General features: G+C 45.4%; 1 protein-coding gene across 3 annotated transcripts; it reads right to left on the bottom strand.

Moving 5' to 3' along the window:
* Positions 1 to 24398: 24398 nt before the first annotated feature.
* LOC134575711 (acetylcholinesterase collagenic tail peptide-like) lies at positions 24399 to 127029 on the bottom strand. Of its 3 annotated transcripts, none has more exons than XM_063435083.1 (5): positions 126944 to 127029; positions 126666 to 126841; positions 121137 to 121244; positions 71721 to 71774; positions 24399 to 24472 (listed from the first exon to the last, which is right to left on the bottom strand). In XM_063435083.1, the coding sequence occupies exons 2-5, from the start codon at positions 126832 to 126834 to the stop codon at positions 24414 to 24416; spliced, it is 390 nt and encodes a 129-aa protein (XP_063291153.1). In that variant the 5' UTR covers positions 126835 to 126841; positions 126944 to 127029; the 3' UTR covers positions 24399 to 24413. The 3 variants fall into 3 exon arrangements, with proteins under 3 accessions (XP_063291153.1, XP_063291154.1, XP_063291155.1); XM_063435084.1 differs by having other exon boundaries at positions 24399 to 24463; XM_063435085.1 differs by lacking the exon at positions 71721 to 71774.
* Between the last annotated feature and the right edge of the window lie 17150 nt (positions 127030 to 144179).

The raw sequence follows: 144179 nt of genomic DNA, 5'->3' as shown, positions 1-144179 counted from the left end.
GACCGCTCTACACTTCAGTGCTTTCTTATACATTTCTAAATGTTACAGCCGTGCTCCTCTAATACACTTATGTTATACAATGCAATTTTTCCTTACGTATAAAAAAATGTCTATTAAGACGTTTCTGTTTTCATGTTCAAGATTACACAATTACTGACATTGGCTGTAGCGGGGCCTTCTTGGTTATTTCAACTGCAAGGTTTAAAGAAGTAGGCCCCTAAATTTCATACCTACTAACATTGTTAGGTATTGCTTTTTGGTAACCAGAACATGTATTAAATAAATCACGTGTTTCCAAACACTAGTTAAACAAGCTATCGCCCTACCAGGACAAGCAATCCTCATAAATCTTTAAATTTATATACGGTTAGTATCTACTGTCAGGCCCAGCAGTATAATTTCTATGGTAATCTCCTGGGGGTTAGGCTGTAACTCAATTATTATGACTTAATTTAGGCTCCAGTAGTAGGGGTCTTTCTTAAACACTACCGTATATGTCATACAGGATAAAAACAGGTATGTCAATATAACAAAACCCTGCTAGGTTGGTCGTAGGTTATTATAAACCCTCGCCAATTAGGTATATTCCCATAGGCCTCTTCGCCTATAGTTAGTGGTCCCGCAAGGCCAGGGGTCCTCAAACTCTGGCTCCCCAGATGTTGCTGAACTACAACTCCCATGATCCCATGATTCTTTGAATTACATAGCCAGATAATCATGGGAGTTGTAGTTCAGCAACATCTGGGGAGTCGCAGTTTGAGGACCCCTGCACAAGGCCAATTATTGTTTCGTTCATCAGAGGTCCAAGCCCAATCGGCCCAATGCATAGTTATAGCCTTGCATCAAATCATAGTTAGGGCCTCACTCGTCACAGCCAATCGATATTACAATCTTATACGTGTCACCGAGAGGCCAACACCCCGCCACCCACCTCAGTGGCACAAAGGCCCCACGAGCCAAATCATAGGTAGAGCCTCTCAAAGCCATTTGTCAAGTAGTCAGGGCGTCACCTGTCACCAATGATAATAAGTTAATATAATTTCGCCTTAGGGCACTTATCTAGCAATCTGGGTTACTGCAGATCCACATTTAAATTCCATACTAACCTAAATTATCTGCCTCACACCCTTAGCATGTCTAACGCTTCCATACAAGGAGATGAAATGTTGGTTTCCAGCACCCTGACCAGATCAGGCTCACAGAGAAGGCATGCCATACCTGCAAGCCCAGTGTCCAGCTATAGGTCCTGGACAATCCTGCAAATTACCACGGAACTCAGAAAGAGGAATATCCCCTTCCCGGCCACAGCCAGAAAGGCTGAACTTTTTCAGTTGCTAAACACTCAGGAGGACAATGAAAGGCCTGGCCCTAGTTCTGAGTTTAACGTGCAAAACATCCTATCGCAACTGCACGTCATGGTGGCCTCCCAGTGTCTTCCATAGCCACTATTAATAATAGGCTGGATAATTTGGAAGCTAATAGTACACCAACCATTCCGGAGGTTCCAGTTCCTATAGCCCAGCCTGAACTTAACCCAGGAGGTAACATTAACCACGTACCCGCCAAAACTACCAACATAATAAACCCTATCCACCTCATTCCACAAAAACCTGAAGCGTGACATTATAGAAAGGAAAGACATTAACCTGGCTCCACTACTGATAGCTTCTCAAGACGTAATTGAGAACAGGTCATATACGTTCGATGACCTATCAGTAGTCATGAAATCTAGAGACCCTAGACTGAAAAGGAAACTTAACATCCCTGAATTTGTCCTGGCCTTTGGACTGTACAGAGACGTTATCTGTACAGCTTTTCCCCTCCGTAGAGAGGAACTTGATTTATACCTCCATAAAATCATTGACCTGGCATATAAGTATGGAGGCTATGCCTTTTATGATTACCACAAATCATTCTTATCCAGGTCAGCCGCTTCACTCACCCAATACAATACTAACACCAACTGGGGTCAGTTAGACACCAAACTGTTTCTTAGGCATTTTGCGGGTCTCAAAATACCTTCTTGTGCTATATGCTCGTCAGCAGCTCATACGGTTAACTTTTGTCCTGACAACATAGCAGTTCCCTCTACCAGTAACGCCAACCCTGAGTATCAATCTAATACTACATAGAGAGAATTGAGAGACAAACTAGGCAGGCCAATTGTTTTTTGGGTAAAGCACAAACTGTAATAACTTCAATGCCGGTGGTTGTAGTTACAGTGCCTGCAGACCTCTTCACGTGTGCTCACTTTGTCACAGGGCACACGCCTTAAACCATGTGCCCAAACAGGCTGTACCCTAAAAAATCCTCCACTCCAATAAACGTTCCTAACTTGCAACGCTACCTGTCTAATTATCCTTCTTTAAATCTAGTAGAATTTTTACATCTGGTTTTACTGACGGATTTCACACAGGTTTTGTTACACTCCCCACGGGTATTTTGGAATGCCCCAACCTACAGTCAGCTCTCACAGACCCCAGGAGCATACAAGAACTCCTACTCAAATAAATTAACAACAGTTTCATGAGAACAAACCCTCTAGGCATAGCTATGGGGAAATTTAATGATAAAAAGAGGCTTATAATTGACTTTTCGGAACCTCACTCTTCCACTACACCTAGCCTGAATGCACTAATTCCGTCAGAAGATTTCTCCCTCCAATACACTAGAATTGATGATGCCATACAAGCCATCATTCAGTCCGGTAAGGCTGCGTGGTTAAGCAAAACTGATATTACTAATGTATTTAAGTTACTACCTATACACCAGTCACTCTGGCACCTGCATGGCGTTAAGTTAAGGTGTTATTTCGCTACCTGGCTAACTTTTGGCTCCAAGAGTAGCCCCAAGATATTTGATATATTTGCCGAGACTTTAACCTAGCTCCAACTTAACAAGTGCAGATGTCCAGTAGTCATCCACTATTTTGACGTCCTCACCATTGAACCACACCACTGCACATTAAGCAGCCTACATCACATGCTCTCTCTATTCAAAGATCTAGGAGTCCCTGTTGCCCCAGACAAAACAGAAGGTCCCAAAACCGAGATTACTTTCCTGGGTATAACAGTCAATTCCGTGTCTATGCAAGCCAGCCTGCCCCAAGAGAAAGTAGATGGAATTCTCTCATAAATCAACATCTGCACATCACAAAGCTCTTGCACCATAAACAGCTACAGTCACTACTCGGGTCACTTAATTTTGCAATAAGAATAATACCACAGGGGAGGGCTTTCATTTCCAGAATTCTCTCTCTCCTTCACGGGCTCCCTGACGACGACTCCACAACCCTCTTAGACGAACCAGCTAGAGCAGATCTTGAAATTAGACATGTGCAATTTGTTTCGGTCCGAATATGAATTCGGACGAATTTCAGGCAATTCGGACAATCGGGTACTTCCAAATGTCCGAATTGCCGAAGTGCCGAATTGCCGAGGTCCCAAAGTTCCGAAATTACCGAATTTCCGAAGTCTCGAAGTGCCGAAGTTCTGAAGTGCCGAAGTTCCGAGCACAGTATTGCCTAAGTACTAATATATTTACCCAGTGAAAGAAGAAGAATGTTATATTGTATACAATTTTAAATAAAAAGTAAACATAGCCAGGATTCAGCTGTAATCATTTGCAACACTTACAACAATCAAGTAACATACATTCATATAAAATGTAAGTTACTTAGCCTGTCAATGTAATGACAGGAATGAATAAGTAGATAACTACCTAATTCCCATGGTATTAGGGAGCTATCTACTAAAAGGCTGAAAGACCTAAATTGGTCTTTCAGCCAAATTTACTAATAGTAAGTAAAGATTACTTAGTATTAGTAAATTATGCCCCTATTCGCTATACCGCGAGTAGGGGCATCACTAGTAAACAGTGAGCAGCCTGTGGCTGCCCCCCCCCTGCCCCCTCAGCCCCCACCCCTGAGCGGCGGGTGGGGGCCCTAAATACTAATAAGGGCCCCTCCTTATTAGTATTTAGGGCCCCCACCCGCCGCTCAGGACCTAATGTCCTCCCCCCTGGCCCTCACCCCTGAGCAGTGGGTGGGGGCCCTAAATTGGAATAAGGGGGGGGACCTAATGTCCTCCCCCTGGCCCCCACCCCTGAGCGGTTGGTGGGGGCCCTAAATACTGATAGGGTGGGCTAATGTCCTCCCCCCTGGCCCCCACCCCGGAGCAGCGGGTGGGGGCCCTAAATTTGGAATAAGGGGGGGAACCTAATGTCCTCCCCCCTGGCCCCCACCCCTGAGCGGCGGGTGGGGGCCCTAAAGTAAAATGATGGGGGGGGGGGGGGACCTATTGTCCTCCCTTGGCCCCCACCCCTGAGCGGTGGGTGGGGGCCCTAAATACTGATAAGGGGGGGTCCTAATGTCCTCCCCCACGGCCCCCCCCCCAAAAAACATTCCCCTACCTACCCCCCTCACCCTAAAAATAATGAGGGGGGGACCTTTAACTAAGTACCTGTAAAAAAAAAAAAAAAAAAAGAATTTACCATTCGATGTTTTCTTTCTTCTAAAATCTTTTTTTCAGCCCCAAAAAGGCCAAATAAAAAACCATAATAACCGATGCAAGTGAAAAAAAAACACAAACAAAAAACCGAGTGCAAAAAAAAAAATCCTTCTTCACCCATTGAGGGCTCCGCGCAGACTGAGCTCTGCAGGGCGGGGAAGGCTTATTAAGGCTTATCAAGCCTTCCCCCGCCCTGCAATTAGGCTCAGAGCACTCTGATTGATGGGTGTGGCGGTACCAGCCTTGCCACTGGGCATTGGAGAAGACTGATTGCCAGCCTCCTGCCATGTGACTATGGCCCCTGAGATGTATTGCCTGCTCTCCTGTACTGCTGAGGATTGCTACCCCTTAGGTGGATTTGGCTATGGAGCTTGTGTAGTGCCCTCTGTTGGTAGCAACAGTAATATGCACTACCTGAATAGCAAGACTGGTAATTTGCATATTCGGGTAGATTTGCATATCGCTAATTCTGCATGCAGGAGAGACATTTGTGTTAATTATGGTCTTCCCCACCTATTTATAAATATGTAATTATGTTATAATAAGTCACTGAATGTTGCCTGCTATGATTTGACTGTTTGTAATTTTATTGAGTTTTCACAGCAATGTTAATGTAATGACCAAATGGGCTAGTCCCAAGTAAAATAAAGATTTTGTCAGTTCTACTTCACCCTCAATTTGGAGTCCTGTCTCTTTTTGGGGGAATCTGCTACAAGGGATTGCTATGCTCTGCATATTCCCTTGCTATAATCACTCCTAAGCTCTTTTAAGAGCTCGTTCCTGCTTCGCTCTGGAAGGAAGAGAGGTTCGTCCTGCGGTGGTTGTGTTGTCGGCTAGAGTGCTTGGAATCCTCAAGAAGTGCTAGGAGCATCCATCAACGGAGGTACCCAGTCGGGGTGCCAGGTGATCCGTTACATTGGTGGCAGCGGTGGGATGGCTTCCTAGCCTTGGGAAAACCAGCACTACTTCAGAGATGGAAGGCCGTGCAGTATCTTCCTTTGATGCCAGGCTCCAGCAGCGACTACAGGATGTGATGCGCAGTATGGAGTATCCTATCCCAGAGGAAAAAGAGACAGAGTGGAGGGTGGCGCTTCGTACCGATCTCTGGAAGGAGGACATCGACGAAATTCGACCCTTCCGGTTCGAGGAAATCCTGACCACTAACCAGCGCCAAGCAGAACAACTAGAGCTGCGGATGCCATTATTGGGAAACCAGCCCTCAGAGGAATGGGTAAGCGAACTGGAGACGCTAGTTGAGACTGAGGTGTGGCTGGATGATTCCTATCGGGCCCTGCGGTGGCATGCTTACCACCTCTACCCATGGCTGATCGAGTACAAGTGTATTGAGGGGGAAGACTACGATGGCCCTGGTTTGTTGTGGGATACTATTGAAACTAGTCTCTGGTTCGGAGACACCGACATTGCTCGCTTCTGGTCCATCCGAGCTGAGCGGGCAGACAACTGGGACCTTACGGAGATCGATGCCATTCAGCCAGATCTATCTTTTCTTGCCAACCGGGAGTGGGAACTAGAACAGGATTATGTTTGCCTATTCCAATGTATAACGCCGCCTGTCTCTGACATGATGGGGCTTATTGACTGTATGCCACCGGAAGCATTGAGTTTAGTTCTTCCTCCCCAGCAACCAAGCCTGTTATCAGGGGACCTTGGTACTGTACCACATATGTCCCAACCAGCACCAGAGATGGAAGATCTTATTGACTTGTCCTGGGAAGACACCCAGCTGGCAGGTGGAGATGGGACCGAAGTCTCTCTACCGGCCCTACAGGGATGCTGGGCAGTCGGCCCAGATCCCCAGCGGCAGTATGTATCCCAGGGAGCTGAAGGTGCCGTCCTTCCTCCCCAGCGGCAGTGTGTGTCCTTAGGAGAGGAGACAGTTGGTCCCTCTTCCCAGCAGTCCAGTGAGTCTCAGGGAGCCGAAGGTGCAGTCCTTCCTCCCAAGCGGCAGTGTGTGTCCTTAGGAGAGGAGACAGTTGGTCCCTCTCCCCAGCAGTCCAGTGAGTCTCAGGGAGCCGAAGGTGCAGTCCTTCCTCCCCAGCGGCAGTGTGTGTTACAGGGAGCTGAAGGTGTCGTCCTTCCTCCCCAGCAGCAGTGTGTGTCATTAGGAGAGGAGACAGTTAGTCTCTCTCCCCAGCGGCTGAAAGTATGTATGGGAGAGGAGCTTGTTACCCCCTCTCCCCAGCAGCAGCTTAACCCACCAAGGGGAGACAGTAAGCTCCACAACAGTGCAGATGGGACCGTGGTCTCTGCACATGCACCACTAGGGGTAGGGACAGTCGGTCCTGTCCACCAGCAGCAGGGCTGTTTAGCCAAAGGGGAGACAGTCGGTCTCCCCCTCCAGCAACAGGACTATGTAACCAAAGGGGAGACAGTCGGTCTCCCCCTCCAGCAGCAGCCCCAGATCCCGAGAGAGGAGCCTATCAACTCTTCTTTTCAGCATGGCTCCAACCAGGCTACTCCCGTGGTAGCGCTGGCACTCAGCAACCCACCAAGGCAGCCTATCAGTACCCCACACAGCCTTGTTGAGGCACCTGGACATGGACGAGCTAATCTTTTACCCAGGTGCAGTAACCATGCATTGTGGGTAGGCTGTATTACTGTTTGTGCTTCGTGGGTGGGTTGCTGGACTAACCAGGGCACTGACCGGCAGGAGGTCAGCTACCCTGTTAGTCTGTTTGGAAAAGGGGAGAAATGTGGCGGTACCAGCCTTGCCACTGGGCATTGGAGAAGACTGATTGCCAGCCTCCTGCCATGTGACTATGGCCCCTGAGATGTATTGCCTGCTCTCCTGTACTGCTGAGGATTGCTACCCCTTAGGTGGATTTGGCTATGGAGCTTGTGTAGTGCCCTCTGTTGGTAGCAACAGTAATATGCACTACCTGAATAGCAAGACTGGTAATTTGCATATTCGGGTAGATTTGCATATCGCTAATTCTGCATGCAGGAGAGACATTTGTGTTAATTATGGTCTTCCCCACCTATTTATAAATATGTAATTATGTTATAATAAGTCACTGAATGTTGCCTGCTATGATTTGACTGTTTGTAATTTTATTGAGTTTTCACAGCAATGTTAATGTAATGACCAAATGGGCTAGTCCCAAGTAAAATAAAGATTTTGTCAGTTCTACTTCACCCTCAATTTGGAGTCCTGTCTCTTTTTGGGGGAATCTGCTACAAGGGATTGCTATGCTCTGCATATTCCCTTGCTATAATCACTCCTAAGCTCTTTTAAGAGCTCGTTCCTGCTTCGCTCTGGAAGGAAGAGAGGTTCGTCCTGCGGTGGTTGTGTTGTCGGCTAGAGTGCTTGGAATCCTCAAGAAGTGCTAGGAGCATCCATCAACGGAGGTACCCAGTCGGGGTGCCAGGTGATCCGTTACAATGGGTTTAAGCCATCCAATCAGAGTGCTCTGTCAGGTAAATGAAGAGACTGACAGGTAAGTCTCTAAATTTACCTGTCACAGTACTCTGGTTGGTTAGTTTGAAATCCACCAATCAGAGTGCTCTGTGTCATTTTACATAGCGTGGGAAAGTTCTTTGGAATTTTCCCACGTTGTGTAATTTGACTCATAACACTCTGATTGGTGGATTAATTCGGTTATCATGGTTTTTTATTTGGCCTTTTTGGGGGCTGAAAAAATAAGATTTTAGAAGAAAGAAAACATCGAATGGTAAGTTTTATTTTTATTTTACAGGTACTTAGTTAAAGGTCCCCCCCTCATTATTTTTAGGGTGAGGGGGGTAGGTAGGGGAATAATTCTTTTTTTGGGTGGAGGGGGTGACTAGGGCATTGGGGACCCCTAGTCACCTGGGGGGACATTTTCTTTAGGGCCCTTACCCGTCGCTCAGGAGTGGGGGCGGGGGGAGGACAATAGGTCCCCCCTTATTAGTATTTAGGGCCCCCGCCCACCGCTCAGGGGTGGGGGCCAGGGGGGAGGACATTAGGCCCCCCTTATTATTATTTAGGGCCCCCACCAGCCGCTCAGGGGTGGGGGCCAGGGGGAGGACATTAGGTCCCTCCCCCATAATTTTACTTCAGGGCCCCCACCCGCCGCTCAGGGGTGGGGGCCAGGGGGGGGAAGACATGAAGTCCCCCCTTATTCCAATTTAGGGGGGACTCCCACTGCTCAGGGGTGGGGGCCAGGGGGAGGACATTAGGTCCCCCCTTATCAGTATTTAGGGCCCCCACCCACCGCTCAGGGGTGGGGGCCAGGGGGGAGGACATTAGGTCCCCCTTATCAGTATTTAGGGCCCCCACCCACCGCTCAGGGGTGGGGACCATGGGGAAGACAATAGGTCCCCCCCATCATTTTACTTTAGGGCCCCCACCCGCCGCTCAGGGGTGGGGGCTAGGGGGGCAATAGGTCCCCTCTTTAGTTTAAAAGCCCCCACTCGCACGTCACCACAGGCTGCTCACTGTTTAATAGACATGCCCCTACTCGCGGTATAGCGAGTTGGGGCATAATTTACTAATACTAAGTCATCTTTAATTTACTAATCTAAGTAATACCATGGGAATTAGAGGGTTATCTACTAAGCGGCTGCAATAGAGGTCCCGAAGTTCCGAAGTGTCGAAGTGCTGAAGTGCCAAAGTTCCGAAGTGTTGAAGTGCCGAATTGCCGAAGTCCCAAATTGCAAAAAAAAAAATCCTTCTTCACCCATTGAGGGCTCCGCGCAGACTGAGCTCTGCAGGGCGGGGAAGGCTTTTTAAGGCTTATCAAGCCTTCCCCCGCCCTGCAATTAGGCTCAGAGCACTCTGATTGATGGGTTTAAGCCATCCAATCAGAGTGCTCTGTCAGGTAAATGAAGAGACTGACAGGTAAGTCTCTAAATTTACCTGTCACAGTACTCTGGTTGGTTAGTTTGAAATCCACCAATCAGAGTGCTCTGTGTCATTTTACACAGCGTGGGAAAGTTCTTTGGAATTTTCCCACGTTGTGTAATTTGACTCATAACACTCTGATTGGTGGATTAATTCGGTTATCATGGTTTTTTATTTGGCCTTTTTGGGGGCTGAAAAAATAAGATTTTAGAAGAAAGAAAACATCGAATGGTAAGTTTTATTTTTATTTTACAGGTACTTAGTTAAAGGTCCCCCCCTCATTATTTTTAGGGTGAGGGGGGTAGGTAGGGGAATAATTCTTTTTTTGGGTGGAGGGGGTGACTAGGGCATTGGGGACCCCTAGTCACCTGGGGGGACATTTTCTTTAGGGCCCTTACCCGTCGCTCAGGAGTGGGGGCGGGGGGAGGACAATAGGTCCCCCCTTATTAGTATTTAGGGCCCCCGCCCACCGCTCAGGGGTGGGGGCCAGGGGGGAGGACATTAGGCCCCCCTTATTATTATTTAGGGCCCCCACCAGCCGCTCAGGGGTGGGGGCCAGGGGGAGGACATTAGGTCCCTCCCCCATAATTTTACTTCAGGGCCCCCACCCGCCGCTCAGGGGTGGGGGCCAGGGGGGGGAAGACATGAAGTCCCCCCTTATTCCAATTTAGGGGGGACTCCCACTGCTCAGGGGTGGGGGCCAGGGGGAGGACATTAGGTCCCCCCTTATCAGTATTTAGGGCCCCCACCCACCGCTCAGGGGTGGGGGCCAGGGGGGAGGACATTAGGTCCCCCTTATCAGTATTTAGGGCCCCCACCCACCGCTCAGGGGTGGGGACCATGGGGAAGACAATAGGTCCCCCCCATCATTTTACTTTAGGGCCCCCACCCGCCGCTCAGGGGTGGGGGCTAGGGGGGCAATAGGTCCCCTCTTTAGTTTAAAAGCCCCCACTCGCACGTCACCACAGGCTGCTCACTGTTTAATAGACATGCCCCTACTCGCGGTATAGCGAGTTGGGGCATAATTTACTAATACTAAGTCATCTTTAATTTACTAATCTAAGTAATACCATGGGAATTAGAGGGTTATCTACTAAGCGGCTGCAATAGAGGTCCCGAAGTGCTGAAGTGCCAAAGTTCCGAAGTGTTGAAGTGCCGAATTGCCGAAGTCCCAAATTGCAAAAAAAAAAATCCTTCTTCACCCATTGAGGGCTCCGCGCAGACTGAGCTCTGCAGGGCGGGGAAGGCTTTTTAAGGCTTATCAAGCCTTCCCCCGCCCTGCAATTAGGCTCAGAGCACTCTGATTGATGGGTTTAAGCCATCCAATCAGAGTGCTCTGTCAGGTAAATGAAGAGACTGACAGGTAAGTCTCTAAATTTACCTGTCACAGTACTCTGGTTGGTTAGTTTGAAATCCACCAATCAGAGTGCTCTGTGTCATTTTACACAGCGTGGGAAAGTTCTTTGGAATTTTCCCACGTTGTGTAATTTGACTCATAACACTCTGATTGGTGGATTAATTCGGTTATCATGGTTTTTTATTTGGCCTTTTTGGGGGCTGAAAAAATAAGATTTTAGAAGAAAGAAAACATCGAATGGTAAGTTTTATTTTTATTTTACAGGTACTTAGTTAAAGGTCCCCCCCTCATTATTTTTAGGGTGAGGGGGGTAGGTAGGGGAATAATTCTTTTTTTGGGTGGAGGGGGTGACTAGGGCATTGGGGACCCCTAGTCACCTGGGGGGACATTTTCTTTAGGGCCCTTACCCGTCGCTCAGGAGTGGGGGCGGGGGGAGGACAATAGGTCCCCCCCTTATTAGTATTTAGGGCCCCCGCCCACCGCTCAGGGGTGGGGGCCAGGGGGGAGGACATTAGGCCCCCCTTATTATTATTTAGGGCCCCCACCAGCCGCTCAGGGGTGGGGGCCAGGGGGAGGACATTAGGTCCCTCCCCCATAATTTTACTTCAGGGCCCCCACCCACCGCTCAGGGGTGGGGGCCAGGGGGGGGAAGACATGAAGTCCCCCCTTATTCCAATTTAGGGGGGACTCCCACTGCTCAGGGGTGGGGGCCAGGGGGAGGACATTAGGTCCCCCCTTATCAGTATTTAGGGCCCCCACCCACCGCTCAGGGGTGGGGGCCAGGGGGGAGGACATTAGGTCCCCCTTATCAGTATTTAGGGCCCCCACCCACCGCTCAGGGGTGGGGACCATGGGGAAGACAATAGGTCCCCCCCATCATTTTACTTTAGGGCCCCCACCCGCCGCTCAGGGGTGGGGGCTAGGGGGGCAATAGGTCCCCTCTTTAGTTTAAAAGCCCCCACTCGCACGTCACCACAGGCTGCTCACTGTTTAATAGACATGCCCCTACTCGCGGTATAGCGAGTTGGGGCATAATTTACTAATACTAAGTCATCTTTAATTTACTAATCTAAGTAATACCATGGGAATTAGAGGGTTATCTACTAAGCGGCTGCAATAGAGGTCCCGAAGTTCCGAAGTGTCGAAGTGCTGAAGTGCCAAAGTTCCGAAGTGTTGAAGTGCCGAATTGCCGAAGTCCCAAATTGCAAAAATCCTGAATTTCAGAATGTCGAACCAAACCGAATATTTTCCCCATGCACATGCCTACTTGAAATGTGGCATCTATTTCTGTCATCTTGGAATGGCAGGTCGCTGTTCGTCCCCCCTATTTCTGACGATTCCCGGTAGTTTGGACTGATGCATCAGGTGCCATAGGCTATGCAACAATTTTTGGTAATGACTGGGTGTTCGACTCTTGGCAACTAAAGACTACCACAATAGATAATTTCAATACCACCTCAGCACTATTCGAAGTCTTCCCAATCATAGCTGCTGCACACATATGGGGTAAGGAATGGAGAGGGCAATCGGTCTGGTGCTTTTCAGATAACTTGGCAGCATGTAATATCAACAGAGTTGAGCAAATCCGAACTGTAAAGTTCAGGTTCATACCGAACATTACGATTTTTTGACCCCAAACCCGAACCCGGACATTTCAGTAACAGTTCAGGTTCGGTGTTCGGCGATTTAATGGTGCGTTTTGAAAAGCTGCAGGGCAGCCAATCAACAAGCGTTTGACTCTTGTGACTCCTTAGAAGCCATCACAGCCATGCCTACTAATGGCATGGCTGTGATTGGCCAGTGCAGCATGTGACCCAGCCTCGATATAAGCTGGAGTCACGTAGCGCCGCACGTCACATGAGCTCTTATTAGTGTAGGGAGAGGATGCTGCAGCTGTGAGATACAGATTAGGAAATAATTCTGGTGTTGAATCTGCAAACTACAGTGATTTTTTTTGTGGGTGCTATACTACATTTTTGTACTGTCAGGGTATTTATATTGGCAGACATTTTGTGCTATGATAGAAATTAAAAGTGTATATTCTGAGTCACTCTGAACAGACCAGACTCCATTTTGTTATTTTCAAGTTAACAAAAGACACAAGATTTCAATCCCTTCTGTAAAACTGACCGCTTTGCCAGAGCTAAGGAATGTATAGTATAAACAAACCAAGTGATAAGAGATTGTTTAAATTGCTAATGGAATAGAATAAATTCTAAACCCAGACATAGGTGACAGAGAAGATTAAATAATTTAATTTTACTTTCTATATGTACAATGTCCCATTGTAGTGGAAGTTGAAATTAAGTTTAAGAACTGTCATATTAGGAATTACTACAGAAAATGGAGACACATAGTCTGAAGAAAACCCCTTGATCTGAAAGAAAACTTGAGTTACAGCAACAATATAGATAAGGTAAATGACGTCAAAATAGCCACCAGGAAAAGTTAACTCTTTCCTGAATAGGTATGTTTAGTGGGACGAGACTACCATCTATAGACCAAATATTAAGTTGCTATCTAAAAAAATAACCACACCCCAGTGTTCCTATTGGGTTATTAGCCACTGACGAACAGAGAATCTGTCCCTTTAAAAAGTTAAGACAAACGGAAGAGAGGGGTGATCAAGGCAGATGCAAGGAGGTATGCAGTAATCAAGAAAATCAAAAGAGTCGGAAGCAGGCTAAGAAAGAAACAAGCAGAGTCAGAGTGAGAAAGAAACATTCCTTGACACTTAGCTACCTGAGAACATCTGGTGAGAATATCTATTTAACTGGTAAATATACTGGCTTCATTTAATTAATTTAAATTAATTACAATTTTTCTTATAGCATGATATATGACTGGATAAATCACGATCAGATTTCGATATTTAGAAATCTTAGTTAATTAAGAAATATATATTAAACTTTCTATTCTGCAGATGGAAAAGATTAATCATATATTTATGTGATTAATATCACATGTTAGCATATCGTGACATTTATCCAGCTGTATTGATTTGCTATAAAATAAGATTAAATATCTGTTTAGGCAAATTAATAAAATTCTGCTTATAGAACATGTAGATTTCTCATTGGATGGATCCAGGAAATTACTAAATACTGGTTTTAAGAATAGATCTTAAATGCCTAGAGGAGGTCTAGCCAGCATTGAAAGGGTTATTCTAACTGTCAGCTAAAGTTTTTACGACTTCACGCTGCACTCAGAGGAATTCCATTCTCTGTGTGAAACTCTCTTTTTCTCTGTGAAGACAGTCATAAATCTTGTCTTAGCCATTGGGAAATGTTTGTATTGCCATTTGTATTGCATACTCATGTTATACTGAATTTCCATTGATTATTATCACGCATGTTACTTATTATTATTTTAAAATGTCACAATAAATTGTCTATTTTTTATAACAAATTGTGATTTTCTTTATATGGAATACATTTCACTTACATGATAACGATACTTGGGATCTGAGAATTAAAATAGTGGGTAATTCTCAACTGTTTACTATTATTATCCCATAAATATCACAGTACCCTGACCTGAGCCCAGTGCCACAGAGAAATAAGCAATCAGTCTGTTTGTTAGGTGGGCGTCGGCGGCCATTATTGTAAGTGCAGTGCACTTGCAACTGCATGTGTGCCAGGCACATTACTTTACTCCTGTTCTGGTAGCTAAGTTGGCAACATCTAGGCATTTTTTTTTTAAATACTGCTGTGGCATTGCAGTTTGACAAATTCAAATTTTTTTTGGTGCTAAAAAGTAAATTTGGGGTGTGCACTTCATATCTGAGAGTCAAATAGAATCATTAAATACTGTGGTTACATCGCAGTTTGACCAATTCACATTTTTTTTGATGCTAAAAAGTAAATTTGGGGAGTGCAATTCATATCTGAGAGTCAAATGGAACCGTCAAATACTGCTGTGACCACAGCACATCTCTGATGATGACGAAACACAGGTGCCAACTGCTGTGGCTTTCTGCAGTGTGCAGACCGGCAAGGAGGGCAGGGTTGAGGAGTGAGTGGAAGATGATGTGGAGGATGATGAGGTCCTAGACCCCACATGGAATCAAGGTCATGCGAGTGATGTGTGCAATTTGGAGGGAGCAGGGTGCAAAAGCGGAGTGGCCGTCCCATAGACAGTACACCTGCTACTGCCCACCACACCCAGGGAACGAGCACACCAAAGCCAGCTCCAAGGAGTTCCCTGGCGTGGCAGTTCTTCAGACAATGTGCTGACGACAAGACACAAGTGGTTTGCATGCTGTGCAATCAGAGCCTGAAGTGAGGCATAAACGTTCTAAACCTGAGCACAACCTACATGACCAGGCATCTACATGCAAAGCACGAGCTGCAGTGGAGTAAGCACCTCAAAAACCAAGAAAGGTCTCAGGCTCCTCCTGCTTCCTCTTCTGCTGCTGTCTCGGCCTCATCCTCCACCTCTGAAGTGACTGTGGCACATGCCACCCAGTAAACAGAGGATGTGGCAGCAACACCACCACGTCCGCCACCGTCCCCAAGCATCTCCACACTGTCCCATGGAAGCGTTCAGCTGTCCATCTCCCAAACACTGGAGAGAAAGAGGAAGTACCTTCCTTCAAAGATTGCAGTAGGAGATTCCTCCTACTCCGCTTCCTCCTCCTCTACCATCTCCTCATCCGGTCAGCGTAACACCTTCACCACCAACTTCAGCACAGCCAGGGGGAAACGACAGCAGGCTGTTTTAAAACTCATATGTTTGGAGGAAAATCCCCAAACCGCGCAGGAGCTGTGGACGGGCATGGAACAACAGACGATGAGTGGTTGTTGCCACTGAGCCTCAAGCCCGGCCTGGTGGTGTGCGATAATGGGTGAATGTTCATAGCAGCTCTGGGCCCAGCCGGTTTGACGCACATCCCTTGCCAGGCACATGTGCTGAATTTGGTGGTGCAGAAATTCCCGAAAAACTACCCAGATATATCAGAGCTGCTGCAGAAAGTGTGGGCCATCTGTGCGCGCTTTCGGCGTTCCCACCCTGCTGCTGCTCGCCTGTCTGCACTGCAGCGTAACTTCGGCCTTCCCGCTCACCGACTCATATGCGACGTGCCCACATGGTGGAACTCCACCTTGCACATGCTGGAAAGACTGTGCGAACAGCAGCAGGCGATAGTGGAGTTTCAGCTGCAGCACGCATGGGTCAGTCGCTCACCACCAATGAGTGGGCCTCCATGCGAGACCTGTGTGCCATGTTGCGCTGTTTCGAGTACTCCACCAACATGGCCAGTGCCGATGACGCCGTTCTCAGCCTTACTATCCCGCTTCTATGTCTCCTTGAAAAAACGGTTCGGGCGATGATAGTAGAAGATGTGGCACAGGAGGAAGAGGAGGAGGAAGAGGGGTCGTTTCCACGGTTATCATTCCAGTCATTCACGGCCGAACCTGGCGAACCCGAACATCCAGGTGTCCGCTTAACTCTAATTATCAATAAAGGCCGCTCTCAGTCCCTTACCATCATAAAAATTGGTAAGGAAACTTACCTGGCTAGCGGCAAATCTACAATTCTGTATCAATTGCATTCACCTACCAGGTATTCAAAACAACACAGCTGAAGCTCTCTCACGCTCTAATTTACAGAAATCATTCAGAGTCCATCCGTCAGCAAACGCGCAACCCAGAGAACCTCCGAGCTTCATAGACATAATCATGCTTTAAATACCCCGTTACTCCATAGAAGGTCGCTCACACAGGCTGGTTTATATCTTAATACAAGGAAAGCATATTCCAGAGCATATGATTTGTTTAAAAGATTTGTTCATGATTATTATATAATATTTTTTCTGTAGAAACCATGGTCCCATTTACAACTTTTACCACATTTCTCTTAAATTAGCTTACAATACAATCACACTTTACTTAACAGGCATACAACACTACATGTTAAATAGTGATGTACCGAACTGTTCGCTGGCGAATAGTTCCTGGCGAACATAGCGTGTTCGCGTTCGCCATGGCGGGCGAACACATGCGTGGTTCGATCTGCCCCCTATTCGTCATCATTGAGTAAACTTTGACCCTGTGCCTCACGGTCAGCAGACACATTCCAGCAAATTAGCAGCAGACCCTCCCTTCCAGACCCTCCCACCTCCTGTACAGCATCAATTTTAGATTCATTCTGAAGCTGCATTCTTAGATAGAGGAGGGACAGTGTAGCTGCTGCTCATTTGATAGGGAAATTCTAGCCCTTTTTAAAGCTAGAACATCAGTCTGCTTTTTTTTTTTTGTGTGTAATGTAATTGCAGTTGCCTGCCTGCCAGCTTCTGTGTCAGGCTCACAGTGGATACTGTGCTCATTTGCCCAGTGCCACCACTCATATCTGGTGTCACAATAGCTTAAGCTTACATTTAAAAACAAAACATTTTTTTTCACTGAAATAGATTGAATAGCAGTTAGTTGTCTTCAAGTGGGTGTCAGGCCTACAGCGTGTACTCTGCCAACCTCTGCAAGTGCACTTTGCAACTCATATCTGGTGTCACTATAGCGTGCCTTTAAAAAGAAAAAAAGTTTTTCACTGTAAGCTAATCGCAGTCAGTGTCCCTAAAGCGGGTGTCAGGCCTTCAGCGTGTACTCTGCCAACCTCTGCAAGTGCACTTTGCCACTCATATCTGGTGTCACTATAGCGTGCCTTTAAAAAGAAAAAAAGGTTTTCACTGTAAGCTAATAGCAGTCTGTGTCCTTAAAGCGGGTGTCAGGCCTACAGCGTGTACTCTGCCAACCTCTGCAAGTGCACTTGGCCACTCATATCTGGTGTCACAGTAGCTTGCACGCATAGTACCACTAATCCCCCCCAAAATGACAGGCAGAGGCAGGCCACCCCGCAGGGGCCGTCGTGGTCGTGGTGCTGTGATTCCCTTTTGCCCTAGAATAATGCCCAGTTTTCACAGGCCACGTACCCTGAACTTGAAAAGTTCTGAGGACATAGTTGACTGGCTAACACAGGACACCCAATCTTCTACAGCTTCCGCTCGGAACCTTGACGCACCATCCTCCTCCAGCTTATCTTCGGGCACCTCTCAAGTTACCACTCACCCGCCTGCCGCCACCACCAACACTAGCACCACAGCTGCTTCACTCTATCTGTCAGAGGAGTTATTTACACATCCGTTTGAAGAAATGAGTGATGCACAACCATTATTGCCAGAGGATGTAGATAACAGGGATATGTCTCAGGCAGGCAGCATTACGCACATGGACATACGGTGTGATTGCTGAGTTGTCAGATACAAGTGAAGCGGTTGATGATGACGATGCGTCCCTGGATGTCACGTGGGTGCCCGCTCGGCAAGAAGAAGAACAGGGCGAAAGTTCAGATGGGTAGACAGAGAGGAGGAGGAGGAGGAGGAGACGACGAGTTGGAAGCAGGGGGAGGTCGTCGCAAGGAGCTAGTGGCACAGTCAGACAACATGCATCGGCACCCGGGGTCAGCCCGACAGCATGCCAATCAACGCATGCTGTTGCCACCACCAGAATGCTGTCATTGCAGATCTTAGCAGTGTGGAATTTTTTTGGGGTGTCTGCCTCTGACAGCAGCGATGCCATTTGCAACCTGTGCCAAAAGAAACTGAGTCGTGAGAAGCCCAACACCCACCTAGGTACAACTGCTTTGCGTAGGCACATGATCGCACATCACAAACGCATATGGGATCAACACATGAGTACAAGCAGCACAAAAAATCAAAGCCGCCATCCTCATCCTGGTCCAGCATCTTCAGCCACGTCAACCACTGCTGTCCTCCCTGCCCCCTCTCAACCATCCGTCACTCCGTATCTCGCTTTGAGCAGTTCCCGCTCATCTGTCCACAGTCAGGTGTCTGTCAAGGACATGTTTGAGCGTAAGAAGCCAATGTCAGAAAGTCACCCCCTTGCCCGGCGTCTGACAGCTGGCTTGTCTGAACTATTAGCCCGCCAGCTTTTACCATACAAGCTGGTGGAGTCTGAGGCATTCAAAAAATTTGTAGCTACTGGGACACCGCAGTGGAAGGTACCCGGACAAAATTTATTTTCACAAAAGGCAATCCCCAACCTGTACTCGATTGTGCAAAAGGAAGTAATGGCATGTCTGGCACAGTGTTGGGGCAAGGGTCCATCTGACCACTGATACCTGGTCTGCAAAGCATGGTCAGGGCAGGTATATCACCTACACTGCGCATTGGGTAAACCTGCTGACAGCTGACAAGCATGGAATGCATGGCTCTGCAGAGGAGTTGGTGACACCGCCACGAATTGCAGGCAGGCCTGCTGCCACCTCCTCTACTCCTCCTACTCCATCCTCTTCCATAACCTCCTCGGCTGAGTCCTCTTCTGCTGCTGCGTCTTGCTCCGCATCAACGGCACCCCCCCAGGTACTATTCCACATCCCGGATACGGCAGTGTCACGCCATCTTGGGTTTGACTTGCTTGAAAGCAGAGAGTCACACCGGACCAGCACTCCTGACCACCCTGAACGCACAGGTGGAAAAGTGGCTGACTCCACACCAACTGGAGATCGGCAAAGTGGTTTGTGAAAACGGAATAAATTTGTTGGCGGCATTGAAGTTGGGCAAGTTGACACATGTGCTGTGCATGGCACATGTGTGTAATCTGATCGTACAATGCTTTGTGCATAAATACACAGGCTTACAGGACGTCCTGAAGCAGGCCAGGAAGGTGTGTGGCCATTTCAGGCGTTCCTACACGGCCATGGTGCACTTTGCAGATATCCAGCGGTGAAACAAAATGCCAGTGAGGCGCTTGATTTGCGACAGCCCGACACATTGGAATTCAAATCTTCTAATGTTCGACCGTCTGCTCCAACAATAAAAAGCCGTTAATGAATATTTGTATGACCGGGGTGCTAGGACAGCCTTTGAGGAGCTGGGAATTTTTTTGCCACGTTACTGGTCGCTCATGCACAATGCCTGTAGGGTCATGCGTCCTTTTGAGGAGTTGACAAACCTAGTCAGTCGCACCGAAGGCACCATCAGCGACATCATACCATTTGTTTTCTTCCAGGAGCGTGCCCTGCGAAGAGTGCTGGATCAGGCTGTAGATGAGCGTGAAGAGGAAGAGGAAGAGTTGTGGTCACCATCACCACCAGAAACAACCTTATCAGCATCGCTTGCTGGACCTGCGGCAACGCTGGAAGAGGATTGTGAGGAAGAGGAGTCAGAGGAGGAATGTGGCTTTGAGGAGGAGGAGGAAGACCAACCACAACAGGCATCCCAGGGTGCTCGTTGTCACCTATCTGGTACCCGTGGTGTTGTACGTGGCTGGGGGGAAGAACATACCTTCATTGAGATCACTGAGGAGGAGGAACGGGAAATGAGTAGCTCGGCATCCAACCTTGTGCAAATAGGGTCTTTCATGCTGTCGTGCCTGTTGAGGGACCCTCGTATAAAAAGACTGAAGGAGAACGACCTGTACTGGGTGCCCACGCTACTAGACCCCCAGTATAAGCAGAAAGTGGCGGAAATGTTATCAAATTACAACAAGTCGGAAAGGATGCAGCATTTGCAAAATAAATTAAAAAGTATGCTTTACACAGCGTATAAGGGTGATGTCACAGCACAACAGGAATCTAACAGGGGAAGAGGTGAAATTCATCCTCCTCCTCCCACGACCACACCGGCAAGGACAGGACACTTTAAAGACGTGTTGTTGATGGAGGACATGCAGACCTTTTTAAGTCCTACACATCGCCACAGCCCTTCGGGATCCACCCTCAGAGAACGACTCGACCGACAGGTAGCAGACTACCTCGCCTTAACTGCAGATATCGACACTCTGAGGAGCGATGAACCCCTTGACTACTGGGTGTGCAGGCTTGACCTGTGGCCTGAGCTATTCCAATTTGCGATAGAACTTCTGGCCTGGCCCGCTTCAAGTGTCCTGTCAGAAAGGACCTTCAGTGCAGCAGGAGGTATTGTCACTGAGAAGAGAAGTCGCCTAGGTCAAAAAAGTCTAGATTACCTCACCTTTATTAAGATGAATGAGGGATGGCCTGATGAGATGAGCTGCCTTGGGCTAAAAATGGTCCACACGCTGCTGTATTAGCTCTGAATGCCGGTTGACTTGCATGACTTATCCGCCACCAACTAGGGTTCAAGCCGCAATGTTTTAGGGCACTTTCTGCCTGTGAAACAAACATCAATTTTTATGGCCGATGCTACAGCAGCGGCTGCAACAATACCTAATTTTTCAGGCATGTGTACATGCCTAATTTTTCGGCCCTCTGGTGCTACACTGTGGCTTCAAAAACCAAACCAAAAAAAAGGCACATAACAGGGATTAAACTGATAGGAGTGGTGTGTTAAGTAGTACTATTCCTATCTGGTGGCACATTAGATTGCACGCGCAGTGCCCTAAATTTGAAGTAGGAGGACCGACCAAGCATCTTTTTCCATCTCCCGGTTCCTAAAATCGATGCCATATACACGTCCCCCTGATAGGGCGCAAGCTCGTTATTCTCTTGGGCGCCAGCTCGTTATTCTCTTTTTCACTTCACTAGGGGCACTTTACTGCACTATGGGCACTGTGACAGAGTCTATGGGAGGGTAATAGAAGGAAGGTATTTAGGACCCAGAATCCTCCATAGTCTATACTCATTCACCTGCCCAATTAGCAACTGCTGAGGCTTTAATTAGCAGGTCTCAGAGCAGAAAGAGTCAGATACAATCTGACCTGCAGAGAGAGAGCAGGTCTGTGCAGAGCAGCATCTAAACAAAGTGCTAAAGGTTGGTGAAACCAATGCTTATTTTGATTTGTGTAGTTTATTACCCTGGTTAGTAAGGGACATTTCTTTATGTTTAGTTAGTGCTCAAATTTGAGCTAGGATTTATTTTGTAGATTTTCCTTTCTGTTGTGCTGCAGTTTTTGAACAAATTGATTGCTGTATGGATTTTGTGCACGCTCTAAATAAACCACACCATTTTTGCACCAGAGACTGTTGTTCTATGCCTGTTACCCTAGAGGACTGTGTTGCTTTGCCCATAAAGGTCACAGCACTTAGACCCACTCTTTGTCTTGCACACTGTTATTCCGAGCCAGCATCTGTGATGGGAAATCAGGCAGTCATCTAAACGTTTAGATTGAGCTTTAGCTTACAACACCCTTGAAGGTGTTTAAGGAGATTAGGGCTAGTTTAGAGGATTCTTCTTTATAGCCCTTCTACCTATCCAGCATTTCTGGAAACTAGCTAAGAGAAAGGGTGGCTGTGTGTCTGTGATACATTTAACGTTATATCAACTTATTGACACTTTATCACTCCGGTCTCCATACTCTCTGCCTATACCCATCTATTTAGAGGGAATTTCCTTGCCCCTGCCAATATTATATAATAGGTAATAGTATTACAATTATTACACAATTAGGTCTCTGAGGACAGGTGTCAATCCATATATGCCAAGTGACCCTATGTAGGGGGGACAGTCCCTATTCTGCTCTGTGTCAGTGTGTATCAGGGGCTCTGAGGACAGGTGTCAATTCATATCTGCCAAGTGACCCTATGTAAGGGGAACAGTCTCTATTCTGCTCTGTGTCAGTGTGTATCATGGTCTCTGAGGACAGGTGTCAATCCATATCTGCCAAGTGACCCTATGTAGGGGGAACAGTCTCTATTCTGCTCTGTGTCAGTGTGTATCATGGTCTCTGAGGACAGGTGTCAATCCATATCTGCCAAGTGACCCTATGTAGTGGGGAACAGTCCCTATTCTGCTCTGTGTCAGTGTGTATCATGGTCTCTGAGGACAGGTGTCAATCCATATCTGCCAAGTGACCCTATGTAGGGGGAACAGTCCCTATTCTGCTCTGTGTCAGTGTGTATCAGGGGCTCTGAGGACAGGTGTCAATCCATATGTCAAGGTGTCAATATGTCATATGTCAGGTGTCAATCCATATCCATTGTGATTTAGGAATGTTAGGTGATTTCTGCCCTTTATGGATTAAAACCAGACACTGCATCAACTGTGTAATTTTCCATGGGAGTTTTGCCATGGATCCCCCTCTGGCATGCCACAGTCCAGGTGTTAGTCCCCTTGAAACAACTTTTCCATCACTTTTGTTTCCAGAAAGAGTCCCTGTGGGTTTTAAAATTAGCCTGCCCATTGAAGTCAAAGGCGGTTCGCCCGGTTTGCGAACGTTTGCAGAAGTTTCGTGTTTGCGACATCACTAATGTTAACCAGTTATCCCAACAAAACTAAATTTCTAGCATCCTACCCAGTGAACAGTGTCCTTAAAGGTATTCAGAGACTAACAATACATAATCCCATTAAGAGACTTCCATAGATAGTATACTGTTTAGGAGTATCTCTGATTTACTAGTCAAGTCCCCTTTTGACCAGGTCACAAACCTAATAATCAAATCCACAGCCTACATAGCCTTCTACGGTTTCTTGAGACCTAAAGAATTTTCTGTGGAGAAGGCATCCGACTTTAAGTCATGCCTTCAGCGTAAACACCTAACTACAAAATAGGACCACTATATTCTGTCAATTACTTATAACAAAACGAGCCAAACTGGTCCACCAGTAGAGATTAAATATTATCCTACCTCTACCAAATGGTGTCCAATCCACATTCTGGATAAACTAGTGTAATCTCAACTTACTTCCAACCCTGATTCCCCACTATTGTCCATTCAAGGGAAACCCCTAACCACCAAACAATTCATGCTTTACATCCGTACGTTATTACTCCGGCTAGGTCACAACCCGCATTCATTCTCGGGCCATTCATTCCGTATTGGAGCAGCTACAGATGCCTCTGGAAACCACGTACCAACACATATCATTAAAAATATGGGATGATGGAAATCATCTTCATACAACAGATACATCCCTAATCCTGAGAAAGAAATAAGATTGGCTTTCCGTGAAATGTCTAAGTAATGTATTGCTTAATAAAGGTGTCTGTCTTAAAAGAATCGCTTCTTATGTTTTTGCCCTCTTTTACAGGTCTAACCTCACATCAGTTTCGGCACACCTCAACTGACTTTGTTCTTACTACATTTGCTCCATATTATACCATACGTACTCTAAATGTGCCGTACACAAATGGAAGGCTTGGCCTGTAATTGTGGGAGGGACTATAACCCCTATTTAAACCCAGTGAGCCCCTTCTTACCTGTTGCCAACGATCTTGTAAGTTCCTCTCCCACCGCACCCTTTATTATGTCATATTACCTAGGTGGGCCCTCTTTTACAGGTCTAACCTCACGTCAGTTTCGGCACACCTCAACTGACTTTGCTCTTACTACATTTGCTCCATATTATACCATACGTCCTCTAATTGTGCCGTACACAAATATATATATATACATATAATTAAGAACAATCTCCATAGTTGGTAAGAACTGTGCCAGATCACTATAATAGATGTAATCGCTGATTGGGAGTTTGAGGGTATGCTCCTGGCACTGACTGAGCAGCAAGGTATTGCTCAATCAGGAGCCAGGTGTTGTTATCCAAAAGCTGGTGCAACAATTTCGTAATAACATAAACAACCATAAAACACTGCAAAGTATAATATGGGTCTTAAGGCTAAAAAACTTCAGTCAAATAATTACTCATTTTAGCAAACAATTACTAAGTTGGAAGAGGTAGATGAGTTAGAGAATATTTCCCCACAACGTCCAATGCTTTGTATATGCCATTATAGCTTGTATTGTTAATTTGAAATCACTTTGGTTAAAAGCTTTACTATAAGTGTTTGTCAGTCATACCTGTATCTCCTTTCTCTCCTTTTGATCCTGGCACACCTGGGAAAACAAAGTGCATTGTGTTTAAGAGAAATGCTTAGAATAAAATCTAACCTTGTGACACCCTCCCCTCTATCTGAATAAAAAACTCTCATAGTAACAATAAAATGTATACATTGTTTCAACTTTGATGTGTAGGTATATTGATGAAAGCAGCATTGTTACCCCACTGTGGCAAAACCAACCTCGCCACTGGGCATTGGAGAAGACTGATTGCCAGCCTCCTGCCATGTGACTATGGCCCCTGGGATGTATTGCCCTTTAAGGAACTGATTTGGGGCTTAATGGATTTTTATTGGGCTGTTTCTGGCCCTTTAAGTACTTTGGGAAAGGACCTGCAGTTTTGGCATGGCACTTCGGATGCAGCCGAAGTGCCAAAGTAGTTGAAGTGGCCGCCATTAGACACGTGGCGGCGGCCATTTTGATTCATTTGAATGCAGTCAGCGGTGTGTGCCGTCAAACTCATGGAACTAAAATCGGCTACAGAACGGCACGAACAACGCTGAAGTTTTACCTTCCCTGGAACTAATGCATTTGACAAAACCAATTTACTGTTTAAATACAACTAGATTTTGGTGCTTACAATAAACACTGTAAGAAATCATATATATTAAAAAAAAATATATATTTAAATAATGTATCATCAGAAAGATTGTGATCTACTGTTTAAGTACAACTAGGTTTTTATTCTTACATGAGATAATAATTTGGAGTTTAACATCAGTTTTCATATGTTCACATTATTCCCCTTTATTAAGGTTATTTTACACAATAATTTCTGGAGAAACAAGAAACCAGAACACTATGGGTTAAATCACCCAATTGAATTTCAATTATTTAATTATGTCACACTTGGGGGCTGGACTAAAAGCCCATTGGAAAATTCAAATACAACTGTCACCAATCAACTTCCTTTATTACCTATAAGAACTGGGAAAATGCTATTCCCGGTTCCCCTCTGATGAGCTTATGAGCGACACGCGCGTCAGGGCAAGGGCACTAGAGCAATCAGAACCTTATAAAACTGACCACCTATCTACTGAGACATTATAGCAAAAAACTCCACTATACTGCTATCTAATCTAATCAACTCTCGGCTCCGCCGAGTGCATTTATTATTTATCTCTTATTTATTTTTTAACAACTTTGCTATTACAATTATGGGGAGGGTGGCTCTTTCTGTTATATACTAACTAGGGATAGTCCTTTTGGTTAAGGGGTGCCCTCGAAGGCACAATAGGGAAAGTTTAGATACATCTTTGACTTACAATCTCCTTTTCCCTCCCTCTCGCTTAACCAAGCCATTCTAGGTGACGATTATTCCGCAAACCTCTGTTATCAGCATCATCACCCTATGCTTAATATAGATCTCTGAGAGGTCCACTAACAATACATTGCCTTTTTTAGTAAATTGATTTTCAAGGGACTTCAAAGAATAATTAACGGGTACCAACTAGAATTTATCCCTGCATACATACTCCACTCTTCCAATGTTCAATACATTTAAACCAAAGGTGTACTTTACATGGACACATATACAAGGGTAGCAATAAGCTACTCTTCTTGGTAAAGTGAATACTTGTTGCAACACAGCTGCTACTTTTATCTCGCACTGAACGGGTGTTTTAGTCACATAGACAACTTTACGGATATTTAGTATCAGACTGTCGAAATGCAACATTCTCTAAAATATTTTATGGATGTCATCGATAGCAATTATTCAGAGAACTACAGATACTAAAAATTATAAGCTATCTAAGCTGTAAGTGCAGATTGTTATCACTATTAAGAACGGTTGCATATATCTCTTCACATCGTTCAGCCAGTGTTTAAACACTAAGGCTGGCTATGTTACTAATAAATTCTGTATCTATAGGTACAACTAACTACCAGCAACTTAGGCTATTCTCATCGACAGATAGTATAGATCGTTATTACCATTAGGACATGTAAAATAGAGTTCCTTATCAGAAAGGAGTTCAGAACTTCCTATTTTCATGTCTTCCTCATATTAAATACTTGGACAGTAGCAGTTTAGGACCTGACATAATACATTTTTGATAGCGAGGTCGACTCAAGTATAATTATTAATATTGGATGTATAGTTTTAAAGTTATGAAAGTTGGGTAAAAAGTATGTTTTAAACTGTACGGCTAATTGTGTTACCTCTCAGGCTAAGGGGAGGAGATGTGTGGGATGTAACCAGTGTGTGATTGGGTAATTCATAATTGTCTGTGGGCGTCTCCCTTGCACGGGAGAATTGCATAAAAGCAGAGTGTGTGTCATTAAAAACCTGAGTTCTACTTCACCCTCAATTTGGAGTGCCGTCTCTTATTGGGGGAATCTGCTACAAGGGATTGCTATGCTTGTCATACTCCCTTGCTAAATCACTACTAAGCTCTTGTCAGAGCTTGTTCCTGTCTTGCTCTATGAAGGAGTCTACGGTGGTTATGGTGTTGGCTGGAGTGCTTGGAGCCCTCAGGAAGCGCTAGGAGCATCCTTCAATGGAGGTACCCAGTCGGGTGCCCGTCGATCCTTTACACCCACCTCCCACTAAAATGAGTATTTACCGTATATACTCGAGTATAAGCCGAGTTTTTCAGCACATTTTTTGTGCTGAAAAACCCCAACTCGGCTTATACTCGAGTCAATAGTCTGTATTATGGCAATTTGCATTGCCATAATACAGACATGGGGCTGTGGGGGCTGGCAGAGCTGTAACTTACCTGTCCTGCAGCTCCTGTCAGCTCTCTCCTCCTCCGCGCCGTCCGTTCAGCACCTCGGTCAGCTCCCAGTGTAAATCTCGCGAGAGCCGCGGCTCTCGCGAGACTTACAGTGTGAGCTGACAGAAGAGCTGAACGGACGGCGCGGAGGAGGAGAGAGCTGACAGGAGCTGCAGGACAGGTAAGTTACAGCTCTGCCAGCCCCCCCCTCCTCCCCACTGAACTGCCAATGCTGGACCACCAGGGAAGGAGAGCCCCCCTCCCTGCCATGTATCAAGCAGGGAGGGGGGACGAAAAAAATATATAGTAATAATAAAAAAAAATAATAATAAATTAAATAATAAATAATAATAAAAAAAATAATAATTAAAATAAATAAAAAAATTGCCCACCCCCCACCAGGGCTCTGCAACACACACACACACACACACGCTGCCCTCATACACACACGCTGCACTCATTATACACACGCTGCACTCATTATACACACACTGTAAATAAATATTCAATTAATATATTTTTTAGGATCTAATTTTATTTAGAAATTTACCAGTAGCTGCTGCATTTCCCACCCTAGTCTTATACTCGAGTCAATACGTTTTCACAGTTTTTTTTCATACACACACTGCACTCATACACACACGCTGCACTCATACACACACGCTGCACTCATACACACATGCTGCACTCATACACACACTGCATTCATTATACACACACTGCATTCATTAAACACACTGTAAATAAATATTCAATTAATATATTTTTTTTAGGATCTAATTTTATTTAGAAATTTACCAGTAGCTGCTGCATTTCCCACCCTAGTCTTATACTCGAGTCAATACGTTTTCCCAGTTTTTTTGGGTAAAATTAGGGGCCTCGGCTTATATTCGGGTCGGCTTATACTCGAGTATATACGGTAATAAAGATATCAGCTTCATTAAAAATACTCATATTGACTGTGTTGGAATTTCAGCGCAATCAATAGATATATTGAGACAAAATAGTAACTACTTTGTCTCAGTATTTTTCCTACACCTGACACTGTTTGATGCTGGACAGAGCTACCGCTGTCAAGAAATGTCAATTCCCAAGCCATTACCAGTGATGGCTGCAGAGAAATTAGCTCTGTATTTGGAGGATTCCATGTGCGTGAGAGTATGGCAGGGATGTTGGCTTCTGACAGCTGAAGTATCTGGAGCAAATGAGTACCCACTGGAAGAGAATGGAGGCGCAAGCATGGCACAGTTCATGTAAGTAGAGTTTACCTTTGTCTGATCCCCTCCATGGCCACTGAACTGGAAACATTTTGCAAAGTACCCAGACGATGACAGTGCTGCTTTCATTGTCTGTTATGTATTCCCAGCATATGTTCCTATACCCTAGAAATATCTATACACTAGACTGTTTTTTTTTGCCTTCTTTTGGATCAACAGCAAAAAACAAATGTGAGGAAGGCTGAACTTGATGGACGCTAGTCTCTTTTTTTAGCTATGAAACTACGTAATATATATATTATATATATACACATACATACACACACCAATAGAGTTGTGGTGGGGAAAACAGTGTGGATGAAAACCCCTTCCACCTGAAGTAAATGGATAGTTAATACATTTCTGAACACAAATACACACACCAGGCAAGCCTTAAGACTTGCTTTTCCCACGTAAATCTCACTTTAACAGTGCTCTTACTACTGCTCATCTTCCTTAGTTGTGTTTCAAATCTGTTGTATACAGCAGACATATACTCCAAGGAATCCATGTATAAAGTGGAATTGTGAGGCAAAAATGTGGTTCTTTGTTGAGCTCATTTCCATATGCCTACCCAGAATCCCTTGCAGAAGTGAGAGCACTGTTAAAGTGAGATTTCTGTGGGAAAAGCAAATCTTATGGCTTGACTGGTGTGTGTATTTGTGTTTAGCAATGTAATATATATATATATATATATATATATATATATATATATATATATATATATATAAAGAATATATCCAAGATAGCACTCCAAGGACTTGCATAAAAAATAACTTTTATTACCTTCCAGTAAAAACAGTGAAAATCAACGTTTCAGCTTGATCTCCTCAAGCTTTCGTCAGGATACACTGTACACAACAAAAAACCCCACATATATAGCATACAATAAATTGATTACTCACCACACCTGTGTTGCCTCCGATCCCATGGACGCACGGACCGAGACTGACGCCGGCTGCCCGGAAAGCGTCAGCAGCCGTGCGACGTCGCGTTCAATGACGCGGCCAGGGGTCGTTACCATGGCGACCTATCAACATAGTGCCGTTAACAATTATTTACAAGTGTTATAAAAACAAATTCCACTCTAGCATAATGGACGGATGTAACCTAATGCATAGGAAGTAACAGGCTAAGTGAACAAACCAAACCGATCCATTATCTCACTCCAACAGATACGATCAGTGAGGCATATCGGAGGTGTTTTAAGAAAAAGGGACATATACTGTTTAACGGACTGTTATCAAAATCAGTAAAGTACAGCCACATCTAATTCAAGAGCTTAATTTATGACAAATAATGGTCTATATAAGGGAATCTAGCGACCAATATCCCAGTGCCTATTATACAGTAGCAGAGGGCTGGAGAAGGTGCAAACTATATCTCACTATTTGGCAGAGGGTCTTTTACCCACCACAGAAGATTGTATCTATAGGCAAACAATTCTATAAATTATACAGCCATAGCTTGTTTAGAGTAAGTAGCCAGAATAGTGGCCCTAGAAAATACCAAGATAACGATGAAAATCATAAAATTAAATTAAAAAATTAAATTAAATTAAATTAAATTATACCAATAAATCAAAAAATGGTATGATACAGTATAGGAACTAAGGGAAGCAAGGCAAATAGACACTCCCAAATGCACTGACCCATATATCCATCTACTCCTAAATATGTAGACTACAATAACGGAGGAAAAAAAGGAACGTTACATGGTCATATATACCAAACATGGATCCTTAGCGTAATCCTCAGTATAAACATGATCACTGTGAGTACATGGACTGGTAGCCTATCCCCCTGGGTGGGCACCATATCACCATCTCACATACGTGATTATACATGGCCAAAATACTACTGGATGTTTAGAGAACAGAGCAACTGTATGTCTATCCCCCAGGGTGGGCATCACATTGCTTATCTCATAATACCATCCATGAACTTATAAAAATGCAGAAAGGGTGTATTTTTCGTTGAGCCCATCCGGGTATACTGTTCTCAAAGTTCTGATCCAGTATAATTCACGCTGTAAAAGCATCTTACTACGATCTCCCCCTCGCCTAGGTGGTGGTATGTGGTCAATCGCCATCAGTTTCAAAGTTGGTAGTGTATGGCCTTTCTCCAAAAAATGTTTGGCCACAGGGAGGTCCGATTTTTGATCCCTATAGGCCACTCTTATACTGGACCTATGGTTCCGTATCCGTTCATGGAGGGGTAGATCAGTCTTGCCTATATACGTGAGCCCGCATGGGCAAGTTAATTTGTATACTACAAAGTCTGTAGTGCACGTTAGGCGATGCTTTATATAATATTTTGCTCCTGAATGGGGATGAGTGAAAAATTTGCCCGGTGACATGTGTCCACACGTGACACATCCAAGGCACCTGTAGCAACCCACATTCGTGGGGCTCTGCTCCTTCTGGTAGCAGTGTACGGGATCCGTCTTTACCAATAGGTCTTTTAGATTTTTATTCCTCCTGTAGCACATCATAGGAGGTTGCCGGAATAGTTCTGGTAAGGAACAATCGTTTCTTAAAATTCTCCAATTCTTGTCAACCGTTTGCTTGAATCGCGACGACCCTGTGGTATAGGTAGTCGGGAACACCAATCTCTTCATAGATGAATCTCTTGATCTAACTTGTGTTGAATGGCACTTGTTAAGGGCTTTTTCAAGAGTTTGGTCGTTATACCCCCGCTGGTGAAACTTTTCCCACATCTCCTTTATCTGTTCTGTTGCCTTATTATGATCGGAGTTGTTCCTCAAGACTCTTAAGAATTGTGAGTATGGTAACGATTGTTTGAGTGCACGGGGGTGAAAACTGTTAGCCTGCAACAAAGTGTTGCGATCAGTTGGTTTAGAGTATAAAGTATAGGCCAACTTTTCCCCTTCTCTCATGACCCGTACATCTAGAAAGTCAACTGTGAATGGATCAGCTGTCATTGTTAGTTCCACATTTGGTGTGCATGAGTTGATTGTATAGATCATCCTTTCTGCCATGTGGATATCTCCCTTGATGATCATAAAGATGTCGTCGATATAACGACCGTATACTAGAATGACATCTTTAAATGGTTCCAGTATGTATTTAGATTCGAACTCAAACATATATCCATTGGCGTACATTGGAGCCATCGCGGCTCCCATTGATGTACCCGCTGACTGTCTATACAAATTGCACTCAAATCGAAAATAATTTTGTGTTAGGACCAATTCGAGAAGTTCCATCACATATTCTACTGACGGTCCCTTGTATACATCTGAAGATGAAAGGATCGATCTCATGGCCTGGACTCCCTCTACATGAGGGATGATCGTGTAGAGGCTTTTGACATCACATGTCACTAGTGATGTCAGACCAGCAGGTAGTGTCAGTGTAGAAATTAATTTGATGAAACTAGGAGTGTCCTTAATGAATGTATGGAGATTTTCAATTGTTTCCTTAAACAGGAAATCCAGCCACTGGGCCAACGGTTCTAGAATGCCTCAGACGGCTGACACAATCGGTCTCCCTGGAGGGTCCTGGAGGTTCTTGTGGACCTTCGGGAGTGTGTAGATTACTGGCGTTCTGGGATTTGGTTTTGGTAGAAATTCACAGAGATCCTGATTGATGAAATCTTGTTCAAGGCCTCTCCGTAGAATTTCATCAATGAGCTCCTTCACTTGTAACGTTGGATCGCCACCTAATTTACAGTAGGTCCCTTCATCCGATAGTTGTCTCATTACTTCCATTTTGTATTTGCCATAATCTTGAATAACAATTCCGCCGCCCTTGTCTGCTGACCTGATGATGATATTCTTGTCCTTAGCCAAGGATTTAATAATATCTCGATCTGTTTTGGAGCAATTGGAATGATGCGGGTGAGTGGTCTTTAGATGGTCGGTGGACTCCCTTTGGACTGACTTCAAAAATTTTTGATGGTAGCCTGATTAGGCATTGGGTCGAAAGTGCTTTTCCTCTTGAATCTATTGCTTTTATCTTCCATAGAGTTGGTTTTATTTTTAAAAAAATCTTGTAGGCGCATTGTTCTGCCGAATTTATACAGTTCGACTTCCCAATCTAATGGGTTTGGCTGAGCAGTGGGAACAAACGATAGTCCCTTGCTTAGTAGTGTCTTTTCAGCCGTTGTTAGCACCCGTGAAGACAAATTGAAAATGGGCATTATCTCCTCTGTCGTGGTGGTCTTCCTCCTACCCCAGAAGGTGCGACCCTTCTGTCCACGTCTGGTAATCGTCCTTCTTCTGAATGAGTAGTTCTGCTCTGGTGCCTGGTTTGTATACCCAAATGATCCTGATTGGTGTTCTCTAAAAAAGGCAGTGTTTGGGAATCTCTCTGCACCGTTCCCCGATAATCCTTGTGTTCAGACTCTGAGCACTCTGAAGTGTTATCTATGGTATAATGTCTAGGTCTGCGGATAGGTCTCCTCTTCCTCACAAAGTTTGGTTGGTCACTAGTGCCACTCAGCCACTTATAGACCCTATGTTCCTTATAGTCTGCTGACACTTTCTCCTGTTTATCTCTTTTAAATCTAACCAGATCGGTTTTATAACTCTTCACAGTATTCTCCAATTTTAGCAAAGTAGATGAAGCTTCAGGTGATGCTAGTAGTAATGCTTGTCTGGTTTCTAGATCTGTGATTCGCCTCCTGACCTGAATCAGATCCTCCTTAACATCTTCTATGATAATTAACATCAAGTCTAATGAACATTTGTTCAAAACAGAGGTCCACTTTTTGCATACCCCAGGTTTACGTCTCCCAATGGTGGGTATATTGCTTACCCTGAAACCTCTCGGGATCTGCAGATTACGATGGTACTCAGATAAAAACAGACCATGCAAGTCTAAATCTGTTTCTCGCTTTCTCAGCCTCAATAGTTCAAAATAAATGTCACGTAATGAAGTGGTGTTAGGGAGGTCAGAGGTTGAAACATCCCATCTAATTCTTTCTGCGTCAGAGTCACTGTATTGTAGAATCTCTGCCTGTTCTGCACATCCACCTGCTAGAGTGAAAAAAATCATCCATGGATACACAGGACTATATAGTGTATCAAAAAAACCCAATGCAATATAGGATATGTCGTTGTAAACAAAAAAAAAAACAAAAAAAAAAAAGGGGAAAAGAAAAATATTGATTTAAAGTCCAGACTCAGAACCTAGCTGAGAAAAGCTAGGGGGTGCATAGAACATCAGCAGTGGCTCTGCTGAATATTGACACAAAACAAAAATAATCTTGCACTCCTCCTGTGTAAATAGTAGGTGCCCGGTGCTTGTCAGCCAAAATTCAAAGAATATATCCAAGATAGCACTCCAAGGACTTGCATAAAAAATAACTTGTATTACCTTCCAGTAAAAACAGCGAAAATCAACGTTTCAGCTTGATCTCCTCAAGCTTTCGTCAGGATACACTGTACACAACAAAAAACCCCACATATATAGCATACAATAAATTGATTACTCACCACACCTGTGTTGCCTCCGATCATACATACATACATACATACATACACACATATATTTAATAAATACTGGAACCAGAGACAAAGACAGGGCACAGATTCCAGTTCAGATTCAAACTGGATTTAGATGCCTGCATTATTAGAGAAGCACCAAAACATAAGGGAACAATGTTGCCAGAATGATGTCATGCTTTTGTTATTTTGGGGATAATACAGGCCATAGGTGGATCATTCCATGCCAATCATGACAGACTCATGACACTAGAATGATGCACACCGTCACTTTGATCATGGTAAGGACACCAAGATGGAGTAGTAACACATTAAAGGGACACTATAGTCACCAGAACAACTGCAGCTTATTGAATTTGTTCTGGTGAGTAGAATCATTACCTTCAGCCTTTATGCTGTAAAGACTGTCTTTTCAGAGAAAATGCAGTGTATACATTACAGCCTAGCCTAGATAAATCCACTGGCCACTCCTCAGATGGCTGCTAAAGCTGCTTCATTGGGCAGTGCTGCCAATCAGTATCTCCTCCCTCTGCATGCAGACACTGAACTTTCCTCATAGAGATGCATTGATTCAATTAGTCTCTATGAGGAGATGCCGATTGGCCAGGGCTGTTTTTGACTTGTGCTGGCTCTGCCCCTGATCTGCCTCCTTGACAGTCTCAGCCAATCCTTTGTGAAAGCATTGTGGTTGGCTAAGTTCACCACTTGTCAGCAGAGAGAGGCAGTTCACAGGCAGTGGCAGCAGCTTCAGACTTGAATACAAGTAAGATTTCAGTATACAGGTGATACTCAAAAAATTAGAATATGGGGGGGGCGTGGTCGACCGTGGAGCAAGATGGTCGCATGAATCTTTGCTCCGGCACCCTGGGCACCTAATTCAGCTTAATCCGAAGATATAAAGCTGCATCCAACCCCATCAAAGCAAAATGTCTCAACATAAAGGCAAAAAGAACTCGGCCAAACCGGACAAAATGCATTTCTTCAACCAGAAACAGGCCCAAACGGCCGAAACACAGCAGGCCTCAAATGACACCGGAGACCCGGACCCAGAGGACGGAATGCATGGCCGGGGACCCGGTATGCAAGCAGATTCCGCACAGATCACAAAAGCAGACCTCACAACAGCCCTGGAGATTCTCTCCACCAAACTAGTAACCACATGGCAACATACGGCGGATGCAATGCGGAGGGACATCCAAGAACTGGGGAAACGGACATCGCACATGGAAGATAAGTGTGATGAATTCGCAACAGCACATAATGACCTAGCAGCGAATGTGGAACAACTAATGACCAAACTCACCTTTATGGAAGAAAAACTGGCGGACCTGGAAGATAGGTCCCGCCGGAACAACTTACGCCTGAGAGGCGTCCCACAAGAGGTCACAAACAGCGAACTCCCAGCATATGTGCGAACGCTCCTGCATGCACATGCATCAGACATGTTGCTGGTAGACGGGTGCACTGTATCCCGAAGCCCCGCTACCTCCAACAGACGGTACCAAGAGATGTGCTATTGCGCGCACATTACTTCCATGTAAAAGAAATTATCCTCAGGAGTAGCAGGATGAGGGCTAAACCTCCGGCGGATTACCCCAATGTGAGAATATATGCAGACCTCTCAGCAGCAACTCTCAGGAGACGGAAAGAATTCCATCAATTTACCAACACGCTGCGATCCCATGGCCTAGGGTACAGATGGGGGTTCCCAACCAAGCTGACATACCTGTCTCTTGCCCTCTCCTAAAGGGCAGTCCACCTTATTTGATTGCAAATTCCTGTCCTAATGTGTTTTACACCCCACCTCCTATAGAATGTAAGCTTGATCGAGCAGGGTCCTCTTCAACCTATTGTTCCTGTAAGTTTATTTGTAATTGTCCTATTTATAGTTTAATCCCCTTCTTAATATTGTAAAGCGCTACGGAATCTGTTGGCGCTATATAAATTGCAATAATAATAATAATAATAATAATAATAATCACCAAAGATGGCGACACCACAATCATACCCACCCCCGAAGAAGGCCTGAAGCAACTAAAGGCCTGGGATATGCCTGTGGAGCTAGCTGGCCACCAGACGCAACCAACCGGGAACCTCAAGCCTGAATGGAAAAAATCCTACAATAAACACTAAAACCAGTCGACCTACTGGTTCACAACGACGAGACATAGCCAAATGAAGAAAAATGCGGGCAAAAATGGGACTTAACCAGGCAAGCACCACTGGACCGGGGCCTCCCGCAATACCTGTGACGAAGAGCAAACAGAGCAGGGGTTGAGGCGGGGGTCCCCGGTCTGGACCAGCGAGTGCAGAATGCACTCTCTCCCAAACAGGGTGACACATGGGACATTCACGAACTATCTCAAACTACCACCAACGGACTGGGCCTCCCGTCGTCCCGGTGACGAGGCGCAAGCGGAGCAGGGGCGGACGCGGAGGCTCCGGGTCCGAACAAACCATCACGATCTGCGCTGTCCTTTCCCAGCAGAGAGGCGTGTGGGCCACAACCAGGTCACTTCTAGGCTACCTTTACTGGACCGGGGTCTCCCGCCGGCCTGTGATGAGGCGCGAGCGGAGCAGGAACCACTGCAGGGGTCCCTGGCCCGGGCCAACATATGTGAATGGAGCCGTTTGCCTCGCGGCTTCCCCCACTCTTCATCTCATGTCTTGAAGCAATGGCTTCTGAGCGGCATTGCATGCACAGGGACACATACGGCTTTGCCAGCGAGCTCGGGGAAGCTCGGCATGCATCCTGGGACCCGCAACCAGAGACCCTCCATGAGAGCTGCGGCCTGCCGGGCCTACAAACTGTAATGTATTTGGGGGGCACAGAAATTAGCAGCTGGGGAAGGGACGGGTCGCTAATTGAGAGACGGTGCAGGAGATGCTTGGGGTGGGGTGGGGGGTGGGGGCGATGGCTGGTAAGATATGATGACAATAGGAAGGATGCTCTGTTATGCATTTTATGCTGTAGAAGGATGGGACGTAGGAATACTGTGATTGTATGCAGCCCGACACTGCCAGTCCCCCACGCTTGCAGGCCCCACACACCATAGACCAACGGGCCACACGGATGAGATTTACCCATAATACACCACAAGACACGGAAGGGCAGAGATACCCAAGGGTTCCCAGCTGATGTGACTTATAACCTGGCCCTAGGCCCATGCCCATGTCCGCGCACCACGTGTAAGCAAGGATGCAGCAAAAAATAAAATATAGTGTACCCAGAACGATGCCAACAGCCAGGCTAATGGAGGAAATCGCTTTCTCCACTTCCCCAAGTGTGGAATACCCACACGAGATCTCCGACGGAGATGCCTTGTACATAGTTCTCCCATCTTCCCTAAGTTACTCCCCCCTGATCCCACCACACCCAAGGTTGCTCAAAAACCTGAGTACAACACACAAAATATGCAACACAAACCATTACCCCCCTGCCCACAGGGATCTTAGCCCAAGGCTCTTTCACTATAATCTAGGCTGCCAAACTAGAAAAATATACAATGCACAGCAATGTTTAGAGGTACAGCAGTCCCCCACACAACGAAAAGCAAACCATGGGCATAAAACCACATTACAACTGCAACTTAATAACCTAAATAATATAAAGTATGAAAATACAAACCATTAATGTACGTGGCCTAAACACGCCACACAAAAGGAGACTTCTCCTTGAAGATGCGAATCGCGCAAAAATAGATGTGTTATGCGTACAAGAGACACACTTTGTCCACAACAGGGTACCCAGCTTTGCCAACAGAGATTACTCCGTGCAATATCACTCAACTCATTCCACTAAATCACGAGGTGTTTCCCTCCTTATACATAAATCAGTATCATTCGAACTCCTAACCCTTAAAAAAGACGCACAAGGCAGATACCTGATATTATGCTGCACACTAAATAATTCATTGTACACTCTGGTGGGAGTATATAGACCCAATAGCAATCAGAGAAACTTCCTGCATAAAGTCCTTAACAAAATCCAGACCACCCAACAACAGTCCATAATCCTGTGTGGAGACCTAAACCACATAATGCAACCTAAACTAGACAACACGTTAACAGATAGGTCACCCAGGCTCAAACAATTGCGCAAACAAGCGGCAGAAATTCTGAAACTACTAACGGAACACAACCTATATGATACATGGAGGTCTCAACACCCTAACGACTGAGAATACACATTTTACTCCCCGGTACATGGAACATACACTAGGATAGACTACATATTCACATCAGGGAATCTGCTACCGCACATAGAACATAGCGGGATAGGAAATATAGTTTGGTTAGACCACGCCCCGGTACACCTGTCCCTAAGGGATACATTCCGCTTCCGTGGAACAACCCAATGGCGCCTAAACTACACCATCCTACACAACCTGGAGCTTCGCACCAAACTTGCAGATGAGAGAACCTCATACTTCAACACTAATGACACACTTGACACCTCTCCAGCCACTTTGTGGCAAGCCCATAAGGCGGTCATGAGAGGCATTCTCATTAGTCAAGCATCTTACTTACACCAACGATACAAAACAGAGTACATTGATCTCTTACGGACACTGAGAGACGATACCACCACACACATACGGAACCCCTCCCCTACATCGCAACTCCTCATTGACCAGCTGAGACAACAACTGAATGACATACAGCTGCGCACCACAGCATTCATGATGCATAAGTTAAAATTGAACACATACACCCAAGGCAACAGAGCAGGGAAAGCTCTGGCAGCGCTTCTGAGACACAAAAGACAAAATGCAAAAATACCATACCTTATAAACTCACAGGGGAATAAAGTGCACAACCCACAGGCCATAAATGACATGATGGCGGATTATTATGAGACTCTGTACAACTTATGGACAGACAAACCAACCCACCAACCTACAGACACGGACATAGAAAAATTCCTGGCCGAAATCCAACTGCCGCAACTCCCAATGCGGACCCAAAAACTGCTAGAGGAACCCATTACCCAAACTGAAATTGCAGACACAATTAAGGCCCTCCCAAAGGGGAAATCACCGGGCCCTGATGGTTTACAAACTTCTATTATAAGACCTTTGCGCCTATACTGATTCCCAAATTAGAAAAACTGTATAACAACATTATAACCACAGGGACCATATCTGGGGAAATGCTACTGGCTCGCATAACAACTTTACCAAATCCGGGGAAACCCCCGCATAAGTGCCAGAACCTGCGCCCCATATCGCTACTAAATACAGACCTAAAAATGCTGGCGAAGATTTACGCCAACAGACTGGGTACCATCATACCGTCCCTGATCAATAAAGATCAGGTAGGCTTTGTGCGGGGTAGGCAGGGCTCCGATGGAACCAGAAAACTGATCAATATCCTCCACAAGCTCCAGAAAACAGGGGAACCCAGTGTGGCACTGTCACTTGACTCCGAAAAAGTGTTTGACAGGCTACACTGGGGGTACCTAGAGGCAGTACTACGGAAATTCGCGTTCCCCAACAGCTTCATTGCACTAGTCTCGAAAATCTATGATAATCCAACAGCAAAAATAGTCAATGGGGGGTTCTCCTCCAAATCATTCCACATCTCTACTGGCTCTAGGCAGGGTTGTCCACTGTCACCCCTACTCTACATCCTAGCTCTGGAACCACTAGCCCAACACATAAGGGTCTCCAACAACATACATGGGATTCATATAGGAGAGAGTCTACATAAAATTACTCTGTTTGCAGACGATGTCATGCTTACATTGGCCAAGCCTGAAACCTCCCTTCCAGCCCTCCAATCCATAATACAACGTTTAGCAACTGCTCATATTACAAGCTCAATGTTACAAAGATGCAGGCTATGGGCCTAAATCTATCAGATGCCCAACCAGCAATTTTACGCAACAAACACGCATATGACTGGAGACGCGACCACTTAACTTTCCAAGGTATCGATCTTACACCTTCCACACATAGACTATACAAGGCGAACTATACAAAACTACTGAACGCGATCAGACACCAGCTCCAAGGCTGGAAGGGGAAATACGTCTCCTGGTTAGGCAGAATTGCGGCGGCAAAAATTATGGTTCTGCCGAAACTGCAATATTTATTTAGAACCCTTCAAATTCGAGTGCCGACACAGTTCCTCATGGAAGCCCAGCGCTCCCTGAACCAATTTATCTGGGAAGGGAAAAGACCCAGAATAGCAGCGGGAATACTATATAGACCCTTTAAAGCGGGGGGAATGGGAGTACCAGATATAGCGAAATATTATATCGCAGCCACCCTGAATACACTCATGTCCACCTTCCACCACACGACGCCGCACGTCTGGAGCTTAATAGAAGCGGCACACACAGAAGGGTTTTTGTTATCTACACTCATTTGGATACCTAAACACAAAAGACCGAAATACAATGACATATGCCCTACAACGGCGGCAACACTCCATATATGGGACAAATACTATAAAAAACACTACCCAGCGACACATCTATCCCCAGCTCTGCAGATCCAAGCACTCAAAATACTAATCCCGGGGTTTGACTGCGGAGTATGGAATAGAAGTGGCATCGTCCATCTCTCCCAACTAATGACAAATGTCCGACTAACTGACTTTACAACTTTAATCAATACATTTAATATCCCACCTAAGGCCTACTTCTCATACATGCAGCTACAATCCTGGGCAAATAAACATATGAAACTGAACACGTCGCAAACCCAGAGCTACGTACCCACCGAGCTAGAAAACATATGCACAACACGCAAACCTCCCCAACGGATGCTGTCCCTCATCTATAAATTACTCCAGAAAGGCGAACACGCAGAGAAGCTGAGCTACGTGAGGGCATGGGAAAAAGAACTAAATCAAACTATCCCTAATGAGATATGGTCAAAGACATTCACTGCACACAAACACCTCACCCTGAATGCATCCCACGTAGAAACCAGTAGGAAAGTTTCACACAAAATTGAAAGACGCAAGTCGGCAGAATGCTGGAGGTGTAAAAAAGCAGCGGGCTCAATGGCCCACATATGGTGGTCATGTCCGGCGCTCAAAACCTTTTGGGATGGCATATCAAATGTCATAACGGCGTCTAAGGGCACCGTACTACCACACACGCCAGAAACATACTTACTATTAGCAATGCCACAGAAAATGCACAGGGTCGACCAATACCTTGCTTACCACATCATTATTGCGGCACTCACAACAATTAGCAGAACATGGCTAAATACGAACCCTCCTAATGTTGACCAATGCCTTGACTCAATAGATATCACTAAGAAATATGAAATAGAAGTAAGACGGTTGCGGACCGCAAATAAATATTGGCTAGCTGCGTGGGAAAAATGGGACAAATGGCGCACAGCGAACTGATAGCCAAATTGAAACATACCTCAGGTTAACAATCACAACCACGTTCACATATAGCCTCCACTCAAGCGAGTGACCAACCCCCTCCCCCCTTCCCCCCCCCCACTTCCCCCCGTTATATTTTTAAGTTTCGATTTCTTACATAACTTTATGACAACTTTCAACTCACATCCACCTGGCCTTACGACTAGGTGGGCAAGATGATAAACATGGAACAGTTGCAGACCTTTGTGTGACACTCGGTTGTGTCCCTGAAATGCAGAGTCAACTGACATAACACGTTCTCTCTTTAGTTTATACCAACGTTTGTTTGAATGTAAGAATTACCTGCTGTAACTGTAATCTATATTAAAACTCAATAAAATATTGAATATAAAAAATAAAAATAAAAATTAGAATATCGTGCAAAACTTCATTTATTTCAGTAATGCAACGTAAAAGGGGAACTAATATATGAGATAGACGCATTACATGCAAAGCAAGATAGTTCAAGCCGTGATTTGTCATAAGTGGGATGATTATGGATTACAGTTCATGAAAACCTCAAATTCCCAATCTCAGTAAATTAGAATATTACATGCAATCAATAAAACAAGGAGTGTACATAGAACAATATCGGACCTCTGAAAAGTATAAGCATGCATATGGAGTCAGTACTTGGTTTGGGCCCCTTTTGCAGCAATTACTGCCTCAATGCGGCGTGGCATGGAAACTGTTAGCCTGTGGCACTGCTGAGATGTTTTGGAAGACCAGGATGCTTCAATAGCGGCCTTCAGCTCTTCTGCATTGTTCGGTCTCATGTCTCTCATCTTTCTCTTGGCAATGCCCTATAGATTCTCTTTGGGGTTCAGGTCAGGCGAGTTTGCTGGGCAATCAAGCACAGTAATCCCACGGTCATTGAACCAGGCTTTGGTGCTTTTGGCAGTGTGGGCAGGTGCCAAGTCTTGCTGGAAAATGAAGTCAACATCCCCATAAAGCTCGTCTGTGGAAGGAAGCATGAAGTGTTCCAAAATCTCCTGGTAGACGGCTGCATGACACTGGATTTAATGAAGCACGGTGGACCAACACCAGCAGATGACATGGCTCCTCAAATCAACACAGACTGTGAAAACTTCACACTTGTCTTCAAGCATCTTGCAGTGTGTGCCTCTCCATTCTTCCTCCAGACTATGGGTCCTTGGTTTCCAAATGAGATGCAAAAGTTGCTCTCATCAGAAAAGAGGACTTTGGACCACTGAGCAACAGACCAGGTCTGTTTTTCTTTAGCGCAGGTAAGACGCTTGTTTGTTGTTCAGTAGTGATGTACCGAACTATTCGCCGGCGAATAGTTCCTGGCGAACATAGCGTATTCGCGTTCGCCACGGCGGGCGATCACATGTGCGGTTCGATCCGCCCCCTATTCGTCATCATTGAGTAAACTTTGACCATGTGCCTCACAGCCAGCAGACACATTCCAGCAAATTAGCAGCAGACCCTCCCTTCCAGACCCTCCCACCTCCTGTACAGCATCCATTTTAAGCACTTTGCCACTCATATCTGGTGTCACAATAGTGTGCCTTTAAAAAGCAAAAACGTTTTTCACTGTAAGCTAATAGCAGTCAGTGTCCTTCAAGCGTGTGTCAGGCCTTCAGCGTGCACTTTGCCACTCATATCTGGTGTCACAATAGCGTGCCTTTAAAAAGCAAAAAAGTTTTTCACTGTAAGCTAATAGCAGTCAGTGTCCTTCAAGCAGGTGTCAGGCCTTCAGCGTGCACTTTGCCACTCATATCTGGTGTCACAATAGCGTGCCTTTAAAAAGCAAAAAAAAGTTTTTCACTGTAAGCTAATAGCAGTCAGTGTCCTTCAAGTGGGTGTCAGGCCTTCAGCGTGTACTCTGCCAACCTCTGCCAGTGCACTTTGCCACTCATATCTGGTGTCACAATAGCGTGCATTTAAAAACAAAACATTTTTTTCACTGTAATAGATTAATTAGCAGTTAGTTGTCTGCAAGCGTCTGTGTGTCAGGCCAACAGCGTGTACTCTGCCAGTGTGCACAGTGCCACTCATATCTGGTGGCACAATAGCGTGCATTTAAAAACCCACAAACTTTTTTTCACTGTTATAGATTGAATAGCAGTTAAAGGAAGGTAGTGAGGAAAGCTCCTCGTAAATACGGGGTCCTTAATCTCACAACCGCTACCCCCAGTCTAAGTATCAAAACAGTTAAAACCAAAAATAACAAAAGCTTTAATGGAACACAAATTATATCAAATACACACAACCTACATTATCACCCCAAATCGTGAGGATTTAAAGCAAAAAATGAAAAACGACTGTAAATTTGAACTGGCAAAACAGTGCGGCAGAGAACCTTATAGGGGGCAGACAGCAACAGTGGTCACATAGATGCAACTAGTGTGTGAACATCTAAACAAAGTTGCAACTGTAAAGAAACGTAGTTACTGAAAAAGCCTCCCAAGGAAATTCAGCCTATTTGTAACTAATACAAGCCAGGAGACAGCAAAAAAAGGGATTCCCCCATTCAGGGCAGTCCTAGGGAAAGCCAAGGTCTGGGTTTCCCTGTAGCGACTTCCGATATTCCTAAGGTGCATATACTTATCTGCTTCCAGTTATCAAATACCTGGTATATCTAGTGTGACCAAAAGAAAATAAATCGAAAGGATAGAGAGATCAGAGGTAGAGGAAACAAAGTAGTGTGAAAAGGGCTGAGTCTAGACAGAGCTAAGAAGGGGGCTCTGTCACCATACCAGCTCCTATATCCTAACTCTAAATTGTAGTAGTCCCTCTGGTGTAGATCTCAAACTGCGGGGTATCCAGCAGGCTGTCAGAACAGTCGGTAAAAAAGATTGTCCAATTACAGGATCATTTAAATCCTAATAGCGTGGAACAAGCTGCCCAACGCGCGTTTCGGCGGTCTAACCGCCTTTCTCAAGGGCAAGTAGTGCAAACTAAGCCTCTCCCTCCATACCTTAAATACCCAGAAATCCCTACCTGTAAAGTAGGGGGTGGGATTCAAGAGTGCCCGCCAGCCGAGTGCTCTTGATTACAGCTGGCCGATGCAACAGGTATGCGCATGTCCGTATCTAGTTGCTAGCGCATGCGCGGGGACTTTATGTTCGTAAATGTATGCCTCCATTTGTAGGCGCATGCGCCTAGACTTAGTATTCGGACGAGGCGATTAGTCCACTAGAAGAGACTGATCCACTTCTTTTAGAGAGTAGCTCTGCTACATAAAGGAAGTTAGCTTTAACAGCTTTTAAAAGGCCTGGGTACAGAGATATAATTCCCAAATCGGGATCAGACCGGCCATTTCTTATCTGCTGTTAAACGTCTATGATCAGTCTCTGTCATGATAGGATAGAAGCTACATGTATCATCTTAACCTCATCTGTCATCCCGAAAATTGTTTAGAAAAGGGGATGATGGATATGTTAGATAGATTGCTAATCCTAGTATCATATATTTATATATCTAGTGGTGGCAAAAAAATAGGAGAGGAGAGGCAAAATTGATAGTCATCAGCAAATTATGTATTATGTATTATGTTTAATCGTACTGATCTCCTCATCAAGACTAGCATTCACTGTCTTAAGTTTGTCTTGCTCAAATTTACAAATGATATGCATAAAGGTTTTAGAGCAAGTTCCAGCCGCACACTCCCACTCCTTCATTAACTCAATGTTCTCAGAGTGAGAGGAAGGAGTATTCCTCACCCTGAGGCCCCTTGGTATCATTTCTCTCTTTATGTAGTTTTCAAGAGAGGAAATCTCCCAACAGGTTCGAATCTGACTTTTATACAAACCCTGGAGTTTATTAAAAGATTTATTGATGTCTGGAGTCGTAGCATTTGGGTCTAGTTTTGTATTTGAAAAGACATTGTCTGCATCCTTACACCAGATGCTACTGTCCAGTTTATTAGATAAAAAACCTGCCATATTGTCTTCTTAAAACAAATATTACCACTCTGGTAACCCAGGTATTGAAACCGAAGAAAATATATAAACAAATAAACTATCAGTCAAAGAAAAAACTCTGACCAATAGCTGAGGAGGGGTTACAGGGGTAGTATAGGGCTTAACCCTAAATATATATAACTATCAAAAAAAGGAAGGTAGTGAGGAAAGCTCCTGTATCTAGACACTTAAAAGAACATCACCATGGTGACTCTAACAACCTTAGATTTTGTGGCCTTGAATTAGTAAAGAGGAACCAAAGACGTGGAGACTTTGACAGAACCCTTAGACAGAGAGAATCCAAATGGATATATAGATTAAAGACACTCCAACCCAGAGGCTTAAATGAGGGCTTTTCTTTTGCCCCATTTATTTGATTAGTGATCTTTCTATATACCCAGCTCCTTTTGGATATGGACCAAGTATTTAGGTCCTTTTCTGAACCATGCCTCTTCTTCTTGTATATACCACTCTATCACTGTACATAATAAACTTTGCTTATAACATTTGATCGAACTATTTTATTTTATATTCTTTTTGATACATAATTTGCTGATGACTATCAATTTTGCCTCTCCTCTCCTATTTTTTTGCCACCACTAGATATACAAATATATGATACTAGGATTAACAATCTATCTAACATATCCATCATCCCCTTTTCTAAACAATTTTCGGGATGACAGATGAGGTTAAGATGATACATGTAGCTTCTATCCTATCATGACAGAGACTGATCATAGACGTTTAACAGCAGATAAGAAATGGCCGGTCTGATCCCGATTTGGGAATTATATCTCTGTACCCAGGCCTTTTAAAAGCTGTTAAAGCTAACTTCCTTTATGTAGCAGAGCTACTCTCTAAAAGAAGTGGATCAGTCTCTTCTAGTGGACTAATCGCCTCGTCCGAATACTAAGTCTAGGCGCATGCGCCTACAAATGGAGGCATACATTTACGAACATAAAGTCCCCGCGCATGCGCTAGCAACTAGATACGGACATGCGCATACCTGTTGCATCGGCCAGCTGTAATCAAGAGCACTCGGCTGGCGGGCACTCTTGAATCCCACCCCCTACTTTACAGGTAGGGATTTCTGGGTATTTAAGGTATGGAGGGAGAGGCTTAGTTTGCACTACTTGCCCTTGAGAAAGGCGGTTAGACCGCCGAAACGCCCGTTGGGCAGCTTGTTCCACGCTATTAGGATTTAAATGATCCTGTAATTGGACAATCTTTTTTACCGACTGTTCTGACAGCCTGCTGGATACCCCGCAGTTTGAGATCTACACCAGAGGGACTACTACAATTTAGAGTTAGGATATAGGAGCTGGTATGGTGACAGAGCCCCCTTCTTAGCTCTGTCTAGACTCAGCCCTTTTCACACTACTTTGTTTCCTCTACCTCTGATCTCTCTATCCTTTCGATTTATTTTCTTTTGGTCACACTAGATATACCAGGTATTTGATAACTGGAAGCAGATAAGTATATGCACCTTAGGAATATCGGAAGTCGCTACAGGGAAACCCAGACCTTGGCTTTCCCTAGGACTGCCCTGAATGGGGGAATCCCTTTTTTTGCTGTCTCCTGGCTTGTATTAGTTACAAATAGGCTGAATTTCCTTGGGAGGCTTTTTCAGTAACTACGTTTCTTTACAGTTGCAACTTTGTTTAGATGTTCACACACTAGTTGCATCTATGTGACCACTGTTGCTGTCTGCCCCCTATAAGGTTCTCTGCCGCACTGTTTTGCCAGTTCAAATTTACAGTCGTTTTTCATTTTTTGCTTTAAATCCTCACGATTTGGGGTGATAATGTAGGTTGTGTGTATTTGATATAATTTGTGTTCCATTAAAGCTTTTGTTATTTTTGGTTTTAACTGTTTTGATACTTAGACTGGGGGTAGCGGTTGTGAGATTAAGGACCCCGTATTTACGAGAAGCTTTCCTCACTACCTTCCTTTTTTGATAGTTATATATATTTAGGGTTAAGTCCTATACTACCCCTGTAACCCCTCCTCAGCTATTGGTCAGAGTTTTTTCTTTGACTGATAGTTTATTTGTTTGAATAGCAGTTAGTTGTCTTTAAGCGGGTGTGTCAGGCCTACAGCGTGTACTCTGCCAACCTCTGCCACTGCACAGTGCCACTCATATCAGGTCTCACAGTGGCTTGCACGCATAGAACCACTAATCCGAAAAAAAATGACAGGCAGAGGCAGGCCACCTCGCAGGGGCCATCGTGGTCGTGGTGCTGTGATTCCCTTTTGCCCTAGAATAATGCCCAGTTTTCAGAGGCCACGTACCCTGAAATTGAAAAGTTCTGAGGACATAGTTGACTGGCTAACACAGGACACCCAATCTTCTACAGCTTCCGCTCGGAACCTTGACATGGAATGCGTGGCTCTGCAGAGGAGTTGGTGACACCGCCACGACTTGCAGGCAGGCCTGCTGCCACCTCCTCTACTCCTCCTACTCCATCCTCTTCCATAACCTCCTCGGCTGAGTCCTCTTCTGCTGCTGCGTCTTGCTCCACATCAACGGCACCCCCCCAGCTCCCCAGGTACTATTCCACATCCCGGATACGGCAGTGTCTTGGGTTTGACTTGCTTGAAAGCAGAGAGTCACACCGGACAAGCACTCCTGTCCGCCCTGAACGCACAGGTGGAAAAGTGGCTGACTCCGCAGCAACTGGATATCGGCAAAGTGGTTTGTGACAACGGAACAAATTTGTTGGCGGCATTGAAGTTGGGCAAGTTGACACATGTGCCGTGCATGGCACATGTGTGTAATCTGATCGTACAACGCTTTGTGTATAAGTACACAGGCTTACAGGACGTCCTGAAGCAGGCCAGGAAGGTGTGTGGCCATTTCAGGCATTCCTACACGGCCATGGTGCACTTTGCCGATATCCAGCAGCGAAACAACATGCCAGTGAGGCGCTTGATTTGCGACAGCCCGACACGTTGGAATTCAACACTCCTAATGTTCGACCGCCTGCTCCAACAAGAAAAAGCCGTTAATGAATATTTGTATAACCGGGGTGCTAGGACAGCCTCTGGGGAGCTGGGAATTTTTTTGCCACGTTACTGGACGCTCATGCGCAATGCCTGTAGGCTCATGTGTCCTTTTTAGGAGGTGACAAACCTAGTCACTCGCACCGAAGGCACCATCAGCGACATCATACCATTTATTTTCTTCCTGGAGTGTGCCCTGTGAAGAGTGCTGGATCAGGCCGTAGATGAGCGTGAAGAGGAAGAGTTGTGGTCACCATCACCACCAGAAACAGCCTTATCAGCATCGCTTGCTGGACCTTCGGCAACGCTGAAAGAGGATTGTAAGGAAGAGGAGTCAGAGGAGGAATGTGGCTTTGAGGAGGAGGAGGAAGACCAACCACAACAGGCATCCCAGGGTGCTCGTTGTCACCTATCTGGTACCCGTGGTGTTGTACGTGTTGGGGGGAAGAACATACCTTCATTGAGATCACTGAGGAGGAGGAACGGGAAATGAGTAGCTCGGCATCCAACCTTGTGCAAATGGGGTCTTTCATGCTGTCGTGCCTGTTGAGGGATCCTCGTATAAAAAGGCTGAAGGAGAATGACCTGTACTGGGTGTCCACGTTACTAGACCCCCGGTATAAGCAGAAAGTGGCAGAAATGTTACCGAATTACAACAAGTCGGAAAAGATGCTGCATTTGCTAAATAAATTTAAAAATATGCTTTACACAGCATATAAGGGTGACAGGTAGCAGACTACCTCGCCTTAACTGCAGATATCGACACTCTGAGGAGCGACGAACCCCTTCAATACTGGGTGTGCAGGCTTGACCTGTGGCCTGAGCTATCCCAATTTGCGATAGAACTTCTGGCCTGCCCCGCTTCAAGTGTCCTGTCAGAAAGGACCTTCAGTGCAGCAGGAGGTATTGTCACTGAGAAGAGAAGTCGCCTAGGTCAAAAAAGTCTAGATTACCTCACCTTTATTAAGATGAATGAGGGATGGATCCCGAAGGGACTGACAGTGGGCGATACATTAGTCTAAAAAAGGCCTGATGAGATGAGCTGCCTTGGGCTAAAAATGGTCCACACGCTGCTGTATTTTAGCTCTGAATGCCGGTTGACTTGCGTGACTTATCCGCCACCAACTAGGGTTCAAGCCGCAATGTTTTAGGGCACTTTCTGCCTGTGAAACAAACATCAATTTTTCTGGCCGCTGCTACAGCAGCGGCTGCAACAATACCTAATTTTTCAGGCATGTGTACATGCCTAATTTTTCGGCCCTCTGGTGCTGCACTGTGGCTTCAAAAACCAAACCAAAAAAAAGGCACATAACAGGGATTAAACGGATAGGTATAGTACTACTTAACACACCACTCCTATCTGGTGGCACATTAGATTGCACGCGCAGTGCCCCAAATTTGAAGTAGGAGGACCGACCAAGCATCTTTTTCCATCTCCCGGTTCCTAAAATCGATGCCATATACACGTCCCCTGATAGAGTGCCAGCTCGTTATTCTCTTGGGCGCCAGCTCGTTATTCTCTTTTTCATTTCACTAGGGACACTTTACTGTACTATGTGCACTTAGACCCACTCTTGTCTTGCACAGTGTTATTCCTAGCCAGCATCTGTGATGGGAAATCAGGCAGTCATCTAAACGTTTAGATTAAGCTTTAGCTTACAACACCCTTGAAGGTGTTTAAGGAGATTAGGGCTAGTTTAGAGGATTCTTCATAGACCTCTCTGGGTCTTTATAGCCCTTCTACCTATCCAGCATTTCTGGAAACTAGCTAAGAGAAAGGGTGGCTGTGTGTCTGTGATACATTTAACTTTATATCACCGTATTGACACTTTATCACTCCGGTCTCCATACTCTCTGCCTATACCCATCTATTTAGAGGGAATTTCCTTGCCCCTGCCAATATTATATAATAGGTAATAGTAGGTCTCTGAGGACAGGTGTCAATCCATATCTGCCAAGTGACCCTATATAGGGGGAACAGTCTCTATTCTGCTCTGTGTCAGTGTGTATCAGGGATCCTTAGGATAGGTGTAAATCCATATTTGCCAAGTGACCCTATGTAGGGGGAATAGTCCCTATTCTGCTCTGTGTCAGTGTGTATCAGGGTCCCTGAGGACAGGTGTCAATCCATATGTCAAGGTGTCAATATGTCATATGTCAGGTGTCAATTCATATCCATTGTGATTTAGGAATGTTAGGTGATTTATGCCCTTTATGGATTAAAACCAGACTCTGCATCAACTGTGTAATTTTCCATGGGAGTTTTGCCATGTATCCCGCTCCAGCATCCCACAGTCCAGGTGTTTGTCCCCTTGAAACGACTTTTCCATCACTTTTGTGGCCAGAAAGAGTCCCTGTGGGTTTTAAAATTCGCCTGCCCATTGAAGTCAATGGCGGTTCGCCCGTTTCGTCGGTTCGCAAACCGAAAATTTCGTGTTCGCGTCATCACTATTGTTCAGGAGCGGCTTGACAAGAGGAATACGACATCTGAAGCCCATGTCCAGGATCCGTCTGTGTGTGGGGGCTCTTGATGCACTGACTCCAGCCTCAGTCCACTCCTTGTAAAAGTCCCCAACACATTTGAATGGCCTTTTCCTGACAATCCTCTCCAGGCTGCGGTCATCCCTGCTCAAGCGGCACCTTTTTCTTCCACACTTTTCCCTTCCACATAACTTTCTATCAATGTGCTTTGATACAGCACTTTGGGAACATCCAACTTCCTTCGCAATTACCTTTTAAGGCTTCCCCTCCTTATGGATGGTGTCAATGATGGTTTTCTGTACAACTGTCAGGTCAGCAGTCTTTCCCATGATTGTGATTCCTACTGAACAAGACTAAGAGACCATTTAAAGGCTCAGAAACCCTTTACATGTGTTATGGCTTACTTAGCTGATTAGAGTGGGACACTGTGAGCCTAGAGTATTGCACCTTTTCACAATATTCTTATTTACTGAGATTGTGGATTTGGGGTTTTTATGAGCTGTAAGCCATAATCATCGCACTTATGACAAATCACGGCTTGAACTATCTTGCTTTGCATCTAATGCGCCTATGTGATATATTAGTTTCCCCTTTTACATTGCATTACTGAAACAAGGAAGATTTGCACGATATTCTAATTGTTTGAGTATCACCTGTATTTAGGGAGGCAAGAGGTGGTCAGGGGGGCTAGATGGTGATTTAAACAATAAAGGGTCAGGAATACATGTTAGTTTTCCTGACCCTATAGTGCCCATTTTAGCACTGGGATGATGTTTAGATGAAGCAAGCACCCTGACACCCAGTTGGATACATTCGTCTTTAATGATAGCATCTAATTACTAAATTCCATATCAAGCAAATTGAGATTTGTCTAAATTTTGGGCAATTGTTAGGCTACCAAAATCCTGCAACCCTAAATCGCTAATATGGCAGTTTCATTAAATGAAAAATGGGTAAACAGTGTTGTTGACTGCATGATTCGGAGTTTCATCCGTGGCGCCAAATAAAAATAAAAAATTAATGAAAATAAAAGATGATTGATCGGGGACAGCGCCTAGATTTTTCATTTTTTTTTTTGTAAATATAATTTTTATTTCCTGGATATAAGGGGGAAAATAAGGTCAGTATTGCGTAGACTCGCAGGTCTATAAAAACTTCATCAGCATGTTAGGGTCAAACATAAAGCGGGCACGCAGGCCCTACAGGGATGTCGGACACGCAGGTCCCAGGTATCAACATCAGTAAGAGCTTATAAAGGTGAATCCCCCACTCCCTCCCCCCAATCATTCCCATCGGTCTCTTGTATTGTGGTCATCTGAGGGGGAGTAACCTCCCTTGGCTAGACTGTTGTCCCCTCAGGTAGGACAAGGTCCCTCTGGTTGGCTACCTCTAAGGTGTCTGATGGGAAAGTCCCTACTGCCTCCCGCGTGCCCCTTGCGAGGTCTTTTTTGTTATCTGCATGTGCGGGAGGGATGAGCACTTGATCTGTTGATATACATCTGTGGGGGATCATGTCTGTTGAGGTTTCTCATTGTCAGCTAACTATGTCCACAGATTCCCATTTTGTGGGGAAGTGAGCATGGATGGGCCTGTTTCCAGTGCCTGTATACCTGCGTGACCTTTGGGCAGTGTTTCTCATTTGAGACTACCGGGTAGTGGGGGAGGGTGGGGGTTGGGAAAGTGAAGGGAAGGAGGAGGAGGGTCCGTCCGTCGTCCCCTAAGTCATCTAGGCAAAGTATAGCCCTGTTTTTTAGTTTTGTAGTAACATCAGGAAGTCCTGTTTCGTCGTGGTCAGTATCCAGTGGGTCCAGATGTCCAAGTATGTCTGACGCTGTTTTTCAGTTGCTAACATGGAGAGCTCCTCCACTGCTCTTAGCTCCTCCATGTGGGTGAACCACTTGAGAAGGGAAGGGGTCTCGCTCTTTTTCCAGTATTGTGGTATAGTTTGCTTGGCCATGTTTAGGATACGGATTGTAAGCGATTTTTTGTACCTAGAAGTCGGTATAGTCGTGTGATGGACAGGGCCTTAGGGCGCCACAGAAGGGGGGCGCAAAAATCCAAATCTCTGGCACCTGGCCAGAGACTTGGATTTTTAAATATTTGTGACACCCTAAGCCCACAGCAGCCGCCCCTCACAGCTCACACACTGCCGGTGTTTTGAAGTTCAGAGCTGCTGCTACGGAGGCACACTGTGGAAGCCTGGATGCTGCAGGGCCTCCCTGAGGCATTGTAACAGCCCTGCAGAGGTTTCATTGGCTGCTGTCTGCAAAGCTCCGCCCCCTTGCTCTGTATCAGCCCTCCCACAACATGATGTATGTCATCAGACCGCGAGGGAGTGGGAAACAAGCTCCCATTCTGAAGGCTGGCTCCAGCTCCTACAGGTAGGAGCTGCCACAACACACATACTGCCTGTTACAGTGAGGAGCACTATGGGGCATAAAGGAATTAGTAGCTCTCAGCAACAGGAGCTTAGTGTGCATGAGGAGCTACAAGGTCTGATGGTGGATCACCTATGGTGTGTCTCCATGAGTGACTGTGAGTGAGTATCTGGTGTGTGAAAGTGAGTGGGTATCAGGGTCTGTGAAAGTGAGTGTGTTGTCTGTGTGTGTCAGATTATAAATGTCTGACTGTGAGTGTGCATGTCCTGCATGCATAATTGTAAGTCTGTGTCTGTGTGATTTTGTGCATCTATAAGTGTGACTGTAGGTGTATGCTGTGAGTGTGTATCACTGTAAATGTGTATGAGAATATTTCTGATTGGGATTTTATTTGACTGTAACTGAATGTGTTTGTATGTAATTGTTATGTATATCTCTGAGAATTTATGTTCCTGTGTGACTGAGGGCAGTGTGTGTATGACTGTGTGCCCCTATCTGTGAGTGAGTGTTGTGTGACTGTTACACTGTAAATGTGTAGAGCAGAAGTAGCTGGAAAAGCTTATAAAAGGGTGCACACGGGGAACCTGGAAGGGGTTAATTGACCTAATTGCTATGGGAAGCTAACCATGATGTGAATTGAGGAGAAAGGGGTACATTGCAGAGAAATATGGAATTTTAGTTTAGGAGGGTATAATTGCAAAGAAATAAGGACTTCCAATTTTTGGGAGGCATGGAGTAAACTGCAGGCCTATGTGATTATTAATATTGCTTAGGGAGGGGGTTAATTTTCAGGAGGCTGCCACCAGAAACTCCTGTTATTGAGCTAAGCCCACCCATGTAGGACCTCACTTATTGGTTAAGAGTTTCAGCTAAGCGCTGTTAGCCAATGAGAGAGTTAATGCGTGGCTGGGCGTAGGTCAGTGGCACTAACCAGAGCTTTCTTGTAGGCATTTCCAGCAGCAGGGGAAGTGTTGCATGCCTATCAGTACCCAGGGAACCAGTGTGTGTGGGGAAGGGGGGGGGGGGGGGGGGGAATGGGTGCGGCGAGGGGGGCGGCAAAATCAATTTTTGCCTTCTGCAGCCAAAAATCCTTGCACCGGCCCTGGTGATGGAGCAGCATTGCTGCAGGTTCTAGCGGTGGTGGGTTGTCAGAGAAGCGGGAGGCTATTGTATGTATCGTCTTCCAGAATGGTTGGACGAGGTCGCAAGCCCACCAAATATGCAAAGGTGTGCCCGTTGCATTTGCGCATCTCCAACATATGTTGGACCCGTGAGCATGTATGTATTGAGTTGTGTCTGGGGTGCAGTACCATTGTGTGAGTATCTTATAGGCTATCTCCTGGCTCTTACTAAATATGGAGCAGTGGTGTGTGATCTCACATATCTTTTCCCATTCCATCGTGCTGAATGTATGGTCAAGGGCCTCCTCCCATTTTCCCATAAAACGTGGTGTAGCCGTGGGTGTGTGTGTTTGTAGGAGGGTGTAAAGTTGCGAGATGCCATGTGGTAGCGGGTCAGGGTCTACACAAAGTTGCTCAAAAGTGGTGAGTCCCCTAGTGAGAGCTCCTGCCCGTGGTAGGGTTTTGGTGTAGCTCGCTAGTTGTGCGTATCGGAAGTGGGTCGTGAACGGCTGGTTAGGGTCCCCACATAAGTCAGTCAAGGACCTCAGCCCCTGACCGGAGCACACATGTCTCAGCCTCGGCAGTGGGCATTGCACCAGGGCCCTCAATGCCCTAGGGTCCTTGCCTGGTGGGAAGCCTGGATTGTGTGTGAGGGGGAGCAGTGGGGACGGGTATGTGGAGAGTGTGTGTCTGCCGGCACTACCTCGCCATATCTTCAGCGTCACTTTCGTGTATGTGGAGTAGTGCGTTTCCTTTCCGTCTGTCCCCCCGGGGAGCCACGGGATGAGGGCGGCTGGGATCCCAGCCAACCCCTCCTCCGCCTGTTTCCACAATTTACTGACCCCAGTTTTAGACCACTCCACTACCCGCTGTAGGTGGCATGCCTTGTAGTATTGCCGGAAATCGGGTAGGGCTAGGCCCCCTTTGTTCCTAGGTTGGGTGAGTAATGCATATTTTAGTCTGAGTCTCCTCCCGTCCCATACAAAGGCTCCCATTGCTTGTCGAAGTGTGGTAAAGAATGAGGTGGGGATCGCGATGGGCAGAGCCTGAAAAAGGTAGAGTAATCTCGGTAGCAGGTTCATTTTTATTACTTGGATTCTACCCAACCAGGAGATGTGCGGTAGGGCCCACTCCCTCATGTCTGCTCGGAACCTAGCCAGTATCCGGGCAAAATTTGCTGTAAAAAGCTCCGATTCCCTAACCGTCAGCCAAGTGCCGAGGTAACGGATTTTGTCAGTGGCCCACTGGAACGCAAAGCTTCGTTGGAGCTGCATCGATCTCCTTGTGGGTACGCTGACGTTTAATACATATGACTTTGAGAAATTGATCTTGTACCCCGATAACCTGCCGAAGGTCTGAAACTCCTGCACTAAATTGGGGAGGGAGATCTCTGGATGGGTTATGAAGAATAGGAGGTCATCCGCGTACGCGGCAAGTTTATGGTGTGTATCTCCTATGTGTACTCCCTTGATGTCCGGGTGGTGCCGGATAGTAGTGATCAGGGGTTCCAGGGCCAGGACGAACAGCAACGGAGACAGGGGACACCCCTGTCTCGTTCCATTGTGTATTGGGAAAGCCTCCGTGGGCGCCCCATTAACCAGGACGTGTGCTGTCGGGTGAGTGTACAGGGCCTTGATCCATCCCAAGTGTGACAGCGTCCGGAACATGTACATCCAGCAGACCCTGTCAAAGGCCTTCTCCGCGTCCGTGGACAGCATGAGAAGGCCCGTGTCGTCCCCTGATTTTTTGTGCATTATAGTAAGGGCCCTTATGGTGTCATCCCTGGCTTCCCTGCCCATCACAAACCCCACCTGGTCCGGATGGACCAGAGAGGGTACGTGCACCTGGAGCCGGGTCGCCAGGACCTTCGCCAGCAGTTTGATGTCGTTATTTATGAGGGATATGGGCCGATAACTCCCGCAGTGCTCCCTACCATTCAGTTAGGCCCGGGGCCACCCCTCTCCCCCTCCCCATCTATTCGGCCCACTGTCCTCGTGTTGTGGGGAAGCGTGGTAGTCCCGTACCCCCCCCTGGCCCCGTAGGCATACTTGCGGTAATGAAGCGGACAGAGGAAGGTGCCGCCAGACTCCGGGTTGATTGTCCACTGCCCCTGCGGCTCCACACGGACGGAGATGGAGGGTCAATTGTAAGTCCCAGGGTTGGAGTGGGGAGGCTCCGAGTGAGGGTGATGTTCAAAGCGTTGTGGATGCAGCAAAGAAAAAATAGAAGGTGAAAAAAGGCATACAAGTCCTCCCTTTCAAAGCTTGGTACATTTAGTCAGAATCCCAGGGAATGGCAGGGTTGGCGATTCATTTAGTTCTGTGTTCCCGCTGGTCTTATCGTCTGCATGCGGGGATTCCGCAGTCGTTGGGGTTTGGGACCCATGCCTTGGGGCCTAGGACCTTCTGTGTAGAATCTGAGCGGATTTGGCCAGATAAGCTTCTCCGGCGGCAGATGCAACTCCCGTTGGAGTGTCTCTAAGTCTTCTGCTCCCGTGACCATGAAGGGGCCTGAGGGTGTCGCTACTTGAAGGCCTGTGGGGAAGCACCATTGGTACCTTATGTTGGCGGTCTGCAACTGTCTGGTGAAAGGTTTCAGGGCTCGCCGGTACGCCAGAGTGGCAGGGGACAGGTCCGGGTATAGCTGGATTTCTGACCCTTCTAGCAACACCTTGTCCGCAGCCCGCACCTTGCGTAGGATCTCTTCCTTAAGCTGGAAACTCTCCATGCAGCAGATGATTTCTCTGGGGGGTCCCCCTGGGGGCCCTTGGGGTCTCAGGGCCCGGTGTGCTCTAATAAAGCCCATGTGCGTCAGTGGCGGCCTAGCTAGGAGCCTATTGAACAGCTCCAGCAATGTAATCTGCACTGGGACCTTGGTATCCAACTCCTCTGGGACCCCTCTTACCCGAATGTTCTGGTGTCTGCCCCTGTTATCGAGGTCCTCTATATGCAGGGCCATCTGTCTCATCACTGTGGTGTGGTGCTGCAGCATGTCTGTATTAGCAGCCTGTGCCACTGCCATGTGGTCACAGTCCGCTTCAATCTGTGTTACTCGTTGGTTGAGGCCTTGCATATCCTCTCTCAGTGCGTGGAGTTCCGCCGTGATCGAGGAGCGCAACTCAGCGTTGGCCGTCTTGAGATCGGTTTTCGTGGGTAAGTCTTTTAGCAGGGCCATCATGTCCGGTATCGCGGGGTCTCTCATCACCCGCATCTCGGGGGCCTGCTCTCCCGTTGGGGAACGCTGGGAGAAAATGTCCGACTCCGTGGAGTCATTTGAGGCCTGCGGATCCAGGTCCGCCTGTGCGAGCAGGTATCGCTTCATGGTCGGGGTCGGGGTTCCTTTTGGGGGATCCCCTGGTCGTTGGGCATGTGAGGCTCGATGAGTCTTCCCCATCACTGCGGTCAGAGTGCGGTTTAAACGAGGTTACGAGCCGAGCCAGCGGGGAGCTCAGGGATCAAGCTGCCATCTTCTCGGACCGCTAGGCCACGCCAGCGCCTAGATTTTTTGGTAGACATGTGCAATTCGTTTCGGTCCGAATTAAAATTTGCATTTAGGGCCCCCACCCACCGCTCAGGGGTGGGGGCCAGGGGGGAGGACATTAGGTCCCCCCCACTTATTCTTGTTTAGGGCCCCCACCCACCGCTCAGGGGTAAGGGCCAGGGGAGAGGATATTAGGTCCCTCCCAATTAGTGTTTATGGCCCCCACCCACCGCTCAGGGGTGGGGGCCGGGGGGGAGGACAATAGGTCCCCCCCCTTATTCTGGTTTAGGGACCCCACCCACCGCTCAGGGGTGGGAGCCAGGGGCTAGGACATTAGGTCCCCCCCAATTTGTATTTAGGGCCGCTCAGGGGTGGGGGCCGATGGGGAGGACAATAGGTCCTCCCCCCTTTTTTTACTTAAGGGCCCCCAGCTCAGGCTGCTCACTGTTTACTAGACATGCCCCTACTTGCGGTATAGCGAGTAGGGGCACAATTTACTAATACTAAGTAATTTTTACTAAGTATTAGTAAATTTGGCTGAAATTTAGGTCTTTCAGCCTTTTGGTAGATAACTCCCTAATACCGTGGGAATTAGGGAGTTATCTACCAAGCAGCTGCAAGAAAAGTCCCGAAATGCCGCAGTTCCGAAGTTCTGAAGTGCCAACGTTGCCGAAGTGCCTAAGATCCGAAGTGCCGAAGTCCCGAATTTCAGAATGCCGAACCGAGCCGAATATTTTCCCCATGCACATGCCTACTTTTTTACACAGATCGAGTGAGAAGTGACCAATGGAGGGAGCAGAAAGGAAGAATGTAAAAATTCTCTATTTATATAGTATAAGTTTAATAAATATATTCTATATAAATATTTTAATGCCCATCTTTTTTTACACATACTATTGGTTACTTCCTCTCACTTGATCTGTGAACCAAATGGCAGGTGAATATGAGTGTACTGCTAAATATATACGTAATTTCTATATTATCCATATATTATGCTGTATCTTTATTGGCGCATTCTTGTGCCATTCGTTCATTGCTTTGGACAAATCCCTAACTGAGCAACACAAAAAAAAATTTGGACAAATAGTTCCAAATGTTTTCTTTGTACACAAGTCTACTATACATGATTTTAACAATAACTGGAATATACATGTATGCGTGTATTAGTGTGTACATACATGTGTATGTGTCCAAAATACTAACATGACTGCAATGTGAGGGTTATATGGCATGGGCAATATTATTGCAATGTGCTAATATATACCATATAAACTAGTCAGCCACAACATCAGCCACAACATTTGTGCTATTTGTGCTATATGACTGTTCAACCATAACTACCCTTTCATATTAAATGCACCCACATTTATTATATGTCATTTTGTTCAGGTCTTTAATTTTACATTGAATATTAGATATGAAACATAATTAAATATGTATAAAATCTTTTAAAAAAGTGTGAGAAATTAAGAAAATGTGTTATTTTCTTAGTTCTGCATGGCATTTTAACTGTGAAAGTTATAATACTGTTAGCTTTTACTGCAATAAAATGCACATATTTGTATTCACCTCTACATGTGGGGTACTGAGACTTTGCTGAACACAAATATTAAAGTAATATAGTAATATAGTAATATATTAAAAAATATAGTTTCAGAACAGTAAAGCGTATCACAACAATAATATCATCAGTGAAAGTGCCATTTGTGTGTGAAAAATGCAACAAAATTTCATTTTCACTGACTATCATCGCTGTGATAGGTTTTACTGTTTTGAAACACTAATATTTGTGGTCAGCGAAGTCTCTTGAGTAAAAATACAGTGCTAGGAATTTAAATTGTCTGGACTTTCGGCCTGGGTTGTCAGGCAGGTCCCTCAAATTGCAATCAATAAAATCACTTAATTATGTAAAAATATTAAATAAATATGCACATAGAATTTAAATATATATACATATTTATATATTTGAAGTCTACATGTATATTTATGAAATTATTCATGTAATTATGTATATGGACATATGTATATTTCATATTATTTTTACTTATTTATTTATATATACATAGATATATATATATATATATATATATATATATATATATATATACACAATTTCATTCTAAGTGTATTTTGATATAAATATATATTAATATCAAAATACCATTAGAATAAAATTACATTTACCAAAACCATCCCTGTACCCATCCCATATACGCTTTCTTTGATGTACTAGTATTGAGAAATTTCAGCAAATGTAGTAAATAAACTTGTGAAAAAACTTTCTAATGATTAGTATAATAAAGCAAAGACGTCCATCAGACAAGAGAAAATATGAAAGCATAATATTTAAAGGGACACTATAGTCATCTGAACAACTAAAGCTTAATGTATTTGTTCAGGTGAGATCTATAGCTCCCTGCATGCAATCTAATGTAAACACTGTATTTTCAGAGAAAATACAGTGTTTACATTGATTGAGTGACGCCCACTGGACATATTCCTATCAGACGGCCACCAGAGGGACTTCCTATCATGTAGGGCCCTAAAAAGGCCCTGTACAAGTCAAACGTATTAAGATACGTCTGACGTGTGCAGGAGAGAGAAGGCACTGTGTGCACGCTTTCTCTCTCCAGCCTGTCAGCGGTAGTGCGCTCAGGACTTCAGAGGGCGGCATGAATGCCACCCTCTGAAGTATGTGCGCATGCGTGGTGAAGCCGCGCATGCGCACAAGGGAGCAATGACGCTTCCTGATTGCTCCCTGCTCGCGCCTGCCTATTTCGTCATTTTGATGAAATAGGGGGCGCGGCTTCACGAGGCTCCCGGCGCTGGAACCAGGTGAGTGAAGTCCTCTGCCTAAAGAGACCCTTTAAGAAAATAGTCAAATACACATAAAAAAAACATACAGTACGCAACATTAATTAAAATAAAACAAGAATATTTCTAGGTAGACATAAATATACCAGATAGAAGAAAAAAAAAAGAGATTAGGGAAGAGAAGGGGAGGGAAAATACTTAACTTATTTCTTTAAACAGTAAAATTAATCTACACCATCACCAAGGCAAGGCTAAACCCTAATTTTAATACAATACAAAAGACTTAATATTTGCAGCTTTAATGCTCAGAAACTATAACAAAGCAAGTATGAGAATGACGACAAAAATAACATGTGCGAATAGTGAACTCTTGCGACCAATCTGCAGTGGCCACAATTTTAGAAAGAGTTAAGTGAGAATAGAAGATAGTGGAAGAGTGAAACTTAGTATGCTGATGAAAGGCAAAAGAGGCACGCACGTTAGACATGGCAAAAAAAACAACAACCATATGACATAAAAGAGGAGCAAGTTTAGCGGAAAGTTGGCAAAGGCAAAACAAATCATTATCACCCATGATGGTAACATTTCTAGGAGTATATATTGAAAAAAGGGGGTTGAATCAAACATATGCAGATTAGAAGCCAGGAGATTGATGGACTCTTGTCAAAGAAAAAACACTCCGGAGAGGTAAGGGAACTGCCAATACAGCAGCACAAAATAAATTAATAATATGGTACTATATAGAAGAGAAAGAACATTAAGGACCACAACTGCAGGTGCCGTATACAGTCAAAATATTACTCTGATCCATACTCCTTCACCAAACCTGGAACTAACAGACACACAATCTGCCACTAATACTTCTCCATCTGTTATAAATACAAATCTAAAACCAAAATCTAAATTTTATCCTCCCAATTTTAAATCCGGTCCCTTAGAAGTTTTTGAAAAACTTGTTTTAAAAGAATTTAATAAAATTAAAAATCAAAAATCAGATAAATCTCAACTATAAAGAAAGACATGCCCTTAAGGAATTACAATCAGATGAAGAGATAATCATAACACCAGCGGATAAGGGAGGAGGCCTTGTTATCCTTTCAAAAGAAATGTACATAGAAGAAGCTTTCAGACAATTAAACGATACAAATGTTTATGAGAAACTAACCAAAGACCCTCAACCCTCAGATAAAAATTATTCTAAACAATTATCTAACCAAAGCAAGTAATCTTAATATTCTGAATAAACAAGAATACAATTATCTAAATAAAATGTATCCCAAGATCCTGGTTATTTATGTTTTACCCAAAATTCACAAAAATGAATCTTGTTCTCCGGTTCATCCTATCATTTCAGGAATTAACTCTATTTTATCTAATTTATCAGAATATATCGATATTTTACTCCAACCCTATGTAAAAAATATGAAATCTTATGTAAAGGACTCTATGTATCTTCTGCTGTTTTTAAAGAATTTGATCTGGCATCTAAATTATATTCTGGTGACTTGTGATGTCCAGTCCCTCTATACAATTATTCCAATCAAAAGGGATGTGAAGCAGTCACCAGAATATTAAGTAAAGAAAATAACATCCCAAAATCTTAAATTGATTTTATTCAAGAAGGCATAGAGATAATTTTAAATATTTTTTCTGTTTTTTAGATTTCTTTTATCTCCAAAAAAGAGGCACAGCGATGGGGACTAGGTTTTCCCCCAGCTATGCTAACCTATTTATGGCTGATCGGGAGACAGAAGCAGTGTGGCGGACAAACCTGGCCTCATATTTCCGCTATATAGATGATCTATTTTTTATTTGGAATGGATCCGAAAGTTCTCTTAACTAATTAAACATCTTAATGATTATGATAAAGGTATTGTTTTTAACTACTGAATACAGTAAAGAGGAAATCTATTTTTTAGACCTTAATATTTTTATTAAAGAGAATACTGTAAATACTAAGACTTTAAAAAAAAAAAAAAAAAAGGTTTGTACAAACACGGTCATTGACCAAAAGAGAGCTGCCACTATACCCCCTCGCTTGAGAGTGCCCCAAAGAGTCAGTTTTTAAGATAGAAAAGAAACTGTTCAAAACCAGAAGATTTTGATGAACAAACTATTTTAAGGAATACATGTTTAGATAAAAATTATTCAGAAGATAAATTAAGTGCAATTATAAAAAAAGTACAATTGAATGATAGGGACAGCCTCCTAACTTATAAAGACAAAAGTACAGACAAAAAGACCATACCATCTATTGCGATTATATTTGATTATAATAATAACAAAGTTATTAAAAAGATAACCCAAAAACACTGGCACATTTTACAACAAGATGATGTTCTTAATAAGATTATTCCCGAAAAGCCCAACATCATATTTAGAGTTGCTCCAAATTTTAAAACCCTTCTCACAAAATCTTTTACTAAAAATAAGCAATCTAAAATCTTGACTTTAACAGACATGAAAGGTTTTTTTTAAATGCAAAAAATGTATTGTGTGTAAAACCACCTAAGGGTTAGTTCCTAACAAAATACCCCATTTTAGGTCAAATGTCACCAACATATCCTATGACATAAAAGAACTTGTTACATGCAACTCAAAAAACGTAATTCACCTATTGGAGTGCCCTTGTGGCCTCCAATACGTAGGCATGACATCAAGAAATTTAAAAACAAGAATATCTGAACACTGTCGTAATATTAAAAACGGATATGAAAACCATACAGTTTCAAAACATTTCCTAACACATCACCAGAAAAATGCATGTAGTTTAAAATGTATAGGTATAAAAAAATGCACAATCCCATGGAGAGGAGGGGATATAAAAAATATTTTAGGTAGAAATGAAATGAAATGGGTTTTTAATCTGGACACTCTTACAAAAGGTTTAAATGCAGATTTGGATCTTTTTATTTTTTTCTGATCTTTAAAATCTATGCTTCAAATAACAAGCAAAGCTATTGTGTTTTTAATGTCCATATATGTTACAAAAGTTCTGTAACTGCTTTATCCAATATGTCTAAATCTATGTACATCACTCCATTCCTAACCCATTAAATCCACCCCTTTTCCTATTTCACATCTCTTTTTAGATTTTTCCTTAATTTTTTTTTAATTCTGCCCCCTTTTTGCTCATATAGGATTCCAATAATCATTTCCTTCTTTTTTTTTTATTTTTTTATTCTTGATTTCATTGCTGTTATTCAAACCACAGAGGTATATTTAAGAGCTAGTTGCTATCACTAAACCCTTTTCACTCCTCAGATCTAATAATTCTATCCATTTATTTTTCAAACCCCCTGACACCTCATACATCATTGAATCCATTCATACTATCCCCCTTTCTCACTTTCCTTAATTACTTAAATTCCATCTAACAAAGTTTATTTTTCCCATCCAATTCCCTTTTCAAAGATGGCCGCCCCCCCCCCCCCCTTCTCATCTCCGGCACATTACGGTCCGATCACTACATTTCCCATACCCCAAATACCCAGAGCATTAGAATCTCTCATCTATAATTGTGGTTTTACTAATCACTATATGTTTCACAAACCAATACATTTCCACTTTGCAATGTATCCCTTTTTTGCTGTCATAATTTGGGAATATATTACCTTTGCATATATATCATAGAATTTCAAAACTAAGTATAATATAACCTTTTATCAAGGTCCATAAGTTTCAGTGATATATATATATATATATATATATATATTGTTGCAAAAAACTGCCGCTCACCGGACTTGTAAAAATCCAAATTTTATTGAAAAAAGAGTTAAAAACGAGACCAACGTTTCAGTCCCCGCTCGGGACTTTCCTCAGGGTAACAGGACAATAAATACAATGGCAACATACCAACAATATATAGGTAAATCTAATTGGTAAAACTCACCCAGGTGCAGTAAAAACGTGTAGACCGTGTACTATAGCCCTTCCGGGTATGCGCGCGCACACCCGCTGAGGCTCCTCCCACTATACGTGCACGTGATACGTGCTGTGACGTGCCATTTGTCTATGGTTGCTAAGCAACATATTGTGTCCACAGTCTGCAAGCTGGGCGAAGGAACGGTGAAAGGTTTTAGACAGTGTGCTATCATACAAAGATACACCTTCTTGACACTAATGTGCCCAAAATCTATAACCTAAATAACACATAGTGTATAATCTTAAACATGTGTTGAAAATATATTTACAAAATCCAAGAAACAGTGTATGTTCCGCAATAGTGCAGAACTTAATTGTGAATGTGATGAATGACCACAAATATTTAGTGGTATATATGACCCAAGTGCCTTGTCAAAAATGTGTATACCGCTATGACACAGTTCACATTAATGAACAAAATCAATGAGCTCATAGTTATAAATATGTCCCTGTATAAATATCACCAGTGTGAATAACATACTTTACAATGTGGGGTATACTACCACTATATATAATGTTAGTGTTCATACTAATTATCGAAATAGATATCGAAATAGATGTGGAAACAATCTATGCCGGGTGAATACAATAAGTAAAAAAAAATATTAATACCTCATGGTACGTATCGCTCTGTATAATAAGAGCCATTACCCGAGTACACTAAACATCACAATACATAACTTTAAAATAATACACTCTAAAAATGATACAAGCTATAGGAGTTAAATAAATGCATAATATGGGATGTTTTCATTCAACCCTTTCGGAGCCATGGTTCCCAACTGATAAATCCAAAACGCTTCTTTTTGGAGCAGCATCCGACCCCTGTTACCACCCCTTTTAGGGCAAGGTACATGGTCTATACTCACAAATTTCAGTGAGGATAATGGATGTGCTTTCTCCAAGAAATGTTTGGCCACCGGTTTGTCAGATTGGCCATCACGATAGGCCAGCCTGATACTTGACCGGTGGCCACGTATGCGTTCACATATAGGGGTCTCCGTCTTACCCACGTAATAAAGCCCACATGGGCACATAAGCTTATAGATGACATAGGGTGTCTTGCAGGTAATGGTGTGCCTGATGTCATACGTCTTGTTGGTGTGAGGATGACAAAACTTCTTGGAAGGGATCATGTGTCCACAAGTAACACACCCCAGACAACGTACACAGCCACGTGTATTGGACTTCAATGCCTTCGTGTAACTACGCACTGGATCCGTGTGTACCAACATGTCACGTAGATTTCGGTTTCTTCTATAGCAGATCATTGGCTGTTCCTTGAAGATCTTTGGCAGAGAGTCATCTGTGGATACCATCTTCCAGTTGTCCTTGATTAGTGCCGTGACCTTATCCGCAGAGTTGTGGAAAGTCAATGGAAACACCATACGCTGTGAAGAGTGAGCCTTATCCTTACTCGGGGCTCTTCTGGCTTGGATGAGTGCTTCTTGTAGCACCCTATCTGCATAGCCTCTATTCTCAAACTTCTGGGTCATTGATTTCAATTGTATCTCTGCTGTCTCAGTATTTGAGTTGTTCCGTATAACCCTCTGATATTGCGCCTTGGGTATGGATTTTTTCAAAGCCCATGGGTGTGCACTCTGAGCGTGCAGTAGGGTGTTTCTGTCAGTTGGTTTTGAAAACAAGGTGTACTCAATTCCTTTAGTTCCATAAGACAGTTCCAAATCCAAATATTGGACTGCATATTCACTGATATTAGAGGTGAACCTAATCGGTGTAGGCAGCTGATTCAGTGTATCCACCATATTCTGGGCTTGTTCTGTCGTGCCGTCCCAAATTATAAGCAGATCATCAATGTAGCGGTAGTACCCCTTTATTGATCTTGCATATGGGGTTAGTATATGTTGTATTTCATACATATACATGTATGCATTCGCATATCTTGGTGCTACTGCCGATCCCATAGAGGTTCCCGCTGTTTGTAGGTACCACTTTTCTTCAAACCTGAAGTAGTTATTGCTCAAAATAAACAACAATAGCTCAAGTGCCGCTTCTATCGGGGGGCCTTGGTATAATGATGTGTTGCATAACACTTGCCGCATCGCCTCTACCCCTTCTGTGTGGGGGATGACTGTGTATAAATTGGATACATCCATAGTGATGAAAATCGGTGTTGTATCCTCAAACGTCAGCGCTTTAAGGTGTGTTAATAAAGACTGTGTGTCTTTGACACAAGTATACAAGGCTTCAACTGGATTCTTAAAGAGAAAATCAAGCCACTGTGCAATAGGTTCAAGTATGCCGTCAATGGCTGAAACGATGGGTCTCCCAGGTGGTCTCTGAGCATTTTTGTGTATTTTAGGAATACTGTATATTACCGGAGTGCGGGGATGGGTTTTGTTCAAGAACTGATATAATTCTGTATCTATATATCCGGCTCTTAGAGACATATCCAATATGTCTACCAGTTTCTTCTGTATTTCTGCCGTGGGATCTCCCTTTAGTTGGAAATACGTGTCACTGTCCATCAGCTGTCTTTTCAAGTCATCAGCGTAATGTCCGTAGTCCATAAGGACGATACCGCCTCCCTTATCCGCAGGGCGGATAACTATGGTGGAATCATACGTACCATGAGGTATAAATATTTTTTTTACTTATTGTATTCACCCGGCATAGATTGTTTCCACATCTATTTCGATATCTATTTCGATAATTAGTATGAACACTAACATTATATATAGTGGTAGTATACCCCACATTGTAAAGTATGTTATTCACACTGGTGATATTTATACAGGGACATATTTATAACTATGAGCTCATTGATTTTGTTCATTAATGTGAACTGTGTCATAGCGGTATACACATTTTTGACAAGGCACTTGGGTCATATATACCACTAAATATTTGTGGTCATTCATCACATTCACAATTAAGTTCTGCACTATTGCGGAACATACACTGTTTCTTGGATTTTGTAAATATATTTTCAACACATGTTTAAGATTATACACTATGTGTTATTTAGGTTATAGATTTTGGGCACATTAGTGTCAAGAAGGTGTATCTTTGTATGATAGCACACTGTCTAAAACCTTTCACCGTTCCTTCGCCCAGCTTGCAGACTGTGGACACAATATGTTGCTTAGCAACCATAGACAAATGGCATGTCACAGCACGTATCACGTGCACGTATAGTGGGAGGAGCCTCAGCGGGTGTGCGCGCGCATACCCGGAAGGGCTATAGTACACGGTCTACACGTTTTTACTGCACCTGGGTGAGTTTTACCAATTAGATTTACCTATATATTGTTGGTATGTTGCCATTGTATTTATTGTCCTGTTACCTTGAGGAAAGTCCCGAGCGGGGACTGAAACGTTGGTCTCGTTTTTAACTCTTTTTTCAATAAAATTTGGATTTTTACAAGTCCGGTGAGCGGCAGTTTTTTGCAACAATATTTCCATTGGAGTTCATGCCTGGCACCCGGCGCAGTGGATACATAATTAAGCGTGAGTGCGGGGGATTATCAAATGTTTTATATATATATATATAATTTTTTTTAAACGAGTCTTATTTGCATTGAATTTTGTCTAAATGTTTCTTAAATAAATAAAAAAAATGTAATTTTGGCGCCCAAATCCACAAATTTTATGTCATTAAGTCTCCTATATAAAGCCAAGCTGCCAGGTATACAGGGAGTGCAGAATTATTAGGCAAATGAGTATTTTGACCACATCATCCTCTTTATGCATGTTGTCTTACTCCAAGCTGTATAGGCTCGAAAGCCTACTACCAATTAAGCATATTAGGTGATGTGCATCTCTGTAATGAGAAGGGGTGTGGTCTAATGACATCAACACCCTATATCAGGTGTGCATAATTATTAGGCAACTTCCTTTCCTTTGGCAAAATGGTTCAAAAGAAGGACTTGACAGGCTCAGAAAAGTCAAAAATAGTGAGATATCTTGCAGAGGGATGCAGCACTCTTAAAATTGCAAAGCTTCTGAAGCGTGATCATCGAACAATCAAGCGTTTCATTCAAAATAGTCAACAGGGTCGCAAGAAGTGTGTGGAGAAACCAAGGCGCAAAATAACTGCCCATGAACTGAGAAAAGTCAAGCGTGCAGCTGCCAAGATGCAACTTGCCACCAGTTTGGCCATATTTCAGAGCTGCAACATGGCCAAGGTAAGAAAGGCTGAAAGACGACCACCACTGAACAAGACACACAAGCTGAAATGTCAAGACTGGGCCAAGAAATATCTCAAGACTGATTTTTCTAAGGTTTTATGGACTGATGAAATGAGAGTGAGTCTTGATGGGCCAGATGGATGGATTGGTAAAGGGCAGAGAGCTCCAGTCGGACTCAGACGCCAGCAAGGTGGAGGTGGAGTACTGGTTTGGGCTGGTATCATCAAAGATGAGCTTGTGGGGCCTTTTCTGGTTGAGGATGGAGTCAAGCTCAACTCCCAGTCCTACTGCCAGTTTCTGGAAGACACCTTCTTCAAGCAGTGGTACAGGAAGAAGTCTGCATCCTTCAAGAACATGATTTTCATGCAGGACAATGCTCCATCACACGCGTCCAAGTACTCCACAGCGTGGCTGGCAAGAAAGGGTATAAAAGAAGAAAATCTAATGGCATGGCCTCCTTGTTCACCTGATCTGAACCCCATTGAGAACCTGTGGTCCATCATCAAATGTGAGATTTACAAGGAGGGAAAACAGTACACCTCTCTGAACAGTGTCTGGGAGGCTGTGGTTGCTGCTGCACGCAATGTTGATGGTGAACAGATCAAAACACTGACAGAATCCATGGATGGCAGGCTTTTGAGTGTCCTTGCAAAGAAAGGTGGCTATATTGGTCACTGATTTGTTTTTGTTTTGTTTTTGAATGTCAGAAATGTATATTTGTGAATGTTGAGATGTTATATTGGTTTCACTGGTAAAAATAAATAATTGAAATGGATATATATTTGTTTTTTGTTAAGTTGCCTAATAATTATGCACAGTAATAGTCACCTGCACACACAGATATCCCCCTAAAATAGCTATAACTAAAAACAAACTAATAACTACTTCCAAAAATATTCAGCTTTGATATTAATGAGTTTTTTGGGTTCATTGAGAACATGGTTGTTGTTCAATAATAAAATTAATCCTCAAAAATACAACTTGCCTAATAATTCTGCACTCCCTGTATGTTTTATCTCACTTGAAGAAGCCTAAGAGGGCGAAACGCATTGTGATTTTATTAATATTTGTATAAATAAAAGTAAGATTTTTAGACTACCTATTTGCTTTGGGGCAGTCTTTTTATACTTTTATTTTTTATTTTATTTTATTTGTAGCTTGCACAACCTATTTTCTATACACATCAGGTCCATCATCAAAAGTATCCTAGGTGAGGATTGTTGCTGTTACCATAGAGGGGGTTTGTCTGCTCCCAAAATTGTAAGTACATTTCATCTTACTACTACTTATTTGCAAATATGGAGAGCACTATGGCCTTCTTTTTCTTTAATTGCATGTAAACTACACTACAACTACTGTTTGAGGGATATCCTACAAGTGGGGAGTTAAAATACCACTGTAAGCTGTTTTACCGATATGCCATTGATGTGTGAGACTTTTATAACCTCAAAAGGAAATTTTTATCTTTTACTTGGTACCTTTTTGCTTACTTACCACAATATTGTATTTATTTTAGCGCTACCTGTATCCTTTGTTCTGTTTATGGTAAGAAGACGTGGTGAAGAAATATCATAAGAAAATAAATGAAAAACAAATGTTAATAATATAACTGAAAGGGGAACACTCAATTATTTCCCTCAGTGGAAAATAATAATTAAGTTGAAAAATAGTGAAAAAAGAATGCATACCAGAATAGGAAAAAATATTTATATATTTATATATTTATGTGTGTGTGTGTGTGTGTATATATATATATATATATATATATATATATATATATATATATATATATATATATATATATATATGAATATATACATATAATTAAGAACAGTCTCCATAGTTGGTAAGAACTGTGCCAGAGCACTATAATAGATGTAATCGCTGATTGGGAGTTTGAGGGTATGCTCCTGGCACTGACTGAGCAGCAAGGTATTGCTCAATCAGGTGTTATCCAAAAGCTGGAGCAACAATTTCGTAATAACATAAACAACCATAAAACACTGCAAAGTATAATATGGGTCTTAAGGCTAAAAAACTTCAGTCAAATAATTACTCATTTTAGCAAACAATTACTAAGTTGGAAGAGGTAGATGAGTTAGAGAATATTTCCACACAACGTCCAATACTTTGTATATGCCTTTATAGCTTGTATTGTTAATTTGAAATTACCGTATATACTCGAGTATAAGCCGACCCGAATATAAGCCGAGGCCCCTAATTTTACCCCAAAAAACTGGGAAAACTTATTGACTCAAATATAAGACTAGGGTGGGAAATGCAGCAGCTACTGGTAAATTTCTAAATAAAATTAGATCCTAAAAAAATTATATTAATTGAATATTTATTTACAGTGTGTGTGTATAATGAATGCAGTGTGTGTGTGTGTGTGTGAGTGCAGTGTGTGTGTATGAGTGCAGTGTGTGTGTATGAGTGCAGTGTGTGTGTATTAGTGCAGTGTGTGTGTATGAGTGCAGTGTGTGTGAGTGCAGTGTGAGTGCAGTGTGTGTGAGTGCAGTGTGAGTGTATGAGTGCAGTGTGAGTGCAGTGTGTGTGTATGAGTGCAGTGTGTGTGTATGAGTGCAGTGTGTGAGTGCAGTGTGTGTGTATGAGTGCAGTGTGTGTGTATGAGTGCAGTGTGTGTGTGAGTGCAGTGTGTGAGTGCAGTGTGTGTGTATGAGTGCAGTGTGTGTGTATGAGTGCAGTGTGTGTATGAGTGCAGTGTGTGTATGAGTGCAGTGTGTGTGTATGAGTGCAGTGTGTGTGTATGAGTGCAGTGTGTGTGTATGAGTGCAGTGTGTGAGTGCAGTGTGTGTATGAATGCAGTGTGTGAGCGCAGTGTGTGTGTATGAGTGCAGTGTGTGAATGAGTGCAGTGTGTGAATGAGTGCAGTGTGTGAATGAGTGCAGTGTGTGAATGAGTGCAGTGTGTGTGTATGAGTGCAGTGTGTGTGTATGAGTGCAGTGTGTGTGTGAGTGCAGTGTGTGAGTGCAGTGTGACTCGAGTATAAGCCGAGTTGGGGTTTTTCAGCACAAAAAATGTGCTGAAAAACTCGGCTTATGCTCGAGTTTATACGGTACTTTGGTTAAAAGCTTTACTATAAGTGTTTGTTTGTCAGTCATACCTGGATATCCATTCTCTCCATTCTTTCCTTTCTCTCCTTTTGATCCTGGCACACCTGGGAAAACAAAGTGCACTGTGGTTAACAGAAATGCTTAGAATAAAATCTAACCTTGTGACACCCTCCCCTCTATCTGAATAAAAAACTCTCATAGTAACAATAAAATGTATACATTGTTTCAAGTTTGATGTGTAGGTATTATTATTATTATTATTATTATTATTATTATTATTATGATATGAGGTAGATTGATGAATGCAGCATTGTTACCTCACCTCCCACTAAAATGAGTATTTAATAAAGATATCCGCATATTGACTGTGTTGGAATTTCAGCAGAGTGAAAAGATATATTGAGATAAAATAGCAACTACTTTGTCACTTTTTGATGCTGGACAGAGCTACCGCTGTCAAGAAATGTCAACTCCCAAGCCATTACCAGTGATGGCTGCAGAGAAATTAGCTCTGTATTTGGAAGATTCCGTGTGCGTGAGAGAATGGCAGGGATGTTGGCTCCTGACAGCTGAAGTGTCGGGAGCAGATGAGTACCCGCTGGAAGAGAATGGAGGCGCAAGCATGGCACAGTTCATGTAAGTAGAGTTTACCTTTGTCTGATCCCTTCCACGGCCACTGAACTTTTTAGCTATGTAACTATGTAATATATATATATATATATATATATATATATATATATATATACACACACACACACACACCATAAAAGTTGTGGTGGGAAAAAAAGTGTGGATGAAAACCCCTTCCACCTGAAGTAAATGGATAGTTAAAGCGGCACTGTCATGCCGAATTCCGTTTTTTTTTTTAACCCCCCTCCCGCCTCCACTACATCCAATCGACCCCCTAGTCACCCCCAAATGCCCCTAAGCCCCCCACATTACCTATTTTTTATTCTTTATCTTCTGCCCCGATCTTTATTCAGGGCGCCGCCATCTTTGTGTGGGTAGGTGAAGTCCCTGTGGGACACGTCATCTACCCACACTACACAGACTGTAAGATTCCCGCACATGCCCAGTGAAACACCTGGACATGCGAACGGGAATTTCACCTATTCATTCATTCATCAGACAGACGAATGAATGAATAGAAAAAATCAAACGAACAAACTAACACCGAATATCAGTGTTCGTTTGTTTGTTCGGTTTATTACAAGGAGGGAGCTACCGGCGTGCAGCACCCTCCTTGCAATATGTAAAGACAGAAGCGGCAGGGAGCTCTGCTCCCCACCACTTCATTAGCCCCCCAGGTCCTCCCCTCACTCTATGGTTGTCAATATGACCCCCATAATAGCATAAGGGAGATTCAAATCTCCCCAATGCCCCTACTCGCTATACCGCTGCGAGTGGCTGCTCACTGTAAAAAAAAAAAGGGTAATAAGGGGGGTGGGGGGGACCTACTGTCCTCCCCCGCCGGCCCCCACCCATGGACGGCGGGTAGGGGCCATAATGGGAATGAGGGGGGGGGGACCTACTGTCCTCCCCCCAGGCCCCCACCCCTGGGCGGCGGGTGGGGGCCATAATAGTAATAAGGGGGGGGAGGGGGACCTACTGTCCTCCCCCCCGGCCCCCACCCCTGGGCGGCGGGTGGGGGCCATAATAGTAATAAGGGGGGGGACCTACTGTCCTCCACCCCCCGGCCCCCACCCCTGGGCGGCGGGTGGGGGCCATAATAGTAATAGGGGGGGGGACCTACTGTCCTCCCCCCCCAGCCCCCACCCCTGGGCGGCGGGTGGGGGCCATAATAGTAATAAGGGGGGGGGACCTACTGTCCTCCACCCCCCGGCCCCCACCCCTGGGCGGCGGGTGGGGGCCATAATAGTAATAAGGGGGGGACCTACTGTCCTCCACCCCCCGGCTCCCACCCCTGGGCGGCGGGTGGGGGCCATAATAGTAATAAGGGGGGGACACCTACTGTCCTCCACCCCCCGGCCCCCACCCCTGGGCGGCGGGTGGGGGCCATAATAGTAATGGGGGGGGGACCTACTGTCCTCCCCCCCCAGCCCCCACCCCTGGGCGGCGGGTGGGGGCCATAATAGTAATAAGGGGGGGGACCAACTGTCCTCCACCCCCCGGCCCCCACCCCTGGGCGGCGGGTGGGGGCCATAATAGTAATAAGGGGGGGACCTACTGTCCTCCACCCCCCGGCTCCCACCCCTGGGCGGCGGGTGGGGGCCATAATAGTAATAAGGGGGGGACACCTACTGTCCTCCACCCCCCGGCCCCCACCCCTGGGCGGCGGGTGGGGGCCATAATAGTAATGGGGGGGGACCTACTGTCCTCCCCCCCGGCCCCCACCCCTGAGCGGCGGGTGGGGGCCATAATAGTAATAGGGGGGGGGGCCTACTGTCCTCCACCCCTCGGCCCCCACCCCTGGGCGGCGGGTGGGGGCCATAATAGTAATAGGGGGGGGACCTACTGTCCTCCACCCCCTGGCCCCCACCCTTGGGCGGCGGGTGGATAATGGGGGGGGAACCTACTGTCCTCCCCCCGGCCCCCACCCTTGGGCGGCGGGTGGATAATGGGGGGGACCTACTGTCCTCCCCCTGCCCCCACACCTGGGCGGCGGGTGGGGGCACTAAGTAAATTCCCCCCCATCATGGTGACTAGGGGTGCCCAAGCCCCTAGTCACCCACCCCCCACCCAAATAAAAATGCCCCTACCTACCCCCCTCACCCTTAAAAAATAGTGAAGGGGGAATAAAATTGCTAACCTGTAAAGTAAAATTAAACTTACCATTCGACGTCTTCTTTTTTCTAAAATCTTCATTTTTCAGACCCAAAAAAGGCCAAATAAAAAACCATCATAGCCGTCGAACTAAAAATAAAAGAAAAAACCCGAGCGCAAAAAAAAATAATCCATCTTCACCCATGGAGGGCTCCGTGCAGACTGAGCTCCGCAGGGCGGGTCAAGGCTTATAAAGCCTTGCCCCGCCCTGCAATTAGGCTAAGAACACTCTGATTGGTGGGTTTAAGCCAATCAGAGTGCTCTTTGTCATTTTACAAGCGTGGGAAAGTTCTTTGGAATTTTCCCACGCTTGTAAAATGACACAGAGCACTGTGATTGGATGGATTTCAAGACATCCAATCACAGCGCTCTGTGTCATTTTACAAGCGTGGGAAAGTTCTTTGGAACTTTCCCACGCTTGTAAAATGACACAGAGCACTGTGATTGGATGGATTTCAAGACATCCAATCACAGCGCTCTGTGTCATTTTACAAGCGTGGGAAAATTCCAAAGAACTTTCCCACCCTTGTAAAATGACACAGAGCACTGTGATTGGATGGATTTCAAGCCATCCAATCACAGTGCTCTGTGTCATTTTACAAGCGTGGGAAAATTCCAAAGAACTTTCCCACGCTTGTAAAATGACAAAGAGCACTCTGATTGGCTTAAACCCACCAATCAGAGTGTTCTTAGCCTAATTGCAGGGCGGGGCAAGGCTTTATAAGCCTTCCCCCGCCCTGCGGAGCTCAGTCTGCGCGGAGCCCTCCATGGGTGAAGATGGATTATTTTTTTGTGCGCTCGGGTTTTTTCTTTTTCGTCGGGTTTTTTTTTTGCGCTTGGGTTTTTTATTTTATTTTTAGTTCGACGGCTATGATGGTTTTTTATTTGGCCTTTTTTGTGGCTGAAAAATGAAGATTTTAGAAAAAAGAAGACGTCGAATGGTAAGTTTAATTTTACTTTACAGGTTAGCAATTTTATTCCCCCTCACTATTTTTTAGGGGGAGGGGGGTAGGTAGGGGCATTTTTTATTTGGGTGGGGGTGGGTGACTAGGGGCTTGGGGACCCCTAGTCACCTTGATGGGGGGGGGATTTACTTAGTGCCCCCACCCGCCGCCCAGGGGTGGGGGTGGGGGGAGGACAGTAGGTCCCCCACATTATCGTTATAGCCCCCACCCGCCGCCCAGGGGTGGGGGCCGGGGGAGGGGAGGACAGTAGGTTCCCCCCCCCCTTATTACCATGATGGCCCCCACCCGCCGCCCTGGGGTGGGGGCCGGGGGGGTAGTAGGTTGTCCCCCCCCTTATTACTATGATGGCCCCCACCCGCCGCCCAGGGGTGGGGGCCGGGGGGGAGGACAGTAGGTCACCCCCCCTCTTATTACCATTATGGCCCCCACCCGCCGGCCAGGGGTGGGGGCCGGGGGGGAGGACAGTAGGTCCCCCCCCCACTACTATTATGGCCCCCACCCGCCGCCCAGGGGTGGGGGTCGGGGGGGAGGACAGTAGGTCCCCCCCCTTTATTACCATTATGGCCCCCACCCGCCGCCCAGGGGTGGGGGCCGGGGGTGGACAGTAGGCCCCCCGTACTACTATTATGGCCCCCACCCGCCGCCCAGGGGTGGGGGCCGGGGGGGGGGAGGACAGTAGGTCCCCCCCTCATTATCCTTATGGCCCCCACCCACCGCTCAGGGGTGGGGCCGGGGGGGGGGAACAATAGGTCTCCCTCCCTTATTTTACTTTACGGCCCCCACCCGTTCTTTTAGGGGTGGGGGGCAATATTTTTATTTTTATTTTTTTTACAGTGAGCAGCCACAGGCTGCTCACTGCTTACTAGACATGCCCCTACTCGCGGTATAGCGAGTAGGGGCATATTATTTACTAATACCAAGTCATTTTTACTTAGTGTTAGTAAATGTGGCTGAAAGACCAGTTTAGGTCTTTCAGCCTTTTAGTAGATAGCTCCCTGATACCGTGGGAATTAGGGAGTTATCTACTAAGCGGCTGCAAGATGCAGCCACAGCAATGAATAGGATCAGAGTTTCATTCATTAGAATGAAATTCCGATACGATCAAAGTACCGAATTGCATCCTAGCACCAATGGAGAAACAGTGCTCATTCTGTTAGGATGCAATTCGGCAGTTTTGCCGGCGTTCTGTCTAAGTGACAGGACGTTCGGCAATACTGACAGGAAGCATTGTGGGAACAGGGAGGAAAGCTAGGGATCATGGGAAAATTGTTCTGACCAGCGGAAATGAAGCACACTTTGCTCCTCCGCTGGTCTGAGCTGGTCAAGCGGAGGAATCCTCCATAAGACAAAGAGTCCCTACTTTGTCTTATGATTTTAAAGAAAACTAAAGAAGACAGGAAGAAATGAATAACAGATCCCGAGAGAGGGGGAGAAGAGGAAGAGATTGAGGAAAGGTAAGTTCGGCATGACAGTGCCGCTTTAATACATTGCTAAACATGTAAATCTCACTTTAACAGTGCTCTTACTACTGCTCCTCTTCCTTAGTTGTGTTTCAAAGCTGCTGTATACAGCAGGCACATACTCCAGTGGAATTATGAGGCAGAAATTTGGTTCTTTGTTGAGCTCATTTCCATATGCCTACCCAGAATCCCTTGCAGAAGTGAGAGCACTGTTAAAGTGAGATTTCTGTGGGAAAAGCAAATCTTATGGCTTGACTGGTGTGTGTATTTGTGTATATATATAATAAATACTGGAACGAGAGACAAAGAGAGGGTTACAGATTCCAGTTCAGATTCAAACTGGATTTAGATGCCTGCATTATTAGAGAAGCACCAAAACATAAGGGAACAAGGTTGCCAGAATGACGTCATGCTTTTGTTATTTTGGAGATAATACAGGCCATAGGTGGATCATTCCATGTCAATCATGACACAGACTCATGACACTAGAATGATGCACACCGTCACTTTGTGTCAGGGTACCTGAAGTCTCTACCTCGGAGGAGGTTAGACTTCCCGACGGCCGTTCTCTCAGGGGGGCTGATTCATCCAATCCTCACAGCTCTCATAGTCATTCTCACGCCGGCCGCGATAGCCCCGCTTCCTTTTATGACACGACGCTCAGGAGCCGACGTCATCACGGCAATCACATCCCGACCTGTCAATCTAGTTCGGAACAACGAATCAGGGCGTGGCAAGGGCGGAGTCATCAATTAAAGAACCAGGGTATAAAAGAGGGATGTGTGTAATGGTTCATTGCCCTGTCGTGGTTCTAGTTTGTCTGGTTCCTCAGTGCTCTTATGTCTATTGTTCTATTTGGTTTTGACTCGGCTTGTACTATCGTTCCTGTTTACCTCTCGTGTCCTTTGACCTCGGCTTGTCTCTCGCTTACCTGTTCTCTCGTTCCCTCGACCTCGGCTTGTCTCTGACCATTCTTTGCTTTCTCCTTACGTTAGTCCGCCCATTCTAAGGTCCGGTATACGTACATCTCTCCTGTTCGTACTCTGCGTGTTGGATCCCTGTCCCGATCCTGACATTACGACAGGGCCATGGATCCTGCAGGTACAAACGCTCAGCTTGGTTCTCCTGACTCGAGGTTTGAAGCCATGGACCATAGAATGGACCAAATGGCCCTAGCGCTGCAAGCATTACTATCCCATCCGAGTAATCAAGCAGAGGAGATGCGTACTCCATCCATCTCTCTTGCTAACACAGGCCTAGAGGTAGCCACAGTGGGAACTTCCTCCCATGTTACTTCCCCTTTACGGTATGGCGGTTCTCCGGATACATGTCGAGGTTTCCTAAACCAGATAGGAATTCATTTTGAATTACAACCCCGCGCCTACCCTACTGACAGGGCAAAGGTTGGATTCATAATCTCGCTACTCATTGACAAAGCTCTTAGATGGGCTAACCCTTTGTGGGAAAATGATAATCCAGTAGTCTATAACTATAATGCGTTTATTACTACGTTTAGGAGGACTTTTGATCCCCCAGGGAGAAAGGTCAGTGCAGCTAGATTACCATTACGTCTTAGACAGCATAGTCTAACCCTTGTGGATTATGCGCTAGAGTTCAGATCCTTGGCGGCAGTGGTCAAGTGGAATGAACAAGCCTATATGGACGTATTTATGAATGGATTATCAGATGCGATCTTAGACGAGGTTGCCACAAGGGATCTTCCTGAAAATTTAGAGGAATTAATTTCATTTATTTCTCGTATAGATGAACGCATGAGACAGAGGCAGAACACTCGTGATAATGGTTATAGACCTTCCTTAAGACTAACTCCCGCATTTCAGAATTCTGAATCTACTATTCTAGCTCTGCCAGAACCTATGCAGATTGGTAACACTCACCTTTCAGAGAATGAAAGGCAATATAGGAGAAGGGAGGGTCGGTGTATGTATTGTGGAGTAGGAGGTCACCTACGCCTAAATTGCCCTAACCGTCCGGGAAACGCTCGCACCTAAGTTTCTCCAGAGGACAGGCCTTGGGTGTTTCTATTTTGTCCTCTACATATGATTACAGGGATCATAGGTTCTTTAACTTGGGAAAAGGGAGTACTTAAAGCTATGGCATTAATAGATTCCGGAGCAGCTGAAAGCTTTATTGATCAAACCTTTGTCAAGAACCACTCTATCCCATCTCAGTTAAAGGAGACCCCCTTGGCCGTTGAGGCCATAGATGGTAGACCTTTATCAGATCCTGTTATTTCTCGTGAAACTTTACCAGTTAAGTTAACCGTTGGTATTTTACACGAGGAAGAGATTTCTCTCATGCTTATCTCATCCCCTTCAGTTCCTTTAGTTTTGGGGTATCCCTGGCTTAAAAAAGCATAACCCTACTATTGATTGGGAACAAGGTGAAATAGTCTCTTGGGGTCAGGGTTGCCAGAAAGGTTGTGTACAGAAAGTCTCACCATTGTGCGTAGTGGACACACCTAGTGACTCTAACAAGCCCACAGATTTACAGATACCTTCCCAGTACCAGGATTTAAAGGCAGTCTTTGATAAGAGGAAGGCTGATACTTTACCCCCACACAAGTCCTTTGATTGTAAGATTAATCTCCTACCTGGTACTATGCCTCCGAGGAGAACTTAGTCTTAGAGGAGTACATTCAGGAGAATCTAGACAAAGGCTTTATTAGGAGATCCTCTTCTCCAGCCGGAGCCGGTTTCTTTTTTGTAGATAAAAAAGACGGCACACTACGGCCTTGCATTGATTATCGGGGCTTGAACAAGATAACAATCAGAAATGCTTATCCGATTCCCCTAATTACTGAACTATTTGATCGCCTGAAAGGTTCTAAGATTTTTACCAAGTTAGATCTGAGGGGTGCTTATAACTTGGTGAGAGTTCAGCAGGGGGATGAATGGAAAACGGCTTTCAATACCCGGTATGGCCACTATGAGTACACGGTAATGCCCTTCGGGCTTTGCAATGCCCCTGCTGTATTCCAGGACTTGATCAATGAGGTCCTTAGGGAATTTCAACATGAATGTGTTATAGTTTATTTGGATGATATACTAATACACTCTAAAGAACCTGAGATTCATCACAAACAAGTCAGAAGGGTATTGCATAAACTCCTACAGCATGGGTTGTACTGCAAATTGGAGAAGTGTAGCTTTGACCAATCTCAGGTAAACTTTCTTGGTTACGTTATTTCTGGAGAGGGGTTTAAGATGGACCCTGTTAAACTCCAATCTATCTTGGATTGGCCATTGCCCAAGGGACTCAAGGCCATTCAGAGGTTTATCGGATTCTCGAATTACTATAGGCGCTTCATTAAGGGGTACTCGTCTATTATTGCTCCTATTACCAACATGACTAAACAGGGTGCTGATACTAAGACATGGTCTCCGGAGGCGCTTGTTGCTTTCAGTACTCTCAAAGAACAGTTTGCCTCAGCACCGATATTAGTTCATCCAGACACATCTTTGCCTTTCTTACTCGAGGTAGACGCCTCAGAGACAGGTGTAGGCGCTATTCTGTCCCAAAGGTTAAGTTTGAATAAACCACTGCATCCATGTGGTTTTTTTTTCCAGTAAATTGTCTGGGCCTGAGAGCAGGTATGATATTGGTGACAGGGAACTGTTAGCGGTAATTATGGCTTTAACCCCTTAAGGACACATGACGTGTGTGACACGTCATGATTCCATTTTATTCCAGAAGTTTGGTCCTTAAGGGGTTAAAGGAGTGGAGACATTTGTTGGAAGGGACTTTACACCCGGTTACTATTTTGACGGATCACAAGAATTTGTCATATATAGGTGAAGCCAAGCGATTGTCTGCCAGGCAGGCTCGTTGGTCTTTGTTCCTTACTCATTTCAACTATGTGCTCACTTATAGACCTGGTTCTAAGAATTCTAAGGCCGATGCATTATCCCGCCAACATGAACCTTCTACTATGCCTGATATGGTTTTTTCTTCTATTGTTCCCAAGCGTAATATTATTGCCAGCACTAGCATCAAGATTCACTCTCCGTTGCTGAATGAGATCAAGAAGTTACAACATCTGGCACCCGGACCTATTCCGGGGGACCGTTACTTTGTTCCTCCTAAACTCCAACTGGAACTTATGCAGTGTTTTCATAACAGTAAATTTGCCGGACATCCTGGCATACGCAAGTCATGTTCTCTGATTTCTAAAGATTTCTGGTGGCCTTCGTTACGTAAGGATCTTAAGGAATTCGTCGGGGCATGTGATGTCTGTCTGAGGACTAAACAACCTCATACGCTTCCATGTGGGCTTTTGCACCCCCTAGAAATTCCTGAGAAACCATGGTCTTGTCTGGCTATGGACTTCATCGTTGATTTACCGGTTTCCAAAAAACATACGGTTATCCTCACAGTAATTGACAGGTTTACCAAAATGGCTCATTTTGTACCTCTGCTCAAATTGCCCTCTTCTCCCAAATTGGCTGAAATTTTCGCGAGGGAGATTTTTCGTTTACATGGGATTCCTTCTGAAATCGTTTCTGATAGAGGTTCCCAATTTGTTTCCCGGTTTTGGAGATCCTTCTGTTCTCAGCTTGGTATCAAATTAAATTTTTCCTCTGCCTATCATCCCCAGTCCAATGGGGCTGCCGAACGCACCAACCAAAAGGTTGAACAGTTCTTGCGTTGTTTTGTTTCTGAACACCAGGACGATTGGGTCGGTCTGATTCCTTGGGCGGAGTTTGTGCACAACAACAGTGTTTGCGATTCTACTCGTTCTAGCCCCTTTTTCATGAATTATGGCTTTCATCCTTCCGTTCTTCCGTCGGCCTCCCCCTCCCAGGGGATACCGTCGGTTGATATTCATGTTGCCAATCTGAGAAAGTTGTGGGATCAGACTCGACAAATCCTTATTCATAATTCCATGGTGTCCAAACGACACGCTGACAAACGCAGAAGGGTGGCTCCTGTGTTCTCTCCGGGTGATAGGGTATGGTTGAGTACCAGAAACATCCGCTTGAAAGTTCCTTCCATGAAATTTGCTCCTCGTTACATTGGCCCTTACAGGGTTCTGTCTCGTATAAATCCTGTTGCATATCGTCTGGCTCTTCCGCCTGCCTTACGCATCCCGAACTCCTTTCATGTTTCTTTATTGAAGCCTTTGGTGTGTAACAGATTTTCCTCCACTGTGCCTTCCCCTCGTTCTGTCCAGGTTGAGGGTCAGGAGGAGTATGAGATCAATTCCATCCTCGATTCTCGGATTTCTCGGGGGAGGGTGCAATATCTTGTTGACTGGAAAGGATATGGTCCTGAGGAAAGGTCTTGGGTGGTCCAGGAAGATGTGCATGCTCCTCGCCTCCTCAGGGCTTTTCATGCTCGCTTTCCGTCTCACCCTGGTTCCTTCCGCCCGGTGGGCATTTCTGAGGGGGGGGGGGTACTGTCAGGGTACCTGAAGTCTCTACCTCGGAGGAGGTTAGACTTCCCGACGGCCGTTCTCTCAGGGGGGCTGATTCATCCAATCCTCACAGCTCTCATAGTCATTCTCACGCCGGCCGCGATAGCCCCGCTTCCTTTTATGACACGACGCTCAGGAGCCGACGTCATCACGGCAATCACATCCCGACCTGTCAATCTAGTTCGGAACAACAAATCAGGGCTCGGCAAGGGCGGAGTCATCAATTAAAGAACCAGGGTATAAAAGAGGGATGTGTGTAATGGTTCATTGCCCTGTCGTGGTTCTAGCTTGTCTGGTTCCTCAGTGCTCTTATGTCTATTGTTCTATTTGGTTTTGACTCGGCTTGTACTATCGTTCCTGTTTACCTCTCGTGTCCTTTGACCTCGGCTTGTCTCTCGCTTACCTGTTCTCTCGTTCCCTCGACCTCGGCTTGTCTCTGACCATTCTTTGCTTTCTCCTTACGTTAGTCCGGCCATTCTAAGGTCCGGTATACGTACATCTCTCCTGTTCGTACTCTGCGTGTTTGATCCCTGTCCCGATCCTGACACTTTGATCATGGGTAGGACCACAAGATGGAGTAGTGACACATTAAAGGGACACTATAGTCACCAGAACAACCACAGCTCATTGCATTTGTTCTGGTGAGTAGAAGTATTCCCTTCAGGCTTTAGATGCATACTTGCAAAAACAGAATATTCAAGGATATAATCTTTCAATGTAGGGTAATAACTGCTTGATCCAAGGATAAATCTGACTGCCATTCTGGGGTCAAGAAGGAATTTTTTTCCTAGCTTTTGCAAAATTGGAAGTGCTTCAAACTGGATTTTTTGCCTTCTTTTGGATCAACAGCAAAAAACATATGTGAGGAAGGCTGAACTTGATGGACGCAAGTCTCTTTTCAGTTATGTAACTATGTAACTATGCTGTAAACACTGTATTTTCAGAGAAAATGCAGTGTATACATTACAGCCTAGCCTAGATAAATCCACTGGCCACTCCTCAGATGGTTGCTAAAGCTGCTTCTCCTCCCTCTGCATGCAGACACTGAACTTTTCTCATAGAGATGCATTGATTCAATTAGTCTCTATGAGGAGATGCCGATTGGCCAGGGCTGTTTTTTTGACTTGTGCTGGCTCTGCCCCTGATCTGCCTCTTTGACAGTCTCAGCCAATCCTTTGTGAAAGCATTGTGGTTGGCTAGGATCACCACTTGTCAGCAGACAGAGGCAGTTCACAGGCAGTTGCAGCAGCTTCAGACTTGAACACAAGTAAGGTTTCACTATATTTAGGGGGGCAAGAGGTGGTCAGGGGGGGCTAGATGGTGGTTTTAACAATATACGGTCAGGAATACATGTTTGTGTTCCTGACCCGATAGTGCTCCTTTTAGCACTGGGATGATGCAGAGATGAAGCAAGCACCCTGATACCCAGTTGGATACATTAGCCTTTAATGATAACATCTAATAGATTACTGAATTCCATATCAAGCAAACTGAGATTTGTCTAAATTTGGGGCGATTGTTGGGCCACCTAAACCCTAAATCGCTAATATGGCAGTTTCATTAAACGAAAAATGGGTGAACAGTGTTGTTGACTGCATGATTCGGAGTTTCATCCGTGGCGCCAATCTTTTTTTTTTTTTTAAAGTATGGAAATAAAAGATGATTGATCGGGGACAGCGCCTAGATATTTTACACAGATCGACTGAGAAGTGACCAATGGAGTGAGCAGAAAGGAAGAATGTAAAAATTCTCTATTTATATAGTATATGTTTAATAAATATATACTATATAAATATAGATTATTTTACTGCCACTCTTTTTTCACACCTACTATTGGTTACTTCCTCTCACTTGATCTGTGAACCAAGTGGCAGGTGAATATGAGTGTACTGCTAAATATATATGTAATTTCTATATTATCCATATATTATGCTGTATCTTTATTGGCGCATTCTTGTGCCCTTCGTTCATTGTTTTGGACAAATCCCTAACTGACCAACACAAATTTTTTTTTTTGACAATTAGTAGTTCCAAATGTTTTCTTTGTACTATACACGATTTTAACAATAACTGGAGTATACATGCATGCGTGTATCGGTGTGTACAAACATGTGTATGTGTCCAAAATACTAACATGACTGCAATGTGAGGGTTATATGGCATAATATTATATATGGCTAATATATACCATATAAACTAGTCAGCCACAACATCAGCCACAACATTTGTGCTATATGTCTGTTCAACCGTAACTACCCTTTCATATTAAATGCACCCACATTTATTATATGTCATTTTGTTCAGGGCTTTAATCTTACATTGAATATTAGATATGAAACAAAATTAAATATGAATAAAATCTAAAAGAGAAAGGGTGAGAAATTAAGAATTTTTTTATTTTCTTAGTTCTGTGTGGCATTTTAACTGTGAACATTATAATACTGTTAGCTTTTACTGCAATAAAATGCACATATTTGTATTCAGAAATGTCTCACAAGTACAAAAGTACCCCAATGCACAGGTTTTATGATGTTTTGGAAAGTTACAGGCTCAAATATAGGGCTTTTTCCTTTCCAGTTATTACACATTGAAATTTAATTGAATGTCTTTAAGACTGTATGGCCGCCCAGGAATGAAAATTACCCACATCATGGCATATCATTTGAGACAAAGTAGACAACCTAGAGTATTCAAAATGGGATATGTCTAGGGTGCATGTGCGGGCAGCCATGCTGGCTGGCAACATGTCAGAACAGTTCCCAACTGGAAAAAGAGCCCCGGAGTGTAAAATCCTTGGGATTGCAGCCTACCTGGGTGGGAAATTTGAAGGTAGGCGTCTACTTTGCTCTCCAATCTGATTGCTGCACATCAATACTTTGCCCCATCACATGACTTTTATAGTTTCTCCCCCCCCACACTTTGCACCAGTGGGGGGTTATCCCACTGGAGAGCTCATAAGTTGGCAGAGGTTGTTCATCAGCATACCATACAGTAAAAGCCTATGTGACCTGCTTCTCAAATGGCCACCGCTTGGGCCCAGATTAAGCCTGACACAACGAGCTAAGCCTGCAGAGAGGCGCAATCATCAGGACCGAAAGAGGCCTACATTTTCTTCCTGTTTTATGTGGTCGCGGAGCCGCTGTGCACTTGGCAATTAAATCTGGCTTCTGCAGCTACTTACCCTGGCCTTGAGCCTAATGATGGGAAACTACTCACTACCGGCCCTATACCCTGGAGGATAGTCCACAAGTAACAGGAACATCTGGAGTACCTTTCCGGGGACACTGATTATGGCTGCTAGGCAGACCGAATCTGAGGGCAAGGGTGAGGGCTTGTGTAGTGTCCTGGGGCTGGTGGCGTGGTACTGGCTGGATTTCGGTGCCCTTGTGAATGATGTAAGCTGGGGGACAATTTCATTGGGCCAGTATGCTTGATAAAGTCTTACCTCTCTTGCCTCTTAGTCCTTTGGTTGCTTTTAACATGACCAATGGTGAGGCTCCAGTGGCTCTTAAATACTCCTGCTTATACTTGTAACGTGCTAGACACCTTAAGCACATCTACTCTTGCTTAATATAACCGTGTCCACACTCCCATTACGTTTCTCAGTTATAGATTTATTATGTCTAATGTTAGGACACGTCTAAGTAATCTGCTGATACATCACTTATGATAGCCCATGTATGGCTAGCATGTTTCTCTTATTCTACATTATTTCATAAAATTGCGCAATGTTATCAAATACAATATGACTGTCAATCTATTAAAATGCTTGCTCTAGTTGTTATGGCATTGCAAGCCTGTTAGTTATAGCTATGCACAACCAAAACTAAACAATTTTTAAAAATGTCTAGTCTTTCTTAGTAACCACTTAGTCACAAACACTGGCCAAAGTTGATGATCGCATTTGTTTTTATCTATTTTTAACAAATTATCTGCCCTTTCACTGATGATATCAATGGAAAGACTTGCCCATTTTCATTTTTGCACAGTGAAATTTATATATAGTGATGTACCGAACTGTTCGCTGGCGAATAGTTCCTGGCGAACATAGCGCGTTCGCGTTCGCCGCAGCGGGCGAACACATGGACAGTTTGATCCGCTCCCTATTCGTCATCATTGAGCAAACTTTGACCCTGTGCTTCACGGTCAGTAGACACATTCCAGCAAATTAGCAGCAGACCCTCCCTTCCACACCCTCCCACCTCCCTCCCAGCATCCATTTTAGATTCATTCTGAAGCTGCATGCTTAGTGAGAGGAGGGAAAGTGTAGCTGCTGTTCATTAGATAGGGAAATTGATAGCTAGGCTAGGGTATTCAGTGTCCACTACAGTCTTGAATGACTCATCTGATCTCTGCTGTAAGAACAGCACCCCAAAAAGCCCGTTTTAGGGCTAGAACATCAGTCTGCTTTTTTTTTTTTCTTCTGTGTAATGTAATTGCAGTTGCCTGCCTGCCAGCTTGTGTCAGGCTCACAGTGCATACTATGCCCATTTGCCCAGTGCCACCACTCACTCACTGGTGTCACAATAGCTTAAGCTTGACATTTAAAAAGAAACAAAACATTTTCACTGTAATAAATTGAATAGCAGTTAGTTGTCTGCCAGTTTCTGTGTCAGGCTCAGTGGATACTGTGCCCATTTGCCCAGTGCCACCACTCATATCTGGTGTCTCTATAGCGTGCTTTTACAAAGAAAAAACGTTTTCCAGTGTAAGCTAATAGCAGTCAGTGTCCTTAAAGTGGGTGTCAGGCCTTCAGTGTGTGCTCTGCCAACCTCAGCAAGTGTAATTTGCCACTCATATCTGGTGTCTCTATAGCGTGCATTTAAAACCAAAAAACTTTTTTCACTGTTATAGATTGAAGAGCAGTTAGTTGTCTGCCAGCTTCTGTGTCAGGCTCAGTGGATACTGTGCCCATTTGCCCAGTGCCACCACTCATATCTGGTGTGACTATAGCGTGCCTTTAAAAACAAAAAAAGTGTTTCACTGTAAGCTAATAGCAGTTAGTTGTCTGCAAGCGTCTAGGTGTCAGGCCTTCAGCGTGTGCTCTGCCAACCTCAGCAAGTGTAATTTTCCACTCATATCTGGTGTCTCTATAGCGGGCATTTAAAACCCAAAAACTTTTTTCACTGTTATAGATTGAATAGCAGTTATTGGTCTTCAAGCGGGTGTGTCAGGCCTACAGTGTGTACTCTGCAGACCTCTGCCATTGCACATTGCCACTAATATCTGGTCTCACAGTAGCTTGCACGCATAGTACCACTAATCCCCCCAAAAAATGAGAGGCAGAGGCAGGCCACCCCGCAGGGGCCATCGTGGTCGTGGTGCTGTGATTCCCTATGGCCCTAGAATAATGCCCAGTTTTCAGAGGCCACGTACCCTGAACTTGAAAAGTTCTGAGGACATAGTTGACTGGCTAACACAGGACACCCAATCTTCTACAGTTTCCGCTCGGAACCTTGACGCACCATCCTCCTCCAGCTTAGCTTCAGGCACCTCTCAAGATAACACTCACTCGCCTGCCGCCACCACCAAAACTAGCACCACAGCCGCTTTACTTGGTATGTCAGAGGAGTTATTCACACATCCGTTTGAAGAAATGAGTGATACGCAACCATTATTGCCAGAGGATGTAGATAACAGGGATATGTCTCAGGCAGGCAGCATTACACACATGGACGTACGGTGTGATGATGATGTTGTACCTGCTGTTGCTTCCTTTGCTGAGTTGTCAGATACAAGTGAAGCGGTTGATGATGACGATGCGTCCATGGATGTCAAGTGGGTGCCCGCTCGGCAAGAAGAAGAACAGGGCGAAAGTTCAGATGGGGAGACAGAGAGGAGGAGGAGGAGGAGACGAGTTGGAAGCACGGGGAGGTCGTCGCAAGAGCTAGTGGCACACTCAGACAGCATGCATCGGCACCCGGGGTCAGCCCGACAGCACGCCAATCAACGCATGCTGTGTCCACCACCAGAATGCCGTCATTGCAGAACTCAGCAGTGTGGAATTTTTTTTGTGTGTCTGCCTCTGACAACAGCGATGCCATTTGCAACCTGTGCCAAAAGAAACTGAGTCGTGGGGAGTCCAACACCCACCTAGGTACAACTGCTTTGCGTAGGCACATGATCTCACATCACAAACGCCTATGGGATCAACACATGAGTACAAGCAGCACGCAAACTCTAAGCCGCCATCCACCTCCTGGTCCAGCATCTTCAGCCACGTCAACCACTGTTGTCCTCCTTGCCCCCTCTCAACCATCCGCCACTCCGTCTCCCGCCTTGAGCAGTTCCCGCTCATCTGCCCACAGTCATGTGTCTGTCAAGGACATGTTTGAGCGTAAGAAGCCAATGTCAGAAAGTCACCCCCTTGCCCAGCGTCTGACAGCTGGCTTGTCCGAACTATTAGCCCGCCAGCTTTTACCATACAAGCTGGTGGAGTCTGAGGCGTTCAAACAATTTGTAGCTATTGGGACACCGCAGTGGAAGGTACCCGGCCGAAATTTATTTTCACAAAAGACAATCCCCAACCTGTACTTGATTGTGCAAAAGGAAGTAATGGCATGTCTGGCACACAGTGTTGGGGCAAGGGTCCATCTGACCACTGATACCTGGTCTGCAAAGCATGGTCAGGGCAGGTATATCACCTACACTGCGCATTGGGTAAACCTGCTGACTGCTGCCAAGCATGGAATGCATGGCTCTGCAGAGGAGTTGGTGACACCGCCACGACTTGCAGGCAGGCCTGCTGACACCTCCTCTACTCCTCCTTCTCCATCCTCTTCCATAACCTCCTCGGCTGAGTCCTCTTCTGCTGCTGCGTCTTGCTCCACATCAACGGCACCTCCCCAGCTCCCCAGATACTATTCCACATCCCAGATACGGCAGTGTCACGCCGTCTTGGGTTTGACTTGCTTGAAAGCAGAGAGTCACACCGGACAAGCACTCCTGTCCGCCCTGAACGCACAGGTGGAAAAGTGGCTGACTCCGCAGCAACTGGATATCGGCAAAGTGGTTTGTGACAACGGAAAAAATTTGTTAGCGGCATTGAAGTTGGGCAAGTTGACACATGTGCCGTGCATGGCACATGTGTGTAATCTGATCGTACAACGCTTTGTGCATAAGTACACAGGCTTACAGGACGTCCTGAAGCAGGCCAGGAAGGTGTGTGGCCATTTCAAGCGTTCCTACACTGCCATGGCTCACTTTGCCGATATCCAGCGGCGAAACAATATGCCAGTGAGGCGCTTGATTTGCGACAGCCCGACACGTTGGAATTCAACACTCCTAATGTTCGACCGCCTGCTCCAACAAGAAAAAGCCGTTAATGAATATTTGTATGACCGGGGTGCTAGGACAGCCTCTGGGGAGCTGGGAATTTTTTTGCCACGTTACTGGACGCTCATGCGCAATGCCTGCAGGCTCATGCGTCCTTTTGAGGAGGTGACAAACCTAGTCAGTCGCACCGAAGGCACCATCAGCGACATCATACCATGTGTTTTCTTCCTGGAGCGTGCCCTGCGAAGAGTGCTGGATCAGGCCGTAGATGAGCGTGAAGAGGAAGAGTTGTGGTCACCATAACCACCAGAAACAGCCTTATCAGCATCGCTTGCTGGACCTGCGGAAACACTGGAAGAGGATTGTGAGGAAGAGGAGTCAGAGGAGGAATGTGGCTTTGAGGAGGAGGAGCAAGACCAAACACAACAGGCATCCCAGGGTGCTCGTTGTCACCTATCTGGTACCCGTGGTGTTGTACGTGGCTGGGGGGAAGAACATACCTTCATTGACATCACTGAGGAGGAGGGACGGGAAATGAGTAGCTCGGCATCCAACCTTGTGCAAATGGGGTCTTTCATGCTGTCGTGCCTGTTGAGGGACCCTCGTATAAAAAGGCTGAAGGAGAACGACCTGCACTGGGTGTCCACACTACTAGACCCCTGGTATAAGCAGAAAGTGGCGGAAATTTTACTGAATTACAACAAGTCGGAAAGGATGCAGCATTTGCAAAATAAATTAAAAAGTATGCTTTACACAGCGTATAAGGGTGATGTCACAGCACAACGGGAATCTAACAGGGGGAGAGCTGGAATCATCCTCCTCCTCCCACGACCACGCCGGCAAGGACAGGACGCTTTAAAGACGTGTTGTTGATGGAGGACATGCGGAGCTTTTTAAGTCCTACGCATCGCCACAGCCCTTCGGGATCCACCCTCAGAGAACGACTCGACCGACAGCTAGCAGACTACCTCGCCTTAACTGCAGATATCGACACTCTGAGGAGCGATGAACCCCTTGACTACTGGGTGTGCAGGCTTGACCTGTGGCCTGAGCTATCCCAATTTGCGATAGAACTTCTGGCATGCCCCGCTTCAAGTGTCCTGTCAGAAAGGACCTTCAGTGCAGCAGGAGGTATTGTCACTGAGAAGGGAAGTCGCCTAGGTCAAAAAAGTCTAGATTACCTCACCTTTATTAAGATGAATGAGGGATGGATCCCGAAGGGACTGACACTGGGCGATACATTCGACTAAAAAAGGCCTGATGAGATGAGCTGCCTTGGGCTAAAAATGGTCCACACGCTGCTGTATTTTAGCTCTGAATGCCGGTTGACTTGCGTGATTATCCGCCACTAACTAGGGTTAAAGCCGCCATGTTTTAGGTCACTTTCTGCCTGTGAAACAAACATCAATTTTTCTGGCCGCTGCTACAGCAGCAGCTGCAACAATACCTAATTTTTCAGGCATGTGTACATGCCTAATTTTTAGGAGCTCTGGTGCTGCACTGTGGCTTCAAAAACCAAACGAAAAAAAAGGCACATAGTGACCCTATGTAGGGGGAACAGTCCCTATTCTGCTCTGTGTCAGTGTGTATCAGGGATTTGACTATATTTATTCAGATTAAAAAATTACAATTACAGGAAAAATGTAATAAACATTTAAAAGAACATGTTATGCACATCATAGAAACAACGTGAACCTCTTTAAAGCCACAAACTTAAGACAAAAAATACGTACACACAATGTGTAAGGGTTTGAAAGAATATTCTGAATCCTTACATGTTTACTTTATCGTTTGTTTGATTTTTGTGAACCATATATAAACTACAAGCAGTGTGAAAACTATAAAAACTCAAGTGGCCATGCTGATCAAATTAAATAGTATGCTTTACACAGCGTATAAGGGTGATGTCACAGCACAACGGGAATCTAACAGGGGAAGAGGTGAAAGTCATCCACCTCCCACGACCACGCCATATCTGCCAAGTGACCCTATGTAGGGGGAACAGTCTCTATTCTGCTCTGTGTCAGTGTGTATCAGGGGCTTTGAGGGCAGGTGTCAATCCAGATCTGCCAAGTGACCCTATGTAGGGGGAACAGTCCCTATTCTGCTCTGTGTGAGGAGGAGGAACAGGAAATGAGTAGCTCGGCATCCAACCTTGTGCAAATGGGGTCTTTCATGCCGTCATGCCTGTTGAGGGACCCTTGTATAAAAAGGCTGAAGGAGAACGACCTGTGCTGGGTGTCCACGCTACTAGACCCCCGGTATAAGCAGACAGTGGGGGAAATGTTACTGAATTACAAGTTGGAAAGGATGCAGCATTTGCAAAATAAATTAAAAAGTATGCTTTACACAGCGTATAAGAGTGATGTCACAGCACAACGGGAATCTAACAGGGGAAGAGGTGAAAGTAATCCTCCTCCCACGACCACGCCATATCTGCCAAGTGAGCCTATGTAGGGGGAACAGTCTCTATTCTGCTCTGTGTCAGTGTGTATCAGGGGCTTTGAGGACAGGTGTCAATCCATATCTGCCAAGTGACCCTATGTAGGGGGAACAGTCTCTATTCTGCTCTGTGTCAGTGTGTATCAGGGGCTTTGAGGACAGGTGTCAATCCATATCTGCCAAGTGACCCTATGTAGGGGGAACAGTCTCTATTCCGCTCTGTGTCAGTGTGTATCATGGTCTCATGGGACAGGTGACAATCCATATCTGCCAAGTGACCCTATGTAGGGGGAACAATCTCTATTCTGCTCTTTGTCAGTGTGTATCACGGACAAAAAAAGGGGGAGGACAGGGAAGACTTGGACGGGCACTCTGACAGTAGGGGGTAACCCTCAAAAAACTACCAAGGTAGTTATAGAAAAAACATACATAGGATGAGTGCCCTGCAATATAAAATATAACTTTTAATAGTAAATAGTAAAAAATAAGGTGAAAAACCACCAATAAGTGAAGGACAAATAAAATCTGTACAATTCCGATAGAATACAGTATCCCACACACCAGATAGGTGCTAAGTATATGGGTCTATACGGATAATATGCCAGATGTTCCAACATGTGAGGGATAGGAACCCAATATTGTAGACCCCCACCCTGTTGGAAATAAAACACTGCTGCAAATAACAAAAAGGAGAAAAAGGGAGGACAAACACTAATAGCAGATATAATATTAGCAAAAATTGGCAAATAGTGCCATGGGAACAAAAACCTCAATCAAAGGATCCCTAAAGCCATAAATAAGGTGACAGATTGGTAATTAGCAATCATGGGTTAATACCCTAATACATAATAGCCCTAGAGAGAGGTCCTGTTCAGAAGTTTTCAGTGTCCTCTCTTAGATACCTATGTGCAAAAGAGCAGTAATTTTGCACGTAATAAGTGAATAAGAACAGCTGAGACCTCTAGAGTATGAGGTATCAGACAGGTCACATGAACATACCGTGTTCAGGATAAGGGTTGTAAGCGGTATGCCTAGATAATAAGAGCAGCCCTAATAGAAAATAAAAAATATAATAAACACCCCTCAATTATAAGGGAACCCTAAATGCCTGACACATATATGAACGGGTAGCACACTCAATAATGTGCCCTGAGTGACAAACTCCTGATAAGTTACAGAGAGACTTCAGCAAATACCCGGGAGACACTGGGTGCAGCCAAATCAACACAAACGTTAGTAATAACGAGGTAAATGGGCTGCTGCAGTATCCCAGTAAACCTTAAGTAGCTCTCCGGGTTTCGCCTGATGGGAGTTGAAGTCCACTCCACACTGTTGCAAATAACAAAAAGGAGAAAAAGGGAGGACAAACACTAATAGCAGATATAATATTAGCAAAAATTGGCAAATAATGCCATGGGAACAAAAACCTCAATCAAAGGATCCCTAAAGCCATAAATAAGGTGACAGATTGTTAATTAGCAATCATGGGTTAATACCCTGATACATAATAGCCCTAGAGAGAGGTCCTGTTCAGAAGTTTTCAGTGTCCTCTCTTAGATACCTATGTGCAAAAGAGCAGTAATTTTGCACGTAATAAGTGAATAAGAACAGCTGAGACCTCTAGTGTATGAGGTATCAGACAGGTCACATGAACATACCGTGTTCAGGATAAGGGTTATAAGCGGTATGCCTAGATAATAAGAGCAGCCCTAATAGCAAATAAAAAATATAATAAACACCCCTCAATTATAAGGGAACCCTAAATGCCTGACACATATATGAACGGGTAGCACACTCAATAATGTGCCCTAAGTGACACACTCCTGATAAGTTACAGAGAGACTTCAGCATATACCCGGGAGACACTGGGTGCAGCCAAATCAACACAAACGTTAGTAATAACGAGGTAAATTGGCTGCTGCAGTATCCCAGTAAACCTTAAGCAGCTCTCCGGGTTTCGCCTGATGGGAGTTGAAGTCCACTCTGGATCCATTGTATCCCTGTTGCCATGATGTGCTAAGAGAGTAGGAGATACAGCTGGATCAACGGCCCCTGACGTGCACGTTTCGCCCGCAGCTCATCACCTTATTTATGGCTTTAGGGATCCTTTGATTGAGGTTTTTGTTCCCATGGCATTATTTGCCAATTTTTGCTAATATTATATCTGCTATTAGTGTTTGTCCTCCCTTTTTCTCCTTTTTGTTATTTGCAACAGTGTGGAGTGGACTTCAACTCCCATCAGGCGAAACCCGGAGAGCTACTTAAGGTTTACTGGGATACTGCAGCAGCCCATTTACCTCGTTATTACTAACGTTTGTGTTGATTTGGCTGCACCCAGTGTCTCCCGGGTATTTGCTGAAGTCTCTCTGTAACTTATCAGGAGTTTGTCACTCAGGGCACATTATTGAGTGTGCTACCCGTTCATATATGTGTCAGGCATTTAGGGTTCCCTTATAATTGAGGGGTGTTTATTATATTTTTTATTTTCTATTAGGGCTGCTCTTATTATCTAGGCATACCGCTTACAACCCTTATCCTGAACACGGTATGTTCATGTGACCTGTCTGATACCTCATACTCTAGAGGTCTCAGCTGTTCTTATTCACTTATTACGTGCAAAATTACTGCTCTTTTGCACATAGGTATCTAAGAGAGGACACTGAAAACTTCTGAACAGGACCTCTCTCTAGGGCTATTATGTATTAGGGTATTAACCCATGATTGCTAATTACCAATCTGTCACCTTATTTATGGCTTTAGGGATCCTTTGATTGAGGTTTTTGTTCCCATGGCACTATTTGCCAATTTTTGCTAATATTATATCTGCTATTAGTGTTTGTCCTCCCTTTTTCTCCTTTTTGTTATTTGCAGCAGTGTTTTATTTCCAACAGGGTGGGGGTCTACAATATTGGGTTCCTATCCCTCACATGTTGGAACATCTGGCATATTATCCGTATAGACCCATATACTTAGCACCTATCTGGAGTGTGTATCACGGGCTCTGAGGACAGGTGTCAATCCATATGTCAAGGTGTCAATATGTCATATGTCAGGTGTCAATCCATATCCATTGTGATTTAGGAATGTTAGGTGATTTCTGCCCTTTATGGATTGAAACCAGACTCTGCATCAACTGTGTAATTTTCCATGGGAGTTTTGCCATGGATCCCCCTCCGGCATGCCACAGTCAAGGTGTTAGTCCCCTTGAAACAACTTTTCCATCACTTTTGTGGCCAGAAAGAGTCCCTGTGGGTTTTAAAATTCGCCTGCCCATTGAAGTATATATATAAGTATATATATATACAAAAAGTGAAGGGAGTTGCACTCCAGCTCTCCTGTGGATATTGCCCGGTGCTCAGCAACACAAAATATACAGTTCAATCAAATGCTAGCACTCAGGGTCTCTCAATGTAAACAAAAAATAGAAAAAACCTTTTATTCCAGAAGTCGACGTTTCAGTCCACCACTGTGGACTTTCATCAGGACATAAAATATACAATAAAATAGTCAACTTAAATAAGAAACGAGCTAACTTACCGAACTCCCTTCACCTGTGTGCCGGCGTGGTCTGCTACCCATTGCGCATGCGTGTCTAATCGCATTCCCCCTTCCGGTACGGAAGTGCTCACTATCCGTCACCATAGTGATGTAAATAAACAGATCGCCGTGAGCGAAGATCTATATGTGTATACTCATAAGTGTTAGGTGTAAGTGGACTGATCGCGAGAAAGTGATCTGTATAGTTATGCTTATTTATCAGCCATACTTAATGTGGATATTCAAGCTCGATCTTAATGCTGAGCAGATAAGTGGATAAATTACACAGAGGTCTTTTGTGTGAAAGAAAAATGCCCATTGCAGTGTGAGTAAAGGGTGATGAAAAAAGTGGAGAATACCTGAAAGATAGTGCAGAGAAAAAAAGTGCCGGTGCTTCAAGCCACAAGAACTTGCTGTGATGGGTTAATCTCTTAAAGTGATAGGTGCATATATTCCTGAGATAGGTTAATCTCTTAAAGTGACAAGTGCATACATTCCTGAGACATTACCTACAGTTATACCCTGTGTGGAGTAGGAAGGGGAGACACTTCGCTAATTTAAGGGTAGCCATATGGTGTATACTAATTGCAAAAAAAATAATAATTTATATTTAACTCAATCATTAAAAAATATTTTGTTAATCTGCTGCATATCAACAGAGAGACCTAATATGGGACAATATCAACTTAACAAAGACTCCTGGGTTAATTAATCTCCATGAGTCATGAAGTACACTTACACGCTAACTGATCTATATATATAAGAAAACAAATAGCTATTATAGTGGTGATCCTACCCATAGGTCTATATGGTCATAATCTGTATGCCTATATTCAAATTATTATGGTTTCCATTAAGGAAATGTATGTTCATATGCTCTCAGGAACTAGCATAAGAAAATATACTTGCTTATCTAAAAAAATTTCAAATAAAAGAAATAAAGTCAGTTTCTCATTGAGGCCCATGGGAGCCATGGTATTCAGTTCTCGAATCCAAATGCTTCTCTTCGCAATAATGCCCTGGATCGATCTCCTCCTCGTCTAGATATTGGGACGTGGTCAATAGCGATGCATCTCAAGGGATGTTTTTGTTCAAGAAAATGGCGGGCGACTGGTTTATCCGTAATGCCATCTCTGATCGCCATCCGAATGCTCGAGCGGTGTCCTCATATTCTCTCGCATAGTTGTGTATCCGTTTTGCCAACGTAATTTAGTCCGCATGGGCATGATAATTTGTAAATGACATGATCTGTTTTACAAGAGATGCGGTGCCTAATTGTATATTTCCTCTGAGTATGAGGGTGGAGGAAAGATTTGGTGGGGATGAGATGCCCACATGTCACACACCCTAAGCAACGACAACAGCCCAGATTGAGGAATTTCTTCTGATCTCGCAGATAACTCTGTTCCGGATCAGTACGGACTAACAATTCTTTTCTCTCTTGTAACATATCATCGGCTTCTGAGAAAATATTTTTGGCAAAGTCGGATCTCCCGTCAAGATATTCCAATTTCCCTTCACAGCTTGAACTAGTTTAGTGCTAGCTGAATTGAACGTCATAGGGAAAGTCAATCTCGGTGTCTTGAGTTGTTGCTGAGTGCTCATGGATACTTCCCTTTCCAATCTCGCTTTATGTAGAGCTGTGTCGAGTGTATATCGGCTGTAGCCCCTCGTAAGGAATTTATTATACATAGCATCTACCTGGTCTTCAACCCTTTTGGCTAGGGAATTGTTCCGAAAGACTCTTAGCAACTGGGTATATGGCAAAGATTTTTTACTGTGTTCCGGATGTGCACTTCTGAAATGGAGTATGGTGTTTCTATCAGTCGGTTTTGAGTAGAGTTGATACTCAATTTTGCCCTCTTTGATGAAGATCTCCAAATCAAGATATTGTACAATTGTATCGCTGATATTGGCAGTGATCTTTATGGGGCTAGGTAGACTATTTATGTCCTTGACAAATTGTTCGGCTTCAGTGACCGAGCCCTTCCAAAATATCAATATATCATCGAGAAATCGTACATATTGTACAATCTGTTCGCTGTATGGCTGTAGGATGTTTTCTTTCTCGAAAATATACATGTATATATATAAGTATATATATTTAGTGATGTCGCGAACACTAAATTTTCGGTTCGCGAATGGCGAACGGGAACTTCTGCAAACGTGGGCGAACCGACATTGACTTATATACACATACATACACATATATACACACAGACTCTCGCAAAAGTGACTACACCCCTCACATTTTTAGAAAATATTTTATTATAGCTTTTCATGTGTCAACATGTCAACACTGAAGAAATGATACTCTGCTACAATGTAAAGCAATAAGTGTACAGCCTGTATAACAGTGTAAATTTGCTGTCCCCTCAAATTAACTTAACATACAGCCATTAATGTCTAAACCATTGGCAACAAAAGTGAGTACACCCCTAAGTGGAAATGTCAAAATCGGGCCCTAAGAGCCAAAATTTTGTGTAGCCACCATTATTTTTCAGCACTGCCTTAAACCTCATCTGCTTCACAGGTTGCCACTGGAGTCCTCTTCCACTCCTCCATGACAACATCACGGAGCTGGTTTATGTTAGAGACCTTGCGCTTCCCCACCTTTCGTTTGAGGATGTCCCACAGATGCTCAATGGGGTTTAGGTCTGAAGACATGCTTAGCCAGTGTAGCGGTACTTACCCTTTCCAGGGGCCGGCCGGGGTCCTCTGTTCGAGCCGCGCGCGGTCCTGCTGCTGCACGAGCCACGCGTGGCTCATCCGACAGCTGTATCAGGAAGGCGGGCAGTGACCGCGAGAAGCGGTCACATGTCCCGCCTGACTATGAGCGCGCCGCGGGTCTCGGGCGCGCTCTTAAAGGGACAGTGGGAGCCTAAATTGGCAAAGGTCTCCCATTGCCCCTTGTCATGCCACACTCCCCATACACTTACCTTTTGGGGGCGTGGATATGATAGGGGCCAATCAAAATAGATGCTTAGGTATATATACTCACCTTCTTCCCTTAGTTCCTTGCCCTATCGTGGTTTCTGTTACAGTTCCCTTTAGCGCTTGTTGTGTTCCTTCGCATTGACCTTGGTTTTGTTTCTGACTACGTTATCTCTTTATCCTTATCTGTTCTGTTTTTCCGGCTTGCTGTTTACTGTGTACCAGACCCCGGCTAGTCCTAGTTTACACTGTCTCTTTGTGCCCTTGACCTCGGATCGTTCCTGACTCTGTTTCCTCTCATATACGTCGAGCCCAGCCATTCTAAGGTCCGGTAGACGTATCTCTCCTCTGTCTTGTCTTCTGTTGAATTGAATCCTGCGTGTTGGGGTATACTACCGTTACATTACGATAGGGCCATGGACCCCGCAGATTTAGCTCAGCAGATGGCTTCTCGTGAGGCTAGATTTGTAGAGCAGGATCACCGTATGGATCAGATAGCCCAGGCTCTCCAGACGCTCTTATCTAGAACTATTCCAGCTACTACACCTAACCCTCCTACACCTCTTCTTCCTGAACTATCTACTTTGACTAATACCTAATGCCTAACCCATTTAACACCTCCTCCCAGGTATGGAGGGGATTCTAAGACATGCAGAGGTTTCATTAATCAAATAGAATTCCACTTTGAGATGTATCCACGTTCTTTTCCCACAGATAGATTTAAAGTGGGGTTCCTTATGCACCAACTCACAGATAAAGCACTTGAGTGGGCAAATCCTATTTGGGAGGCTGATGGACCTATGGTGCATAATTTCAATAGTTTCCTTATGGCTTTTCGTAGAACTTTTGACACAACCAAAAGGTCAAAAAATGCCACCAGAACATTAATGAGAATTAAACAGGGTTCTAGGTTTGTGGCTGACTATGCCATTCAGTTTCGTACCCTTGCTTCAAAGGTAGATTGGACCAACAATGGGTTAACTACTGCATTTATGGAAGGTTTATCTGACACTATATTGGATGAGGTAGCGGCTAGTGATGTTGCGAACATAAAATTTTTGGTTTGCGAACGTCGAACGTGAACTTCCGCAAACTTTCGCGAACCGGCGAACCGGGCGAACCGCCATAGACTTCAATGGGCAGGCAAATTTTAAAACCCACAGAGACTCTTTCTGGCCACAATAGTGATGTAAAAGTTGTTTCAAGGGGACTAACAACTGGACTGTGGCATGCCGCAGGGGGATCCATGGCAAAACTCCCATGGAAAATTACACAGTTGATGCAGAGTCTGGTTTTAATCCATAAAGGGCATAAATCCCCTAACATTCCTAAATCACAATGGATATGGATTGACACCTTGACATATGGATTGACACCTGTCCTCAGAGACCCTGATACACACTGACACAGAGCAGAATATGGACTGTTCCCCCTACATAGGGTCACTTGGCAGATTTGGATTGACACCTGTCCTCAGGGACCCTGATACACACTGACACAAAGCAGAATAGGGAATATTCACTAAATGCCAAACATTCTTATACAGGGGAATATTCAGTAAATAAGGATAAGGGCGGGGACCTACTGTACTCCCCCCCAGCCCCCACCCCTGCGCGGTGGGTGGGGGCCATAAATCACAATGGGGAGGACCTACTGTCCTCCCCCCCGCCCCCACCCGAGAGCGGTGGGTGGGAGCCATAAAAATAATTAGGGGGGACCTACTGTATGATGTTGTATCGATCAGGTAGCGTAAGGGTTACGCCCGCTTTATTATTATTGCCATTTATATAGCGCCAACAGATTCCATAGCGCTTTACAATATTATGAGAGGGGATTTAACTATAAATATGACAATTACAAATAAACTTACAGGAACAATAGGTTGAAGAGGACCCTGCTCAATTGAGCTTACGTTCTATAGTAGGTGGGGTGTAAAACACATTAGGACAGGAATTTACAATCAAATAATGTGGGCTGTCCTTTAGGAGAGGGCAAGAGACAGGTATGTGAGGTAGGGGTTCACACACTTCACAGTGACAGACCAAACTCCCCGTTTAACGCACCGCAAACAACCGCAAACAGTCCATTTGCACAACCGCAAACTCCCCATTTGCACAAGGTTGGATACCAAGCTAGCCATGTCGCGTTCCTTGTCCTCACTGATGTCATTGAAGGTCTCTTCCTCCACCCAGCCATGTACAACACGAAGGGTCCCCGAAAGGTGACAACAAGCCCCCGGGATGCCTGCTGTGTTTGGTTTTCCACCTCCTCAAAGCCACCTTCTCTTCTTCAGACTCCTCTCTCTGCGTTGCCTCTCTCTGCGTTATTATAAGGTGTGTTAAGTAGTACTATTCTTTTCAGTTTAATCCTTGTTGCATCCCCTATCACGTGTATATGGCATCGATTTTATGAACCGTGAGATGGAAAAAGATGCTTGGTCGGTCCTCCTAACTGGAGACTGTGTTGCTGTACGGGTGGCAAGGGGAGCCATTTATAAAGTACCTACTACCAAGGTACATTTGAATTGAGGAGCGGGGCGAGGAAACGTGGAGGTGGGGATGATGCAGGCAGGACCTACCTGCTGACGTTATTTTGGACAACGACCTGGGGGAGCTGACGTCAGCTTTTGTTCCTCAAACCGCAGTACAAGAGGCGTATCCGGTTGTGACCCGGCAGCAGGTCCGCACCACAGCTCCGCCTAACCACTCTGAGGCTCAGGTACGCAATGTACCCCCCATGCCCAATGTAACGCCCTGGACATCCCCCCCTAGAATTCGGTTCTGAAGTGGCCCTAGATCCCTCCCTGCAGATCTACAAAGATCGTATTAATAAAGACCAAGCAGGATTAGAAGGGGAAAGGTACACCTGGGACAGGGCTGTATCGGCACGCAGAAAAAAATAGTGTCCGGATCCATTCCTTTACCCATAAAGCAATTGATAGTGCCGAGAAAATATAGACTGGAGCTATTACGCATCGCCCACGACATTCCCCTGTCTGGGCACTTAGGGATCAGCCGTACTAAGCACAGGCTGACCCAGAACTTCTTCTGGCCAGGTATCTCACAGGACGTCAGGCGATACTGCCAGACCTGTGATACCTGCCAGAGGGTAGGGAAGAGGGGAGACCGATACAAAGCCCGGCTCCATTCTCTTCCCATAATTGAGGAACCATTCAGTAGGGTAGCGGTAGATATTATAGGACCCCTATCCAAGCTCAGCCCCTCTGGCAAGAAATATGTACTGACCGTGGTGGACTATGCCACCAGGTACCCAGAAGCAATAGCTTTGACTAATGTGCATGCAGAGACGGTAGCGGATGCCCTGATGCGAATATGTTCCCGGGTGGGCTTTCCCAAGGAAATTATTTCGGATAGGGGCACCCAGTTTACCGCCGAAGTCGCACAACAACTCTGGAAGATATGTGGGATTCAGCAAATACTGAACTCCGCTTATCACCCCCTGTCCAATGGGCTCTGTGAACGGTTTAATGGAACACTTGATGATCCGTACGTTCATAGACACTCAGAAAGACTGGGAAAGGTTCCTACCCCACTTGATGTTTGCCTATGGGGAAGTACCTCAGGAATCCACCGGGTTCTCTCCTTTCGAACTATTATTTGGGAGGAGAGTGAGGGGGCCCCCTAGATTTAATTAGGGAGCACTGGGAGGGAGACAAGACTGTTAGCGGCACCCCCATCGTACCCTATGTGCTAGAGTTTAGGGACCGCCTGGAGATGCTGACCCAGAACGTACGCGACAACCTCCAGGCCCAACACAGGCAGCACAGATGGTACGATAAGGGACCGCAGCTTTAAGGTGGGGCAAAAGGTGCTAATTTTGCAACCCGTCCATAAGGACAAGCTGCAGGCTTCCTGGCAGGGCCCATACAAGGTGGTAGAGCAGGTCTGTGATACCACCTATGTGATCGGTCCGGTCACAGGCACGGGAGGCTCTATGTGAACATGCTCAAGCCATACCACAAGCGCATGGAAGAGGTAACTGCAATCTGTGCACCTGCCACTGAAGATTATCATAATTTGCCACTCCCAGATCTCCTAGACCAAGAGGGCCAGAGCGGAGACCTGGGAGAAGTACAGTTAGGAGAATGGTTAGACCCCCAGGAGCGAACCCAGGGCCAAAGACTAATCCAGGACAAGGGGGCCACGTTTCCCAACCTACCTGGGTACACTCCATTAACCACTCACAAAGTTGAAACCCTAGACCAGCCCCCCTTCGCCAAACCGCCTATCGCCTACCCGAAGCAGTTAAAGAAAATATGTGGAAAAAATTGAGGAAATGCTGCAGTTCGGGGTGATAGAACACTCTGACAGCCCCTGGGCCTCCTCGGTAGTACTAGTACCGAAACGGGACGGCACGACCCGTTTCAGTGTGGACTACTGGAGGCTAAACGATAAAACAACCTCAGACGCCTACCCTATGCCCCGGATAGACGAGATCCTAGACAAAATGGCCAAAGGCCAGTACCTCACCACAATAGATCTGTGCAAGGGGTACTGGCAAATTCCATTAGCCGAGGACGCCATCCTCAAGTCGGCATTTGTCACCCCGTTTGGCCTGTATAAGTTTAAGGTCACGCCATTCGGGATGAAGAATGCCCCGGCTAACTTTCAGAGGATGGTAGATCGGCTACTGGATGGGTTTCAGGAGTATGCCTGCGCCTACTTGGATGATATAGCCATTTTTAGCTGCTCCTGGGCCGAACACCTGACCCACATAGGAGCCGGACTAGACCGGATTAGGGTGGCCAGACTGACCCTAAAGCCCAGTAAGTGCCATATAGGAATGGCAGAAGTTCAATACTTGGGGAACAGAGTCGGAAGCCTGCTACAGAAACCAGAACCCGCTAAAATAGAGGCAGTCGCCAAGTGGCCAACCCCCCGCACTAAAACCCAGGTCCTTGCATTCCTGGGTACCGCAGGGTACTACAGGAAATTCGTAGCTAATTACAGCACCCTAGCTAAACCTCTCACGGATCTAACACGTAAAAAGCCTCCCCAAGATAGTAGTATGGGCTCCAGAGTGTGAACAGACCTTCCAACAGCTCAAGACGGCGCTCATTAAATCACCTGTACTTTCTGCTCCTGATCCAACTAAACGCTTTCTTGTCCATACAGACGCTTCTATGTTTGGATTGGGAGCAGTACTGAGCCAAGTCGGAGCAGATGGCGGCGAGCAACCCGGGGCTTATCTAAGCTGGAAACTTTTACCCAGGGAAGTAGATACACTGCCATTGAAAAGGAGTGCCCGGTGGTGGTGTGGGCCCTCAAAAAGCTGCAACCTTACTTGTATGGACAACCGTTTACCTTACTCACTGATCACAACCCATTGGTGTGGCTGAACAGGGTGTCAGGAGACAATGCCAGGCTGTTGCGCAGGAGTTTGGTGCTACAGCCTTTTGACTTTACAATTCACTATGGCCCTGGGAAGCAAAATGGCAATGCTGACGGGTTATCCAGACAAACAGACCTTGAACAGTGATCTGTGAGTACTCCTCCGGACATCCCCAAATGATCCTGGCCTGCTTCAGGATGTCCTGTAAGCCTGGGTACTTATGCACAAAGCGTTGTACGATCAGATTACACACATGTGCCATGCACGGCACATGTGTCAACTTGCCCAAATTCAATGCTGCCAACAAATTTCTTCCGTTGTCACAAAACACTTTGCCGATCTCGAGTTGGTGCGGAGTCAGCCACTTTTCCACCTGTGCGTTCAGGGCAGACAGGAGTGCTGGTCCGGTGTGACTCTCTGCTTTCAGGCAAGTCAACTCCAAGACGGCGTGACACTGCCGTATCTGGGATGTGGAATAGTACCTGGGGAGCTGGGGGGGTTGCCGTTGATGTGGAGCAAGATGCAGCAGCAGAAGAGGACTCAGCCAAGGAGGTTATGGAAGAGGATGGAGTAGGAGGAGTAGAGGAGGTGGCAGCAGGCCTGCCTGCAAGTCGTGGCGGTGTCACCAACTCCTCTGCAGAGCCACGCATTCCATGCTTGGCAGCCGTCAGCACGTTTACCCAATGTGCAGTGTAGGTGATATACCTGCCCTGACCATGCATCAGTGGTCAGATGGACCCTTGCCCCAACACTCTGTGCCAGACATGCCATTACTTCCTTTTGCACAATCGAGTACAGGTTGGGGATTGCCTTTTGTGCAAAGAAATTTTGTCCGGGTACCTTCCACTGTGGTGTCCCAATAGCTACAAATTTTTTGAACGCCTCAGACTCCACCAGCTTTTATAGTAAAAGCTGGCGGGCTAATAGTTCAGACAAGCCAGCTGTCAGACGCCGGGCAAGGGGGTTACTTTCTGACGCTTGCAGACAACTACCGTATTTATCGGCGTATAACACGCACCGGCGTATAACACGCACCTCATTTTAAGAAGGAAATTTCAGGAAAAAAAACAAAATGTCTTTCTTTGTTGGTTCTGTAAGATGAGATCTGAATGTAATCTCTTCTCCCCCCCCCCTCCCTGTAATCTCTTCTCCCCCCCTCCCTGTAATCTCTTCTTCCCCCCTCCCTCCCTGTAATCTCTTCTTCCCCCCTCCCTCCCTGTAATCTCTTCTTCCCCCCTCCCTCCCTGTAATCTCTTCTTCCCCCCTCCCTCCCTGTAATCTCTTCTTCCCCCCCTCCCTCCCTGTAATCTCTTCTTCCCCCCCTCCCTCCCTGTAATCTTCTTCCCCCCCTCCTTCCCTGTAATCTTCTTCCCCCCTCCTTCCCTGTAATCTTCTTCCCCCCCTCCCTCCCTGTAATCTTCTCCCCCCCCCCTCCCTGTAATCTTCTTCCCCCCCTCCCTCCCTGTAATCTCTTGTCCCCCCTCCCTCCCTATAATCTCTTGTCCCCCCTCCCTCCCTATAATCTCTTCTTCCCCCCTCCCTCCATGTAATCTCTTCTTCCCCCCTCACTCCCTGTAATCTCTTCTTCCCCCCTCCCTCCCATCTCTTCTTCCCCCCTCCCTCCCTGTAATCTCTTCTTCCCCCCTCCCTCCCTGTAATCTCTTCTTCCCCCCTCCCTCCCTGTAATCTCTTCTTCCCCCCCTCCCTCCCATCTTCTTCCCCCCTCCCTCCCTGTAATCTCTTCTTCCCCCCTCCCTCCCTGTAATCTCCTCTTCCCCCCCTCCCTCCCTGTAATCTCTTCTTCCCCCCTCCCTCCCTGTAATCTCTTCTTCCCCCCTCCCTCCCTGTAATCTTCTTCCCCCCTCGCTGCCTGTAATCTCTTCTCGCCCCCCCCCTCCCTGTAATCTCTTCTTCCCCCCCTCCCTCCCTGTAATCTCTTCTTCCCCCCCTCTCTCCCTGTAATCTCTTCTTCCCCCCCTCCCTCCCTGTAATCTCTTCTTCCCCCCCTCCCTCCCTGTAATCTTCTTCCCCCCTCCCTCCCTATAATCTCTTGTCCCCCCTCCCTCCCTATAATCTCTTGTCCCCCTCCCTCCCTATAATCTCTTGTCCCCCCCTCCCTCCCTATAATCTCTTGCCCCCCTCCCTCCCTATAATCTCTTGTCCCCCCTCCCTATAATCTCGTCCCCCTCCCTCCCTATAATCTCTTGTCCCCCCCTCCCTCCCTATAATCTCTTGCCCCCCCCTCCCTGTAATCTCTTGTTCCCCCCTCCCTGTAATCTCTTGCCCCCCTCCCTGTAATCTCTTCTTCTCCCCCTCCCTTTTCTCCTCACCTCCCCTTCCTGTAGCGTGGCCGAGCTCCTCTCTGGTCCGTGGTACAGGAGTTTGTTTCCTGTACCTGGCCTGGACTGACAGGAAGTGCACACTGAGTGTGCACTTCCTGTCAGTCCGGTCGGGACCGCGGACCGGAGAGGAGCTCGGCCACACTACAGGGGAGGGGAGGGGAGGCAGTGCGGCAGCAGCCTGAGCGCTCTTTATAGAGCGCCCAGGCGGCTGCAGCATTTAAAGGGCCGGCTATGGGGGCGATATATCGGCGTATAACACGCACACATCATTTGCCCCCTATTTTCAGGGAGAAAAAGTGCATGTTATACGCCGATAAATACGGTAACTGCTATTCAATGTATAACAGTGAAAAAAGTTTTTGTGTTTTTCAATGCAATCTATTGTGACACCAGATAAGAGTGGCACTGTGCAGTGGCAGAGGTTGGCAGAGTACACTCTGTAGGCCTGACACCCGCTTGAAGGACACTGACTGCTATTAGAGTACAGTCAGAAACGTTTTTTGTTTTTAAATGCACGCTATTGTGACACCAGATATGAGTGGCAAAGTGCAGTGGCAGAGGTTGGCAGAGTACACGCTGTAGGCCTGACACACAGACGCTTGCAGACAACTAACTGCTATTCCATCTATTACAGTGAAAAAAACATTGTTTTTAAATGCAAGCTATTGTGACACAAGATATGAGTGGTAGCAGTGGGCAAGAGGGCAGAGTATCCACTGTGAGCCTGACACAGAAGCTGGCAGGCAGGCAGGCAACTGCAATTAGATTACACAGGAAAAAAAAGCAGACTGATGTTCTAGACCTAAAAAGGGCTTTTGGGGGTGCTGTTCTTACAGCAGAGATCAGATGAGTCCTTCAGGACTGTAATGGACACTGAATACACTAGCATAGCTATCCATTTCCCTATCAAATCAGCAGCAGCTACACTGTCCCTCCTCTCACTAAGAATGCAGCTTCAGAAGGAATCTAAAATGGATGCTGTACAGGAGGTGGGAGGGTCTGGAAGGGAGGGTCTGCTGCTAATTGGCTGGAATGTGTCTGGTGACTGTGAGGCACAGGGTCAAAGTTTACTCAATGATGACGAATAGGGGGCGGATCGAACCGCGCATATGTTCGCCCGCCGTAGCGAACGTGAACACGCAATGTTCGCCGGGAATTATTCGCAAGCGAACCGTTCGGTACATCACTAATAGCGGCTAGGGAGCTTCCCATTGCATTAGAGGACCTTATTGACTACCTCATTGATATAGATAATAGGATTCGTGACAGGCTCTATACTAAAAACAGGAATAGACGTTTGGTTACACCTAATAACCCCAGGTTTGATAAACCTGAGAGTGTCAAAGTATCTGAGGAGGAACACATGCAATTAGGGGTTGCCAAACTCTCTGATACCGAAAAATTGCATAGGAGAAGGGACGGACTCTGCCCATACTGTGGTAGGAGAGACCATATGATAAGAGAATGTCCCGTGCTTCCGGAAAACTCTTGCATCTAAGACCTTATAGGGGACTGGCCTTGGGTGTGATATCTAAGTCTCCTAAATTGCCTCCTAACCGTTTGCTTCTTCCTGTTTCTCTGCATATAGGAGAGAGTTGCATAGCGGAGCACATACAAGCCCTAGTTGATTCTGGGGCAGCTGATAATTTCATAGACTCTGGTTTTGTTACAAAAAAACACATCCCCATCAGAGAGAAGGAGATACCCTTGGCCATTGAGGCCATAGATGGTAGACCATTAAGTTCTCCAGTTGTTACTCATGCAACTGTACCGTTACACATGTATACATGGGTTTTACACTTTGAAACCATTCGGTTCCAGGTCATTACCTCTCCCTCTTCTCACATTGTGTTATTGTATCCATGGTTACGCTCTCACAATCCCATTTTCGACTGGGAGTCAGGGCAACTAAAATCATGGAGTAAAGCCTGCCACGAGTCTTGTACTATAGAAGTCACCCCTTTGAATTCTATTAAAGTTCCTACTACTCCTCCTCTGTCTACTGTCATACCCCCTCAGTACTTATTTCTCAAGACTGTCTTCGATAAAAGGGAGGCTGACAAATTACCGCCTCACAGACTAGGCTGTGCTATCGATTTATTGCCTGGCACTATACCTCCAAAGGGCAGGGTATACCCTTTATCTATTCAAGAAAACTGTGTCTATTCAAGAAAACTGTGTCATATTAAAGAATCACTAGAAAAGGGGTTTATTAGGAGATCCTCTTCTCCGGCGGGAGCGGGGTTCTTCTTTGTATCAAAGAAAGATGGTGATTTAAGACCGTGTATAGATTATAGAGGTCTAAACAAAATCACCATCAAAAATGCATACCCTATACCGTTAATCACAGAATTATTTGACAGGCTCAAACATGCTACTGTATTCACTAAATTGGACCTTAGAGGTGCATACAATTTAATACGCATCAAGAAAGACCACGAATGGAAGACGGCATTCAACACTAGATCTGGCCATTACGAATATACTGTTATGCCATTTGGTCTATGTAATGCCCCAGCAGTATTTCAGGAATTTATTAATGACGTCTTAAGAGACTTTTTCACACATTTGTAATTGTGTACTTGGACGACATATTAATATATTCTACAGATTTATACACTCATCACAGACATGTTACAACAGTTCTGAAGACCCTTCTTGCTAATGGTCTTTATTGTAAACTAGAAAAATGTCTATTTGACCAATCCGTAGTCCAGTTTTTTGGGTATTTGATTTCCGCTAAGGGTTTTCGTATGGATCTCCAGAAGCTTTCTGCTGTCATAGAATGGCCTCTACCACAAGGTTTGAAAGCCATTTAGCGTTTTCTTGGTTTCTCTAACTATTATAGACGCTTTATTAAAGGTTTTTCCTCTATTGTAGCGCCTATCACCCGTATGACAAAAAAGGATGGCAATACTCGTGTCTGGTCTCCTGAGGCACTTCAGGCTTTTAAATTTCTTAAAACTACATTCACTTCTGCACCTATTTTACAGCATCCTGTCCACTCACTGCCCTATATTCTGGAAGTTGATGCTTCTGATACCAGGGTGGGTGCTGTCTTGTCCTAAAGAGAGTCGCCTGAAAAACCATTGCATCCTTGTGGCTTCTTTTCCAAACAAATGTCCAAAGCAGAAAAGAATTTTGATGTGGGTAATCGCGAACTCCTTGCTATTATTTTATCACTTAAAGAATGGAGACACTTGTTAGAAGGAACTAAGGATCCCATCCTCATATTTACGGATCATAAAAACCTATCCTACCTTGGTGAGGCTAAGAGATTGTCTTCTAGGCAGGCTAGGTGGTCACGGTTTCTATCGTGTTTCAATTATATTATCACCTATAGACCAGGTGATCGCAACACTAAAGCAGACACTCTGTCCAGACAGTTTGAAACTGCTGACAAACAGGAGATTGATGTTACTCCTGTCATTCCCCCAGACAGGATAATAGCTACTACTATTTTGTCTATTTATTCATCCCTCTTGCAGGCCATACAAGCGAAACAAAGCATGGCACCTAGCGAAAGGCCTACTGATAAACTGTTCGTTGATGTTCCCAAGAGACGGGATATTTTGTCGTTGTACCATGACACTTTATTCAACAATAAAAATCCATGGACAGGTTAGACCAAGGTCTCTCGGGAACGGGTAACGGATGCAACAGCCCACAGGGGACTCTACGAGAAGATTTCATACAGGCACAAATATTACAAGCGGAAAAAAAAAACACTAATTACATAACCAGTATGTACAAGTGGAAGTGTGTAGCGCTATATCATCTTAACTTACACCATACAAAACTTCAGGGGTGTAGAATATATATATATATCCTCCAGCATCTTGGAGGGTATGGTAGATATATCTGTTGTGGAAAATAAAAAAATATATAGTGCACTCTGTGCAGAAGGACGTGATTGTACAGCGTATAATAGGAAACACTCACGTGGTTCAGAGCCTATTAAGGATTGGCTCTTAATCACTCTCGCCTTGTGTCCTTTAGGTGACACACACCTTCAACTCCAAATGGAGATTATCCCTCAAGACAAAAAGGGAAAAGCGGAGAAAAAATCGCCCTAGTGTTGAAATCCTTTAAACCATCAATATTCAAATATATATTTGCAGGTGAAGGTTGCTTCTCACCTGAACAAGAGCCTGTAACCTGGCTCTGAGTAAAAGAGCATATGAGTCCTTTTGGGATGACTCCTTCCCTCTTTAGTTAGATGGAAATTGCACCAAATATACTTCAGTAGAATAAAAGATTATTTATTACATACATTAAAATCTTGATACACACAATAGTTGGTGTGTCCAAAACGCGTTTCGCCTATTCCGTTCGGCTTTCTCAATTGGTAATTTCCATCTGATTCTCTTCCTACTTATAAACCCCGCCTCCCGTCATGATTGGTGGCCAGAGATCGAAAACCAACCAATCACAGACGTTCCTGCGGGGGAGGGGGAAGTGCTGCAGCCTGATTTTCATAGAAATGAAAGGAGGAGAGGGAGGGATCAAATAAGAAGGACTCCCACCCACAGAAGGAGCAAAGAACGATCCCAGAGAGATAAATCCTTCTGGAGGACACAACAAATACCTGCACATAACATTGAAGGGTGGGAAAGAGTAGTGAGGAGGAAACAACCTATATCCCCAGAAAATGGGAAACGAAGAACACCTAAACCAAGTGGGGCTAACAAAAATGATAGAATCGGGACTACCTATAGACCTCCCCAAGATCAAGCTGGTGCTACTGTACGTTATAGATTCCAAGCCCTCTCCATGCCTCAAATAGATGAGGATTTTTGGTACAGGCAGGTGAGGGGACGACACAAGGAGTCCCTGACATTTCGAACATCTCCAAACAAACGAAGACGCAGTATAGAAGAAGGGGAGTTAGAGGAGGAACATTTTTATAAAAAAGAAAGGAGAGAAAGGAATCCAAACAAAATGGAATCTTCAATCTCTCTCAGAAGGTACTAACAAAGGCACAGACAAATCTATTGGCTAAGGGTCTTAAGTTTGCCCCGACTAAACCAATAGACAAATTCAGTGTGTACCTTGACCTAAATAGGTTTAAGCGTAAACTTTGTTTAAAAAAATTCTTTCTGAAACATCCAGCTATTACTAATTCTGTTACGAATGATCAGTCGGACACTATTCACACGGACCTAAAAGAGAACTCTACCTTTTTTCCTCGCCACTTCATTTCAGAAGAAATGAAAACGTTTGAAAAAATGGTAATGAGGGATATGGACAAGATAAAGAAACCAAAAATAAAAGAACATAATTTGAGTATCCAGGAGAGACAAGCTCTAAAAGAGTTAAGGGAAGATGAATCTCTGGTAATTAAACCAGCTGATAAGGGGGGGGGGGGGGATTGTAATTTTAAATATAGACGACTACAACAAAGAGGCTTGGAGGTTATTGAATGATAAACAAACCTATAGAACCTTAACAATGGACCCAACTAAAGAAATTAAACTCAGTTACAACAATTTAATTGAGAAAGGTAAAACCATGGAGATCTTTAACCAAAAGGAATATAAATTGGGCCCTTTAAAAACAGTATTCGGCCATACCAGAGTGTATGTCACTCATTCTGGCCCTTTAAATACAGTGGGGTCATTTGGTACTTGCCCTGTGTGAGCTGTGGTAACCCAGATAGCTATGCCATGGAGCCTATTCATGTGATTAAAGACTTTGGCTCTATGGCGATTAAACTGTATTCGGTTGGTCTGAGTGCCATTCACCTAATAATGTGCACTCAGACCTGAGCTATCTGGGGATATGTGAAATGTCTGTGTGTTATGTGTAAAATGTGACTTTATGTATTTTAAAGTGTTTTATGTCGTTTTGCAACCATGTGGTTAATGGAGTCTGCCTCTAGTCCTAGATAATTGGATTACTTCTCCAATTATCTCCAGGGCAGAAGGGAGGAAACCGGGATGCATTGTGGGGATGTTTTTTTCTGCCAGCCAGGGGGAACAAAAGATAATTTTACTAACTTTTGAACCCCTGGTCTGATTCATGCCATTTTTAATATGTTGTTCCCCTGAATGGATTGATTGAGGATATGTATTTTTATGTGAATGTGATGTATGGTTTTAAAGTTATGAAAGTTGTGTAAAAGTATATTTTGAACTGTATGCATAATGGGATTATGTGTCACACTAAGGGGAGGGGATGTGTGGGATGTAACATCTCTGTCATTGGTTATTTTATGCCTCCCCCTGGGTGTGGCCTGTATGTGTACTCATGTAATAAAAACCAGGCTGGGTGCCCCAGCACCTCAGACCACTGCTTGACCTTCAACATGGAGCCTTGTCTCGTTCTTGGGGGGATTCACTGTATGCTGTTGGAGATTGACTGCTAGGAGTGTAAGCTGATGTCTGCTTTTCCTATTCATCTGCTAGCAGCTATTCGTGAGGTTCCAGCTTGGAGTGCTATCTTATTCCCTGGCAGTGGCGTACATACTAGGGTCGCAGGGGTCGCGGCTGCGACCGGGCCCGGCCCACCAGGGGGCCCGGTCGCCCCTGCGACCCGTATGTACCCACAGGGCCAGCCTCTTCTCCTGGGGGGCCCAGGAGCCGGCCACCTCCGGGCCCCCCGAGGCTGGCCCTGCTTACACCCGGCGGGCAGTCAGGCTGGCCGGTGCGCGAGGGAGCACTCTCCCCCGAGTACTTCCTCTTCAGCTCCCTCGCGCACCGCAATGATACCGGAGCCGGAAGATGACGTCATCTTCCGGCGCCGGTATCAGTACGCTGCGCGCGAGGGAGCTGAAGAGGAAGCACTCAGGGGAGAGTGCTCCCTCGCGCGCCAGCCAGCTTGCGCCCGCCCGCGCAGTGACCGCCCGCCCAGGAGCCCAGCAGCACCACTGGACCCCAGGGAATCCCCTCAGCACTCCAAAAGGTAAGGAGGCTGGGGGGATTAAATTTTTAAAAAAAATGTGTTAGTGTGTTAGTGTTACTGTGAGTGTTACTGTGAGTGTTACTGTGAGTGTTACTGTGAGTGTTAGTGTGTGTGTTAGTGTGTGTGTTAGTGTTAGTGTGTGTGTGTTAGTGTTACTGTGAGTGTGTGTGTGTGTTAGTGTTACTGTGAGTGTGAGTGTGTGTGTGTGTTAGTGTTACTGTGAGTGTGTGTGTGTGTTAGTGTTACTGTGAGTATTAGTGTGTGTGTTAGTGTTACTGTGAGTGTTAGTGTGTGTGTGTTAGTGTTATTGTGAGTGTGTGTGTGTGTGTTAGTGTGTGTGTGTTAGTGTTACTGTGAGTGTTAGTGTGTGTGTGTGTGTGTTAGTGTTACTGTGAGTGTTAGTGTGAGTGTGAGTGTGTGTGTTAGTGTTACTGTGAGTGTTAGTGTGAGTGTGAGTGTGTGTGTTAGTGTTACTGTGAGTGTGAGTGTGAGTGTGTGTTAGTGTGTATGTGAGTGTTAGTGTGTGTGTGTTAGTGTTACTGTGAGTGTTAGTGTGTGTGTTAGTGTTACTGTGAGTGTTAGTGTTACTGTGAGCGTTAGTGTGTGTGCTAGTGTTACTGTGAGTGTTAGTGTTTGTGTTAGTGTTACTGTGAGTGTTAGTGTGTATGTGAGTGTTAGTGTGTGTGTTAGTGTTACTGTGAGTGTTAGTGTGTGTGTTAGTGTTACTGTGAGTGTTAGTGTTACTGTGAGTGTTAGTGTTTGTGTTAGTGTTACTGTGAGTGTTAGTGTGTATGTGAGTGTGAGTGTGTGTGTTAGTGTTACTGTGAGTGTGAGTGTGAGTGTGTGTTAGTGTGTATGTGAGTGTTAGTGTGTGTGTGTTAGTGTTACTGTGAGTGTTAGTGTGTGTGTTAGTGTTACTGTGAGTGTTAGTGTTACTGTGAGCGTTAGTGTGTGTGCTAGTGTTACTGTGAGTGTTAGTGTTTGTGTTAGTGTTACTGTGAGTGTTAGTGTGTATGTGAGTGTTAGTGTGTGTGTTAGTGTTACTGTGAGTGTTAGTGTGTGTGTTAGTGTTACTGTGAGTGTTAGTGTTACTGTGAGCGTTAGTGTGTGTGCTAGTGTTACTGTGAGTGTTAGTGTTACTGTTAGTGTTACTGTGAGTGTGTGTTAGTGTTACTGTGAGTGTTAGTGTGTTAGTGTGAGTGTTAGTGTGTGTGTTAGTGTGAGTGTGTGTTAGTGTTACTGTGAGTGTTAGTGTGTGTGTGTTAGTGTGAGTGTGTGTGTTAGTGTGAGTGTGAGTGTTAGTGTGAGTGTGTTTTAGTGTTAGTGTGTTTGTTAGTGTTACTGTGTGTGTTAGTGTTACTGTGAGTGTTAGTGTTACTGTGAGTGTTAGTGTTAGTGTCAGTGAGTGTGTGTCTGCTAGTGAGTGTCAGTGAGTGTGTTACTGTGTGTGTCTGTTAGTGAGTGTGTGTTTGTCAGTGAGAGTGTATGTTTTGTAAGTGAGTGTGTGTCTCTGTCAGTAAATGTGTGTGTCTGTTAGCTAGTGTGTATGCGTCTGTTCGTGAGAATGTGCGTGTGTCTTCAGCACTTACCTTTCTCCAGCGCCGGACTCCCTTGGCGCTGGGGATCCCTCTGCCGCTCAGCTCCGAATGCGCATGCACGAGCCGTGCGCGCATTCAAACCGCCCATAGGAAATCATTACTCAATGCTTTCCTATGGACGTTCAGTGTTAGAATCGCGGAAGCTCCTCTAGCGGCTGTCAGTGAGACAGCCACTAGAGGCTTGATTAGAAACTGCTATGCTTTTAGCTGCAGGGTTAAAACTAGAGGGACCTGACACCCAGACCACTTCATTGAGCTGATGTGATCTGGGTGTCTGTAGTGGTCCTTTAACCCCTTAAGGACCAAACGTCTGGAATAAAAGGGAATCATGACATGTCACACATGTCATGTGTCCTTAAGGGGTTAAGTGTGTGTGCATCTGCATGCACTGGTGTACATACCGCGGTCGCAGGGGTTGCAACCCTGCGACCAGGTGCCCGCCGCCATGTGTTGCGGGCCCGGCCTGCGCAGAGTAAGCGTGCGAGGGGGCCCCACGGATCAATTTTCGCACCGGGGCCCCATAGGTCATGTGTACGCCACTGTTCCCTGGTATGCAGTTCGGGAGTTTGATGCATTCACCTATATCCAATTCGTGAGTTTTGATGTTCTGCAGTAGCTGTGCCTTTCTGAGAAAAGGGGATTATCGCCTAAACGGATTTTAACCCCTCATATGCTGAAACGGTCCGTTACAAGAACAGATTCTGCTGATGCATCAACCCGCTGAGCAATTTCACCGGCCTTAATCTGATGGGATTGAATTCGTGTCAGCATAGACTGATCTCCCATACCAGTTTAAGCCATAGCCAGGTCTGATAGCTTAGTATATTTGTCATGGACAGTGAATATCATGCTAGAGTAGTCTCAGCTCAACCTTGTAATAGAAACTACGATAGAGGATTCTGAACAAGGAACAAAACAGTGTGAACTAGACGGAGTTCATTTCCATTTAAACTTCTGTTCAGTAGCATATACCGGAGAAGAAAGAGCAGGCTATTAAAAGACTCAAACGTCTATGTCAAATATCCTGAAACCAAGGCAAAAGCGATTACATTCCATGTAGCCAGGATTTTGCTAGCATCAAGGTAGGAGCAATTCGACTCATATTTAAACCGTGAATTTACACCTTCCACATAAGGGTTATGCACCTGAGCCTGCAGCCCTGTCTAAGAATTCCACGTCATTAACACTAATCATCAGCACATGATCTGAATTGAATAGGTGTCCCACACCAGGCTAAGACAGATTCAGATCTGATTACACTAATCATCAGTACATGATCTGAATTGAATAGGTGTCCCACATCAGTCTAAGACAGAGTCAGATCTGATTACACTAATCATCAGTACATGATTTGAATTGAATAGGTGTCCCACACCAGGCTAAGGCAGAGTCAGATCTGATTACACTAATCATCAGTACATGATCTGAATTGAATAGGTGTCCCACACCAGTCTAAGATAGAGTCAGATCTGATTTGTATATTTGCCATGCACAGAAAGTATTTTACTAAAGGAGCCTTGGCATTACAGACTTTCCTATGAAAACCAACTGAGAACTAATTTGGGAACCGGCTTAGACAGGACTAAACATGTAATTGCAGAAAACAATATAAAAAATGAGATTTTCTAGAGAGCTTTAAAGCTTTAAAAAAATCATACCTTCAAAACCTCTGGGGGGGCTGGCGACACGGGAGATCTTCACTGCCGAGCATCCATGCTGACAAGAAGATCTGCACAGCATAACCAGGCAGATCCTTCACATTTGGCACCATTTTCGGGGAGTTCAGACCGCGCATGCGTGATAGCGCGTTCGGAACTCCGGTGGAACGCAAAACCACCCGGGCGAGCGTTCCACCGCTGTGCGCATGCGTCTCCACCGGACAGTGATTAGCTGCCACTAGAGACCGCCTCCCTGCTTTGCCGGTGCTGCACGCGGCATAAAAGCAGGCTTACATACCTTCTGGCCATTCAGCTCTCCACCCGGGAGGCTATCAGACCGGATCCCCCAGGCAGCAACCCATGTGCCTCACCATTCCTCATCCACATTCCAGATGCCTGACCGTTCCTGTTGGAGCAAGAAAGAGAACTGAGGTCTCTAGGCTGGTTGGGCCTCTTATACCTGGTAAGGGGAGGGACCTTTTTATGTTAATTATTTCTTTCAGATGCTTGGCCTAAGGGAAGAGTACATCCCAATTGTACTGCCACCATATGCCAGGAAAATACTCTTTTTAAAAAAGATACACAGACTATGTTTAATTCTAAAGGCACAGGAAGTTGTTTTAAGATACGTGATTTTGTTACATGCCATTCCACTAATGTGGTGTATCTCCTCTGGTGCCCCTGTGGGCTCCAATATGTGGGTATGCCACCAGAAGTTTAAAAACCTGCATTATGGAGCACATGGGGAACATACGCATTCATACACACACTGCATTCATTATACACACACTGTAAATAAATATTCAATAAATATATTTTTTTTTAGGATCTAATTTTATTTAGAAATTTACCAGTAGCTGCTGCATTTCCCACCCTAGTCTTATACTCGAGTCAATAAGTTTTCCCAGTTTTTTGGGGGTAAAATTAGGGGCCTCGGCTTATATTCGGGTCGGCTTACACTCGAGTATATACGGTATATTTTATTGGGCATTCTCTTCCCTCTAGACATTCATTCTGCTTCATTTTATATGTTTTATCTTTCATGCATATTATATTAACATATGTCCTTTTTTTTTATTAGTTATTTATTCACAGTTTATTTACTGTTTTAGATTTTGTCTCCTTTTTTAACTTATATTTTATTTGCACATATGGGCAAGTGCCCACTATTAGTATGGACTTTACTGAGACTATTTCCACCATGCCTGTGTATGGAACGCACGGTGGAACGCAATACTATCATGTGACCACGTCAAACCGGAAGTCATGTGATTTTGCCGAACCGGAAATGATGCAATCGGCAATATTCCTGAACCACAGCCGGAACAGCTTGAACATATCAAGAGGGGTATTTAAACCCTGAAGATTTTCCAGTGATACAGCACTGAGGAAGGCCCTATCTAGGGCTGAAACGCGTTTGCCTACCACTGGACTTTTATTGGGACTTTCCTTTTGGCGGTATTTTATGTTTACATGCCTTTGTATTTTTACTGCTTTCACTTTTTGGCCATATTTGTGGTGCAATACTGTGCAATACTATACTTCAATACCTGCCTTACTTTTGTCCCTTAATATATTGTGGCGGAACCCGCCTCGCCACTGGGCATTGGAGAGGCCTGGCTGCCCGCCTCCTACCTGCTGACTATGGCCCCTGGTAAATTTGTACATTTGAATGCAATATTTGGGCATGTGGTATTTTATATTGCTGCTACTGGCCCTTTAAGGGCCATCCGTGGACATATGACTTTTAGGAACAATACCCCTTTAAGACTTTGTAGCAGATTACAGTAAGGATGTCTTTTATATTATGTATGTTTCTGTGTGTTTGGTTAAATTGTATATGTGTATGCAGCATTCAACTGATTGTTCGGTAGAATCACTCCATTCATTATATTGAGTGAAACTACCGAACAACCAGACCACCCAGGAATAAGTGTGCCTCCAATTACCGGTTGCAACAATGTTGCAAACGGGTAATTTGCATACTATGTAATGTGTTCTTTGTCCTCTGGGTGGCCACCATTCGGGAAACAAACACGTGGCGACGGCCATCTTAAACTCCCGAACAGCGGTGTTTTGCCGTCGAGTATCTGGAACTAAAATCGGACACTGGACTAGGCAAACACCGCTGAGACCTCCAGACTTCCAGCAATTCGTGCAGAAACTACCAAATGGCCCGCCGTTCGGTAGAAAGGATCCCACGAACAAGGGGATTCATACAAATCCTCCCCAAGCTCCATAACCCAGTCAATTTGTGTGTTTTCATTCCCTTTTCTGTGACCGACCGCAGGGCCAAAATACATGGAACTATTTTCGGATACTTTACCCATGCGGTCAGTCAAATCTTTACCTGCCCATAACTCCCGAACCCCTGGTCTGATCTGGGTGAATTTTGGATTGAAAGGTGTACCCCCCATATTTGGGGTACATCCGAGAATTGGGGAAAAGTGTGTACTGTATAATTAGGTTAAGTGTTAATCTAAGGGGAGGAGATGTATGGGAGGTAACATCTATGGGATTGGCTATTGTAATCATTATTGTAAATCCCACCCTTGCATGGGAGGATGTCTTAAAAGGAGGTGGTGTGAATAAATCTGCAGTTCCTGCTTAACCCTCAAAGTGAAGTGTCGTCTCATTATTGGGGAAGGATTTATTGTATGCTGTTCCAGTTTGACTGCTAGGAGTCTAAACATATTCGTATGGTTTTGCCTATTCAGCTGTTTATAGCATTCATATGCTTGAGAGTACTCATATGCTTCTCCAGTTTGGTGATTGTGGTGTCTGCCAGAGTGCTTGGAGTCCTCAGGAAACGCTAGGAGCATCCTTCAACGGAGGTACCCAGTCGGGGTGCCCGTCAATCCGTTACATATATATATTTCCTTATATTTTTAATTATAATATTTAATAAATTGGTATCTATATATTCTAACATTGTGGACTCTGAGTTCTTCATAGAAGCATATCGAGAGCCTGGACAGGCACCCAAGGGCGATGTACATAGAGCCTATGTGGCTCCATCTTTGTGAGTTTATTCCACATATATTTTAAACTATTTATACTTTATTTTATGGAAAGCACTATGTATATCTCATTTGTTTTTCAGATGAAACTACAGTGTTTATACTTGTAATAGGTGGTACATTTATACATTGCACCTTTTTCAGTGTGTGTGTGAATCTATTCTTATTTTCTTACATAGGAGATGCATAGCGATTATCTTCTAGACAAGCTAGGTGGTCTCTATTTCTTTCTCGCTTTAATTTTCTTATCACTTACAGACCTGGTTCAAAAAATGTCAATGTCAATAGAGCAAGAAATGTCCCATATCATTCCACTGGAATGTATCATTGCGTCCACTGTCCTTTCATTGTCCTCTCCACTGCTTGGCTCCATCATGGAGGCTCAGTCTCAGGCGCCCTGCGGTAAACCTCAGGACAAACTGTTTGTTCCATTGGGGGAAAGGGTTAATATCATGAAGGTGTTTCACGACAATGTGTCTGCTGGTCACCCAGGTATTAATAAATCCACTTCTGCTATCATGAGGTAATTTTGGTGGTATTCCCTCAGGAAGGATGTTAAGGAATATGTGCAGGCTTGTTCTGTTTGTGCGGTTTCCAAAGCACCTCATAAACTTCCTTGTGGCTTGTTACAACCTCTTCCTATTCCTGAGGTCCCATGGTCCCACTTGTCCATGGACTTTATTGTTGAACTTCATAGTTGAAACGGTTATACCACCATTCTCATGGTTGTGGACCGTTTTTCTAAAATGGTTCAATTTATTCCTCTCAAGAAATTGCCGTCATCTCAAGACCTGGTACTAATCTTTATATGAAAAAAATGTCCATCTGCTTGGCATTCCTCACAATATAGTATCTAACAGAGGTTCTCAGTTTGTGTCTCGGTTTTGGAGGGCCTTCAATAAACAATTAGGGATTGAATTGTCTTTTTCATCCTCTTACCACCCCCAGACCAATGGTACAGCTGAGAGGGCTAACCAGTCCTTGGAATTATATTTACGTTGTTTCATTAATAGCACTCAAGACAACTGCTGCTGACCGTTTCAAGCATTATGCTGGCCGCAAGATTAGCTATTTTTGCACTCCAAAATTCCCCTCAAGCCTTGTCCTGCCTGTCCGGTGGGTGTTCTTCAGGTGGGGGGGGGTAATGTCAGGTATGCAGCCGCTTATAAAAATGTGATTAATGGAATTTACTGTTCAGACAGGAAAAGTTGTGCTCTTTGACCAATGTTATCATCATCATCAATATATGTTTTACATATATAGATATAGAAAATTTCATCCTTTTATGGAGTTTTGGAAAGTTTCAGGGTCAAATATAGGGCTTGCAAATTTAATTTTCTGTGCTGTCTGTCTGGATTGTCAGGCAGGTTCCTCAATATATAATTAATAAAATCACTTATTTATGTAAAAAATAATACATATATACATATATAGAATTACAGTATTTAGTCTCCCGTGAGACCACGATCATTAGGGCATGCTATGCTTAGAGCCCTCCTTTTGTAGGATGGCATGACAAGTCCTAACATTGTTAAGGAGTTAAATTATTACATTTAAAGGCTGGATTGTGATGATGGAATTATTTTGTCATTAGTACCTACAGGTTTAGAGAATAAACAAGTAGAATAAATATATAATGGACATTTGATAAGTTCACAAAAGATGTACTAAAGGGAGTTTTTTAAACCATACCTTTTAATTGCAATAATTTTAGAAATTTAAACTAATCAACAATTGAATTGTTAGGATAAATAGTTACCTGCAGAACCTGGGATTCCTATGTTTCCTTGATCCCCTTTAGGTCCTACTTTTCCAGGAGGTCCTGCAATACCTCTTATACCAGGATTTCCCGTCTCCCCACTTCGTCCTAAAGTTAAATATACATTGATTTAGATTTTTATTTACGGCTTTCTATGGCAGAATGAATGTATGGTGGAATAAAAGTCAATGAAAATTAAAATCATGCTTTATATTTCTTAGAGTGTACTCTCAGGAAATAGAGTTTTGATGTATTTATTTCCACATTATTTAAATAACACAAGTGCACAACATATAGGCAGTATTACACAAGGATACAGTTTATCCGTTGCTTATTTTTGTTAACAGAGCCACTTCAAATACTCTATATAGACACACAGTGTATCTGCCTTTAAATTTGCTGATGACACATTTTAGTTACATAGTTACATAGTTGAAAAGAGCGTCCATCAAAACAACATTCATCAAATTCAGCCTTTCTCACATCGGTTTTTGCTCTTGATCCAAAAGAAAGTAAAAACTGCAGTTTGAAGCGCTTCCAGTTTTACAACAAACTACAAAATAATCCTTCTTGACCCCACACAGATCTCTACTTAGATAAAGAAGCTATTATCCCACAAATTACAAATTATATTCCTGATTATTATGTTTTTGCAAGTATTTATCTGTCAGGTGCCCTGCCCCGTGCTACTTGCGGCATCCTTGGCTACCCATCACTGCGAGCAGCGTCTTCCGGTCCCTGTCCGCTGCTTGCGGCTGTCCCCACCACCGCTCCACAGACTGACAGTGTTTCTGATGCTGCACGCTCCAAGGCAGCTTCCTTATATGTGTGCCGAACCCAGTCATGTGACACGGCACACAGTGATGACTTCAGAGATCACAAGAGAGGGAAGAAACACCTCCCACGTGTTGTGATTATTGGAGGTTAGCCAATAAGACACACCCTGTGTGTTTATAAGCTAACTTTCCCCTTGCCTCAGTGCCCTAGTGTGGCCTTTACTTAGCCCAATTGTGCATTATACTTTGTCTGGATATCTTGTTTACCGATCTTTGGCTTTTCTTACGTTTACACTTTCTTCTGTGCTCCCTGACCTCGGTTTGTCTCTTGATATTCCATCTCTCTGTTTCCCTTTGACCTTGGCTTGTATTTTAACTCTCCTTTTGCATAGCCCAGCCATTCTAAGGACCGAAATTGCAATTCTGTCTATTGTGTCCTGTCTGCGAGTTAGGGTTCCCTACCAATCAGAGGCGGCCCTCTAATTAGGCGGTTTAGGCGGCCGCCTAAGGCCTCGCGCTGCCTGGGGCCTCGCGGCCGCCTAAACCGCCTGTTGGCAGAGTGTGTCAGGTCCTCGGTCAGTGACCGAGGACCTGACACCAGGAGGGGGCCCGGCGGGTTGCCCGGTATGCCGCCGGGTGCGAGGCCCCTCCTGGCTGCCCGGCCACCGCAGACACCGGTCTGCAGCTCCACAGTCAGCAGAGCTGCAGACCATGTGTCTCGCGAGAACCGGCCAATCAGAGCGTTGCCGCGGGTTACCACGGCAACGCTCTGACATCTCGCGAGATTACATGGTCTGCAGCTCTGTGGAGCTGCAGACCGGAAGGCAGCAATGGCCACCAGACCACCAGGGAGCCCACACTGGACCACCAGGGAAGGGTGACCACCAGGAAAGGTAGGCTCTCACCCCCCTCAGCCTTACCACCCACACCACCCTCAGCCTCACTACCCCTCAGCCTCACTACCCCCACCACCCTCAGCCTCACCCTCCCACCACCCTCAGTCTCACTACCCCCACCACCCTCAGTCTCACTACCCCCACCACCCTCAGCCTCACTACCCCCACCACCCTCAGCCTTACTAACCCCACCAGCCTCAGCCTCACTACCCCCACCCTCAGCCTCACCATCCCCCCACCCTCAGCCTCACTACCCCCACCACCCTCAGCCTCACTACCCCCACCACCCTCAGCCTCAATACCCCATCACCCTCAGCCTCACTAACCCCACCACCCTCAGCCTCACTACCCCCACCACCCTCAGCCTCACTACCCCCACCACCCTCAGCCTCACTACCCCCACTAACCTCACTAACCCCCACCCTCAGCCTCATTCCCCCTACCACCCTCAGCCTCACTACCCCCCCACCACCCTCAGCCTCACTATCCCTCACGCCAGCCTCACTACCCCCCACACCAACCTCAGCCTCACTACCCCCCACACCAACCTCAGCCTCACTACCCCCCACACCACCCTCAGCATCACAACCCCCACCACCCTCAGCCTCACTACCCCCACCACCCTCAGCCTCACTACCCCCACCACCCTCAGCCTTACTAACCCCACCAGCCTCAGCCTCACTACCCCTCAGCCTCACTACCCACCACCCTCAGCCTCACTACCCCCACCACCCTCAGCCTTACTAACCCCACCACCCTCAGCCTCACTACCCCCCACACCACCCTCAGCCTCACTACCCCCCAAACCACCCTCAGCCTCACCCCCCACCACCCCCCAAAACACCCTCAGCCTCACCCCCCACCACCCTCAGCCTCACCCCCCACCACCCTCAGCCTCACCCCCCACCACCCTTAGCCTCACTACCCCCCACCACCCTCAGCCTCACTATCCCTCACACCACCCTCAGCCTCATTACCCCCCACACCAACCTCAGTCTCACTACCCCCCACACCACCCTCAGCCTCACTACCCCCAAACCACCCTCAGCCTCACCCCCCACCACCCTTAGCCTAACTACCCCCACACCACCCACAGCATCACCACCCCCAACCACCCCCCTCAGCCTCACTACCCCCCACACCACCCTCAGCATCACCACCCCAACCACCCTCAGCCTCATTACCCCCCACACCAACCTCAGCCTCACTACCCCCCACACCAACCTCAGCCTCACTACCCCCCACACCACCCTCAGCCTCACTACCCCCAAACCACCCTCAGCCTCACCCCCCACCACCCTTAGCCTCACTACCCCCACACCACCCACAGCATCACCACCCCCAACCACCCCCCTCAGCCTCACTACCCCCCACACCACCCTCAGCATCACCACCCCAACCACCCTCAGCCTCACTACCCCCCACCACCCTCAGCCTCACTGCCCCCCACACCACCCTCAGCCTCACTACCCCCCACACCACCCTCAGCCTCACTACCGCCCACACCACCCTCAGCCTCACTACCGCCCACACCACCCTCAGCATCACAACCCCCCAACCACCCTCAGCCTCACTACCCCCACCACCCTCAGCCTCACTACCCCCACCACCCTCAGCCTCACTACCCCCACCACCCTCAGCCTCACTACCCCCCACACCACCGTCAGCCTCACTACCCCCCACACCACCCTCAGCCTCACTACCACCCTCAGCCTCACTACCCCCCACACCACCCTCAGCCTTACTACCCCCCACACCACCCTCAGCCTCACTGCCCCCCACACCACCCTCAGCATCAGGCACCACCATCCCCCACCACCCTCAGCCTCACCATCCCCCACCACCCTCAGCATCACCCCTCACCACCCTCAGCATCAACCCCCCTCACCATCAACCCTCACATCACCCCCCTCCCTCTCACATCACCCCCTACCTCACATCACCCCCTCCCTCACACATCACCCCCCTCCCTCTCACATCACCCCCCTCCCTCTCACATCACCCCCCTCCCTCTCACATCACCCCCCTCCCTCTCACATCACCCCCCTCCCTCTCACATCACCCCCCTCCCTCTCACATCACCCCCTCCCTCTCACATCACCCCCTCCCTCTCACATCACCCCCCTCCCTCTCACATCACCCTCCTCCCTCTCACATCACCCTCCTCCCTCTCACATCACCCCCCTCCCTCTCACATCACCCCCCCTCCTTCTGACATCACCCCCCCTCCTTCTCACATCACCCCCCCTCCTTCTCACATCACCCCCCTCCCTCTCACATCACCCCCCTCCCTCTCACATCACCCCCCTCCCTCTCACATCACCCCCCTCCTTCTCACATCACCCCCCTCCCTCTCACATCACCCCCTCCCTCTCACATCACCCCCCTCCCTCTCACATCACCCCCCTCCCTCTCACATCACCCCCTCCTTCTCACATCACCCCCTCCTTCTCACATCACCCCCCCTTCTCACATCACCCCCCCTCCTTCTCACATCACCCCCCCCTCCTTCTCACATCACCCCCCCTCCTTCTGACATCACCCCCCTCCTTCTGACATCACCCCCCCTCCTTCTGACATCACCCCCCTCCTTCTGACATCACCCCCCCCTCCTTCTGACATCACCCCCTCCTTCTCACATCACCCCCCTCCTTCTCACATCACCCCCCTCCTTCTCACATCACCCCCCCTCCTTCTCACATCACCCCCCCCTCCTTCTCACATCACCATCACCTCTCTCACATTACAATCACCCCCCACACCATCACCTTCCTGTCACCATCACCCGCCTCTCCTTCTCACCATCACCCTCCTATACACACAACACACTTCAAGCAGCTACCCCATACACATAGGGTCTCAGACAAAAATGCAAACATGCTCACAGAGACATACATTCACACACAAGGATACTCCGTCAGACACACTCTCAGGCACATACACAGGTAAACTGTGCATCAATGTGTATATGTGACACTTTTTTGTTAGTGGGGCCTCATGTTTGAGTTTCGCCTAAGGCCTCATAAAGTCTAGAGCCGCCTCTGCTACCAATCATGACATTATCCAGTTGCTGCTTAACCTCTTAAGGACCAAACTTCTGGAATAAAAGGGAATTATGACATGTCACACATGTCATGTGTCCTTAAGGGGTTAAACAACTCAATAGACTCTAATAAAACAACCTCTTCAGGCAGATGATTCTACATACTTATTGTTTTAAAAAAAAACTTTTATTGCACATAAAGAAACCTTTCATTTGCTTTAGGCTAAATTCCCTTTCTTACAGTCTAAATGTGTGTCCTATGTATAGTCCTGTTCATGAATAGGTTTACTGATAATAGTTTGTATTGGTCCCAAATATATTTGTATATTGCTATCATATCTCCTCTGAGGCGCCATTTTAAAGAGATTTTTCTTTTAAAGAGATTCAGATTTGTTAATCTTCTTATTAACTAAAATGATCTATTAATTGTATTAATTTTGTAGCCCACCTCTGCCATAATGTCCATAATGTCCTTCTTTAGAACAGGTGCCCAGAATTGCACCACATATTCAAGGTGTGGACTTACCAGTGATTTATAAAGAGGCAACATTATGTTTTCATCCCTGGCATTAATGCCCCTGTTTTTACATGATAATATGTTACTGACTTTAGTAACTGCAGACTTACATTGCACATTGTTGCCTAGTTTCTCTATATCAACTCCTAAATTTCATATTCAGATTCAAAACACTATGCTTTGTGTCCCTATTCTACTGCTAAAATAAACAGGTATAAAACACGTTATGTACTGTTATTGAATTACATGAAATATGCAAAAGTCTCTGAAAAAAAAAAAACATAGATTGGCTCTAACCTGGCTCTCCTTTCTGTCCGTAAGTTCCATCCCTCCCATCTCTGCCATTAAGACCTGGAAGACCCTGAACGACAGAACATGTAGTTGGTATTTCTGAATTAGCCTGCGTGTACAACACCATCATGATTGCAGTTGTAATAATAGAATGCATCCATAAATAGTACATCATGATGAACCTAAAAATAAAAGAAAAACTGTTTAGTAATCAACAACTTTATGACAACCTTCTTAAAGCCAATAGTGCTGTATTGTGTCTACCAAACTCACAAAATCCTCACCTCTCTCAAAAGCTGTTAAAGTATAGCAACAGCAAATGTATCTAGTGATATGGTTCTCTCAGATTCCTGCTGTTCTACCTACAAAGTTACAAGTCAGCAGCAAAGTAAATGAAATAGCGAATATTGATTTCTTGGAATTACCATAATGAACTTTGTTAACTCCCAGAAGGTCAATGTCTTGACCTGTTTATATTAGAATACCTTGTGAAATCACTTGCACTCTGCTGGACTCTAAAAAAGTAAACATTGCAAGACATGCAATTCTTTAAAATATTTAAAATTGGTTCATGGAGTAGTTATATGCTCTTTGTAAAGGATCCTGCTATCCGTGCAGCGCTGATCCTTGTAGCGTCTCCCGAAATCCAAGCTGAAAAGAGTGAAGTAGTGATTATAGCTCCCAATTCCCCAAACATGAGTCGAGACTTCATGAAGGGGTAAAACGAATGTGTTTATTGATGGCCAAAATCAGCCCTTTTATGATGGTCTCCCAGCAAGGGAACTCCCACATGGGACCTTGTGGAAGACTGTAACAAAATATGCAGAACCAATCAGTATACAGTACAATTCTTATAAACACCCACAGGAAGAGTGTAACCCCTCCTCTGTATCCTGGAGATAATTAACTTACCCCTCCTCTCTAGCCTGGAGATAATTAACTTAAGTGGTTGCAGAGAACCTAATTATCTCCGGGCAGAGAGAAACATGTGCTTTTTACCTTTTAACAAAACTGTATTAAAATCAATAACTCATGTTTCACTGAACGAAGTCCCCATGTTCCACACACCCCCAGATAGCTTGGATCTGAGCGCATATTATAGGCGAATAGCGCTCAGATCCCACGAACACAGTTCTCAATAACGTCGAGTAAAGTTTAAGTTCACCAGCTGTAATGGAAGTTAAACTGCACGAACCCACATACGAGTGTAACAGGGGAAATGTACAATCCAAGCAAGTAAGGCGAATGATGTGATCCAGAGACAGAGGGCTCTGTCCCAAGTGCCTTAAGACCCCATGACTTAACCGGCCAGCATCCCAGGGTAAGAGGCTAGCAATCCGGCTCCTCCAAGAGATAGGGGGGCAGGGCAAATTGTCACATTCAGACCCAGTGACAAAAGCCATTTTGTCACACTCTTCCTCTAAGATTTAACCAAAAGGAAAACAAAAAACCCAAAAGAAAGAATAAAAAAGGCATATTTAAATGAGGGCCCCTCCTTGTGCTAGTCCCAGGACATAAACCTATGTTGATATAAGAGAAGAATACAATTCCCAAAAGAGAGGATACCAGACAGAGTCCCTTGATACATTAATACGTATTGTTCAATGTAAACCTTATTCATAAACATGTACAGTCTACTGAAGTAAAAATTAAATTCAACCAATTACTGATACTGTGACAGTAGTCACCATCACTGGAGTCTGAAATCAGACACTTTATGTAGGTCCCCAGATTACTCTTTTGTTTTAGTCACTCTGCACACATTATACAGTTGCAAGAAAAAGTATGTGAACTCTTTGGAATGATATAGATTTCTGCACAAATTGGTCATAAAATGTGATCTGATCATCATCTTAGTCACAACAATAGACAATCACAGTCTGCTTAAACTAATAACACACAAAGAATGAAATGTTACCATGTTTTTATTGAACACCCCATGTAAACATTCACAGTGCAGGTGGAAAAAGTATGTGAACCCTTGGATTTAATAACTGGTTGAACCTCCTTTGGCAGCAATAACTTCAACCAAACGTTTCCTGTAGTTGCAGATCAGACGTGCTCAACGGTCAGGTGTAATTCTTGACCATTCCTCTTTACAGAACGGTTTCATTTCAGAAATATTCTTGGGATGTCTGGTGTGAATCGCTCTCTTGAGGTCATGCCAGAGCATCTCAATCAGGTTGAGGTCAGGACTCTGACTGGGCCACTTCAGAAGGCGTATTTTCTTCTGTTTAAGCCATTCTGTTGTTGATTTACTTCTATGCTTTGGGTCATTGTCCTGTTGAAACACCCATCTTCTGTTGAGCTTCAGCTGGTAGACAGAGATGGCCTTAAGTTCTCCTGCAAAATGTCTTGATAAACTTGGGAATTCATTTTTCCTTCGATGATAGCAATCCGTCCAGGCCCTGACGCAGCAAAGCAGCCCCAAACAATGATGCCCCCACCACCATAATGTGGTGGAATCTCGGTAAAAAAATAAATTTAGTAGGCCGAGATTACCACGTGGCATGTGTACGTGCATATGCTGACGTATCGATCAGTTGGTTGCACGAGGCAAGATACGATCAGTAGTGTACGGAGCATGTGCAATAATACAGGATGTAGTATTCCCCTCCTCCATTGTGCTGGACAGGCCATGCGGTCAAGCAGGAAGTTAATTCTTATTTGTATTGATTGGTCAAGAGAATGTGCGGGTGGAGCTTAATATGGGAGGAGTTATGTGCCTATATAAGGAGCATGCACTATTGTCCGGGGCTCAGAACTTGCTGTATTTTGGTGACGTTAGTCCCTCTGAGTCCCGATCGGTGATCCAATAAAGAATCTCTTCCTTCCTGAAGAAACCTGTGTCCATCTCTCTGTGCTTCGCTTCCGTCAGTTTCTCCGGTATCATTTGGTGCATTGGCCGGGAAGCTCATCGTTCAACGGTAGCTGAGAGGCAGAGGCGTGAGACGGTCTATCTTTGCCCACGTTCTCTACGGCTGCACCCCTGAACTTCTGCGTGGACCTCCCTTCGTCTCGGCGCCACTGGTCTGTTGTCCAGGAGATCATCGGCCTCTACGTAAGAAGTGCTGGGGTGTCCCCGTTGTGGCGAAACCAACCTCGCCACTGGGCCCTGGAGAAGCCTGTTTGCTAGCCTCCTACCTGCTGACTATGGCCCCTGGGTTATTTGGGGCATATTGTACTGTATATTGCTGCTACTGGCCCTTTTAACAGCATCTATGGACATATTGGGACTTTTGGGACTACTGTCCCTTTAAGACTGTGCTACATATTCTAGTGTACTGCCTGTAATATTATATGTGTATTTGTGTGTTAAGTTTAACCTGGGATATGTATGCAGCATTCATCTGATTGTTCGGTAGAATCACTCCATTTATTATATTGAGTGAAACTACCGAACAACCAGACCACCCAGGAATAAGTGTGCCTCCAATTACAGTTTGCAACAATGTTGCAAACGGGTAATTGGCAATCAGTGTAATGTATTCTTTGTCCTCTGGGTGGCCGCCATTCGGGAAACAAACACGTGGCGGCGACCATCTTAAACTACCGAACAGCGGTGTTTTGCCGTCGAGTGTCTGGAACTAAAATCGGACACTTGACTAGGCAAACACCGCTGAGACCTCCATACTTCCAGAAATTCGTATGGAAACTACCGAATGACCCGCCGTTCGGTAGAAAGAACCCCATAAACAAGGGAATTCATTCAAACCCTCTCCAGGCTCTATAACACAGGCAATTCGCCTGTTTTCATTCCCTTGTTTGTGACCGACCGCAGGGCCAAAATGCATGGAACTGTTTTCGGATACTTTACCCATGCGGTCGGTCAAATCTTTGGAACCCCATATCTCACGAACCATTCATCCGAATTACTTGAATTTTGGATATGTTGTCCCCCTGAATAAGGGCTATCCAGCGATGCTGGATTTAAAGGTGTACCCCCGGGTTTTGGGGTACATCCAGAACTTGGCTGAAAAAGTGTACCGGATAATTGGGTTTAATGTTATCTGAGGGGAGGGGATGTGTGGGCTGAACCATGTATGTGATTGGTTATTTTATGCCTCCCCCTGGGTGTGGCCTGTATGTGGATTAGTGTAATAAAAGCCAGGCTGGATGAGCCAGTCGAGAGTTCCTGTTTTACCCTCAAAGTGATGTGTCGTCTCATTATTGGGGGAAGGATTTAATGTATGCTGTTCCAGTTGACTGCTAGGAGTACAAGCCTATTCGTATGGTTCCTATTCAATGGTCTACCGCATTCATACGCTTGGGAGAATTCAAAGGTTTCTCGGATTCGGTGATTATGGTGTCTGCCAGAGTGCTTGGAGTCCTCAGGAAGCGCTAGGAGCATCCTTTAACGGAGGTACTCAGTCGGGGTGCCAGGTGATCCGTTACATTGGTGGCAAGCGGTGGGATGGCGTCCTAGTGTGAGGTAAAGCAGCTCGGAGACACAGTTCGTTTGGATTTACAAATTGAGGGCAACGCTAGCAGTCGTGCAGCGCCCCTGGGAGCAGACAAGTATGGAAGGTTCTGGCTCTGGAGATGATTGGCTGGCCGAGGTGAGGCAGCGAGTGGCTGAGTATGGGGATGATATACCCATGGAGACACGCCGGGTGATCTGGAACCAGGTCATGGCCGAGCGAAACACAAGGCTGGACCGAGAATTCCGGTTGGCAAAAGAGAGGAAGTATGCTCAGCAGCAGGAGCGTTACAGCAGCCGGGTAGAGGCTGCATCCGAGGAGGTTAGCCGTCTTTCCCTGAGGCGGCGGGAGGAACCCGAAGTGGGGGTCCTCATAGACTGGTCCTGTGAGGAACCACAACAGGCAGGTAGAGATGGGACCAAGGTCACTCCACCGGGATGCTGGGCAGCCGGCCCAGATCCCCAGCAGCAGCCAGAGTTGCCAGGTGGGGAAGCAGGTGGCCCTTACTCACAAATGTTGAGGGGCCTCACGGATTGGTCCTGGGAAGACCCACCGATGGCAGGTGGAGATGGGACTGCGGTCTCTCTACCGGCCCTACAGGGATGCTGGGCAGTCGGCCCAGATCCCCAGCGGCAGTGTGCGTTACAGGGAGCTGAAGGTGCCGTTCTTGCTCCCCAGCGGCAGTCTACGGTGCAGGGAGAGGAGCCTGTTATCCCCTCTCCCCAGCGGTTGAAGGTGTGTAAGGGAGAGGAGTTTGTTATTCCCTCTCCCCAGCGGCAGCACAGCTCACCAAGGGGAGACAGTAAGCCCCTCACCAGCGCAGATGGGACCGTGGTCTCTGCGCCCTGCCTACAGGGAGTACAGAGGGTCAGCCCTGCTCCCCAGCGGCTGAAAGTGTGTAAGGGAGAGGAGTTTGTTACCCCCTCTCCCCAGCGGCAGCTTAGCACACCAAGGGGAGACAGTAAGCCCCACACCAGCGCAGATGGGACCGTGGTCTCTGCGCCCAAGTTACAGGGAGCTGAAGGGGCCGTCCTCCCTCCCCAGCGGCAGTGTGATTTGTTGGGAATTGGGAGCCCAGTCTCCATTCCCCAGCGGCAGTGTGAATCACAGGGAATTGGGAGCCCAGTCTCCATTCCCCAACGGCAGGCTGAGTTACAGGGGGCAGAGGTAGTTGGTCCTTCCCCCCAGCAGCAGAGTGATATGCCGGGAAGGCAGTGTGAAGTGCAGGGAGAGGAGAGCAGCGTCCTCCCTCCCCAGCGGAAGGCTGAGTTACAGGGGGCAGAGGTAGTTGGTCCTACCCCCCAGCAGCAGCATGATTGTTTGGGAATAGAGAGCCCAGTCTCTATTCCCCAGCAGCAGGACACTGAATTGGGAGGAGAGACAGTCGGTCTCCCTCCACAAAGACTGAAAGTAGGCATGGGAGAGGAGATTGTTACCACCTCTCCCCAGCGACGGATCATCGATGGGCAGAGTGTTCTAATGGGAGAGGAGCTGGTTACCACCTCTCCCCAGCGACAGCTTAATGTACCAGGGGGAGACTGTAAGCCCCACACCTGTGCAGATGGGACCGTGGTCTCTGCACTTCCAGCACAGGGGGTAGGGACGGTCGGTCCTGCCCCCCCACAACAGGGCTGTTTAGCCAAAGGGGAGACAGTCTGTCTCCAGCAGCAGAGCTGTGTAACTAAAGGGGAGACAGTCGGTCTCCAGCAGCAGAGCTGTGTAACTCAAGGGGAGACAGTCGGTCTCCAGCAGCAGAGCTGCGCAGCTAAAGGGGAGGCAGTCGGTCTCCAGCAAGGCTCCAACCAGACTACTCCCGGGGTAGTGCTGGCACCAGGGCAGAGTACCGCTGGGCTCTGCCCACTCAGCAACCCACCAAAACAGCCTACCAGTCCCCCACACAGCCATGGTGAGGCACCTGGACCTGGACAAGTTTTTCTCTTACTCAGGTGTAGTAACCATTTATTGTGGGTGGGCTGCACTGCTGTTTCTGTTTTGTGGGTGGGCTGCTGGACTAACAAGGGCACTGACCGGCAAGAGGTCAGGTACCCTGTTAGTCTGTTTGGAAAAGGGGAGAAATGTGGCGAAACCAACCTCGCCACTGGGCCCTGGAGAAGCCTGTTTGCTAGCCTCCTACCTGCTGACTATGGCCCCTGGGTTATTTGGGGCATATTGTACTGTATATTGCTGCTACTGGCCCTTTTAACAGCATCTATGGACATATTGGGACTTTTGGGACTACTGTCCCTTTAAGACTGTGATACATATTCTAGTGTACTGCCTGTAATATTATATGTGTATTTGTGTGTTAAGTTTAACCTGGGATATGTATGCAGCATTCATCTGATTGTTCGGTAGAATCACTCCATTTATTATATTGAGTGAAACTACCGAACAACCAGACCACCCAGGAATAAGTGTGCCTCCAATTACAGTTTGCAACAATGTTGCAAACGGGTAATTGGCAATCAGTGTAATGTATTCTTTGTCCTCTGGGTGGCCGCCATTCGGGAAACAAACACGTGGCGGCGGCCATCTTAAACTACCGAACAGCGGTGTTTTGCCGTCGAGTGTCTGGAACTAAAATCGGACACTTGACTAGGCAAACACCGCTGAGACCTCCATACTTCCAGAAATTCGTATGGAAACTACCGAATGACCCGCCGTTCGGTAGAAAGAACCCCATAAACAAGGGAATTCATTCAAACCCTCTCCAGGCTCTATAACACAGGCAATTCGCCTGTTTTCATTCCCTTGTTTGTGACCGACCGCAGGGCCAAAATGCATGGAACTGTTTTCGGATACTTTACCCATGCGGTCGGTCAAATCTTTGGAACCCCATATCTCACGAACCATTCATCCGAATTACTTGAATTTTGGATATGTTGTCCCCCTGAATAAGGGCTATCCAGCGATGCTGGATTTAAAGGTGTACCCCCGGGTTTTGGGGTACATCCAGAACTTGGCTGAAAAAGTGTACCGGATAATTGGGTTTAATGTTATCTGAGGGGAGGGGATGTGTGGGCTGAACCATGTATGTGATTGGTTATTTTATGCCTCCCCCTGGGTGTGGCCTGTATGTGGATTAGTGTAATAAAAGTCAGGCTGGATGAGCCAGTCGAGAGTTCCTGTTTTACCCTCAAAGTGATGTGTCGTCTCATTATTGGGGGAAGGATTTAATGTATGCTGTTCCAGTTGACTGCTAGGAGTACAAGCCTATTCGTATGGTTCCTATTCAATGGTCTACCGCATTCATACGCTTGGGAGAATTCAAAGGTTTCTCGGATTCGGTGATTATGGTGTCTGCCAGAGTGCTTGGAGTCCTCAGGAAGCGCTAGGAGCATCCATTAACGGAGGTACCCGGTCGGGGTGCCAGGTGATCCGTTACACCCGTCGATGAGTGTGAACTCAGGTTCAGGAACGAGGAGGTAAGACAACTGCTGTTAGGGGTATACCAATTGTGCGGTAGGCCCATAAGGGGTTATTTGTGTATGGAATCTGCCCCCTCTGTCGGAGGGAAGGAGCGAAGGCGCACCGCTCAATCGAACGCTCTTTAGTCAGACCGTTTGATTTGGTTAGTCAGGCGGGGTCCTGTGTAAATAGCCCTAGCCGGACACCGGTGTCTTGTCTAGACTAGCGTTCTAGGGTGTATATTACGTTCGCTAGGTCGGAGGGACCGGGAGACTAAGCGGCGCCTGTGTAAATTCGGTTCGCTAGCTCTCAACCTATCTTGGCTAAGTGGGAAGGCGTGTAAATTTGGAACCCACTAGATTTTTGATAGTAATCGACTAAGAGGCGCCTGTGTAAATTCGGTCCTCTAGCTCGCTATATGTGGTGCTTGGGCAGTGTGGCTAACCAAAACGGGTGTATATAGTTTTAGGTAGTCCATTCAAGGTACTGGCCAATAGTTTAGTTGGGATTGTAAATGTGTTAAAGATTGTTTAGTAAAGTGTATATCTTGTTAGATAGCGCGAGCTCAGCCGTCTAGCGAGAGTGTTAATAGTGTGTTGCTGTATCATAGTGCACGGTACCATAACCCTGTATATTTACTGACACTGTATATAAGTACTAATCATTGTCGTCTATTGCATGTTTAACACCATAACCACTAATAATTGTATTGTGACCTTAAATTGTGCTTTGACCTATGCTAACCGTACTGTAACCGCTATTTGTAAAAGACGATGTTACTGGGGTGTGTTATAGACGGGTAATTCGTATATAGAGAATTATAGCGTGGGTGACTGTATAGTTTCGCCAAAGGGCATAATATTGATTATCTAGTGACTGGTGTAACAGCTGTGTGTGTACGGGAATTCCCTGAGTGTTTATTGTGTTATTGTGTACGTTTCACTTGGTAACCGTACCACGTGGTGCTGTTGCCAGAGGAAACGGGTGTGACTGTTGAATAGTACGCGTGCATAGTATTCGTTGTCAACGACGTTCCATTGATAAGTATGGGCGCGTCGCAGTCAACGATTCCGGATCCCTTAGGTTGTATGGTGAAGAATTTTAAAAAGGGATTCAAAACATGTGATTTTGGGGTTAAAATGTCTCCTGTACGTTTGGTCACTTTGTGTACTAGGGAGTGGCCTACTTTGGTTGCGGCATGGCCGCCACGTGGCAGTTTGGATCCAACTCTGGTACAGCGCTTACACGTGGCTGTATCGGGTAGGCCTGAACTTTACGGGCAGTTTCCTTATATTGATTGTTGGAGACAGGCCGTAAATGACTCGCCAAAATGGATTCAGACATGCCACGAGGAGCAATGTCGCCTCATGGTGGCTAGGACTTGTTTGTCCACTAGGACTGGTGTTAGGCCCATTTTGGACACGCCCCCTGAGTCCGAGATCCCTTTGCCGCCCCCTTACTTTCCTTTAAGAGGAAGTGACGCAAATGCAGGAAGTCCTGCACCCCTTCCCTCATTGCCCTCATCCACTTCCGCTTCCTCCTCCAGTACAGAATCCACCCCCTCTCGTACTAAATCTCCCCTTCCGGAACCAGAGCCAACCCCCATTAGATCTGAATATCCTGATTTGGCGCCACTTCAGACTTCCGGTCAAGCTTCTTCTAGCTCGGCTCGAAGCGTTTTATTTACTAATTTTTCCCAAAACCAAGCTCCCACATCCTCATGTTTTATTACCCCCCGACCGGAACCTCTAACTGACGCCCCTCCACGTAGCCCCATACTAACCCGACAACTGACCGGTACCCAACAATTAAAACATTATCAGATGCCTCTTCGTCTGAATCCCGGATCAGCCTATATCGATGCCGCAGGTCAAATGGCACATGCTGACCCAGTCTTCGTATATGTCCCGTTCACGACAACCGATCTCTTGAATTGGAAGACCCACAATTCCTCGTATACTGAGAAACCACAAGCTATGACTGATGTGTTCACCTCGATAGTTCAGACACATAACCCGACATGGGCTGATTGCCAGCAGTTATTAATGACTTTGTTTAACAATGAGGAAAGGACAAGGATTAACCAAGCGGCCATTAAAGCGCTAGAGGATAAAGCCCGTGCTTTGAATCAAGCCAATCCATCAGCATGGGCCGCAACACATTATCCTAACACCGATCCCGACTGGAATGTTAATGGCGCAGATATGGTCCAACTTAAAGCCTATAGAGACGCTATAATTGCTGGCATGAAAGCTGGAGGAAAGAAAGCCATTAATATGTCGAAGACAGTTGAGGTGATTCAGAAAAGTGATGAAGCGCCCAGTGTCTTTTATGACCGATTATTGGAGGCATACCGCTTGTATACCCCCTTTAATCCGGAAGACGCAGATAATTCCCGAATGGTGAACTCCGCCTTTGTCAGCCAAGCTTACGGAGATATTAAGCGCAAGCTACAGAAGTTAGAAGGGTTTGCAGGTATGTCTATCACCCAACTAATGGAGGTAGCGAATAAAGTATACATGAACAGGGAAACAGAAATTAAGAAAGAGGAAGAGCGCAAGATGCGTAGAAAGGCAGATATGCTAGCGGTAGCAATCGCAGGCGTAGATAGACGGGGCCCAGATAGAGGCGATAGTAGATGGAATAGGGAGCCTTTGAGTAGGAATCAGTGCGCGTATTGCAAGGAAGAAGGGCATTGGAGGAACGAGTGTCCACAAAGAGAGCAGTACGAGAGAGACCAACCCAGGGCAGGTTATGGAAACTTTAGAGGCAGAGCGAGAGGTAGAGGAGGCCCCGGAGGGAGTAATGGTAATAGAGGGAGCAATGGGAACAGAGGAAGTGTTAGGGAAGATAGGTATTTCCCAGCAGCGCAAAGGTCCCGCGATAGAGAAGGCAGGGACTTTGTAGGATTGGCTGACACGGTCATGGAGGACTATTGATACCGACCGGGCTCCATCCCCCTTGGTCGAGCGGAGCCTATGGTCGATGTATCAATAGGGGGAAAAAGGAGTGCGTTCATGATCGACACTGGTGCTGAACATTCAGTGGTGACTAATCTAGTTGCTCCTCCATCTGGAAGAACTATTACTGTAATAGGAGCAACTGGAAGAAGTGCTGAAAAACCGGTTCTTAAAAGTCGACTCTGTACATTGGGAGGCCACGTAGTAAAACATCAATTCCTTTATATGCCTGAATGTCCAGTCCAATTGCTGGGACGTGATATGCTATCTAAATTACAAGCGCAGATTACGTTCCTACCAAATGGAACAACATCCTTAAAGTTTAATGGACCTTCAGGTATTATGACATTATCCGTACCAAAGGAAGAAGAGTGGCGACTTTATACAGCGTTGATTAGCCAAAACCCTAGGAGTGATGAGTCCTTATTCAACATACCAGGAGTTTGGGCAGAGAACAACCCACCAGGACTGGCCCGCAATATTCCACCTATTAAAATCGAACTAAAACTTGGGGTTTATCCAGTGAGCCTAAGACAATATCACATCCCGCAGAAGGCTAAGAAGAACATACAATCTTATCTGGATAAGTTCATACGGTATGGTATCCTAAAATTCTGTACTTCCCCCTGGAACACCCCATTGCTGCCTGTTCAAAAGCCCGGTACAGATGAGTATCGACCTGTGCAGGACTTGAGAGCAGTCAATGATGCGGTTGTTAGTATACATCCAGTTGTACCCAATCCATATAACCTGCTTGCTTTAATTCCGGGCGGGGCTACTTACTTTACAGTTTTAGACCTCAAAGATGCCTTCTTTTGCCTCCGAATTGCCGCAGAAAGTCAATGTATTTTCGCTTTCCAATGGGAAAATGCTGTAACGGGCTCAAAACGCCAAATGACCTGGACAAGACTGCCCCAAGGGTTTAAAAATTCACCTACCCTATTTGGTTCAGCTCTAAGTCAAGATCTACTGGATTTCAAGTCCATCCCAGGAGAGTGTGTATTGTTACAATATGTAGATGACTTGTTGATAGCAGCAGTTACAAAGGAAATATGTCAGCAAGCAACGCACGATCTACTACACATTCTCTGGAAGGCAGGATACAAGGTGTCTAGAAAGAAGGCTCAGTTGTGTTTGTCAACTGACGAATATCTGGGATTCCATATCTCTGAAGGTCAAAGAATTATGGGGCCAGAGAGAAAAGAAGCTGTGTGCCAAATACCGATACCCAAGAATAGAAGACAAGTGCGAGAATTCTTGGGGGCAGCAGGCTTCTGTAGGATATGGATTCCCAGCTACGCGATACTGGCAAAACCTCTGTATGCAGCTATCAAAGGTACAGAGCACGACCCCTTCTTATGGACTCAAGAACAGCAAACGGCATTTGAAGATGTGAAGAAGGCTTTGATGAGTGCCCCAGCATTAGGTCTACCTGATCACACACGACCATTCTACCTGTATGTACATGAGCAAAGAAGAATGGCTGTGGGAGTATTGACACAGTACTTGGGATCATGGCAAAGACCTGTTGCCTACATGTCTAAGCAATTGGATGCAGTGGCCAGCGGACTTCCACCTTGTCTAAGAGCCGTAGCTGCAGCCGCCCTGCTAGTAGCTGAAGCCGATAAACTCACTCTGGGTCAAGAACTTTATGTACGAGTCCCACATGCAGTACAGACGTTGTTGGATTACAAAGGAAATCATTGGTTTAGTAACAGCCGTATGACCAAGTATCAAGCAATGTTGTGTGAAAACCCAAGAGTGCATTTAGAGACTGTAAACACCTTAAATCCAGCTACCCTTTTGCCACAACCTACTGAAAGTCAACATGATTGTTTGGAAGTAATGGATGAAGTATTTTCAAGTAGACCAGATCTTCGTGATTTTCCCATCCAGAACCCCGATGTTCAATATTATACCGACGGCAGTAGTTATGTGAAAGAAGGGATCCGCTATGCAGGATATGCAGTAACAACAATAGACAAGGTGATAGAAGCTCGGCCACTGGCGAAAGGAACATCAGCACAAAAGGCAGAATTGATAGCACTGACACGAGCGTTACAATTGGCTGAAGGTTTAAGAGTGAACATCTACACGGACTCCAAATATGCGTTTTTAACCACTCATGCCCACGGAGCCTTGTATAAAGAAAGAGGACTATTGAATTCAGAAGGCAAAGAAATCAAGTACGCAGCTGAAATCCTACAACTATTGGAAGCAGTGTGGGAGCCGAAAGAAGTCGGTATCATACATTGTCGAGCGCATCTGAGAGGAGATGGTGATGTAACCAAAGGAAATCGGATGGCAGACAGTACAGCTAAGCGTGCCGCTGAATCGGGAAGACAGGAATATGTGGGGCATATAGCTGCCCTTATACCAACTCCACTGTCTCAATGGACTCCAGTTTATACAGCTCAAGAAGAGGAGTGGTTAAAGACTGAACCTGGAAAGTATTTGGAGAACAAATGGTATCAGTTAGAAGATGGAAGAATAGTCATTCCAGCATCACTAGCGGTAGAAATTGTCCAAAATTATCACAACGGGACACATTCTGGGAGAGACAGCACAGAAGAATCTCTCAGAAAACATTTCTACATACCAAGATTGTCCAACTTGACTCAGGCCATTGTACGAAGATGTGTAACGTGTGCTAAAAATAATGCAAGACAAGGACCAGTAAAGCCACCAGGAGTCCAGTTTATGGGGGGACTCCCCATGTCCGATTTACAAATTGACTATACAGTGATGCCTAAATCGGATGGACATCGTTACCTGTTGGTAATTGTGTGCACCTATTCAGGCTGGGTAGAAGCATGTCCTACTCGTACAGAGAAAGCAGGAGAAGTTGTGAGATTCCTGTTACGAGAAATAATACCTCGATATGGACTACCCTGCTCTATAGGATCGGATAATGGTCCAGCTTTTGTTCATCAGTGCCTACAACAACTGACTCATATGCTTGGTATAAAGTGGAGGCTTCATACGGCATATAGACCACTGAGTTCTGGTAAGGTAGAGAGAATGAATAGAACTATTAAGAATCAGTTGGCTAAAATGTGTCAGGAAACCCAACTTAAATGGAACGTTCTCTTACCCATAGCTCTATTGCGAATCCGCAGTACCCCTACCAGAAGGATGGGCCTCTCTCCTTTTGAAATCATGTATGGGCGACCACCTCCCGTACTTGGTAACTTAAGGGGGGACTTGAGTCAGTTGGGAGAAGGAATTACCCGGCAGCAGGTTGTAGAGTTGGGTAAGACTATGGAGGAGGTACAGAAATGGGTACAAGATAGATTACCTGTGAATATTTATCCCCCAGTTCATAGTTACCACCCAGGAGACCAAGTGTGGATTAAAGAATGGAATAATGTACCGTTAGGGCCCAAGTGGAGAGGTCCTTATGTTGTTCTTTTGACTACCCCTACAGCGATAAAAGTAGCCGAAGTGACTCCGTGGATACATCACTCCAGGGTTAAACCAGCAGCAGTCGATTCTTGGCAAGTTACAGCAGATCCAGAGAATCCCTGCAAGATCCGGTTAAAACGCACGACTCAGTCGGAGTGACGAGGAACTTTGTGGATTACAAAATTTTATTGTTTCAGGGACTTGGTGCGTGAGTGAGAGGGCCATAATAAAGCCTGTCCGCCCACCGACGTATAGTATATAAGCCAGGGAAAGTCTCGAAGGGACTCCTGTGAAGACGAGCAGAACTCCATTCCCTGCAGCCCTTACATCCTGGAAGCTGAGGTGCCTTCGCACGGACGAAGACTGAGGATGACGGCGAAGGATGTGTTCTTGATAATGTTTATTTATGTGTATTTTTATATTCAGGAAGGTAGAGGTACTGACACTCCTAGCTGTGAGGTATGCATTAAGACTACAAGAACAGGTAACCATATTTCCCAAACCCTAATTTGGCATTCACAATACGAGTGTAAAGGAGATGTATCAAGATGTAGATACCTTAATATAGAATATAGTGTGTGCCATTTAGGAGTAGGAGAACCTAAGTGCCTCAGTCCAGAGTATCAACCCCGTACAATTTGGTTGACTCTCAGGAATGGAGATCCTCAGGGGACCCTAATTAACAAGACAGTATTAGAATCCGTATATTCCTCGGGTGTTCTGCTATTTGATGCATGTAAGGCGATATCAAGTGGTAGAAAGCCGTGGAATGTATGTGGGGATCTTAGATGGGAGAGGACGTATGGGTCTAACGATAAATATATTTGTCCCAGTAGTAAAAATAAATATGTGAGTCCTAGATGCCCAAATAGAGATTATAACTTTTGCCCATATTGGTCTTGTGTGGGGTGGGCAACTTGGGGACAGACAGTAGACAAGGACATGATAGTGACTAAGTTGCCTACCAGCCCATATTGTAAGTCTATGGAATGAAATCCAGTCCATATACTTATAAATAACCCCGACAAGTTCTTAGACAAGTATGGTAATTTATTTGGGTTTCAAATATATGGGACGGGTTTAGATCCTGGGACAGTATTGTTTATAGGGATAGAGACTGATATGGTATCCTCCCAGACTCATCAAGTATACCATTCCTTTTATGAAGAGATGAGTATAGATAATAAGATCCCCCATAATGCTAAAAACCTGTTCATTGATTTAGCCGAAAGTATTGCCGGTAGTCTTAATGTTACCAACTGCTATGTGTGTGGAGGTACTAACATGGGAGACCAATGGCCTTGGGAAGCAAAGGAGGTAATGTCCGGTTCTGAGGCAGTTGACCAATTAATATCTACACAAGCCGATTATCATATGAGTGTTAGAGGTAAATCTGAGTGGAGATTAAAGACCTCCATCATAGGTTATGTTTGCATAGCAAGGAAAGGAATGATGTATAATACTTCTGTAGGAGAATTAACTTGTCTAGGGCAAAAAGCTTATGATGATGATACAAAGAATACAACTTGGTGGTCGGCTTCAAATGTCTCAGAACCATCTAACCCGTTTGCTAGATACGCCAATTTAAAGGATGTGTGGTTTGATCTATCCATCACATCTACCTGGAAAGCCCCAGCAAATTTGTACTGGATCTGTGGTAAGAAAGCCTATTCGGAGTTGCCACAGGACTGGGAAGGGGCATGTGTGTTGGGTATGCTCAAACCATCCTTCTTCTTGTTACCTATTGAAACAGGTGAGACTTTAGGTGTTAAAGTATATGATGTGAATCATAGGAAGAAAAGGGGACCCATAGAGATAGGCGCCTGGGAAGATAATGAATGGCCTCCCCAGCGTATTATAGATTATTATGGGCCAGCCACGTGGGCAGAAGATGGTACCTTTGGTTATAGAACCCCTATTTATATGCTCAACCGTATTATAAGATTACAGGCGGTGGTTGAGATTATTACTAACGAGACATCACAAGCGCTCAATCTTCTAGCGAAGCATAATACCAGGATGAGGACAGCAGTCTACCAAAATAGATTAGCCTTGGATTACCTTTTGGCAGTAGAGGGAGGTGTATGTGGGAAGTTTAACCTGAGCAATTGCTGTCTTCAAATAGATGACGAAGGGCAAGCAATAGCTGAGCTTACTAGCTATATGGTTAAACTAGCGCATGTGCCTACTCAGGTATGGAAAGGGTACAATCCAAGTAGTTGGTTTGGTAGCTGGTATGAGTGGTTTGGAGGGCTTAAGGCAGTGGTAGGTGGAGTCCTACTGATTTTAATGTTGTGTCTACTCCTGCCGTGTCTTATACCCTTAGTAGTTAGGTCTGTGCAAAGCCTGATAGAAAATATAGCAGAGAGGAAGGCTGCTGCACAGTTAATGGCAATTTATAAATATGAGGCTCTAGATCAGGGAGAACCAATGCAGGAAGATGAGTGTTGAAGATTCACATCATAAGTTAAGTCTGGTCTGGTTCAAGGTAACTTGCGGTGTATGCAAACTAAGGTTAAGTGATGCCTCAAGTAATTGTGAAATATCAAGAGGCATCAAAGGGGGGAATGTGGTGGAATCTCGGTAAAAAAATAAATTTAGTAGGCCGAGATTACCACGTGGCATGTGTACGTGCATATGCTGACGTATCGATCAGTTGGTTGCACGAGGCAATATACGATCAGTAGTGTACGGAGCATGTGCAAGAATACAGGATGTAGTATTCCCCTCCTCCATTGTGCTGGACAGGCCATGCGGTCAAGCAGGAAGTTAATTCTTATTTGTATTGATTGGTCAAGAGAATGTGCGGGTGGAGCTTAATATGGGAGGAGTTATGTGCCTATATAAGGAGCCTGCACTATTGTCCGGGGCTCAGAACTTGCTGTATTTTGGTGACGTTAGTCCCTCTGAGTCCCGATCGGTGATCCAATAAAGAATCTCTTCCTTCCTGAAGAAACCTGTGTCCATCTCTCTGTGCTTCGCTTCCGTCAGTTTCTCCGGTATCAATACTTCACAGTTGGGATGAGGTTTTGATGTTGGTGTGCTGTGCCTCTTTTTCGCCACACATAGTGTTGTGTGTTTCTTCCAAACAACTAAACTTTGGTTTCATCTGTCCAAAGAATATTTTGCCAGTACTGCTGTGGAACATCCAGGTGCTCTTGTGCAAACTAAAAACGTGCAGCAATGTTTTGTTTGGACAGCAGTGGCTTCCTCTGTGGTATCCTCCCATGATATCCATTCTTGTTTAGTGTTTTACGTATTGTAGATTCGCTAACAGGGATGTTAGCATTTGCCAGTGACTTTTGTAAGTCTTTAGCTGACACTCT

This window comes from Pelobates fuscus, chromosome 10 (assembly GCF_036172605.1).
Source record: "Pelobates fuscus isolate aPelFus1 chromosome 10, aPelFus1.pri, whole genome shotgun sequence".
NCBI classification, from domain to species: domain Eukaryota; kingdom Metazoa; phylum Chordata; class Amphibia; order Anura; family Pelobatidae; genus Pelobates; species Pelobates fuscus.
This window is presented reverse-complemented; position numbering and strand designations above follow the sequence as displayed.

Excerpts from the sequence above, each read along its gene's own strand:
- LOC134575711 (XM_063435083.1), bottom strand. The coding sequence starts at position 126,834 with ATGATGTACTATTTATGGATGCATTCTATTATTACAACTGCAATCATG. Across the intron at positions 121,245-126,665 it reads CGGACAGAAAGGAGAGCCAG|GACGAAGTGGGGAGACGGGA; the intron begins GTTAGAGCCAAT and ends ATTTAACTTTAG. Across the intron at positions 71,775-121,136 it reads AGGAATCCCAGGTTCTGCAG|GTGTGCCAGGATCAAAAGGA; the intron begins GTAACTATTTAT and ends TTGTTTTCCCAG.